Consider the following 144179-nt stretch of genomic DNA (forward strand, 5'->3'; position numbering starts at 1 on the left):
TGGGAGGAACACCCATAAGGAAGGGATGGGGGAGGGGATGTTTGCCCGAAACCGGAAAGGGAATAACACTTCAAAATGTATATAAGAAATACTCAAGTTAATAATAATAAAAAAAATAAAAAAAAACGTAAGAATTGTTAAGACAAAAAAAAAATTCTCAGCACAAAGGAGTTCCATTTGTCTAGAAAGGGAAAATGGGGCTGGCTGCCACTGGATTGGGCAGAGTGTTGTTTTTAAGGAGAAAAAAGGCAAACTCTGTACTAGGATGAATCGGTAAATCCTGACTGGATAGGTTAGCCAGTGTAGTCAAACTAGTGTACCTTGATATTTTGCTAGTTGGACCTTGGTGATCAGCCTCCGGAATAAGGAAGTGGCCAAATTAAAAAAAAAAAAAAATAGACGTTGGTGGCTAGCTTAGGAATAGTGAAGTGTCTAAATGAAGGAATCTAATAGTTTGACAAGAGGAGGGGAAAAGGGAGGGCAAGACCTGCCAGCCTCATATTTGCAATGCTTAGGCCTATTAGAGAGTCCTTCCCTAGCCCCTCACCCCCCACCCGCGTTTTATTACTGATTTGCTAGGTGTTGGGTAAGCAGGCTTCGTTTTGCTGGCTAATTCTCCTGACATTGGGGCATCATTGTTAGGGATCTAAGGAAACTGGTCCAAGGTCAGGAAGAACAGGCTATTTCACTTGGTACGATGGGTCTGCTAGGTCATCTGGGGTTAGGAGGAGTGTAGGAAGCATTGGTGCAGTTTGTGAGGGTGGACAGGCTGGGGCTAGCCACTTTGACCCAGATACCATGGGAACCCTGGGGCTGCTGAGTTTCCTGAGCAGTCTGTAGTTGATCTGAAATCTACTCGGACAGATTTAAGAACAGAGGTAAAGTTAAGGAGTTCCTATGAAAAAATTTTATGTTGGGTGTATATTTGAAACTTCCAGACCCATGGTCATGTTAGTTGTGGAGCAGAGTGCTGAGACCAGCAAAGGTGAGAGGGATCCCCCTTCAGGAAGAGTCAGGGAGGACACTTAGGTTATTGACTGACAGAAGTATTTGTTTAGGGTCCATTTGACCTGTGACATGTGACAGGTGGATTCAAGTAGTTTCCCTGAAGCTTCTAAGAAATTTTTTTAAAATGTATATCTGAACTAAAATCTACACTGTAGAAAGGGCAGTAGATTCATGGCTTTGAGTCAGAATGAAAACTTGGACATTCCAAAATGATCTGGGGTTAAAGGAATTAACACATTTTCCACAGGGATGGGTACATAGATTGGATGGAGATGTTTGTAGGCTTATTTTTAGAAGACGATCAAAGGAAATTTAAAAATTTGAGTATTGTGACTATGAAAACAGTAGAAGTGTATTATTAGGGCTCAAATAATAGTTTATTTGAACTTTATTGACATACAAATTTTTATATCCTCAGATCTTAAAACACGTTCTTAGGCCTTTATAGTACATTTCTATATCTTAAAATATTTTTGACCATCACAAGTTATTTAATTTTTTTATCCTTAGTTTTTTATGACTTGTATTTACATACCTTAGAACACCTTCTTGGACCCTCTGAACTTCTAGTCATGACCATGAGACACAAGTGGTTGATTACTAAGAGTAGTCATTTTAAAGGAAGCTCCTTTAAGTAAAGGAATAGTGAAAAGTTACATCGAAATCTGTTTTGTGAGTTTATCTTATTAAAGAACCTGGTAGTAAGGTAAACTGTCTTTCTTTCTTCCTTTATTTCTTTGTCTCTTTCGTTTCTTTCTTTCTTTTCAATAATATTTTATTCACTTTACATTCTAATAACAGGCTTCCTCCCTCCTCTCTTCCAGTCCTACCCTTTCACACCTCTCTTCCTACTGCCCCCTCATCTTGGGTACCACTTCACCCTGGGATACGTAGTCCCTGTAGAACTAAGCACATCCTCTTCCACTGATGCCCAACCAGATAGTGCAGCTAGGGGGAAGGGGATTCAATGGCAAGGAACAGACACCGAGACAGCCCCTGCTCTGCTTGTTAGGGGACTCACATGAAGAACAACCTTCACATTTGCTTCGAATGTGTAGGCAGCCTAGGTCCAGATCCAGCATGCTCCCTGGTTGGTGGCTGTCCCAGGCTCTGTGAGCCCACATGGGCCCAGGTTAGTTGACTTTATGCTTTGGGTGGTATTCTTGACCCCTATGGCTTGCCCACTTTTATTCCCTACTCTTCCACTAGATTCCCAGAGTGGCACCTGATATTTCACTGCGTGTCTCTGCATCTGTTTTCATCTGCTGCTGGATGAAGTCTCTGAGGAGACAGTTATAATAGGTTCCTGTCTGCAAGCTCAGCAGTGTTATTAATAGTGTCAGGGGTTGGCTCTCTCACATGGGATTGATCTCGAGTTGGGGCAAGCATTGTCTGGGTGCTCCCTCAGACTCTGGTCCATCTTTATCTGACTGTAGATAAGATATATTTTTGGTTGAAGATTTTGTAGGTAGATCGAGGTTCCCTCTCCCTCCTCTGCAAGTCGAGCCTGGCTACAAGAGATAGTCACTTTAGTCTCTATATGCCCCTCTTGTAGGAATCTTGGCTACGGTCACTCAAAACAAAGATATCAAGAATTTTGCAAGGAAATAGATTGAATTTAAGAATATCATCCTGAGTCAGGTAATCTAGAGCCAGCCAGACAGATATGGTGTGCACTCATTTATAAGTGTACATTAGCCATAAAGTACAGAATAACAAGGCTACAATCCACAGAACCAAAGAAACTAGGTAATAAGGAAGTCCCAAGGGAAGATGTGCAAATCTCAATCAATATTCTTAGAGGTGGTTGGAGAGAGGGAACTGAGTAGGAGAGGAGCAAGGAGAGAAATAGGGATGTTGATCAGGAGCTGGGAGAGAGAAAATCAGTGGGGCACCTCTGGTGACCAACTGGAGATCTGAGACTAGAGAAGGTACAGGAGTCTGTGGTGGTGGCCCTAGCTGAGAAACTGTCTTTCTGGCCTGGAAACCTAGTAGCTCCCTACTGAGGTCTGAGGCTTGATTTTTACCATGAAGAGAACTAAGAAGGCAGAGGAACTGAGAAAGCAGATGAAGCCTGGGAGGCGCTGGTATCTTGATGCTGCTAAAGAATCCATTAGTCATCAACACCGTCAGAGACCTGGGAAGGATGAATTATGGGAGGAAGTATAATCCAAATGGCCTAAGGCAATTGAAATGAAAGAGACTTATCTATTACCTAGACTGTTGTCCTAAGTTTTCATGGTCTCCGTGACTGGGCGATATTTGGTCTTTATCTGTCATATTTGGTCTTTATCTGTCATATAGACAGCATTAAAACTTCTGCTACCACACAGAGCAGCAGGCCTTCAGCTCTCAGACTCTGGTCCAAGAGAGTTTTCTTGTAGAGAAACTTGGAAGAACTGACCTTTCACTGATCAGGCAGAATAGGGCAACTCAAACGTGTTTGGTTTGAGTAGATCACTGATTGCAGGCAAGGCATGGGGCTGATTTGACCAGTGGTTAGGATTCCCGTAATTCAGGTGGAGTTGTGTACCATCTATTATTTTGTGAGATCATAAGGTTCCTATTAGGAAGGGGCATTTGTCTCTATTACGGGAAGTTTAAACATTTTAAATGTCATATTTAACAGATCTCTGGAGAGTTTGAGGACCGTCAATTTAGTATAGTTGATTTTAGGCTTAACCTTAAAAACATATACAAGAGGCTAAACAAAGCTTGTCATTAAATAGATTACATAAGAGTTTGAGTTGGTAGCTTTTCATGAGACTAGGATCTTATAGCTTTATTCCTGGTAAATTTGAGCTTCAAAAATTTGCATGAAAAATTTAATTGAATTACCTTCAGTATCAAAATAGAATATCATAGTTTTTATGTGACTTCACTTATCTAAATAAACTTTAAACGTCGTTAAACTTTAAACTCAGCAAAGTAGATTAAATTAAATTTAAATTAAGAAATTAACATTGTTAAAATTTAGCAAAGTGAGCAAACATAAAGAAACTAAGCCAGTATTACTGTGAAGTTGAATAAATCTTAGGACTTTATAAATTTTATTTATCAAATACACCTTATATAGCAAATATATGTTATTTCTTTAATTACTTTAGAAGCCTAATGTGGAGCAGTTTGCATAAGTAGACATAAGTAGGTAGGTGTAAATCTCTAAGTCGGTTTTATTAATGTGAGTCTGTAGAGGAAGAAAATATGGTTGAAGAATGAAGCTGAGAGAGAGCAGAGCACCCTCCCCCGGCCCCCATGGGCCCAAGCATAGAGAATCTGTGAGAGAAGAGGCCTAGGAGCCAAGCTCTTCCTAGGAGGCTCAGGAAGAGACAGAGCAGGCAGCTCCTGGGGGAAGAGGAAACTGTAGAAGGGAGCTACGAGCAGACGCAAGGACTAGAGGCAGGAGCTGAGAGACAAGAAAAGTGCTGCGCAGGCTAGGAAGGCCTTACGGAGGCTGCAGAATTGCAGGCAGCTCCAAGGGGCAGGGGAGGAAAGGGGTCGCAGTATATTGCAGGAGGGAGCTGAGAGAGGACAGGGCCATAAAATATCATAGAAGCCAAAGAATGTATAGAAAAGTGGTGTGAGGCAAAAAGGTTCGGAGGCCATAGGCAGGACCAGAGGCTGAAAGGTAGCGGAGTGGGCCAGCAGGTGGACTGAGTTCCTAGGAGTGTGTAAGACTAATTAGGGAACACTCACCAATTAGCCTGTGCTAGATAAAGAGAGCAGGATGGTCCAGAAAGTGTGAGAACTGGACTAGGTCCTTCAGATCTATCTGAATCACTATCAGTCTTGGTAAGAATGAAGGGGCCTTGGGGTCTGCACAGAACACACCCAGACACAGGATCTCAGCATAAAGGAGATTTATTTACTGGAGAGGGAACAAGGAAGAGGGGAACCATCACCAAATTGGGCAAAGACAGACTAAGGAGGCCCTATAGAAGTACTTTTCTTTCTTTCTTTTTTTTTTTATTAACTTGAGTATTTCTTATTTACATTTTCTTTAAAAACAAATTATTATTATTTAATTTTTTTACAGTTCAGTCATTATCTCCCTCCTGGTCTACCCTCCAGCAATTCCTCATCCCATTCCTCCTCCCACATCTCCAAGAGGATGTCTCCAACCCTCACCCTACCAGATCTCCCCTCTCTCTGGGGCCTTAAGTCTCTTGAGGATTAGGCGCTTCTTCTCTCCTTGAGGCCAGATCAGGCAGTCATCTGCTGTATATGTGTTGGGGACCTCATATCAGCTAATGTATGCTGCCTGTTGGTGGCTCAGGGTCTAAGTGATCTCTGGGGTCCGGGTTAGTTGAGACTGCTGGTCTTCAACAACACATATACTAAATTGGAATGATATAGTGAAGATTATCAGGCTCCTGCCCAAGGAGTGTATTTTTAAGGAGAACAGGGAGAAATCTGTGCTAGGATGAACTCATAAGTCCTTATTAGGCAGGATAGATTGGAGGTGGGATTGTATATAGGCTGGGTGGGAAGCATCTTTTTTGTACTATTTGACAGTTTACTTTGCAAATTAATTTGAATAGCATCTCCTCTCTGCATGGGAAAGTCCAATATGCTGTGTCTTGTTGTTGTCTGTGTCGATGTTGGTTACCCAGTATGACCAGACCCTTCTTCCGGACAAAGAATGGAGTGAAGAATTACACGTTATTCTCAGTGTCCACATAGGTAAGGAACCATAAATCTATTGCATGTTTTATAAAGGGATAAAGACTCATAATCGTGATATCGCTGATGATGTGGGGGTACAAAGACTGAGTTAAGGGGACATTTTCCAGTGCATATAGTAGAAAAATAAAACTTCAGGCCATGCTGGCCACAGTGGGGGTATAAGGCAACATCTAGGGGAATATATGATATCCCACTGCTATGATCATAACACTCATTTCACTAATATTTTTGAGTAATAATCTGTCTTTTTTCTTAGTACTCTTCTTAGTACTTTTTCTTTCTTTCTTTTTTCCCCCATTTTTATTAAATTGGGTATTTCTTATTTACATTTCAAATGTTATTCCCTTTCCCAGTTTCCTGTCCATCAGCCCCCTAACCTCTCCCCCTCCCCTTCTATAAGGCTATTCCCCTCCCCATCCACCCTCCCTTACTGCCCTCCCAACATTCCCCTGCACTGGGGCTCCAACCTTGGCAGGACCAACGGCTTCCCCTTCCACTGGTGCTACAAGCTATTCACTGCTACCTATGCAGTTGGAGCCCAAGGTCAGTCCATGTATAGTCTTTGGGTAGTGGCTTAGTCCCTGGAAGCTCTGGTTGGTTGGCATTGGTGTTCTTATGGGGTCACAAGCCCCTTCAGCTCTTTCAGTCCTTTCTCTAATTCCTCCAATGGGAGTCGCATTCTCAGTTCAGTGGTTTGCTGCTAGCATTCGCCTATGTATTTGATATGTTCTGGCTGTCTCTCTCAGGAGAGATCTATATCGGGTTCCTGTCAGCATGCACTTCTTAGCTTCATCCATCTTATCTAGTTTTTGGTGGCTGTAAATATATGGGCCACGTGTGGGGCAGAATCTGAATTGCCATTCCTTCAGTCTCTGCTCTAAACTTTGTCTCTCAGTACCCTCCTATGGATGTGTCTGTTCCCCTTTTAAAGAAGAAATGAAGCATCCACATTTTGGTCATCCTTCTTGAGTTTCATATGTTCTGTGCATCTAGGGCAATTCAAGCATTTGGGCTAATAGCCACTTATCAATGAGTGCATACCATGTATGTCTTTCTGTGATTGGGTTAGCTCACTCAGGATGATATTTTCTAGCTCCATCCATTTGCCTATGAATTTCATGAAGTCATTGTTTTTATAGCTGAGTAGTACTCCATTGTGTAGATGTACCACATTTTCTGTATCCATTCCTCTGTTGAAGGGCATCTGGGTTCTTTCCAGCTCCTGGCTATTATAAATAAGGCTGGTATGAACATAGTGGAACAAGTGTCTTTGTTGCATGTTAGAGCATCTTTTGGGTATATGCCCAAGAGAGGTATAGCTGGGTCCTCAGGTAGTTCAATGTCCAATTTTCTGAGGAACCACCAGACTGATTTCCAGAGAGGTTGTACCAGTTTGCAATCCCACCAACAATGGAGGAGTACTCCTCTTTCTCTACATCCTCACCAGCATCTGCTGTTGCCTAAGATTTTGATCTTAGCCATTCTGAGTGGTGTGAGGTGGAATCTCAGGGTTGTACTTTTCTTAATCACTGCCTTAATCACTGAGTCTGACATCCCAGTTTTTCTTGAATTCTGTAGGTGTCCAATAGTGAAATATAAGACACACACATACACACACACACAAACACACACACACACACACACACACACACACAAAGTATGGGGTAGGATAGACTATCTGTATAGAAGAGGGGACAAGTTGCAAACAGAAGGGATAAAAGAGAAGTTAATGAAGGGTAATGAATAAGTCTATTGTGCATGACTCAAATGGATGAAAACAAATCCCTGAAATCTATCATTTGTACAAAGGAACACACACAATTTAAAAAGAAAATCCTTTAGGCTAACTCATTTTGACTTAGAGAGTTGATTCCTGTAAAAAGAATACTATGATAACTAAATTATTTGAATAGCTTCTAAGTGTGGAACTTTCCGGTGGCTGCATGTGCTTTGGTACAAATTCCACTAGCCGGAGAGAGGAGTCTAGAGACAGCTCAGCTCCTCAGCTGCAAGTCTTCACATGTCAGCCCATTCAGAATGTTCCTGTCATAAGGGTAAATGCCATCCCAATCTTCTCCCTTTCTTGTTTCTAGTATATAGCATGTGTAGGCTCAGTACCCCCTTCATGTCAATTCCTCACAGGTTTTAGTGTAAACTTTTGAGCATCAGGTAAACATGTTCAGAATTTACTAAAAGGTTTATCATATTCTCTTTCATGAAGAGCACCAGGTCAGCAGGCCCCTGTTCAAGAAGGCTGGATAGAGTCCGGAGAGTGCATGTCAAACTCACTGTTCATTCCACTGTCAAGTCTCACCTTTGCAATATCTTCCCACACATAAAGTGTAGAGAAGGAAAATGGGAAAATGTTCCTTTTTTCCCCCTCTTAAATATCTATCAAAACATCATCATTATCCACGTTTTAATAAAACATACAGGGCCAATAAAAGAAGAGTGGAAATAATAAGCCTGTTTTCTTTTGGTTGAAACTCACAAAATACAGAACATTTGCATATTTGTACCATCAATGAGTGAGTTCTAACCATTGCCTGGAGAAGATATGCACACACAATTCCAAAGGTCTAAAGAATTCCATTCATTAAAATAAAGACAGGCACTGTGCTGTGCGTAGGCAGAGTGATGTTTTATTTTGCGAAACACTAGACTTGTAATTTTCCAACATCTGAAGGAAGTTAAAAAACAATCACTACGATCATTTTGGTTACTCTGAAGCCAGCAATATATGAGTAATGCTTTGGCACTGTATGGGTCATCCAAAATCATCAAACAGACCTTCAAAAGTGCTCGCAGTAGGAACCACACCTTTTTTTATCTGGGCATGGAAAAACCATGTAAAACTGACTTTCAGTGAGGCCAGAATTGTAGGTAACAGACTTGTAGTTTATTTTTAGAGACTAGGTTACCATTAATATATATTCGGAGACTTTTCAGTCTGAGTGAAACACATAATGTCCTTCTCAATTATTTATACAGAAAGGTTTCAGTCTCTGTGTCCTACAGAGCACATAAAATATATACAGCCCAATAATAGGAGCATACTTAATTAGCATACTGATAGATTCGCTTTCAATGCAATTAATTTGCTCTAAGCAGTACTCATTTTATGAGGTTTTAAATTGTCAGAAATAGGCATGCTCAGCCTCAACGTCAACATTAAGCAGTGGAAGATATTCTTTTCATGTTTTGTTTTGGTAAAGTTTGCTTTGAACGATTTTCCTATGTATTTACCCCCCCCAACTCCCCACGGTGAGAACTAACCAGCGGCTTCCACCCCAGCTGTCTCCCTCCCTCTACAAAGCTCGCTCTGCTGCCTCCCTTTTGTTGGAAGTTGACACTATTCTAATAAAAATTGCTGGCAAGAGCTTATAATTAAGAACTGAGAGCTTGGGATTATTCGGGAGAGACAGTTTTGTAGTTCCTTGTTGCCCTTGAGCACTTTCAAAAGGCAGGAGGTACTTTTTGCTTCTAATTAGAGCCGAGCATGCACTGACTGAAGGCCATCACAGGAGATGAAGAAGGTACACATTTGGACAGGTTTTCTTCCAAGCGGTTGCTTCATTTACAGCCTAGCATTTCAGTTTGTTTTTAGTCAGGGAAAACCAGCTTCATGCACCTTTTAAAACTAAGAGTAAAGTAGTCATGTCCATGAGAAGGGGCATGCTGGTTCAGCTTCTAAGAAAGAAAATGGAACTGACTGGATTCATGTTAGTGTTAGGAAGGAAAGGCGAAAACATTAAGGTAAGTGCATCTTTGTTTTATTTTTTATTCTTACAACTATCAGGGTTAGGCAAGAGTGTAAGTAATTCATGTAGAAAAAATATAGGCAAGTATGGATTAGGATGGAGAAATGATCCGGCTTAAGACTTTTGGCCTAATCTTGTACATCTATTCAGATGGGGAGTGGTGGTGCTTGGTCATGCTTTATTAAGAGTACATTAACAAGGTATCAAGCAAATGTTTACCACAGATATCCTAGGAAGACTTCTGTCTGTTGTGTGTATTTACCTCTGATACATAGAGTTTTAGGACTAAAATATATGACTATTTTATTCACTGCTGATCCTGAGGCCCTCAAAAGTAACTAGCATATAGTGAAGACTCAATTAACCATGGTGGTGGTAGGGAGGAGGGAAGAAGGAAGGAACAAAGGAAAGGAAAGATGGAAAGAGAGATGAGGGAAGAGAGTGAAGGAGGTAGGGAGTAGAGTGGGACATTTTCACTGAAACCACGTAGCAGACAGAATCTTGTGTATGTGATTTTAAACCATCCAGCATCTTCAAGAAATTGGCTGTGGTATGCACAAATGAATTCATAGCATTCCAAGGAAATACATCTGTAAGACAGCACAAACAATATCTCCTAGTTTAATATAGTTACTCTCCTCGCTGTGTTCAACTCTGTCAATGCTCTCTCCCCCTTACCTCTCATTATTTGGAATCCTTGGCTGTGGGACTAACATAGCCCAGGATCATGGAGAAATGGTTAAAGAGAGCTTCAATCCCTGATACCTCAGATGAGGCTGTCAGAAGTCGGTGCCCTTCCCACTCCCAACCTGGTGCTGTGAAGCCAACTGCACTAACATCAACCCCAGTAAGAATTTATTATCCTGACAGTTAACAGACTTTACTCCTTGTTTAACCATGTAAGATCCACGCCACCCCCATGAAGTCCCTGAGTATGCTGATGAAATATCTTCCAATACACCTATTCTGGCCAATGGGACAAGGCCACACAAACCTTGTCCCAAAGACCATGGCCACCCTTCTCCCCCACCATTAAACTGAACTGATTCACCAAAGTTGTTCCTGAGCCCAGTGTATATATCCTTTGCCCATGCACGCACTGCAGATCACCTATCCAGGATAATCTTCCCTCCTTCCATTGCAGCCTGGTGCACAATGGGCAGGCTACCCAGAGGGGAGAAACAATCCCGGGAGGCAGTAGATGTTTCTGTGCTGTTCAACGTACTACTTCTATATCTATGTCTACCTATTTGTTTTCAGGTAGGGTCGGACATTTATTCTTTCAGGCATGCAATCACCCATAGATCCTCCGAGATCCTTCCCACCTTCCTCCCCAAGCTCGTGCTTTCTTCTCCTTCTCCCTCTCCCTCCCCCCTCTCTTTCTTTCTCATACACACACAAACAGGCACAAATAAAACCAAACAACAAAATAACAAAACACACACACACACACACACACACACACACACACACACACGCACACACACTTTAAAATTTTTTTTGTTCAGTCCAGTTGTTTCCCTCTTTCCAGTCTTCCCTCCCACAGTTCCTCACTCCATTCCTCCTGCCCCTGTTTCCAAGAGGATGTCCCTCTCCACCAGACCTCCCTACTCTCTGGGGCCTCAAGTCTCTCTAGAATTAGGTTCCTCTTCTCCCACTGAGGCCAGACCAGACAGTCCTCTGCTGTATATGTGTCAGGGGCCTCATATCAGCTGGTGTATGCTGCCTGGTTGGTGGCTCAGTGTCTGAGAGCTCTCAGGGGTCCAGGTTAGTTGAGACTAATGATTTTGGCAGGCAAATGGATGGGACTAGAAAATATCATCTTGAGCGAGATAACTCAGACCCAAAAGGACATGCATAGTATGTACTCACTGATAAGTGAATATTGGCCAAAAAGTACAGAATACTTAGGATACACTCCACAGAACTCTAGAAGGTTAACAAGCAGAAGGGCCTAAGTGAGGATGCTTCAATCCTACTTGGGAGAGAGAAGAAAGCAAACATGAGAGGTAGAGGAAGGGAGGGACCTGGGTGGGAGAGGGGATTGGCAGGGGAAAAGGGGAACATGATCAGGTATGGTGATGCTGGACAGGAGAGAAGCCCTGAGGGCCATCAGAATGAATGGAAATATGCAACTTTGGTGGGGGAGGGGAGTGGGGAGACCCACCAGAAATTACCAGAGACCAGGGAGGTGAAATTCTCAGGACTCAAAGGGACCCTAGATGAAATGCCCAACAATGGTGAGAAGGAACTCATAGAATCCACCTCCAGTAGAAAGACAGGGCATCAAGTGGAGGGATGCAGTTGCCATCCCACGCTCAAAAACTATGACCCAGAATTGTTCCTGTTTAAAAGAACTGCAAGGACAAAAATGGAGAAGAGAGACTGAGGGTAAGGAGGTCCAGTGACAGGCCCAACTTGGAATCCCTCTCAAGGGCAGGATCAAAGACCTGACACTATTACTAACGCTATGGTGTGCTTAGAGACAGGAGCCTAGCATGGCTGCACTCTGAGAGACCTAACAAACAGCTAAGACAGATGCAGATACCTACCGCCAACCATTTGACTGAAGTTGGAACCCATGGATTAAATCGGGAAAAACTGAAGGAGGGTGACCCCACAGGAACACAAGCAGTCACACACACACACACACACACACACACACACACACACACACACACACACACACACTTAATCTTTTTAAAAAAAGATGTGGTCTACAGGCCAAACAATACAACATATGGTATAATAAAATGAGAAATATACTCAGCTCTCCCTAAATGTATCATATTTCAGAGATACACATTCAATTCTATCATAACATAAAACAATAAATCAGAGGAGACTGAACTTTTTAACAGAAGAAAATGAAAAATTTAATCAATACTGATCCAAAAGACTATGAAAGCATATTCTCATACAGAGTTACTCTTTTATGTAGAGTTTCATTTGTTGATTATAAGGTATATATATATATACCTTATTATATACCTTATTATATACCTTATTATATACCTTATTATATACCTTTATATATAGTATGTATATATATATATATATATATATAGTGTGTGTGTGTGTGTGTGTGTGTGTGTGTGTGTGTGTGTGGTGTGTAGGAAATCATCATGTTGGGCGATTTTCAAAATATTTTAAAATGTCCTGACAGCTTACTATTAGTCTTGGCTTTTGAAGTTGACTTTAAACATACTCTTCAGCTATGGAAAGAGAGATTCAAATTATATTCACACGTTTCAGTTCCTTCTAATAGCCATCTCTATTCTATGGTATCACTTATTGTTGATTTTCAAGAAAGGCTTAATTAATTGATATATGGCTAGGCAGGCTTGTTTGGTTTGGGCTGATGTATACAGGTCTCTTTACATAGATGTTTCCAACGATCTATGGCGTGCTTTTTACACCACAGGCTACCAGATACAGGCCTTACCATGAGCCTGTTTCAATTTGTTTTCTAATGTCTCTTCAAAGCAGAGTTTGAACACATCTGGAAGTGGAAACTCTACCATATTTTGTCTTTTTCTCTAATTCTCCAGATTTAAATTAAAAAAGTGTTTAATGACAGGAATTCCTTTCATAATCTTTCTCTGTTTATTTTCTACTGTGTGTGTGTGTGTGTGTGTGTGTGTGTGTGTGTGTTATATGTGGAAATCAGAGATCGATTTGCCAGCTTTGGCTTTCTTTCCACTAACGATGTCAGAGCATCAAATATCAGTCCTAATAACCTTTACCCATGGGCCCATCCCTCCAGATCCCATATCTTGTTTCATAAAACTCATGTGTCTTAGGCTGTTTGAGAACCATACGGATGGTATATACTACTTGATCCTTATGAAGTTATTCCTTTGTGTATAAAGCTTAGAATAACTATCTGTCTTTGGAAGAGGAAGGAAGAAAAGAAGGAAGGAAAGAAGAAAGAAAGGACAGAAGGAAAAAAGAAAGGAAATAAATAGAAGAAAGAAAGAAGCCAAAGATCAACAGCTGTTTTTAGACTCATTCTAGCTTGCAGGTAAAACAGATTTTGGAAACTCACTTGACTTGGGGAAGCAGAGCAGTGGTTTCCAAGAGAAATCCAGACCTAACTCACCAAAAACCTATGAATATGATATTTGACACAGCAAGTGGGAGTTAATGTGGAAGATGAGTTTATTTGCTAGTAAACTGATCATTGATTAGAATTATTATGGGTTTTTACTAATGAAATCACAACAGTATCACAATATTGGTAGCTTCTCCCTCCATCTTGCATCTCATGATCGTTATTTATTTATTTATTTATTTATTCATCTCTCTCTCTCTCTCTCTCTCTCTCTCTCTCTCAGTGTTCTGCCTGTATGTACATCTATGAACCATTTAAGTCTGCTGGGAATGGACTTTGAGACAGTTCTGAGCCTCCAAGTGGGTGCTGGAAATTTAACCCAGATACTCTAAAAGAACAGCCATGCACTTAAACACGGTGTCACGTCTCAGCCCTGGTGAAGACTTCTTACACTCCTGTCTCTGTGTAGAAGAATGTTAGTGCCCTTTGGAAGTTTATAAGACCAGGACCCTAAATGTCCCCTATGATTTCACAAAAAGGAACGTAAGTCCTGTAGATTCATAGATGTTAATACTGTGTAGATCACTTTAGACCATTGATTTTAGAACATGTAATATACTGAATTTGAGTTCCTTGGATATATGTTTGTGGTACTCTTCTAAGCAGTAATAGGAAAGTAGCACCCAGGTGACAGAGTTACAGTGGAGTGGCTTTTAGCAGGAACAGAAGCCACTGAAGCCACAAGCTAGGGGAACAGCCCAGAGAGCACCTGCCAAGTGCTAGTGGCTGAGGGTTCAGAGCAGAGCAAGTACTGGGGTCACCGGCTACTGAAGGTTCAAGGCTTTCATGGATGGCACCTTCGTGCACCCATCCAATGGTCCTGATAAGTAGGCAAGAAAGAAGTGGGGCTTAGGCAGAGAAGGTAAGGGCATTCACTGTGCACTGTCTACAGTAATGAGTATGATTGCAGAGAAAGGACATTCAACTGAGCCCTGCAGCAATGGCCAAGGGACATGCATCCAATTCCAGTTCTCTCTACTCTACTGTAAGCATGAAAAGGTTGTCCCAGGGGCTAACATTAGTGAAGAGTTCATCTCAGAGAGCAGACTGACAAAAGACGACCGAGCCATAATTGCCCCTGCCATCACGGCAGAACACCAACACACAGTAGAAACAGTGAATCGTGGGTAAGAGGCTGTGAGCAGAGAAGAGGTTGTGAGTCTTTGCAGAAGTCCGGAGAAAGAGGTCAGGGAGTAGAGATGAGAGACACAGTCCTTTTGTGAGGGGAATCCTAAAGGTGGTCATGGCAGGCAGGTGAGTATAAAAACTCTGATCAGATTGCCTTTGCCAACCTGGATCAAACCTTGGGAAGTCTGATGCCAGGCAGTTTCTTCCCAACAAATTTAAATACAATATACTTTGGAAAAAAGTTTCCTGGTACACTACAATCCCTCATACACAAGGAAATGCAATTACATCAAAACTCAACTCAGGGTACATGTCGTTCCTTCCAAGAAGATCAGATTTGTAGACAGGCTACCTGTCCATGCTTAAGTCCCTAAGGAAGCAGCTGGCCTGGTCTTAGTCATACAGATAGCATAGAGGTCATTTTGGCTATGAACAACCTCTGGTCCTGGTTGTGGGAGCTTGGGAGCCCCTGGCTCACTTAGACTACTACTGTCCTCAGGTTGTACAAGCTAATATGACCTGGTCCAACAGAGAACATGATCACTGGGCATTAACCATTCCCAATCCCAGCTTTCTGGATGGAAGAACAGATTTTTACATGTTTCCGCTGGAAAACCCAATTCTGCTCGCCTGATATTCCTGCTCTCTCTCTGGAGATCTGTGGGCACAAAGAACTTAGTGCTGTGTTCCTAATGTTTTCAAGCTCGGAGTCAGTATTTATTAGACATTTGGTCTTGTGAGCCAAAAAAACTTACGATAAAAATTATATACAGAATGCTCTCAGACCATAAACTAGAAGTTAATAACTAATAATAAAATGATAACTGGAAAGTCTCTTCATAGTGTAAAAAGCAAATTCTACATTTTAAAATAATATAACATGCAAGTCAAGGGAAAGCAAGGTGTGTTGTGAACTACATGACAGACCACTTATCCATATGAAGGGACTACAGTAGAAGAGTGTCCAAAGGTTAGAAAATGAAACTGACACAAACTGGCTAGGTAGTCTGGGTGCTACAAAACTTGAATTTGAGTAAAATGTGGACCTTCTACATGGAACCACAGAATATTCTTCTGGTGAGTGTGACTGCTATGTATAGCTACATAGGACGTACACTTTGCAAAGGAGACATTTATATTATTACTCTTGTTACCATCTGTTAGAGTCTCTGTGGTGGAAATAACCTTGGAAGATGAATGCCTAGAAATGATGCAATGATCCCACTTTACAGTGTATCTCTTGGAAGAAATTTATTGGGATGGGGGGGAGCAAGAAGCCTTCTCAGAGCTGGGACGGGGATAAAGAGAGAAACAATGGGACAAAGAGAGACAGACAAAGGTATAGAGCAAGAGAGCAGGCAGTGATGGTAGGGACTTTTTAAAGGGCAGGTGTCATACTCTGCTGCTGCTGCTGCTGCTGCTGCTGCTGCTGCTGCTGCTGACCCTGAGTTGCTGAAGTTCAGTTGGGGTTAATACCAACAGTACTTTGCGTTATTAAAAAGCCCTAATGACTTTTGTTCTCAGAATTATTCCGACACTCACCAAGGGAGGAAGACTGCAGAATCTCCCTTAAGTGATAAAGTCAATATGATGTATGTCGGGTATGTTACAATAATGAATAGGAAAAAATAAATAGATTGCTTCTATATTTTATAGGTGGAAACAAGAAAAGAAGGAGAAACAGAGCTTTTTTCACAGATATTAATCCTTGAGTCCTTATTATAATATTGAGATTTCCAAAATGGCTTTAACATAAAAATCAGGGCAGGAGGCAGAAACTAGAGGCCAATAATTCAATATATTATCCCCTAGAGGGTCTGGGTCTATGCTTTCAAAATGTTACAGATGTTCCCATTATGCTCCTTTTGTTTGACCTGAAGGGAGAAACACAGTCCAAGGTACCTGGAACCTGTCAGTGCCTCAGCCCTAAGCCATTAGCAGCCTCTTCCTCTCCTGTCCAGGAACGGAGGTAGCATCTATATCAGAAACCAGAACTAAGAAGGACACCGCTTTCTACTGTGAGCAGACACCCTGGCCATTGTGAGAATGTCTGAACATCCTCCCAATGGGGAAGGACAAGAAGTCCGAGTGTGGCCTGTTATTGGGAACCTGGCAGGAGGCCAGCACAGTTCAAGTGAGGGCTTTGAATCTCACCCTTGACATGAATTCAAAGCAGCCAATGTCCTCTTACAGAATCACTTCCTTAGTCAGGAGCTGACTGTCCCAACAGGATGAGCACACACTTTCTCTGGAACGCTGGAATCACACATTCCACTGGTTTTGAAACTTGTTTCTATTATTGCAAGACATTTCGAAAATTTTAACTTTCTGGTTAAAAGGGAAAATCAATTATAGCTGTTAATTAAATACTATTTGCATTAAACAATTCAAGGGTTGTAAAATTATTTTTATTTATATTTGACTATAAGGTTTATGTTATCTATCAGGAATATGAAATCCCGATCAGAAATCTCTGAGCTATTCCAAACATTAAAAACCTGTTATTTATAGCTATGTTATATATGTTGTTATATTTATAGCTGTGATAACCAAACTCCTTGTTAGCTTTACTGGATTTAGAGATAAACTTATAGATGTGTCTGTGAACTTTTCCAAAGAGGTTCAGCTGAGGAGGGGAAGATCCATTCTGTAGATGCCAACCAATGTCCTATGAGTTGAGGGACCAGAATGAATTTCAAGTGTTGTGTGTGTGTGTGTGTGTGTGTGTGTGTGTGTGTGTGTGTGTGTATGTGTATGTGTGTATGTGGTGCATGTGTGTGTATGTGTGTGTGTATGCGCGCATGTGTGTGTGTGTGTGTGTATGTGGGGTGTGTGTGTGTGTGTGTGTGTGTGTGTGTGTGTGTGTGGTGTGTGTGTGTGTGTGTGTTGTGTGTGTGTGTGTGTGGTGTATGTGTGTGTGTGTGTGTGTATATGTGTGTGTGTGTGTGTGTGTATGTGTGTGTGTGTGTGTGTATGTGTGTGTTTGTGTGTATGTGTGTTTGTGTGTTGTGTGTGTGTGTGTGTGTATGTGTGTGTGTATGTGTGTGTGTGTGTGTGTGTGTGTGTGTATGTGTGTGTGTGTGTGTGTGTATGTGTGTGTGTGTGTGTGTGTGTATGTGTGTGTGTGTGTGTGTGTGTGTGTGTGTGTGTGTTTGTGTGTGTATGTGTGTGTGTATGTGTGTGTGTTTGTGTGTGTGGTGTATGTGTGTGTGTGTGTATGTGTGTGTGTGTGGTGTGTGTGTTTGTGTGTGTGTATGTCATGTGTGTGTGTGTGTGTGTGTGTGTGTGTGTGTGTGTGTGTGTGGGGGGTGAAAGAAATCCTTGCACACAACTGTGCTCACCTCTTGGTGTACTTTGACCAAACACCTTAGGTTACCAACTCTATCTCTGTGCCTTGACTGAAACTATGAGCTGCCACACCCCCACACACCCCTCTTTAAATTTCTCTTTGTCAGGTCCTTTGTCACAACCACAGGAGAATTAACCTATGCAGTAGTGTCAGGTGCCCACCATTAATATATTGAGATTATTTGAGGTACACATTTTATAAAATTATCCACTGTTAATCATTTGACTTCCTCTATACATTATATTATAATAATTCAGTATAGACAGGAAACATGACACGTCTACACAGACCCTGGTGTGTCTAGATGCCATGATTCTAAGGCTTACCCCTACAGGAAACAAAGTGTCATTACACTCTACACAGGCCTGGCTGTGAGTCATGAGAAGCAGAGAGGGTTTAGAGTAGTGGTTCGTAAAGCATGGCTCTAGGGGGATTGAGAGCAACACACCCGTCAGCCTGTGGAAATGCACAGGCAAGAACTGAGTCAATAAGAACCTTTGGGAGTGACTGGGAAAGCTCTGTGCTAACAGGACTTTCAGAACAGTCTGACTAAGGTAGTGCTTGGCAATAGGGGCCTTGAGATAGACACCTTGTACTATGGCTTGAATGTATCTCTAAACCTTATGTGCTGAAAAGTAACCCAATCACAGAAGTATGGTGGAGGAGGACCTTTCAGAGGTGAGAAGGACACAAGAAAGCTGCCCTTCAAATGAATTAATGACATTATTATTAGAGCAAATTAGTTAATATCAGAGTACGGTCCTGATCAAAAGGGAGTTCAACAGTCCCCTTCCTGACCTTGCTACACATAATTTCTTGCCCTTTTACCTTCTTCCATAGGACAATGAAGAACAAAGGCCCTCAACAGATGTGTGCACTTGGGTCCTCCATAGCTATAAAATTAAACAATAATAACAAAAATGATTTCATATACAATTTCAGGTATTCTTTCACACCCGGGTACCCCATGACAGCATGATCTGTCTTCTGTGTGAAAACATCTGGAAGCTCTGTGTTCCTTGCTTTGTGCAAAGAAGGTCAGTGAGAACTAGCTGCTGTGTAGTGTTCAGACCAGGTCATTTGAAGAATCACTATCCCAAGAGCAGAGTCTGCAGGCGTCTTCTGAGCAGGGGTCTGAGACGAGAGAACGGGGCAGGGAGTCAGACCCTACTGAGTCTCTGGCTGTGGCAAGCATTGAGAAGAAACATATCGGACTGTCTGGCAACACGGTGGTGGTCTGGCCGTGCAGTGTGGCAAAGCTTTAGCTTACAGGGCAGCACAGCGAGTGTCCACCTCCCCACATGTTCTCCTGGGAGGCAGAAGAGGCACAAGAAGAACTTCATTACAAAGGATGAACGCTAAATCCAGAATTTCTTTTATGAAGTACTTAATTAAGAAGATGATGTTAATTCACCAGCAAAGCCTCCTCATGCCCAGTTACGAGCTGAATTACAATTCTTGCAAATTTGGTCTATTTTCTGGTGTGAAAATGTCTCCACGTTTCTCTGGGCAATCTTCTTGGCAAAGCACAAGAGGAAATATTTAAATTAACCACATGGGGCCCCCTAACACAAATCATAAGTTTATTATTGGAAAATATGTTAGGATATTTTCTTAATTGTTCTAAATTATTTAGACTGTTATTCTAAATTCCCATTATCAAATAGCCTGCTGAGGACTTGAAATACTTTGACTGTCGGGGACATTGCAGTGACAAACAAAGACCACAAGAGGGCAGTAAAAGCACGTAACTTGCCTTCAGAGTGCAGATACTATGGGGTGCGGCAGGGTTTCCTAGTTTGGTCAAGATTCATAGGAACCTTTCTCCTTTGTAAATGAAATTGCAAACAATTTAAACATCTAAAAAGTGGATTCACACATTATTATATTGTTTATTCCCATCAATAATGTTTGCATGATAACTTACCAAAAAAATGGTTCTGGAATATGGCTCAATTAAGCAACAAGTTCAACTTAACTTCATTGTCTTTTAGGTTCATGAAAGCGTCTTTTGACATCCACTCACGAGTGTGAGCTTGCACAGTGATAGACTGTGCACACGTGTGTGATCACCCTGGGAAGTCTGAATAAATAAACAATATTAGCTGTAACCGTGACAGTGGCCAAGAAGAATTTGTTTATAAATGTTTGGTAAGGTATTTCCATTCTGTTTCAAGGCACGGTCCTGAAAACCCATGGTGCAGGCATTAAGTTCTTTACTTGGAATAAAATTCCTCCCATCCCAGAGGCTTTCCTTGTGATGATTTAGATGCTTTTTGTACGTTCTTGAAATCTTTAGCAGTTGTTGAACAAGACACTCTCCTTGTAATTTTCAACAAAGACCCACACATTACATACCTTGGCCCGATGACAGCCCCAGTTGTCCAACAACACTATGCCTAGGTTCCAGCTGGCACCGTATGTCCTCCCTTTAGCCATGTTCTTGTTGAACCTTGGTTAGGGTCCCGCACATAAGACGCACACAAGAGCTGGCAAGTGAGAGTAGGAATGAATACCTGGCCTGCATAAGGCCTTATGCTGACTCCCAGCAACCATGAAGTGAAAGAGCATATAAGCAATTTATATTTCGTAACTTAAGTTATTGCAAGTATCTATGAAATCCCAGGGCAAGCTTTGTCCTTTGCTCTCCTAGACTTGATTCCCTGGTATGAGTCAGAGAGGCTCAGCTTCTCCCTCCTCTTGAAGGCTGTCTGGGCTTGAGTGCAGTGCAGCATCATAAGTCTTTCCTCAGATGACTCTCAGAAAATGAGTTCTCCTAACTGTCCTACATCTCCTAGTGGTTCTCTGATAGCCACAAGCTGGATGGGAACTTCAAGCTTGCCCCTTCCTTTCCTAGGTGTGCAAAAGGGTTTGAAAGTTTCAATTCTTGGTCTCTGTTGTTTTGCTCTCAATTGATATAAAAAAAACAAATAAAATGGGGACAAATAGAGTCTCAGACAATGGCCAGCCACATCATTTATAATAACAAAAATATTACTGAGAGTTGGAGACTCTGAGATTTGAATGTTTTTATGAGAAGCAGGCTAGGCGGTCTCAGTCCCAGGGAAACATCAATGTCCTCATCAGTAGGAGAGATGTGTTTCATCCAGGGAATGCAGTGAGCCCTTCCTGTGTGCAGCAACTGATGCATTCTGCTGGAGGACGAGTTACCTGGGCAGCCCACAACCTCACAGGATCTTCTGGGTGGGAACAAGGGACTCAGGACAATAGTAAAATACAAGATTCTTGGCTCAGCTGTTATGAGTACTTATGCTTTTACAGATTCTCTGTTCAGTTTCGAGCACCCACGTGGCTGCTAGCAACCATCCGTAACTCCAATCTCAGACAAGCACCTGGAACATTTTTGGCACACATACATAAAGGAAGTATATGCCACGTACACACAATTAAATGTAAATATTTTTAAAAGTAATTTAGAGAAGACGAGTTGTGCTGAAGTAGTTATAGATGCTATGGAGTCTCTTAAAAAGGCATAGCTGGCACTGGGCATCTGGAAAGTTTAGGTGTGACTTTTTGGTGGAAGATAAATGGCATCGGATGAAGTGTGAAAATATGACTTCAAACAAAGGCAAATTCAATTCAGAGGCTACTGGACTACATCAGGTACCAGGATAAGGCCTCGAAGTAAGCAAAGGTCTGCAGAGGAGGGAAAATAATGCGTAGAGGACATAAATCAAAGAAAAGAGTGGCCAGTTAGAAGCGAAAGAAAAAGAGATCTGACAGTTACAGCAAGAAATTAATTCTGAAATGCCTATCATGTGAAAATAGTTTTATAATTTACAGTTTGTTCACATTAATCTGTTTTTGTTCAACTATCAAAACTACACTTATAGATGTACTTATATAATACACACACATAAGATACATTTATACAATATAGTTAATGTTGGATGCAGAAATTTGTCTGCCATTTGTCAAATGTCATTGCTTAAAATTCCAGAAATTTCCTGAGTTGAGTCTACTTCAAATAATTCTGAACAGAATAGTGACATTAAATTCTAATGTAATGTCTATAATTTAAATTAATCCATCAAAGATTTTTATTCTATGCTATGTGAACTGCTGACGGGAAAGGGAATGGATTGGAAGTTTCCAGAAAAACACACCGAAACAACTTCTTCAGAAATCTTACACAGGGAGGGAACTGGGGACATTCTTCTCTGGAAGCGAAATATTTACTGCAGCTTTACTGACAACCAACAACACCCCGGACAGATAACACACCGGAGCACAGACACTCCTAGTCCGTTGTCCTGCTGTGGTAGAGCTGACAGCACCATGCCCCTGTGCAGCTCAGATGAGTGACCTATAACAGGGCAGACGTGAAGGGCAGAGGGGTGCGCTGTGTGCTTGAAACTTAGCCACTGAAATGTGAGTGTTATACCATACCATCAGTATGAAGGTCAAGAATTAGTGACAGGCTGGGCCTAGTGTCACCAGCCTTTAACTTCAGGGGATGAAGGCAGGAGGACCAAGAGTTCAAAGCAAGTCTATCCTTTGCTACATAGTGGTTCCCAGGCTAACCTGGCTATAAGACTTGAGACACCTCCTTAAAACACTTCTTCAAAAAACAACCGCCGAGGGGCAGGCATAGCCACTGTAGCAATTTTTTCTGTTATATTGTGGTGGTATCACAAGCAAACTTATCACATGTTTGAACGCATGTTACCTCCCTTTAGACTGAGCATGCTCAGGCTGACGTATCATGGTCATAGGTGGTGATAGCTCACAGAAGCTGGTCCAAAATTAGTTAGCGTTCTAAACATGCTGTGATGTTTATTGATTAAAGGGTTTTGATACTGTATTGTCTCTGGACAGCATCTACTTGGAAAACAAGCTTTTCTGGGAACTGGTCCCATTTTATGTAAGTGTCCTTTGTAGTAGAGTGTTTTCCCACTGTCTCTGACACATTTCCTTCCTACACTGCTGACACGATTGCCCTCAGCATAGAGGGGAGGTCTTCTGAAGTGATACCAGCTGTAGCCTCTGCCTGTGTCTTAGGCAGAAGGACTGCAAGCCACATACCACTCATGATGATTTCCTTGGAGCTTGGGGTCAAGTCTTCAGACTTCTAAGTGTTCTGTAGTCTGGAGCTCACCTCTGTCACACTGCTGTCCTCTGCACCTCTCAACTCCTCTAGTCTCTGCCATTTAGTTCCCCTGGATTCAGGGACTCTTGAGAAAAGTCCCTGTGAAAACGTAAAGATACCAATGATTCATCTGCCACCCTGGCATTGTGAAGCCACCCACCCCAGTGTATCATTCTAAAGGGCTTTTACTTCCACACTTGTCCTAGGGCATCATTGAGCTGAGTCTAACCTCAGCACAGCACATAGACTTTGTCTTTTCCAGCAAGCCCGTGCAAGCAACATGGTGCTGTCTGAGCCATCTGACAACTATGAGGATTCGTGCAAATGTGTGGTCCCTGTTTGCTGTTGAAAATGCCCCCTGGACACATGCATCTTAAGTACATCTGCTGATGTCATTGCTAAAGTCTGTGGCTATGAATGGAAAGCTAAGTTTTTCATCATGGGCTATCAAATGCCAAGTTCTGATTAAGTTACTTTTTTTTTTTTGGGTGGGTGGGGGGTTAGATCATGTCTCTCTTGAGAATTCCAAACCAACATCAGGATTTGAGCTGTAATTCTTAGTCAATAAAAATGAAGATGTTTTGATTAAAACTGCTTCTGTATCCTAACTAAACACCTTAGTCAACTGGGCAACTTTTATTGAACAGGTTACCTGAATCAGAATTCCTCAATTCTAGTAATATTTTGGGTGATTCTCATGAGTCTGCATGCACAGATGTCAGTCACATTTACCTACCATCAGAGGAAGTGACCACCAAATTCTCAAGAGTAAAATTAGTGAGATCCTGAGTATAATCTTTGATATTAAACTGCAACTGAACTTGAAGCTTTAACATTTCTCCAAAGGAAAGAATGGGTCAGCAGGTAATGGCCCCACCCTCCTGCATTTGAAACTCCAGTAGCCATGAGATAGACACAGCACATCAAGATGCCACCGTCCCTCCTTCAAAATCCATTTGGACTAACATATATGTCCTTCATGATTGAAAGGTGGTTACTATGGCAGCAAGACTTTGTGACCTTCATCCGCAAAGGGCGCACGGCTGCGCTCAGCCCCGCATCACTTTCCAGTCTATATCTTTCTTAGAGAACGCATTGCACATCTTCATTGGAAGTTGACATTCAGAGGTTGCCTGATTCTGGGTTCCCATGGTGTTCAACATTCTCAGACTTTCATCTTTCATGTTACACTCTTTAAACCACCAGCCAAAATAAGTCAGAAGTGGGTTATTCAGATAGCTCTATCTATCATGGGGGTGCATGTATTCATATTCATGCTCTGAGAACCACATTCTTCTGTATGTATGTATATGTGTGTGTGTGTGTGTGTGTGTGTGTGTGTGTGTGTGTGTGTGTTGCTTCCATTGATAAATGGAATTCACTTACTTGTGTAGCCTTTAGCACCTGATGTCCCATAGCTAGTGTGCCTTCACAGGCCTCAGGTACATGTTTCCTGTCCACCCATCGTGAGCCTCGCTGCTATGGAACCCTCATGTGTTTTCTAGCAGACTCTTCCAACCACTCTGCATCTAACATTTTTGAAGATTTCCTTATCCACGTATGCAAAACCAAAAATCTGACCTTGGTATAGTTTTTGAACTTATTTTTTTCTGAAATGGATTAACTCAGCCAGATATTAATCTCAAATGTCTGGGTAACAAACAGCTTAGGTCTCTATACTTAAATGTTCTTTCAAACATCCAGGGGGCAAATGCTTCCCCCAAGAATGCTTCTTTAGTGGTCTATATTTTTCTATTTATTTTATTTTCATGCATATCTGTGTTGCCATATGGTGGCTCACAACCTCCAAAGGCATCAGATTCCTTGAAACTGGAATTACAGGTTGATGTGAACCATCATATGGGTTCTAAGGATCAAACCTGGGTCTCTTGAAAGAACATTAAGTTTTCTAAGCCACTGAAGCATCTCTCCAGCCCCTCAGTTCAATGTCAAACTGGCATTGTGTTCTCTGCCAATCAAAATTTCCAGGGAAGCTATACTTTAAAAATACTTTCTCTTCATAGGTTTGATATTGTTCAGTTCCATTTTTATGAATAGTGCCTTAATTATTTTCTTCTTGATTAAATAGCCTGCACTTCTTTGGTATGTTTATTATTTGGTGCAAACATGACCATTGGTTATTACAGTTAAAAAAAAAGTCAATATTGCCTTTTTTAGTATTTTACTGCAAGACTATCCTTTCAAAGTTACCTGTTGAAGCATTCTTTTCTGGTACTAAATATTTCTATCCATTTCAGCTGAAGAAACAAGGTTACATAATATTTTGAAATTAGACCATAGAGCCTTTAAGTTTTATTGAAGGAGAGGGAAATGAGACCGAATAATTTCAAGTATATTATATTTTGAAATCTAGTTCTCTAAGATATAAACTTCAAAGAGAAAATTCACAAATTGAAATACACAAAAGAGACTAGATTCTTGATAAAAATGTGTTTTTTACGAGTTCTTTGCTAGCCTCCTCAACTCACCTAATAGAATAAGCAAAATTAATAATAATATACTATTAGATTTTTAAGTAAAAGAAATAATATGGAAAATGCAACTCTCTACTTGTAGTTAACATTTTCACAGTCAGGTACAGGAATTTCTCTGGTATAACATAAGAGTTTTATTTTATATCTTAACAGATTATATACAATGAAAGACAATTCTGTGGCTTGATGATGAAATTTCCTGCTTTGTCTAAGATACTTTACTGGAGTCCATATTTCTCAAAACCAACTAATCTGGACTGAAACATAAACTTCTAGAGTTGGAAGTACCTATTTCCAGACAGATACATCATTTTCTTCTTCTAATAAATAATAATAAAAACCAGTGAAGATATGCATAGACAAAATGATTAGCCTTTGGGAGGTTCTGTGAGAGAACCTTAGGGTCAAATAGTTGGAAAAAGAAAGATTAGGATGTTGGCTCAGTCATCTTTAACAGAAAAGATAGAAAGTCCTAATTAAGCAACACTAGATATTGGCTAGTTGGTAATGCATAAGATGTTTCTTTTTCTCTTACATATTACATCGTGTCGTATAACCTCTAATGTATGAGGATTAAAGAACAGGATCTAGAATCATCCCCATTTAGAGAATAGAATCTCCAAGGTAACATTGTATAGCTATAGTAGTGGTTCTCAATTAGGACAAGTTTGCTACCCCCAATCCCTCTACCTTTTGAAATGCTTGGAGACATGTTCTGGATGTCTTACCTTGGATGAGAGGTATTGCTGACATTCAGGGGTTTGAGGCAGGTAATGATGCTCAACCTTTGCAATGAGCAGAGTATCTCCTAACCTACTATTGAAGAATCTGTTGGCCTGAAATATTCATAGTCAAGGTTTGTAAGTACTCGGTTGTAAGTACTTGGTTGTAAGTACTTGGTTTTTAAGACCAGAAGAAAGCTTCTAAGTTGTTATACCAACAAATAATGCTATTATATTTTATTCCACTAGAGTAATTCTTCTTTTCTTTCTTTAGAAAATATAGCATTATGCTGTGTCTGACCTACAAACTAGAAGCTAAATTTGCATTATATTCTAGAAGCCAGAATTAGTCATCAGACTGAATTTTCGTTAATGGAAAAGAACAGGAATTATGTTTGTTTTGTTGGCTTTAAAAGAGTAAATGCATAACACTGTCCATCCTCTCACGCTACAAGTTATGACAGAGAGCTAGTGGCATTTGTATTTGTAGATATAAATAAAAATCACTTGATGTGGTAGAGAAACGGGGGAGGGAATTGAATGGAAGTGGAAGAAACCGATGTCCTTACACGTTCCCTTGGAGCACAGTCATCTACTTGCACTGTCTTGCCTGCTTCCTGCTGGACTGCTTTGCACCAAAGCTTTTTATTTGAGGGGTGGCTTTTACTACTTCAGTTTGCCCACTATTAATATAAACCATATATGCTTTTATTTTTCTGAATAACAAGAGAAGCATTACAGGAGACAGACAGCAAACTCACATAGTTTAGAACACTTAACACAAAGGTAAGGAAGATTGATCAATACACCGTGCTGACAAACAGAAGGAAACAGGCAACATTCCAAAGAAGAACCCATCATCCACAGTCACTAGTCTTTGTATCAGCCAGAACAGACAGGAGTAATACAAGCTAAGAGGAGAGAGAGAGAGAGAGAGAGAGACAGGGGAGCAGAGACAGAGAGACAGAGACAGAGACAGAGAGAGACAGAGACAGAGAGAGACAGAGAGAGAGAGAGACAGAGAGAGACAGAGAGAGAGACAGAGAGAGAGACAGAGAGAGAGACAGAGACAGACAGACAGGGAGAGAGAGAGAGAGAGAGAGAGAGAGAGAGAGAGAGAGAGAGAGACTCTATACTCTATGATGGGTAAACAGAGAAACAATCTTGAACAAATTGGGAGATTATCTCCTTGATGGCTAGCTTTAGTGTAGAAGGTACTCATGCCCAACCCCTAGCTGGTAAGCTTGGATGCTGGTGACTGCTTGAGCTCAGAGGATCGCTTTCTTCTTTTTTTTTTTTCTGGAACTGAGGACCGAACCCAGGGCCTTGAGCTTGCTAGGCAAGCGCTCTACCATTGAGCTAAATCCCCAACCCCCACTTTCATCTGTCTATAGATTACCACTGAAAGTTGCCTATGCCCTGGTGGCTGGCCTTACAATCATGGACTTAGGAAGTGTACTAGCAGCACTTAATGAACCTAGTGGGTGAAAAATAAACAAATACATGCATAAATAAGACATGATGTTGATCAGGAGATTCTGGGGTGAGTTGGGATAGGAGGATGGAGATATATATGATCAGGACACAGTATATACACATGCATGGCATTTTTGAAGAATAAATTAAAATGTTATTTAAAAACTCATGAGCCAGGAATTTCAAAAGCCAAGCATCGTAACACCCAAGACTTTGTGATCTCCACAACTGTTTGAACTACAAAAAAGTTATCCTCCAGAGGATGCTGAACATGGAGTCTTAAGGATAGGCAAAAATGCATGCAGATATGCTAACGTTTTCTACATAAAAAGGAAAGAGAGTTTATCACAAGGAGAAGATTATTTTAAGGGGATTATTGCTGGAGTTGAAATGCTGATGGTAACTGACAACCTGGATGATAAAATGAGGAGTCCAGGTAGATTTGCCAAGAATTAAGAACGAAAGAGACAACTTTCCTATGCAATCTGATTGAGTATAAACCTGAATGTTTCAGTTACTCATTGACCATGTACTCCATTAAAAGTTTCTGCAACTACAGAGCATTAGAAATAGTGTTAAACCATAGGTGATGAACTAATCCTAACCCCTCAGGTTTTTGCACTAGCAGATATCTTTAGAAAGTTGTCTCCAGCTGGAGTGGTGCTGCGTAACTTTAATCACAACACTCACAAGGCAGAGGCAGGGGATCTCTAGGAATTTGAGGTTAACTTTCTTTACATGGTGAATTTCAGAATGGCCAGGGCTAATAAGAGGACACTTTCAGAGATCTGGTCAGCTGCACTTTTGAAAATAGCCGCTGCCGCCTATGCACAGTCACTGCGAAACTGAACAAAAACATGGAAGTTCAGTCATGAAGTTTTCACATGTAAGTAAACATCAGAGAATAAGGCTAGCAAAGAACCTTCAACCAAAGATGCTTGAAACTGAGTGTTTGCCTTATTTTTGCTGGATCTTCAGAAACTAAAACTTTAAGCGTGTACCTGTTAGTACAGTTCGATATTTTAGTGTGCTTCTTTCTTCAAATAGTATTTAAATGTATTTCTAGGTAATAGGACAAAAAAATTAAGATCAGATAGCCAGGAGCTGGGGGCTGGTGTTGCCCTTGGGTTATAGATTCAGCCTCGAGCAGAGGCTAAGCCTGTCTCACCTTTGAGCCTAACAGTAGACTTGAGCCTGGTTCTTCATTACTCCTGTCTGAGACACGTGGCTGGGTACAGGCCCCACACTGGCACTCTCATGAGACTTAGTCTGGGACTGGGGCAAAGGCTAAATCAACTGAAACTGGGCTTGGAGTAGAGAGTTGAGATGGGGCCGGATCTGAGCCAGTGAGTCTCCATAGCAACAAGGAAGTTAAGGGTGATGTTCAGCTGTGGAACCTTGGGGAACTGAGAACATCTAACAAAACAGTTCTGTACTTTACTTTTCGAGTGGGGTGTATGTGTGTGTGTGTGTGTGTGTGTGTGTGTGTGTGTGTGTGTAGATCAAGGTAAATTTACAGGGTTTTTTTCCCATCTTTATTAAATTGGGTATTTCTTATTTACATTTTAAATGTTATTCCCTTTCCAGGTTTCCATGCCAACAACCCACTAACCCCTCCCCCTCCCATTCTATTACAGATTTGAGGCAACGTCTTATTCTTATTTAAGACACAATGGTCTCTGCCAGTCATATTCACAGAATGCAAATGGATTTTAAAACTGAAGTGAGACATTTGCAAGGAAGGAAAATCTGTTGTTAAACATCCATATAATTCAGATTTATTTGTATTTCACTTTGAATAACATTGTCTATGACATCACTTCATTCTTAGAAGCACAGATCATAGAAACATATATATACATATATATACATATAATATATATTATAATCTTTATCATGTTCTTTTGTAATATTTGTTCCTCTAAACTAGAATAATTTAATTTTTTAACTTTGTTTTCATTATATGGAGAAAACAATCTCATATACTTTTGCATATAACTATGCATATAATCTTATCACATTGGCCTCAAATTCATGCTCTTTTCCTACATCTAGCTTCTCCTGTAGGCATTACAGGCATGGGCCAACTGCTCAACTTTTGTTGAAACACTTTCCATCATTTTTTATTTTCTAGTTTTGCATATATAAATAACATGTCCAGTAGCCCTGAGTAAACATATCCAGGAAGCATGAGAAATCCATGACCCATGATATTGAAGAGTTAATACCACTGTGAAATTCAATAATGACGTTGATAAAAATATATTATTGCCAAAATTACTTAAAAATTTTATTTTAAAGTATGTGTTTGTTTATGTGTGGGGAGTGTGTGTGTGTGTGTGTGTGTGTGTGTGTGTGTGTGTGTATGTGTGTGTATGTGTGTGTAGCTGGAATTACAGGCTGTTGCAAGAGACTTGATAGGGATGCTGGGGACCAAAGTCATATCCTTTGCAAGAGCAACACATGCTCTTAACCACTAAATCATATCACTAGTCCTTCATTGCACTTTTTGCTTAAATGCTAATAGAAAACATTATTGAAGCTATTCCTTAACACTGTACTTAGCCAGGATAACATAGTTATGATAGTCTATGCTGCTGCTCTCCGGGACTGTGTATTCTGCAATGAGTCCCAGGACTTTGACCCTGAAATGAAAGAGCTTGACCTCTCATGAAATAATTGAGGATTCCATTTTCTGCTTTTTTAAAATAATTGTCACTATGCAACTTGTACATAATAATCTATCAAATTAACTACACTAGGATTTGATTATCACCAACAAAACACTAAAGAATGATTAAAGGAGAAATGGCTGATTTAAGAAATATCAAGTGTTATGAAGAAGTAGGGGAGATGCATGGTGTGGTTTCAGAGATAGATTGACACACACAGACCTTCTCAAAGTGAATTGGTGTAAGTTCTAAGATATCATGATAATAAAACCAGAAACTAACTGCCTTCTACAGCCTTATGCCATCTGTGTTCCCCTTTCAGAGTTTTGTAATTCAGATAACTCTGAGAGGTGTGGCATTACACAATACATAGTGTGACAAATCCTCAGGGTAGAGATGTAGCAGGATAAAGACAGCCTCAGCTAGAGACACCTCCTAACACAATGGCCTAGTCACTACATGACAAATGACTATTGTTTGGTGTAGAGGGTTAGTCTGGTTCGGCTATGCATGCAAATGCTTACCCCAAGATCTGGTTGCTGGAAGATGAGGAGATAACCACATATACTAGCTTTGTTGTGTAAACTTTGCACCCCAGTTATCCCTGATTGGTTCATAAAGACACCTACAGCCTTGGCTGGGAAGAAGAAAGGGGGTAGACAGGGATTCCTGGCCTTGGGTCTTAGGCAGGAATCATAAGGATACAGAGGCAGAAGGAAGCCACTGTAGGGTAAGTGGATCATAAGTGCATGGCCATGATGGTTGACCGGTTGGAGTGGGAGTGGCCCAGGCATAACATGGCAAGTGATAGCTCAGAGTTATTGGCAGGAAGTAGACAAAATATCCTAGAAGTTTGATATCTCCCCAGCTTTAGTGCTTTAAAGATTACTATAAACATAAAAACATAAAGGTATTGTGTCTTTTATTTGAGAATAAATTGATCTAAGATGGGGTAGGAACCCCTAAATAATATTTACCACAACATTACAGATGCCCTTTGTTCATGAATAGATTAAAGTACATATTTTTCTTAAATATTTTTCCTTTTTTTGAAAATATATTTTTTCTGACATAATATATTTTGATCATGATTACCCTCAATCTATTCCTCCTAGTCCTACCCTAAGTCCCCTCCCATCTAGATCCATCTCCTTTCTGCCTCTTATTGGTAAACAAACAGGTTTCTAAGGAATAATAATAAAATATGATAATAGAAACTGAAACCTAACTTACATATTTTTATGAGCTACTATTTCAGGATGTGCTCTAATTTTAGGTTTCAAGATTTTTATGGCAACATTTGAAGGCAACTATAAGTAATAAATATATTGGACTTTACAGACTGTTCTCTTTGTTTTACTCAGTTATCTTAGTCAGGATTATTATTGTCATGATTAAACATCAGGAACAAAAGCAACTTGAGTAGGAAAGGATTTGTTTATTTGGCTTCCACTTCCATGCCACTGTTTATTGCTGAAGGAAGTCAGGGCAGAAACTCGACTAGGTCAAGAACCAGGAGGAAGACAGCTCCTTCAGCAGAGGCCTCTCATGCAGACGCTAAGGAGGGTTTGTAGGTTGATGTCAAGGTGATAAATGATTGGATATTAGAGGATAGGGGGCAGGGGCAAAGTTTTTGTAAGGCAGGAGAGAGGAGGAAGGAGGAGAATCAAGATGGTGACAGGGAAGGATGACCCAGATCCTGGTGTCTTAAATTGCCAAGGTAGTTGTGATAGATTTCTGTAGGCAAATTTATCTCATCTAGGTGGACGGTTTATATCCTTATCAATTGACTGTAAGTTCACTATGTGATTGTATTATGGATTGAGAATTTAACATGTAAATCTAATTGCTAAATTACAAGTTTCTGGTACTTTGATTTCACCAGGCTAAAGAGGACAGCGTGTGAAAGAAATGGCTGAGAGGCAGTTGGAGCCTGTAGATTTGGTTCTGTCGCCTGCCTGGAGTGAGAATGCACAAAGGCTCGCAGAACAAGATGTGTGTGTGTGTGTGTGTGTGTGTGTGTGTGTGTGTGCACCAGGAGTGGTAACTACTGCCTAGGGGATCGAGAGGAGAGTGTGGCTAAAGGGGAGACAGTTAGGAGAGAGCAGCTTGCTGACAGAATGGCAGAGCTGCAGCTGAAGTGAGCAGATCCGGCTTGTGGGAACTGATAGAAAATGTTGATTTCTTAATTTTTTACCACAACAAGGGTTGCTGTCTATTTGCTTGTTCCCTGCTTTCTTATAGAACTCAGGGCCACTAGATGAGGCATAGGACCACCTGTGGCTGGATTCTACACCACTAATCACTAATTAGGGAAAGGTCCTATAGGCTTGTCTATAGCTTGCCTTTTAGGCATTTTCTCAACTCAAGTTCTCTCTTCTCAGTTGACTTTAGCTTGTCTCAAGTAGAAGAAAAATTATCCAGTACAACACTGCTATTTGCATAAGCTTTGTTATATACCATCTCCTTTAAGTTAACTCTAAGGTAAAATCACCTAATATACTAATCTTGCAGAAGAGCATGACTGTGCTCAAATGTGCCCTATGAGTCTATCAGTCCCTCAAGACTGCACATTCCCTTTTAATCTCAGCATTTGTTTAGCAAATATGACATACTTAACCAAGTAACACAATTGAATATGCAGATGGTATGAGCTTATTCTAAGGTTCTCAACCATTTTAATGCTGGCATACTGCTATTTTAATTGTTAGAAGTGGAATTATGCTTGTGTGGCTATCTTCTTTTGGGTTAGTTGAAATTAGATTACTTTTTTGCATTTTGAAGGGCATAGTTTCCCTACAAAAGCTTATACTCAACACAATTGGAAAATCTGGATGAAATAGACAATTTTCTAGACAGATATCAGGTACCAAAGGTAAATGGGGATCAGATAAACCATATAAGTAGTCCCATATCTTCTAAAGAAATAGAAGCAGTTATTAAAAGTCTCCCAACCAAAAAATGCCCAAGACCAGATGGGTTTAGTGCAGAATTCTATCAGACATTCATAGAAGGCTTAATACCAATACTGTCCAAAATATTACATGAAATAGAAACAGAAGAACACTACTCAATTCCTTCTATGAAGTTACAATTAAACTTATACGTATACCACACAAAGACTCAACAAAGAAAGAAATTTCCCCTATGAATATTGATGCAAAACTACTCAATAAAATTCTCACAACTAAATCCAAGAATACATCAAAACAATCACCCATCATGATCAAGTAGGCTTCATCCCAGAGATGCAGGGATGGTTCAATAAAACCCACGTGATCATCTCATTAGATTTATTAGATGCTGAGAAAGTATTTGACAAAATTCAACATTCCTTCATGTTAAAAGTCTTGGAAAGATCAGGAATTTAAGGCCCATACCTAAATAGAGTAAAAGCAAACTAGTAGCCATCAAACTAAATGGAGAGAAACTGGAAGCAATCCTACTAAAACCAGGGACTAGATACGGCTGCCCACTCTCTCCCTACCTATTCAATATAGTATTTGAAGTCCTAGACAGAGCAATCAGACAACAAAAGGAGGTCAAAGGAATACAAATTTGAAAGGAAGAAGTCACAATATCACTATTTGCAGATGACATGATAGTATCCTTAAATGACCCCAATATTTTGCCAGAGAACTACTAAGCCTGATAAACAACTTAGGCAAAGTGACTGGATATAAAATTAACTCAAGAGTGAGGGGGGAGAGAGAGAGAGAGAGAGAGAGAGAGAGAGAGAGAGAGAGAGAGAGAGAGAGAGAGAAGCATGGAGGTGGATATTGAGATTTCTCTCTACACATTTATAGGTTGTTATGACTATTTGTAAGCGACAGATGTGTACAGGATTTTGTGTGTCTAGATGAGCAAACTATATCTTATCTAGGTGGGCAATTATATCTTATCAATTAGATCGGAGGTTATTGTGTTGTGTGTTCTTTCATGTGGTGATTTAATGAGTTCAAGAGAGTGTGTGGTGGAAGGACACACTTGCCTCTATGGACTTGGGATATGTATGTTTTGCATGGTGCCAACCTGCCTTGGGACCTAAATGGATAGAGAGATTGTTGCCAGGCTCAGAGAGTAGCCATCAGCAGTGGATATGGGATGGAGCCTAGCAGGTAAGACGCTTTTTTAACTGGGATGAAGATATCCCACAGATGCAATGTGTCCCTATGGTGCTGGCACTAGTGCAGGGTAAAAGAAACTTATTTTTTTTTAATTTTACCACTCATAAAAGGTGATGAACCAATGTGTTGGGTAAGAATCAACTAGTAAGTTGTAAGATTGTTAGCCTAATAGTTAGAAAGTTTTATTTTCTAAGTAGGAAGGTCCAGTGCCATGTTGAGTCACACGATGGCCCAAGTGCTGGAACCTTAACCAAAGAAACACAAACAAGCTTACAGTCTGTAGGGCCCCTGCTGTGATAAGACTGGCAGTTCAAGGAGTTAGAGATTCAAAGCTGTTTGCTTCTTTAATATAAGTTGCTTAGAAAGTCTTACAGGATACTCATATTCTTTCTAACGTGGGCTCCATGAAAATTTTGGGTTAAAATCCTAGTTAGACAAGCTGCCTGTTTCTTAATGACAGGTATTATTGGAAGGTGATTAAGTTTGTTATTAGAAGAAGAGAGTACAGAGTTTACCTGAATCAGGTGGGGATTTTCATCCACGGTTCAGAACTTAGGTAAGGAAAATTAGTCACTGACTCCAAGTAGAGAGTTGTGATATTTACAAGCTAATAAGGTTATTAAAAATAGAAATCTGTATACTAGGTAGACATACATTATGGAAGTTATTAATAGATAATAATCTGAGGCTCCAGGTAGAGAGCTTGACAGATTGATGTACTTTGGGCTAAAGTCCTGGTTTGTTAAGCTACTTACTTCTTATTGGTATTAGAACTGATAGAAAGTGTTTAATTATCCTGCTAAAGGCCATATGACTCGATGATGCCAGTTAGCAAGGGTTCGTGGTTACTTTTGATATTTACCACAACAGGAAGCTCAGTTCTCTTAATGTGGGCTCCATAGGAATTTTGGGTTAATTTCCTGAGGTGACAGATTAGAAAGGCCTAATCAGGCTCATACACTATTGTTTAGCTTACTTCTTCTATTAAAATTGTTTAATCTTCATAATGGGTGTGACTTTGAGTTTTATGGTTATATTATTCCTCTGGGAGAAAGTGCAAGATGTAAGCTTTTCTGATTACAGACTAAGGAACACAGTATTTGGGGAGAAAGGTTTTGTCTTTGTGTTTTTAAAAGGCGTGATTAGACTCTGGACACCTTCCAGACTCATATGGGTCAGATTTGATAGAGGTAGACTGCCTGAAGAACTAAATTAAAAGAATCAAACAAAAAGTTATCTCAATTCTAAACTTTTGTCTTGATTATGTTTTGCAGAATGTTTGTTTGGATTCCTGATCTCAAGGACTTTCAGCTGAGTTCAGTCAAGACAGACACAATAGGCTACAACATTCTCTCTATTTTCCCTACCCCTTACCCCGCCCCCCATGCACAAGGATATCTCAGCACTCATGTACAGCTTGAAGAAGTTAATTGCCCCAATTCCCTGGATTTTGGGGGGGGGGTGGATGAAGGTGGTTATCCTAAGGTTGCTTTTATGAGAAATTTAGAAATGGTCATAATTTAACAGGGAGGAATTAGCTAAATTGATTTGTACAGCCATAATCTCATTTGATAATTAAGCTAAAATCATACTTTGGTATAGAACTTATTTTTTAAAAAATGTTAAATGTACAAGGTTTGGACCCAGTCCTTCTGTTGATACCATTACAAAATTCTAGTTGATTAAGCATAAGAATTAAGGGCCAAATAACAAATTCATGGCTCCTAGTTCACCAATACAGTGTTTTTAAAAATTCTTATCAGAAATAGCTGGGACTAGTTAAGGGACAACAGTCTAGGTTACCTTATATAGATAGATGGCTTTCAAAATGTCAGCAATCCACAAAATATGACATTTAAAGTTATTTACTTCATGTTGAGACATATCTGCTCCTAACAGTTCCCCTTTGGTGGATTTAATGAAGAAATTGAGCATCTTCACTTCCAGGTAATACTTTATGGCTAGGCAGCCATTGGGCAGAAACTGTCCATTTGATCTACCAACTAATACTGTCCAAAAAGGAACACATTTTGTAGAATAGTTGACTGATAATCTTTGCCAAGTCAGAATTATTAACCCTTCAAGATTTCTACCTTTCAAGAGTCTGTCAGTTGATTTTGGGTCAGAAGGCTGAAGAGTTGCGCTCACATGTTGCTAACAGAGGACTGTGTACTAGTGGAGATTTGTCTCTACAACCCCTCAGTTCTAGAATTCAGGTTAGGCTTTCTATGTTTATAGATATTTGGTCATTCTCACATTTCTACTGGGGTTGAAGACTGATTATAGTCTCATAGCCTACTTATGCTATTTAACTTTGAAAATATATATTTAATTAGATAGTTATTAGATAGTATATAAGCTAGCCAGGACATAACATATATTTTAAGCCTTTCTTAGGCTGGAATGGATAACTAAGTGTTCTGGTTAACTGATAAAATGTTGGACTGGGTGTTAGGCATATTTTATGCTTTTAAATTATAAAATGATAATACTGCTCAGCTTATGTTTGAGAGAAAAGTTGTTTTTTGTTTGTTTGTTTTAGACAGAAAGAGTGAAATGTAGGTTGATGACATTATGCAGGTGAAGGCAGGTACAGGATAGAATAAGACCTATCATTGGATGACAAGGAAGGATGGGCAGGAGAAAAGTTTTGGAGGAGGAGGAGGAGACTGGAGCAAGAGGAGAGAGAAAGCAGCCAAGAGAACATGGAGGTGGATGCTAAGATTTCTCTCTTGTTGTTATGACTATTCTTAAGGAATGAATGTGTACTGGACTTTGTGTGTCTAGATGAGTGAATCATATCCTATCTAGGTGGACAATTATATCTTATCAATGAAATCAGAAATATAAAGTAAAATTAAATCAAAAATATCAGTAACCTTCCTCTACTCAAAGGATAAGCAGGCTGAGAAAGAAATTATGGAAATGACACCATTCACAATAGTCACAAATAATATAAAATACCTGTGGGTGACTCTAACCAAGCAAGTGAAATATCTGTATGACAAATATTTCAAGTCTTTGAAGAAAGAAATTGCAGAAGATATCAGAAGACAGAAAGATCTTCCACACTCATGGATTGGTAGGATTACTATAGTAAAAATGGCCATTTTAACAAAAGTAACAGATTCAATGCAATCCCTATCAAAATTCTGACTCAATTCTTCATAGAGTTAGAAAGATCAATTTGCAAATTCATTTGGAATAGCAAAACACTTAGGATAGTGAAAACTATTCTCAACACTAAAAGAACTTCTTGGGGAATCACCATCCCTGACCTCTAGCTGTATTACAGAGCAATCATGATAAAACCTGTATAGTATTGGTAAAGAGACAGACAGGTAGATCAATGGAATAGAATTGAAGGCCTGGAAATGAACCCACACACCTATGGTCACTTGATCTTTGACAAAGAAGGTAAAAACATCCAGTGGAGAAAAGATAGCATTTTCAACAAATAGTGCTGGTTCAACTGTTGGTCAGCATGTAGAGGAATGCAGATTGATCTATCCTTATGACCCTATCCAAAATTCAAGTCCAAGTGGATCAAGGACCTCCACATCAAACCAGATACACTCAAACTAACAGAAGAAAAATCAAGGAAGAGCCTCGAAGACATGGGCACTGGGGAAATTTTTCTGAACAAAATACCAATGGTTTATGCTCTAAGATCAAAAATTGACAAATTGGAATTCATAAAATTGCAAAGCTTCTGTAAGGTAAAGGACACTGTCATCAGGACAAAACGGCAACCAACAGATTGCTGATCCTACATCTGATTGAGCACTCATATCCAATAGATACAAAGAACTCATGAAATTAGACTCCAGAGAATCAAATAACCCTATTAAAATGGGGGTACATAGCTAAACAAAGAATTCTCAACTGAGGAATATCAAATGAATGAAAAGCACCTAAAGAAATGTCCAACGTCCTTAGTCGTCAGGGAAATACAAATCAAAACAACCCCGAGATTCTGCCTCAAACCAACTAGAAGGACTAAGATAAAAATCTCAGAGGACAACATATGGTGGCAAGTATGTGGAGAAAGAGGAACACTTCTCCATTGTTGGTAGGATTGCAAACTGATACAACCACTCTGGAAATGGGTCTGGAAGTTCCTCAGAAAACTGGACATAGTACTACCTGAAGACCCAGCTATACCACTCCTGGGCATATACCCAAAAGATGCTCCAACATATAACAAGGACACATGCTCCACTATGTTCTTAGCAGCCTTATATTTATAACAGCCAGAACCCAGAAAGAACCCAATGTCTCGCAACAGAGGAATGGATACAGAAAATGTGATACATTTACACAATGGAGTACTACCCAGCTATTAAAAGCAATGACTTCATGAAAGTCATAGGGAAATGGATGTAAATAGAAAATATCATCCTTAATGCAATAACCCAATCACAAAAAATACACACATGGTATGCACTCACTGATAAGTGGATAGTAGCCCCAAAGCTCGGATTACCCAAAATAAAATTTATAGACCACATTAAGCTCTAGAAGAAGGAAGACCAAAGTGTGGATGCTTCAGTCCATTTAGCAGGGGGAACAAAAATATTTATGAGAGGAAACATGGAGACAAAGTTTGGAGCAGAAACTGAAGAAAAGGCCATCCAGAGAGTAGGTCAATCCCATATACAGCCATCAAAGCCAGACAATAGTGCTGATGCCAAGAGGTGCAAGGTGACAGGAGCCTGATAGAGCTGTCGCCTGAGAGGCTCTGCCAGAGCCTGACAAACACAGAGCTGGATGCTCACAGCCAACCATTAAGCTGAAAATGAGGACCTCAATGTAGGTGTTAGAGAAAGAGTTGAAGGAGCTGAAGGGGTTTGCCCCCCCCCATAAGAATAACAATACCAACCAACCAGAGCTCCCTGGGACTAAACCACTAACCAAAGGGTACACATGGACAGACCCATGGCTCCAGCTGCATTTATCAGAAGATGGCCATGTTGGGCATCAATGGGAGGAGAAACCCTTAGTCGGCCAAGGCTGGACGCCCCAGTGTAGGGGAATGTTAGGGCGGGGAGTGGAGAATGGGTAGGTGAGTGGGTGGGGGAACACCCTCATAGATGCAGAGGGAGGTGATGGGATTGGGGCTTTATGGATGGGAAACTGGGGAAAGGGGATAACATTTGAAATGTAAATAAAAAATCTATTTTTTTTAAAAAAAAAGGAAAGAAAGTAGCCTAAGCAAGGTATGGGGAGCAAGCCAGTAAGCAGCATAACATCCATAGCCGCTGAATCACCTCATCCCTCCAGGTTTCTGCCCTGTGTGGGTTCCTCTCCTGGCTTCCTTCAGTGATGAACAGTGCTGTGGTAGTGCAAGCCAAATTACCCCGCCCCCCGCAAAAAACAAACAAACAAACAAACAAACAAACAAACCAAAAACCAAACCAAACCAAAACAAAAAAAAACCCAAAGAAAACAGTAAATCCAATTCTAAGATATCTGATGGCATCTTCTGGCCTTCATAAACACTGCATACACATGAAACACAGGCATGTAGGCAAATCGCCCATGAACATAAAATAATACCTTAAAAGCGAATGTCTCCATGAACTAAATATTGAGCCTACATCAAAGAGATATTTAAAGTTAACTTCATTGCTTATTTCATGTGGTATTTTTATCCCCAAGTTGCAGGGACTAAAAGACCACCCAGGAGCCAATTACAATGCAAACACACAAGGTCTTTTATTAGGAGCTCTCAAGCAAGGTCTCTCATCATTCTGTCCCAGGAGGTCAGAGTAAGAGCCCTAAGTCTAAGGGTATAGGGTATTTATTGTACTTACAGCAAGCTTAGGGAATTTCTATACAGGCCAGCAAGTTATTATTTTAAAAACCGCACTCCTAGTATAATCTGCAGGAATCAGACATGTTCAAAACCACCTGACAAACAGGATGGTCTCTTTATCTATTCTCTGCAGGATATCTTAAGTAACCTCCATGCACCTCCACTCTGCTGTTATAGTCTGACTGGCTGTTGCTGGGTTGGGGGTTTGTCATAGAATGATTACTCAGGTTAACTTTGTGATTTTCTTCCCAGAATTGGAGTTTAGACCCTGGATTCACACAAAATGGAGTTTCTTCAAAAACGGAGATGGTTAGGCTTTACAAGTACTATAGACCAAAGCTAGGATTTTATGAAATGCAAACAGTATTGCTTTAGTACTGCTGCTGCTGCTGTTACTACTACTATTACCTTATTATTATTTTTCATTTTGTCTAAAATAAAAATTAAACCTTTTTAGATTATTGGAAAACTAATACAAACTTCTGTCAGGTTCAAACTCTTGAGGTTAGATCAGCATTCCTAAAAGAACGTGTGAAACTGGTTCCCCTCTGTTAAAGGAAGCATTTCCTTATCTTTGGCAGAAGGGACAAGTGGCTATATGTACTGTTCACTGGCATACCAAAGCACATGCAGGTCTTCTTACTACCATAAGCTCCTGTTACCTATTTTGGAGTTCCACCTGACATTCTGGCTTTTCCCACACTGTCCCTTACTCTCACTCTCTCCAGCTCATGGGCTTCCTTCTCCCCAGCTAACCATTCTTCCTCTAACCCTGCTCTGTTGGCTATGTTTGCTCTCTGTCTTCCTCTCTCAGTCCTCTTTTTATGCCCTCCTTTGGTCCCCACCTTTAGTCCTCTCTTTGTCTTCTCTCACTATCTCCCACTTTCTTATCATGGCCAAGTCCAGTCTGCTGGCCATGTTCAGTCTAGTTTCTCTCTCTGCTTTAGACCCAGATGGCTCTTATACTATGTCTTACATCTACAACAGAACCTTCTGCTTAACCATACTTTGGGACAGTCATGTTGTCTGGAGCTAAGATTGTCCATTATACAATGTCAACGTTCCTTTATCACTTCTAGTCCATAAAATTCTGAACAAATATTTGCTTAATTTTCTGAGATTTACTTATAGTTAAGTAGTTAAATGCCACTTGGGAAACAAAGATTGGGGATAAATGAGATGATGTTTTAAAAAAGAGATCCTAGGGCTGGAGATGGCTCAGGGGTTCAGAACACTGATAGCTCTTCCAGGGGTCATGAGTTCAATTCCCAGCGACCACATAGTAGTCTACAACCATCTGTAATGAGATCAAATACCTTCTTCTGGTGTGTCTGAAGACAGATACAGTATATAAATCTTAAAAAAGAGGTCATTTTGAATTGTGAAAGTCTGTTGAAACTTCATATATCAAAAACAAGCAAACAAACAAACAAAAAAACCCAACAAAAATCCGAACCAAAAACTCTTTTTGAGAAATTTTCCTACCAAGTTAAGTGAATATTTTCCAATCACATCATTTAAGTTCAAACATTAAACATAAATCAACTTACAAACTCAACATAATCCAATAGCTATCAAATTTTAACATGCCTTCATTATGTTCTTGAGGTAAATCACTCATGTTCCTGTTTGGTGATAGAATAATGTAAGGAATGTTTATCTGTTCATTTTATATATCTAAAATTTAATTCATCACTTAGAATGCTGTTTTAAATGAAATTTTTAATTAAGAATTTCATATGGAAGCACAATATTTATATAATTTCTGTGTTTCCAACTACCCCCTCCAATTCCTTCAGTGTACCTCCATAGTCTGAAGTTCAAGATTTGTTTTAATACTTTTATTGTTACACATACACACAGTATATATATGTGTGTGTGTGTGTGTGTGTGTGTGTGTGTGTGTGTGTGTGTGTGTGTGTCTGTGACCTACAAAGTCCATTAAATGTTGCTTTTAAGTATACACATTCAGGCCTAACCACTTGTTATTGGGTAATAATCTATCACAGGGCTTTTTTATAGAGAAGACTGATTCTTCCTTCCTCTTTGACAATTGATGGCCCGAAGCTCTTCACTGAGGAGCAGACATTCAAATCTTTCATTATCTGCACTGGCATGTTGACTTGTATTGTCATTAACTGGATCTTCTTTAGTCAAATGTATGGTTGAGAAAAGGCTCACCTCATGCAAAAGTCAGTGTATGAGGCTGAGTTTTCTGGAGAAACAACAAGGACACTGCGAAGTGTACTGGAGGCTGTTATCACTGAATAATGGCAACAGAGAAAGTGAGATAGCCAGAATCGAGGGCAAGATGACGTATGGCAAAATTCTTGCTTAACCATTCAGTATGTTTCATTTTCTTGCTTGCTTAACACCTCCTCAAATTCTTTCTAAAAAGTGCTGATCTAAAAGTTTTTGAAGGTTCCATATGTGCTACAGTACACGTTGCTCAGCCTTCGAATGAGAAGACTCTCTTCTCCCAAAGACATCATTGATGCTGTCTGAAGCTGCACTGGTAGGATCATTCCTTTATCAGATAGTCCCATTTTTCTCACACAGGCTATGTATTCCAGCCTCACTCTCTGATTAATACTCTGACCATGACAGATCTCTGTAGGATTTTCATCATCCCCAAATTCACAGTGGGCCAGCATTATCTCTCTTCTTCCATGAAATTCTGGTCACCTTGGTCTCCATTTGCTTAGCTTAAGATGCTCCTGTCTGTTCATGGGTATAACACTCTGAGATAATGAGAGAAAACTTTGGTTATTTATAACTTAATAAACAGCAGAATATCTGGCACACTTTAGATATCCCTAAAGATATTTATTAAAAAGTGGATTCATCACAGAATGGGGAAATCATTGCAAAATTCTCCCTGTCTATTAGAGCATGATTTTTATGCTTATTTTGAATGAATTTAGAATGCATTTCCTTATCACTACTTTATTGTATCTCATCAGCCCCTGTTATAGGGAGTTTAATGAGCCAATGAAACACAGGGACAAAATGGTTCTGTGAGTAATATAACTGTCTGTTGTACAAATTTGTGAAAATGATGGTTATAAAATGCCCATGAGTTTTCTCATTTTGTTGTGCCTAATCAGAACTCTAAAATTCTGCCCAAGTATTAGTAGGAGGCCACAAATGCATGTGCCTTTGTTGTTCTCTGACATATGTCACTTTTATGTGTTCCCTTAGGGTTGTTGAATCCAAGAGTTCTGACTATTTCCGTAGCCCCTGGACACATCTTCCCCCTTTGACTGGCATCCCAGATTCTGGGAGGCACCACCACCATCACCGGTGAGTATTACAAACATCATTTGTGCTTCAAATATAACTTGCTGGTTTTAGGTTATGTGTGGGAAAATACTTACTTTTGTCTTTCACTATTTGAAGATTTGGTACAATGCATGCTGCTTGTTTACAAAGTTATATGACTTTTATTTCAGTGCTTTACAATATTTGAAATAAATAACTCATCTGGAAACAAGCTTTATTTATCTCTTCCAATAATTCAGGCATTAGTGTTGCAGACTCAGGCCAGAAAACAAATCCATGTGGCTGACATTGTGTCACTGCTTCCCTGGACGAGATACAGCTGAATTTCCTGTGTGATTGTGTTTTGACAGTGGAGACATTTCTGTTTATCCTTCAGAGCACCCTTTCTATATGGAAACCACATGCATCTTTCCCCAATGGGCAAAGCAGTAAATGGTTAAGTCCTAATGATTCCAAAAGTATCTGTTAGTCTTACAAAATTTACGAACTTTCTGATACAATGTTTATTATCTAGTTTGTCACACATTTGAACACCACAGGAAGATTGCACACTCTGTGAGAGGCAGCCACAGCTTTAGCAATGGCTCATCCTGTCTAAGGATGAATTCTCTTACCCTTCTCCACTGTGATCAACAATTTTAGCTATCCACAAGTGAACTGGAGTGAAGGCTTTTTAAATACATATGTTTGTACATTTAACTTAATACAACAACCTTCTATGGAAAGTTATGAAGTTAACATTCTTATAATAACTTCAAACTCAGTTCTCAGAGATTAAATGTATGACAAAGCCTGCATTTTTCAGGAAAAAAAGATCTCATCAGATCAGATCATCCCTTTCATATATCAACAATGACCATCTTTTTTCAAACAAAATAAAATCTTTGCTTAGATCTCTAGAGATTAAAGGCAGGGGTAATCACTTGGACAGGATTTCACAAAACAAAACAAAATGTCATAGAGAATTTATGTGCTGGAGCAGGATTACTGCATATTTTGGAGCCAAAGAGATCTAAGATTCAAAGTTACCTCTGGCCTTGTTTCTGGCAACATCTTTACGAAACCTCTTAAGGCTAGCACATGGGGGAGAGGAATCTGACAGGCCCCAGTAAGTTTAAGTAACAAAAGCAGAAACTATTCGCAGGGTATTTCTGGTTTCATTTCTCCATGAGAATAATGCAAATACATCATTATAGTACCCTATTACATAGGGTGGCCCGTGTGATGTGAAAGGCATCTTGAAATTTTAGAAACCAGGTTAAAAAAAATCACCATTTTTTTCCTAACTAGAGAGAATATTCCAGCAAATTCTCTATCTTAAACATGGAATTACTTTCAATAGAAAGTAAGCAAAAATATGTCTTCTAATTAAGTTTTATTTATCTGAGTAGCATGTAAGAGAAGGTGGCTATGGATTTTGCTGGAAATCTCACTAGAACAGGGTTTTCTGAGACATATGGAAGGATTATATCACTAAAGACCCAAGCTTCACACAGTTGGTAATTAGTTAGGAAAAGAATTCCATATAGCCAGAGTACATATTCTTATTAAGCTTATGGTATCCTGTGAAAATTTTATTCCCTGGCTCTACCCTCTACAACAAAGTTCAAAACCGTTAAAGGATTTCACATCCTGCCTGTGCCCATGGATAAGAGCCTACTCTTGATCCCATCCTCACATGGTCTTGGAGTCTTCTTCCAGGAAACTGTGATAGCAGGTTTCACTGAGTTTAATTATATGATAATCTCCAAAGTCAATATTGTCACATATGATCGAAAATTGACATAAAACTTCCATTCCTTCCTTGCTGTTGTAGTGTGCTGAGTTTGTGTAAGGTCATGGCCTCTGAAGTCCAGTCATATGACCCTAAGCAACCACTAAACTCCACATTTGTGTTTCTGATTCTATTACCCTTACTGGTTTTGATGAGTTCATCATGTTCATATGTACAGAGCGCCAGGGTCTGAACTGACTGCAGTGCTGTCATTAGCTGAAATGCATAGGATGATATTTGGTGCTGGAAACATCATTCCCTCTACGGTTCTGAAAAATAAGTTTCTAATAGAAACTCAAAATGAAGGAAAAGAAGAGAACACCTGTTTTACGACTAATACTATAGATTAGAAAGTGGACTTGACCCAATAACCGAAGCAGGGTTTCTTCATGATTTTGCACCTGTGAATCTAGTCAGAGACATTGCCGCTGGAAAACCCCAGGCACTGTTTGTCCCCAGGTCTCTTACATTGGAATAGACTCACATGGAAGACTACCACAGAATGGTAAGCAGGTCTGAGTAAAAACAGATTTGTTTTTATGCATGTGCACATGTGTTGTTGTTCGTGACCTGACATTCTCAATACTCACATTCCTCAGTGAAGGACTGACTGTATCTCCTGCCAATGATGTTTGACAGGAAAGAGGCTGGAAAGAGGACATGCTGGATTCCATTACCCAGGTGAATGCACATGCCTGGATTTTATCTGACAGCCCTTCTCATGTGATCCTCATCATCCCTGTGGTTGGTCTGGATGCCTGTCTCAGCTGGCTTTCTTGCCAATGAATAGGACACTGTTTTAAATGTTTCCCATCCAAAAAAAATAACAATCTGAGAAACAAAAACCCCCTCATAAAGGGGGAATAGATAAGTAGTTTTAATACAAATAATAAAAATATAATTTGGAGGAGCAAATTGGGTGGGCATGTCTGTATGTATTTTTCTGTGTGTGTGTATGGTGTCTGTGTATATCTGTGTGTGTGTGTCTGTCTGTGTGGTGTTTATGTGTATATATATAATATATATGTGTGTATATGTATATATATATGTATATAAATATGTAGATATATATATATATATCTGTGGCGTGTGTATGTGTTTGTGTGTGGTGTGTTTGTATGTATATGGTGTCTGTGTGTATCTCTGTGTGTGTCTGTCTGTCTGTGTTTATGTGTGCCTCTCTCTCTCTCCTCTCTCCCTCTCTCTCTCTCTCTCTCTCTCTCTCTCTCTGTGTGTGTGTATGTGTGGTATGTGGTGTGTGTTTGTGTGTGTATGGTGTCTATGTGTGTCTATGTGTGTGAATCTGTGTGTGTGTTGGGATCTATTTTAGGACCTCATGCAGGCTAAGCATATATTTTTGCAAGGCAATGGTAAAAAGGCAGCTTTTTATTTCCCTGAAAGTACTTGTAGGAACTGGTTTTAAAACTTCTATGAGGGAATAAATCAGGCAACTTGAATACACACATAATCTAGAAAAAAATGGGCAAGATAAAGTATGACCACTGATCATTTTTTTGTAACTCTTACTGGGCATTCAAGCTTGCATGGAAGGTAGAAGTTACCTTCTCTTTTTAAGCTTAATTTCCTTTAGGGGGAGAAATGATTCGATTCTGCTAATGGTTTAGCAAATAAAACTTAGTGATATTTCTTGCAAAATATATATGACAACACATGAAAAACTATGTGAAGGGTTTTAAGAGTGAAAACACAAGCAAAACCGGAATATAAACCCAAGTAGAGAGAAAATACTCAGACATAAAAAGGACAGTCCCATTCTTTTCACAATACTTCCTAGTCTTTTAAGATGAGGGCATGGCTCTCTCAGGAAAACTACCCAATGGATGTGGAGCTAAATGATCCTTGCCACTTAGTTGCTAGTTTCTGATATTAATAGTTTTACAATTTATTCATTTTTTAATGTATGTGCCTCCTTGTTCCTGTGTATACCATGTGCTTTCAAGTGCTCAAGGAGTCCAGACGGGGGCACCTGATTCCATGGAGCAGGAGTGACAGGGAGCTGTTATGAAGTTGCCAGGAGCTATTCAGTCAACTGAGAACTAGCCCTAAACCTCTGCAAGAGCAATAGCTAAAACCAGGGCTCTTAACTAGCAAGCTCCAGCCTCTGCAATGTGCTTTAAAGTTCAGTGTTTAGTGGAGATGGGAATGGAGGTGACTTTTACTGTGTGTCCATGCATGGGCATCATATTGTAACATCAAAATTCTAGGCAGCACAACCATCACAGAAACAATGGACTCGTTTTGGTATGCTATATTTTGCTGTGAGTTTCTAACACCTTTTGAATTTTGTAATGGTTGAATTTATGAACCCATCTTTGGCCCGTTTCTTTTCAGTATTTGAGTAAAATTCCTGTGGAATTTAATTATGACTGAATTTCCTGCCAACCAAATTAGAATATACCAATTTCCTTTGCTTAATAGTAAATATTCTACTAACTTAAACTAAGATTGTTTTGCTCTAGCCAATCTAACAGAAAAGGACCAATAGAATACAGATGAGTCACAATCCATGATCAATACAGAGAAAATCAATTGTGTTGATTTATTTAGGCATTGCAGTTATTCATTTTTTCAAGAAATGTACTTTCTGAATATAATTGCTAATGCTGTACATTGAGTTCTACTCATCATTCATATAAAAGGTTAATATTGCAAGAATAAAAATAACAGAGACTATTTCAGAAACATTCTTATCAAGCTGACCAATGACGAAATGCATTCAGCGTTCAGAACTAACTGTCTTGTATTCCTTTTACACTGATAGAAAGAAGAGGTCTTAAAATCTCCAAGGCCTTGGATCTTAAGTGTCCAAATATTGACAACATCAGTTCTCTTTTGTTCAGTTCTTATGTGAAGATGTCAATGCGTTCTGGTGCCTCATTTTTCCATACTCTGGGTACAGCCTAAGATCGGGACAGACGGTTGCTCTTCTGATTCATGTGTGCCCAGTTTGTGCTCTAGCACTCAGGGTTAGAGGATGGTGGGAATGCTAAAGCCTAGAGGTGGTGGTCTACTTGGTTAAAACTCAATTGCAGAGTTGAGTCTTATTCTGGCTGAGTGAAGACCTGCATTAGGTCAGAGCCTGAAGGACGTAAGGGACTTGAAGTATTGTCTCAACTTACTAAACAGCATGTCTCTGAAATGGTCTCCCACAAGAAAGTAGAAGATGGGGTTGACGGCACTGTTCAGAAAGGCCAGAGGTCTGGTCAGGATGTATAAGCATTTGATGGCCTTCTGGGAACATCCCTGTGGCCAGCTATCCAAGCGTGAGGCAATCCTCACATTGCGCATGACATGGTAAGGTGTAAAGAGTACAGAGAAGATCACCACTGCCAGGACCACCAGGCGCAGAGGTTTGTTCAGCGGTAGCACAGTTGCCTGCTGCTGACTCCTCTTCTTTAGGAAGACTACCATTTTGTAGTAGAAGAAGCACATCACAGACAGGGGAATGAGGAAGCCCAGCAGAGTCAGGCACAGGCTGTAAATGAGACTGTATTTAGGGTTTCCAGAACTTGCATAGTCGACACAGCTGTCGCCCTTTTCTATTGGGGTGGAAGTAATGAACGTGAGCATAGGTAGAACTTCTAAGGTCACTAAGACCCAGACAGCCAGGGAGATTAAAATGGCAAATTCCTTCTTTTGTAGAATGTGTTCTCGGAAAGGGAACTTCATGAGCATATATCGGTCTATGCTAATGAAAGTGAGGAAAAGGATGCTGGTGTAGAGGTTGGCATGAAGCACATAACGGTTGCTTATGCAGAGAACATCTCCATAGGTCCAGTTCCCAGTGGCGTAACTCCTTATCAGCATGGGAAGTGTGCACAGGAAAGCAAGGTCAGAGATGGAGAGGTTGAAGAGATAGACGTTGCTACTGTTCCAGTTCTTCATGCAGAAGAGGTAGCCGAACACCACGGTGAAATTGCCAAGCATTCCAAAAATAAACTCGATCCCATAAGATGCAGAGAGGTAGTACTTTTTCAAAATATTCTCTAAGGCCAGCCAATTTTCACAAGACAAATTCTGCGCCTAAGGTAAAATGGGGAATAGAAGATCAAACATTAGATTGTAAACAAGAACACAATCTTATAGTAAACAACCACTGAAAACCTAAAACTTAACTGGGGAGAATTGGTAAAGAATGTTCTTATTAGTCATGCATGGTGGCATGTGCCTTTAATACCAGGGCTGAGTAACCAGAGGCAAGCAGACCTAGCCTATATAGAGAATTTCAGACAAGCTAGGGCAATATACTGAGACCCTCTCTCGAAAAATGAACATTTTATACACATTACTACATTGAATGGACATACCCACACTATATAGGCATGTGGATACATTATTTCAACAAGACTTCATTGATATCTTCATATTGTGTTCTTGTAGCTAGTCGTGCCAGCACTGAGTAAAGCAAGTGACTAATGTGAGGCCATGAATGATTTCCTGAGACGAATCAGGAAAAAAATATACAGGACACCATATTATGAATGTGAATAAAAGCAAGTTATAATTGAAACATTAGAAGTGGAGAAGTGACTCCTGCAGTTTGTTCTCTGAATTCCACACCTGCATCTCCCCATATGTACAGCACACATGCTTGTACAGCACTTGCATGCACACACACACACACACACACACGCACACAAAAGTAAATACATAAATGATAATGAACAAATGAATGAATGAATGAATGAATCAATGAATGTAATACAAATGGGAGAGAGTTTTGAGATGGAGTATTGTGACTACCTGGCTAGGGAATAAGGAAAGACACATATCTCTACCTGAAGAAAACTGGTGTTCAAATACAGGACAAACATGGCCCAAAGCTCAGTGTAGAATCAAGAAGAAAGCTTAATAATCAGGAAAGAGGTGGGGGAAAGTGGTAAAATAGAGAGAAGATGCTAATTGACCTTTATATCTTCAGGGCCAACAACAGATCCCTACAAATTCTGATGAGTTAAACTGACTTGAACTCTAACTTAGGAAAGGATGTAAGGTTGTTGAATACAATAGATGTTTTGAATAACTTTTACTTGGTTGTATACAGTTAAAGATTTTTTTTTATTTTACTAAATGTAGATCATGTCACAGCACTTTAAAATATAATGTCTTCAAATTTAAAACAAGACTGAAAACCTTAGGAGTAATATTTTGAACACCATGTTTTCAATGCAAAGAGTGTAACCAGATGTGCTCACCAGAACACACAAAGTATGCACGAGTAGATTCATTTGAGAAATGATTTCACCGAAGTGTAGAAACTTCAGTATCTTAATTGCTGCTGCTACAGCAATATAACCTATAGTAGTTAATCTAGAAATAGTAGAACAATTTTTCTTTGTTACACAGGAAAGTCCAAGACCAAAGCACTCCAGATTCAGTGCCTGGTGAGGAGTCACACTATTCTCTCGGCAGTGACATAGGACACGACAGCTACCTGCAGCCCCTCTTACCAGGGTCCTATCTGATTCATGAGGGTCAAGCCCTCACACAACTTTGACTCAGGTGCTGAAATTTCATATAATTAATTAAGTCTCAGCGTATGAGTTTTGAGAGCATAATATTCACACTTAGCCCTTGATGAGGTCATATATCTAACTGCTCTGGTTCCTTTTCTCTTGTGATAAAATGCTTTGACAAATAGTAACTTAGGGAGAGTTTAGTGTAGTTCACCGTTCCAGGTTACAGTGTATTGTAGCATGGGAGTCACAGTGGTGGGAGCTTGACCCAGCTATCCACATCACATCCCACAGTCAAGAGCAGAGTGGAATAAACGTGTGGGAGCTCGCTTGCTTGTACCCAGCTTGATTCTCATAACTCAGGAGTCTGACTGGGAAGTGACACTGACTACAGCATCACTATATTAAGACAGTCTCCCACAAACATGCCCACAGACCAATTCAATGTGGACAGCCTCTCACTGAGACTCTCTTTGCAAGTGATTCTAAGTCAAGTCACATTGGTCTTTAAAACTAACAGTCACACGGGGTAAGAAAACATTGTGATGAGACACTCAATACTAATGCTGTGATAATGGCCACCAATCTCTGGTAATTGGCTACAATGTAGTTACATACAGTATTTCAAGGACTGGAGTAATCTGAAAACATGGGCTTTTAGTTTGTTTTGTTTTGTTTTGTTTTCTGTTTGTTTGTTTTAATATTAGACACCAGTTATTTCTAAGTGAGAAAGCAAGGTTCAAAACAAAATTTTATAAAGATTTCCTTCTTAAGGTTCAGAGTATTAATTATAGTCAAATAATTGCTTCCCTTATAAGTAAAAGTACCACGACCTATATTTGTGTGAAGGATTTACACAGTCAGTAAGTTTTCTTCGAGGACGATATGTAGAGAATATATGTACTTTTGTTAAATTCAGGCTTTATTGATGTTGACTCTTGCTTTTTTGATAGTGGTTTATTTATGAAGACACATCAGAAATTTGTAGATAGCATCAGTATTTTATTGTTACTGTTGTGAGGTTGGGGTGTGTGTGTGTGTGTGTGTGTGTGTGTGTGTGTAAGTGCATTTATATTCACACATGTGTTCATATATATGGTGGCTGGAGGTAAGCATATATTTCCTCACTCACTACTTGAATCTTTGAGACAAGCTTTCTCTCTGAACTAGGAGCTCACCAGTTGGCTAGAATGACTGTTCAGAAAGCACCAGGGATTCTCTCATCACTGCCTCTTAAACCTTGGGATTTTCCAAGCCCCACACCTCTTTTTAAGTTCAGTTCTGGGCCTGTGCCTCAGGCCTTTATGCTGTCCTGTTAAACACTTCACTGTTTGATTTAGCTTTGCACAAACAGTGCTGGAGAACCAAGCCTTATATTTTCACTGTCAATTCTGCAGTAGAGAATGGCAGAGTTTATTGTATTTCTCAAATTTGTATTTCTATTTTCAGTCTTCTTTCTAGCTACTCCACTCAACTCACCACAACTATTAGACTGCTGTCTTAGCATCTTAGTTCACCAAAAGGGGGATTCTACATTGACTCAATCCAGAGCCACGCTTTCTCAGGCCCCACTGCCTTCTGTAGACAGAGGACTTGCTGAGGTCATATCCCCAGTGTTCTAGCTTTATTTCCAGAACCAATCGTCTCTATCTTGTCTAACAACATTTAAACACCCTTGTCTATTGATCTGAAAATTTAGTCCCAGACATCCCTAGCATCCCAAGTTGCCTTCATCCTCAGGCTTGGTTTCTTGAAAAATGTCTCACCGAGTGCTTTGACATCTGGACCCCATTTTCAGTCTAGCACACTATATTCTTGTCGCTGACCCTAAATTCTTCAAACACCCAGCACACATCACAATCCAATGCTTAGTTTTCATTAGTTTCATTTATTAGCTTACAGTAAACTTGTTAGGAAAGCATCTTTCATTTGCCTTTCATGACAGGGGCAACGCCCTGGCTTTCTTTTCCTCTCTCTGGTTGCTTTCTGCATCTTTGTGGCTTAGGAGTGAGATGCTAAGTTTCTGTTTCATTCTGATTTCCTTTTTCTGTTCTTGTCTTGGGTGATCTTATTCATGTTCAACCGTAATGACTACCTACAAACATCTCCCACATTTCTAACCCATTGCAGAGCTGTCTGGTGAATTCAAGGAGTTTATTATTCTATATTACTGTGGATTGGTTTCTTGCAGGTACATCTGACTTAAAAAAATTCTACTTTATTAACCAACCTTGAAGCACCTTTGTCAATGAAATAAATTTCCATTTATCCAAATGATTACCACAGAAATCTTTACAGTTGGCTGCAATTTAACCTCCATCTAGAACAAACTGCAAAGCCTTGTTGATTTTAATCTCTATGAGTTTCTCATATCTGCCACCTGTTGCTCACTACACCCACTGCAGAAGAGGACAGTTAGAGGTGTCATATTCTCCTCTGTGAAAAAAACTATAGCTCAAAATCAAGGCATGTTGCTCTCCTTTTTTTTTTAACATTTAAAGATTTTAATATATACTTTTGGTTTTTTGTTTTGTTTTGTTTTTTATTAGATATTTTATATATTTACATTTCAAATGTTATCCCTTTTCCTGGTTTCCCCCTCTCATACCCTCTCCTCCTGCTTCTATGAAGATGTTGCCCCTCCCACCCACCCACTTCAATCTCAACACTCTGGCATTCCCTTACACTAGGGAAACGAGCCTTCACATGGCCAAGGGCTTCTCCACCTATTGATGCCAGACCAGGCCATCTTCTGCTACATATGACACTGGAGCTATGGATCCCTCCATGTGTACTCTTTGGTTGGTGGTTTAGTCCCTGGGAACTCTGGTGGGGGAGATCTGGTTGGTTAGTATTGTGGTTCTTACTCTGGAGTTGCAAACCCCTTCAGCTCCTTCAGTCCTTTCTCTAACTCCTCCAATGGGGATCCCATGCCGAGTCTTATCATTAGCTGCAAACATCCACCTCTGTATCAGTAAGGCTCTAGCAGAGACTCTCAGAAAACATCCATATCAGGTCCTTGTCAGCATGCACTTTTTGACATCAGCAATAGTGACAGAATTTGGTAGCTGCATATGACCAGGTGGGGCAGTCTCTGGATTGCCTTTCCTTCAGTCTATGCTCCACTCTTTACTCCCTCGTGTATTTTGTTACCCTTCTAAGAAGGACAGAAGCATCCACATTTTGGTCTACCTTCTTCTTGAGCTTCATATGGTCTGTGGATTGTATCTGAGTATTCTGAGCTTTTGGGCTAATGTCCACTTATCAGTTATGCATACCATATGTGTTCTTTTGTGACTGGGTTACCTCACTCAGGATAATATTTTCTAGTTCCATCCATTTGTCTGCTAATTTCATGAAGTCATTGTTTTTAATAGCTGAGTAGTACTCCATTGTGTAAATGTACCACATTTTCTGTATCCATTCCTCTGTTGAAGAACATCTGGGTTCTTTCCAGCTTTAAGCTATAAATAAGGCTTCTATGAACATAGTGGAGCACGTGTATTTGTTGTGTGTTGGAGCGTAATATGGGTATATGCCTAAGAGTGTTATAACTAGGTCTTTGGGTAGTAGAATGTCCAATTTTCTGAGGAACCTCCAGATCGTTTTCTAGAGTGGTTATACCAGTTTGCAATCCCACCAACAATGGAGGAGTGTTCCTTTTTCTCCAGATCCTTGGCAGCACTTGCTGTAACCTGAGTTTTGGTCTTAGCCATTCTGACTGGTGTGAGGTGGAATCTTAGAGTTGTTTTGATTTCCATTTTCCTGATGAGTAAAGATGTTGAACATTTCTTTAGGTTCTCCTTGGCCATTCGATACTCCTCAGATGAAAACTCTTGTTTAGCTCTGTAGCCCAATTTTAATTAGGGTTATTTGGTTCTCTGGAGTTTAACTTCTTGAACTCTTTGTATGTATTAGATATTAGCCTTCTATCAGATGTAGGCTTGGTAAAGGCCTTTTCCCAATCTGTTAGTTGCCATTTTGTCAACTGGCTGTCAGCATGTAGAAGAATGCAAATTGATCCATTCTTATCTCCTTGTACAAAGCTCAAGGCCAAGTGGATTAAGGACCTCCACATGAAACCAGTTACCCTGAAACTAATAGAAGAAAAATTGGGGAAGAGCCTTGAACATATAGGCATAGGAGAAATTTTCCTGAACAAAACACCAATGGCTTATGCTCGAAGACCAAGGCAAATGGGACGTCATAAAATTGCAAAGCTTCTGGAAGGCAAAGGACAGTATCATGTTGCTCGCCTATGTTAAAATCTCTCTGAGGACTAAAGTTTAATTTCTTAATGCCCCCATTCATGCCACTAGCATCCACACTCTACTCAGGCCTCTCTGCTCTGCTCTAGCTCATTTCTCTTCCTGCCCTCTGCACAAAGCAGTCACCTTGTGCCAGCCCCTTCTGCATCTCTTCACTGTTGATTTTTACTTGTGAATGCTGCCCTCCCTCCACCTATTTTGTCTACTCCGTCTACTTCTCTCAAGCCCCAGCTCAAAGATTGTTTCCCCAAGATGGCTGTCTGTCCGCCAAGTCTAAATAAATTTTGTGCCCCCAGCATATGCTCTCTTCGTGTATTAATCTTTGTTTTACCAATTTTTACAAATTTGTTTTGTTCCTTGTTATCTTCTACACAGAGGCTAACAGATAGTATGTGGCCTAGAGTTGCATGCTGATCAGAGAGGGCTAGAAACCTAACTGTTCATTAATTTCATAAATTCTTCCTCCAAGGCAGAGAAACAGGAAATCCACAAAATGTGATCTACCAATCACCATAAAATCTTCTCCTGTGCATAGTAGCATACACACACACACACACACACACACACACACACACACACACACACACACACACACACTGCATAACTTCAGGATGTAACTTCTAGAATTACTATAAGGACTTGAGACATTTAATAAGAGTTCAATCTGAAATTGTTAAACATATAAAAGTCCAAAAAGGTATTTATCAAAATATTAATGGCTCCAGCCTTAGCAGTAAAAATCCAGATCACTTTTATTATGTCAATTTTTGGGGGGTTATCTGGACCTTCTGTCTGTCTGTCTGTCTGCTGTCTATGCTTATTTAACTTTTAAAAATAGGATGCATGTGATTAGTAACATAAAACTTAAATTTCAGAAATTAAAAAAAAAAAAAAATGGGCGTGTACATCAATCCAGCCAGGTAAATACAGTTCCCACTCCTCTCTAAAGAAGCTCCTTTTATTTTATTTTTCCCCAGATGGAGACTATTATGGAGATCCTCAACTGGTCAAACTAGAGAACAAGGGACCATGGGTGTTCAGCCCCAGTCAGTACATCGACAGCCTCTAACCCAATGCTCAGAGAACATCGTGGAGTGGAAGCAGAACGACTTAAGCAAAGAAGCAAGTGCCGAGTGTGAATATAATGTCTTCTGACATGGCCCAGACCTTGTGCCCATGAAATCTCAACAAAATGCCTAAGCATAACTTGCACAATGACCGTACCTACTAACATGCCAATGTGAATGGGACATGTTTCAGAAGGACCCATCTTTAGATGAAGAGTTAGAGGCAACAACCACCAGCTGTTCAGAGAGGGGAAATTAGTTCTCTCTAGGGATAAGCGCCCTGATAGGTTGTCAAATCCCAAGTGATCCCATCTAAACATGTGTTCCTACAAGCACCAACAAATGAAATTAATGAGAGGTTGTTTGTATATATACGTGTACATCTATCTCTGTACCTATTTAAATATGTCTCTTTCTGTTTGTATATATGTGTGTAACTAAAAATTACCCGAGAAACTGAGGAGTGGAAGAACACAAGAGAAGCTGGAAGTGAGAGAGGCAGAGGAGAAAATGATGCGAATAGAGGATGTATGCGTGAAATTTACAAAACCTTTTAAAATAAAAGTTTAAAAAGAGAGACATGGACTTTTGAAAAGTTAACAGGTATTGCTCTCTAGACAATGGGCTTCTCTCACTGTTAAGCCCAATCTGCTGCAGCATGCAGTGCCCTGAGTCTGGAAATTCTTTCCTCCTTGCCTTCTAGACCATTGCAATCTCCCCTGCCCCTCCTCCCACTTTTCTCCACTGGCCAGCTATTTTGTAGCGAGTCCTTGTGAGTCTAGGCTTTAATGCTGGAGTTCCTCAAGACTCACTGTGTGCTCTTTATGTCATTTGGGAAATACTAAAGTGTTGGTACACATATTAAATGAAAATTAAAACAATAGAAAACTTCCTTGAGATAAGAAACTCGTTTGTTTCATTTTGAATTTCCTCTTCCTCTTTGTCTGACAATATTAGAGCCCATTTAAGCCGAGGAAGTGCCAGGGGGTTATGGGATTTGTATGTATCACGGAATGGGATGTGAATTGTATCCATGACAGAATGTGCAACAGGAAGCCAGGCTACCAGTAGTAACTACCAATCCTGAGTCAGGAGCCAAGTGGAAGTGATGAAGAATTCTGCTTTTCGGTGATCCTCCAGAGAGTCTGAAGAGTGAGTGTTTAGTTAAACACAGAGAGTACCAGGGATAGAGTTAGGAAAACGGATGGCTAAATTCATCCATTACTATTTGTCATGATTCTGTATCTTTTGCCTGTCATACAGTGACTCCTGATTTAAAAACAAGCAAACACACAAACACCACTACAACAAAACACTTTAGATGCGTTCTTTTCAGGTTGACTGTGTGATAATGGGTAAGTAGTTGGTGTGTGCTTCCCTGGGAGAGACCATTTCTCCCACTCTCAGCATTCCATAGTTGACTGTAGTTCTTTGTTTGGGTTTGAGACCTCATGGGCCTCTCCCTGACTACTCTAGCATGCTTGTTGTTGTTCTTGTTCAGATTAGTTTAGGAAGTCATGTTGGTGAGACTTTATGGATGTAGCTTCTAGCGTTACTAGGAGACACAGCTTCTCAGGAAATATCCTGACCTTAAGAGCCTTCTGCCCTCTCCTCCACAGTGTTTCCTGGGCCTTCGGTGTGGAAGTTGTTTTGTAAATAATGTTAGAGCAACTGAGGACGTTTTGTTTATGAGTATCCATATTTATATAGGCCTGTAAGAAAAATTCCTGCACAAAGAGGCCATAAATTAGAAAGTACGCAAGGAGGGGTTTATGAGGAATTGAAAGAGAGAAAAAGGAAGGGGAAAATAATGTAATTATAATCTCAAAAGGACAAGAAAGAGTTAAACAAACAAAAACGAAAAGTGTGGAAAAACACATATTAGTTTTAGAACATCGTGGGGGTACAAATAACAAAAAGAAAATCAGGGGAAAACGTTTAAACCAATTAGTCCTGTTATTTTTATGCTTTAATATTACTGAAATTTGTTTGTTAAAATGAGATTCTGCTTTTCATGATGTTTTATAATCTATTCATTTAACATATTTTCAACTTGTTTTATTTTTATCCCTTCATAGTCATAACATTAACAAATTATGGTATTACCGAGTTAGGCTCTCCAATACTTGTAAGCTGATTCAATTTCAGAAAGACACATTTTGAGAATATTGTATCCCAAATTCAGGTATATGTATGTCTGGGTATCTTTTGTTATGACACAATTATACAAATTAGCGAAGTAAGGTGTGTCCCTTTAGGCAAAACTCCCAATTCAAAGGGGCATTAGCTAGGAAGTATCACTAGCCTATCCTGTACTTTCCAGGAGCTGTCCTGCTCACAGACAACAGATATGGTGATCAACAAACAGTGGCTTACAGAGGTGAACCATTAACAGAACTTCCTTTAAAAAAACACTTTGGTAACTAAAGGGAAATTGCTATTAGCTCCTAGCCCACAGAGTCTGTTAATAAGCCTCAGGGACAGCTACAGACTCTGTTAGAATTCGTAAGCTACATGGAAACTGAATACACTTACATGAGGAAATTGCTAGTGCACATTCTTAATTTGAAATGATGAAAATTTTCTTATAAAATTAGCAAATACAGAGGCGAATGCCAGCAGCAAACCACCGAACTGAGAATGGGACCCCGTTGAAGGAATCAGAGAAAAGAACTGGAAGAGCTTGAAGGGGCTCGAGACCCCATATGTACAACAATGCCAAGCAACCAGAGCTTCCAGGGACTAAGCCACTACCCAAAGACTATACATGGACTGACCCTGGACTCTGACCTCATAGGTAGCAATGAATATCCTAGTAAGAGCACCAGTGGAAGGGGAAGCCCTGGGTCCTGCTAAGACTGAACCCCCAGTGAACTAGACTGTTGGGAGGCGGCAATGGGGGGAGGTGGGGAGGAACACCCATAAGGAAGGGGAGGGGGGAGGGGATGTTTGCCGGAAGCCGGGAAAGGGAATAACACTCGAAATGTATATAAGAAATATTCAAGTTAATAAAAAAAAATTAGTTTTCCAAATGTAAAAAGAATGCATGTCATTTACCAGAAACTTTTTTAAAATTACATTAATGAAAAACCTGGTAATCTAATACAAACTCTTTTTCTGTATCCTTGACCCTATAGAGATCCTAACAAAAAATAAAATTTTAACTGCCACTGAAAAGTATGAAGACATTTCAGCAAGTTACTTTCATTAGTAAACAATTTAAATGAAAATGTGTTTGCATATATAAAAATACAAGTATTTTTACATTAATTACATTATTTTTATATATTCCACAAATTACACCAAAACATTAAACATTACAGTATATATAAATTGCATTTTTCATTAATAAGTTAGAGACTAGATCATACAGTTTGAGAAGTAGAACCACAATCATTCTGCAGTTTACCAGTTCCTTTTTTAAATCTTATTCTTAAATCATCTCATTTTGCCAAATGTAAATGCAAATTTTAAATTTTAGAATGATTTAAAATTTACCCAACTCTATATTTTCTTAAATGTACATGGTAGGTTATTTTGCATTGATGCAAGTTATTTTCCTTTTCTGTAAATAATTTCACCTTTTTGAATCATTTTATTTATTTCTGTTGAGGCATTAACAAACACAGTAAGCCGTTTAAAGCAAAAGAAATTAAGTTTTTGGCAATTAAATCAATGCATTTAGAGCCATATGAAGTAGATGTGAAAGTCAGATATGATTGCCTTTGGCTGCTTCACATCTACTTAAGAACAGTTTCCTGGGCCTCATTTAGCTAACAGAGCACTTCCAAAAGAAGCCCTTAGCAGAAAGCTTGGTCTTCTTTTCTGTGTCTGAGAGACATGAGCTGCAGTGTCCCTTACCATTCTGCTGACGGCCTCTTTCTCCACAGAAAACTCTGCCAGGAGCTGGAGACAGCTTCTGACCCAGTGCTGTGTGGCTGGACATGGCCAATGCAATCTCATTTGCATACCATGCAGCCAAGATTAATAATTCAAAAGGCAGGGGTAATTTATTCAGAAAAATCTCCAAGCCATGCAGAGGAACTCTTGTAAAGTGAAGACACACAACAGATGACTCATACTGTGGAGAATAGTTTTAACAGACATTTGAGAACTCTATAATTTAAATTATTTTATATCCTCCCAAAACAGCAAAGAAGCATTCTATCTTCCCATGTATATGCGCATGGAAATATATAGACACATTTAGGTAATAAGGAATAGCAAACATTTTAGGTTTAATGTACAGTTCAATTCATTTTTCATTGTTTTTCACATTTTTTGGTGACTTCTATACTAAGCATACAATAACTAAACTACTTCATAGAAATCTGGAGGGAACTCTAACATGAGAGCTCGGAAGCCAGTCTGAACAGAAGCCTATCAGTGTGCTGTGGAAAGGCTGTTAGAACTTTAGATAGTATCCATTTTATTTTCTGTGATTAAATTCAGGGGACATAAAAAAAAGTGCATCAGATGGGTAGGGATTAAGGAGAGAGGCATTATCTTAGATGACAATCTCAAGAGATGGTAGTAGATTGTTCCTGCTTAGCACTCTGAAGAGTGGACCATTTCACACAGGAAACACACCTGGCCTATTCTCAAGGTTACATCAGTTTTATATTCAAGCAAAACCCTGGTTTGTTTGACCTGAAGGATAGGAATTACAATGAGGGTTTATGTACATGATAAAGTCTGAGAGACAGCCACAGGCATTTTTTATTGGATATTTTTATTTACATTTTAAATGTTATTCCCATTCCTGGTTTCCCATCCATAAGCCCCCATCCCATTCCTCACCCCTTCTTCTGTGAGGCTGTTCCCCCTCTCCAACCACCCCTCTTCCCAAACCCACTGATATTCCCCTGCACTGGGGGGGGGGTGGTCCAGCCTTTTCAAGGTCAAGGGCTTCTCCTCCCATTGGTGCCCAACAAGGCCATCCTCTGCTACATATGTAGGTGGAGCCATGGGTCTGCCCATGTGTAGTCTTTGGGTAGTGGTTTAGTCTCTGGGAGGTCTGGTTGGTTGGTATTGTTCTTATGGAATTGCAAGCCCCTTCAGCTCTTTCAATCCTTTCTCTAAGTCCTCCAACAGGGATCCCGTTCTCAGTTCAATGGTTTGCTGCTAGCATTTGCCTCTGTATTTGTTGTGCTCTGGCAGAGCCCCTCAGGAGACAGCTATATCAGGTTCCTGTCAGCATGTACTTCTTGGCTTCATTAATATTGTCTAGGTCTGGTGGATATGTGTGTGTGTGTGTGTGTGTGTGTGTGTGTGTGTGTGTGTGTGTGTGTGTGTGTGTGTGTGTGTGTGTGCCATATGCCATGCAGGTAGGGCAGACTCTGAATGGCCATTCCTTCAATCTGTGATCCAAACTTTGTACCCATTCCTCCTACTATGAGTATTTTTCCCCCTTTTAAGAAGGACTGAAGCATCCACACTTTGGTCGTTGTCGTCGTCGTTGTCCTCTTCCTCCTCCTCCTCCTCCTTCTCCTCCTTCTCCTCCTCCTCCTCCTCCTCCTCCTCCTCCTCCTCCTCCTCCTCCTCCTCCTCCTCTTCCTCCTCCTCCTCCTCCTCCTCCTCCTCTTCCTCCTCTTCCTACTCCTCCTCTTCCTTCTCCTCCTCCTTCTTCCTTTTGAAACCTGTAAGTATGAGTTTCTTACAAGCTTAGATATTACTGAAGAAAAATTAATCTGGAGATGTATTGGAAAGCAGCTAAATTAAAGTCAGAGACAAAAAAAGAATGAACTTACAAAAATAGTTTGTAAGACTATATTTTTGTAAGTTCAACAATTTTTTTCCATCTTTATTAACTTGGGTATTTCTTATTTACATTTCAATTGTTATTCCCTTTCCCAGTTTCCAGGCCAACATCCCCCTAACCCCTCCCCCTCCTCTTCTATATGGGTGTTCCCCTCTCCATGCTTCCTCCATTACTGCCCTCCCCACAAGAATCCCGTTCATTGGGGGTCCAGCCTTGGCAGGACCAAGGACTTCCCCTTCCACTGGTGCCCTTACTAGGCTATTAATTGCTACCTATGCAGTTGGAGCCCAGGGTCAGTCCATGTACAGTCTTTGGGTAGTGGCTTACTCCCTGGAAGCTCTGGTTGGTTGGCATTGTTGTTCATATGGGGTCTCGAGCCCCTTCAGCTCTTTCAGTCCTTTCTCTGATTTCTTCAACGGGGGTCCCATTCTCAGTTCAGTGGTTTGCTGCTGGCATTGGCCTATGTATTTGCTGTATTCTGGCTGATGTCTCCTGAGAGACATCTCAGGAAAGATCTACATCCGATTCCTGTCAGCCTGCACTTCTTTGCTTCATCCATTTTATCTAGTTGGGTGGCTTAACATGTATGGGCCACATGTGGGGCAGGCTCTGAATGGGTGTTTCTTCAGCCTCTGTTTTGAACTTTGCCTCCCTATCCCCTCCTAAGGGTATTCTTGTTCCCCTTTTAAAGAAGGAGTGAATCATCTGCATTTTGGTCATCTTTCTTGAGTTTCATGTGATCTGTGAATCTAGGGTCATTCAAGCATTTGGGCTAATAGCCACTTATCAATGATTTCATACCATGTGTGTTTTTCTGTGATTAGGTAACCTCACTCAGGATGATATTTTCCAGTTCCATCCATTTGCCTATGAATTTCATAAATTCATTGTTTTTGATAGTTGAGTATTATTCCATTCTGTAGATGCACCACATTTTCTGTTTCCATTCCTCTGTTGAAGGGCATCTGGGTTCTTTCCAGCTTCTGGCTATTATAAATAAGGCTACTATGAACATAGTGGAGCATGTGTCCTTGTACGTTAGAGCATCATTTGAGTATATGCCCAAGAGAGGTATAGCTGGGTCCTTAGGTAGTGCAATGTCCAAATTTCTGAGGAACCCCCATACTGATTTCCAGAGGGGTTGTACCAGTATGTAATTCCTCCAACAATGGAGGAGTGTTCCTCTTTCTCCACAACCTTGCCAGCATTTGTTACCTAAGTTTTTGATCTTAGCCATTCTGACTGGTATGAGGTAGAATCTCAGGGTTGTTTTGATTTGCATTTCCCTGATGACTAAGGATGTTTTATTAGGTACTTCTCAGCCATTAAATATTCCTCAGCTGAGAATTCCTTGTTTAGTTCTTTAGCCCATTTTTAATAGGGTTATTTGGCTCTCTGGAGTCTAAATTCTTGAGTTCTTTGTATATAGTATATATTAGTCCTCTATCAGATGTAGGATTGGTAAAGATCTTTTCCCAATTTTTGGTTGTCATTTTGTCCTAATGACAGTGTTCTTTGCCATACTGAAGCTTTGCAGTTTTATGAGGTCCTATTCTGCTTGTAGAAGAAAAAGGCTCGAGGTAACTTTGGAGGACTATTTCCAGAAAGAGAGTAGAGTACCCAGTTGTGACTCATGGACCTTTCCAAGTTAAAAAAGAAAGTGAGAGTGCAAGTTCTGACCACCACTATGGCAGGTGGCATTGGCGTGGTCATTCCCTCTTTGTGGGTGCCTGGAGTTCCCCAAAGCTTCCTGTTTCTTGTCTCTACTTCCTGATGGCAAAAAATGTGGTCTGTACTTCTCTTTTTTTCCACAGCATTGCAACCTGATATCTTGGTTTTCTGCAGAGTACCCGACTGCCACAAGACCCCTCCACTGATAACATGGCAGACATAGTAAATAGACTGCTGTTCTTTTGATGCTATGATACCCTTTTTCAGGATTACAGAGCACAGATACCGAGAATCTGTCCAGCAGGGCGAGTGTCACTGTCACACTTCTGGGCAACCTCACAGGCCCAGACATAAGCTCTGCACTCTTGATTAAACATTGTGTGGTCACATTCTTGTTCTAAATTTGTATTAACTTTACAACAAGGTACTAAATATTTCCCTTTTATTGAACTTGCAGATTATGTTGCCACTTCTGCCAGAGAGAGCACACATCTCTCAGGAAATAATTTCTGTTCAGCCTGTAATATTTCGGGGTTTTATTTTCCTTGCTTATAGGTACAATGTAACACAGTGAATCTAACCAAAGGTTCCTTTTCAATTCTCTTATCTGAAAAGTAGGGACACTTGTGATATTCCCAAGGAGCACAAATATCTACATAGAAGTCTTTGTATTGTACTGTACACTGGGTGGTTAGTTATAGTTAGCTGCTGGCAAATATCACGGGATACTTGCTTGCTAAAGATTATTGCAGATATTTTTCAACAAATCAAACTTTCCTTTGTGTTGTATCTACGATTTAATGCTGTTAGCTTCAGCAAAGGAGCACAAATTACAATAACATTATAAAAACCAGCAAGGTAAAAATGATCACTGAATCCTTGTCCTGAATTTCCATTTTACTTGCTGTGTGATCTGTGAAGCAAACTTGCCTAAGCCCATTTCCTTGTTCAGAAGGGGCCAGTGACTCCATTCCATAAAGTTCTTAGTGTTTACAGTACAACATAAAATAATATTTGAAAGTCCTTTGAGTGGGACATGCAAGAGAAGTTTGTGGAAAATGAGATCTACTCAGCAGGAAACCCAAGAAAAAAACAGAGAAGAGAGCAAAAATGGCAGTTCAATCTAACACAATGCTTCCCAGTGTCTACTCTGAGTCTTAGGACATTTATTTATTCCATGTACCAGCAATACCTTTATAGTTACATGAACATGACGCAGGGCAAACTATCAATGCCCAAATATTCACCTGAAGAAACTGAGGCACAACAAAGCTTACAGAGCTTGTACACATTACACAGCTGAGTAAGGACTGAGCCAGAACTTCATTCAGGTCTTTTCTCTTCAACCTGTCTTGTCTTTATTCACCTCTCATAGAAAAGAAGAACCTGCTAGGTCAAAACATAAAATTAGTACCATTGAATACTCTTTACCATGAATATGTCAACTTCATGTGATTTTTCTCTAATAAAGTAAAACTTAGAATATATTAAGGTTAGCAATGGTTTACAAGATTTATTATTTATCAAACTTAATGATTAGATTTCCTATCTACTAAACAGGACACTTTACACAAACAAGAATCAGAGATAAAACACCAAAGTGTTTATGGGACGATCCTATTAGGAAGGCCTCTGGGCATGCTTACAAGATACATTCTTTCAGTACAAAAACAGTCTGTGTGAACAAGCAGCTGGCCTAAGGGTCACACTCATTTTTACTGGATCACAAGCCAAGAAGAGGGAGGACAATTATTCATACCAAAAAATGTCTTAAATCGTTAAGGGCAAATATTCATAATAACCCCAAAGAGTTGAATCAAGCTAAGGACACAAAGAACTCCAAGGTTCTTTTAACAGAGCACAGGGAATAGAGTAGAGGCAGGGGGAGGTTGTGACTATACCATTTCAGACATCAAACCAGCATTACTAGCCGAATTACCTTACCATGAAATACAACCTAGCCATTATTCAGTCAGAACCAAATATTTCATTTCTTCTCTAAATAAGACACAGACAAAACTTGTTAAGAGTTACTTTCTTTTCAACAACTGATTCGAAGAAAGATCTTGTTCATCCATCATAGTTAAGTCATGGCAAATAAGAGTACATATAGGCATAAAAACCCAACCTCAGGGATTTTTTTCTATTTTTTTTGAGAATTCATTGTATCTTTACCATGTACTGTGATATCTTCCTCAATCCCCTCCATGGACCCTTCCCATGGATCTCTTTCCAATCTCTTGTACCATTTTCTATATCTCACTACTGCCAATTAGTGTTATCTGTTTATGCATAAACATGGAGTCATGAATCAGAATACAGACAACCTATAGAGGCTACACTGTACAAAAGAAATGACTGCCCCTCTCCTACACATTATCACCTGCCAGTAGCTCCTCAGCTAGGGGTGAAGTTTCATAAGCTCCTACATCCATGTGGAATTCTTCATGCTATTCAGGTAATTACAGCTACTTTATTCATGAGTGCAATAGTCATGCCATGTCCAAAGGAGCATTCCACAGCACTCCTTCCTCTCTTGCAGTTCTTCTTACATTATTTCTGCTTCATCTTCTAGTATATTCCATGAGGCATGGCAAGAAGGTTGATATCCCACTTAGGGCAGAGCACCGAACAATAATTTTTTTCAGGACTTTGATCAGTTATGAATCTCAACATTGACCACTGCCCAGTGTAAAAAAGAAGCCTCTCTGACTAAGGCTGACAGTAGACAAAATGGATATATATATATATATATATATATATATATATATATATGTGTGTGTGTGTGTGTGTGTGTGTGTGTGTGTGTGTGTGTGTGTTTTATAGGAAGTCTGACCGTGTATCCTCTGTGTAAAACAACCACAGTACATTCCCACCTGTGGCCTGTGAACTACAGTGTAGAAAACCAACCTATGTGTCCAATAATCAAATGAATGGATAAGATCATATGGTTCCTAAAATCATTGAAATATTTCTTAGCTGTAAAGAAAAATTGAACTTCAGAGAAATCAATTAAACCAAATGGTGTAACTTAGGTATAGAAGGAAAACAGCTAATTTCCCCTCACATGCACATCCCAACTTCAAGTATTTTCTTTTGTGTCACCCCAAGGACCCTATTGTCTTCTTCTACTTAAGGTTTTTTTCCCAAATTGTCAGTGTTCTCGTTAAGTGTGGTTTCCTTTTTTAGCCCATCTATATCACATTAGCTAGTCTATAACATGGTAATTGTTTGTGATAAAATAAGGTAAAAGTATTTAATTTATGCAATACTCTATCAAAGGGTTGTTGTTTCTGTAATCTCCACTAGATAATATGTCATTTTGTTGGTTTGCTAAATTAAATATTATCTCATATTTGACTTTGAAAAACTGACATCATTTCTTGGGCCTTGGTTGTGTGTATGAAGCAATTTTGAGCAGAATTATAGATGGCAAATGAAATATACAAATGTTCTTTCTCTACACTTGGTTCCATGCTTGTCACAATTTGACTAGTTTCTGGTTGGCCTACTATGCCAGAATTTTTCTCACTGTAGTGCTCCAGGCAACCCTATCAATTAAATACAACTTTCTCAATGTGTATTGAATGAAAACTTTTCCATTAAATTGTCATAATAGAAGGAGGAGGAGGAGGAAGGAGGAAGAGGAGGAGGAGGAGGAGGAGAAAAAGAAAAACAAGAGCAAAAACAAGAACAAGAAGAGCAAGAACAAGAACAAGAAAAGCAAGAACAAGGACAAAAACTTAATTTTCACTTTCACAAATTGGGAGTTTGACCCACTTACTGTGGCTTTGTGGTTTCATTATGTCTAAAATTTTTGTTTAAAAAATTCACAAAATATACAGTCTAAATAATGAATAACTGGTTTAATGTTCACTCATTGTGTATAGTACTTTAGGCATATAGACTTACAATGTAGAGGAATCCAGAACAATGCTGTAGGCTGACTTAGAATGCTTCATACAGTTAATCTTGTGGAGTCTGGGTTTGATACTGATCAAGAAACTGTGCTATTTCCTGTTGGTTACATAAGCCTGTTTTTAATGGTGAGAAGAGTTATGCACACAAAGGGCAGGAGTCCATCCTATCAGATCATTTGTAGACAAGGGAACAACAGAGAAATCACAGATGTCCTTTACTCTCTTCCCTGGTCCAACCCTACAAACCTGGAGAACATTATCCTCCCTGATAGATTTACTTATAACACGGCACCTCTGTCATCGCAAGGACCAGCATGCTGGTCTTCTATATTCTGGCCATGCCACTGTTTCTCTTACCTTTAAATATTTGTAATATGATATTCATTTCTGTAATAACCATGAATTATGAATGGAGATGCAGTCTTCTATGACTTTGTAATTCTCTGGGGATGCAGCACTGTTGTTACATTTTCTAGTTCACTCATTTTTCTTTTGTTATTTTTTTTTATTATTGAACACTGTTCAATGGCATATATATATATATATATATATATATATATATATATATATATATCAACCATTCAACAATTGAAGGGCATACTGACTGAATGTTTCCAATGTCGTGCTATTAAGAATGAAGTTGCAATTGATATTCTGTCCAAGTATGTATGGGGCCAGGGCAATCAAGCAGGGCCATCATCCAAGTTTGGGAGGCTTATGTATTTAGATCCCAGCTCAGGCTCGAGGATAGTACTGAGAATCACCTATCTTGCTAATGAGGAGATAACAAGAGTACCATTTGATAAGGACAATGAGTTTATCAGATATTAGGCACTGACATACCTGTGCTAGTCCTAAAGAATTGCAGCAATGACAACTTAAAAACAGCCATAAACGAGGACATTAAAGAACTGAAAAGAGAAATAGCCCACTTAAGAAAATTGATGAATTCCCTGACAAAAGATGTGTTACAGAATAAAAGAGTGTTAGGCTTGTCCTTACAGCAAAGGGGGCTATGTGCTGCTCTAAAAGAGAAATGCTGTTTTTATGTGAATCATTCTCACGTTATCAGGGAATCCTGGCTAAAGTAAAAAACAAGCAAACAAATAAACAAACAAACAACAGAAACAACAACAAACAGAATGAAATTGATCTAAACACTCACACACAGGTTTCTCAGTAGATGTAAGCTTTACTTCTCTGAGGTAAACACCTGAGTGTGAACTTCGAGGGTTGTATGACACAGCGTGTTCAGTGTCGCAGAAACTGTATGTAGTTACAAGGGAAGACGGAGGATAATGTTCTAACATTTTCCACCACGTCTATGAATTATAAATAGAATCAAGGGAGGGAAGAGATCATGGCAATGAACACAGGAGTGATAATCTTAGAAATGAGGACCTCACAGATCATGCTGATGTAGGGCCTGTATGGAGGCTGGGTCTGTCTGTGTTAGTCCAGTGGACAAAGGGAAGGGCAAACAGTTCACTTACAACAAATAAACAATACATTTAGTAAAATAAGTAAATTCCAAAGTACATGGCTTATTTTCCCATAGCAGTGTCAGTTTGTTTTAATCATTTAATTAGCACAATATTCATTCATTTCATAACTGTTACATTTTATCAATACAGATGGGAAAGATTTTTCCAGAATTTATATTATTTTATTGACTATGATTTGCATGCCATATCGTTAAGAAAGTATTAACACTTGCTGTTTATACCTGTAAAACTTACTTATAGGTGTTCCATTAGGACAAAGTCTTACATTTGTTATAAAATGTTAGAATTTTTAATTCTGAAGAATTAAAACTCATTTTTTTAATAATCAAACCAGTATGTAACATCTACCACTACATTGAGAATAAACGTAAAAGGTAAACAAATTTTGGCATGAAGAAAATGTAGGTGCAGAGAAAAGATTACTGCGACCAATAAGTTTCTACTCAGATCTTGACAGCAAACAATATGAATATTGTTCACAAATGTGTTTCATATGTGAAGTTTTTCTTTCTGTGTTTTTCTGCTCATATTTTAATATTAGCTACTTTATTAAGAATTCTTAACATTACATGGGAAGTTATTTGAAACAACAGATTTCTCCATTGACTGCTCTCTCTCTCTCTCTCTCTCTCTCTCTCTCTCTCTCTCTCTCCCTCTGTGTGTGTGTGTGTGTGTGTGTGTGTGTGTGTGTGTGTGTGTGTGTGTGTGAGAGAGAGAGAGAGAGATTGGGTTACCTCACTCAGGATGATATTTTCTAGTTCCATCCATTTGCCTACGAATTTCATGAAGCCATTGTTTTTAATAGGGGAGTAGTACAACACTGTGTAGATGTACCACATATTCTATATCCATTCCTCTGTTGAGGGACAACCATCTGGGTTCTTTTTAGATTCTGAATATTATAAATAAAGCTACTTTGAATATAATGGAACATATGTCCTTGTTATATGTTGGAGCATCTTTTGGGTATATGCCCAGGAATGGTATATCTGGGTCTTCAGGTAATACTATGTTCAATTTTCTGAGGAAATGCTGCACTGATTTCCAGAGTGGTTGTGCCAGCTTGCAATCCTACCAACAATGAAGGAGTGTTCCTCTTTCTTCACATCTTCGCCTGCATCTGTTGTCACCTGAATATTTCATCTTAGCCATTCTGACTGATGTGAGTTGGACTCTGAGGGTTGTTTTGATTTGCATTTCCCTGATAACTAAGAATGTCGAACATTTCTTTAGGTACTTTTCAGAAATTTGATAATCCTTAGCTGAGAATTCTTTGTTTAGCTCTGTACCCCATTTTTAATAGGGTACAGATTCTCTGGAGTCTAACTTCTTGAGTTCTTTGTATATATTTGATATTAGCCCTCTATTTGATGTAGGATTGGTAAAGATCTTTTCCTAATCTATTGGTTGTTGTCCTAATGACAGTGTCCTTTACCTTACAGAAGCTTTGAAATAAAAACCTACTTTTAATGAGTATTCCTAAATGATTTAACATCCCTTCTAGACCTCTACCTACCAGAGGTAGTTGAAAGGGAAGGTTAATAGTTAATAGGATGTGGACCTGTTAAGAAATACTTCTTTGAAGCATATCCAATCTGCATTATCAGGATATCAGTAGTTCAGTTCACGTGAATCAGCAGGGACAGATTGATCCACTAGCAAACACCAATCACTAATCAGCAAAGGCAGCACTCCCACATACCATTCACAAATCAACAATAGCAAGTTGATCCAAAATAAACCACAAGGCTTTGTCAATTGGCCCAAGTCTGAAGAAGTAGCAAAAAGCTTACAGAAAACTACCAGCAGTTTTTTGATGTGTTTCTCTCTATGTAGTCACAAAACATAATGATCAACAAAGAATGGGGAGGTATACCAATACCACCTAGCATCATCAGCAAAGACCAGCATCAACAACGCCCAATGATGACCAACAAAAAATGGCATGGTATACCAATATCATCAAGCATCATCTACTCTCCATTAGGCTATATTTATATTCTTTCTAAACATCACATGTTCTCTCAAGCATCTGCTTTAACAAAACATTGCATGCCCTTTTTTCCAGGTTGCTTCCAGAAAACCACCACATGTTTATTCTTGGCAAAACATCCTTCCACATATCTGCTTTAGCCAAAGTGTCCTCTCATGAGACAGTTTCAAAAAAAATCACATGACACAACTGAGACTCCATATAAACCAGAAATTTCCACTTTAGGTATCAGTTAGGAATGGTGTGCTCTTCAATGGTACACTTCAATGTGAAGTGCAAAAGTAAATCCATTCTTAGGAATTTTCTGGATTCTTCAAGTCCCTTAAGTGAAAATAGGGAATAAATGTCTTGGGATTTTCTATTTGTCTTAGTCAAGCCCAAACTTGTAAGTAAAGTTGTAAAGCACATGCACCATATTCCATACCACCCCTTGATGTCCTTACAAAAACATCATAGTTAGCTCTCAGTTTTAAAACATCAGTACTTTCAGGCAGCCAGGTATTTCAAAGAAGCTGGTTTTCAATTTTCTAAAGCCATGTCTCCATGTTTATGTAAAGAGTTCACTGACATTTCTTACATACCAGAGGTCAAGGCTGATGTGGGAACCCATGGATATAGACTCTTCCAAATTCTGAAATAGAGTTTATCACACAGTCTTAATTATAAAGTATCCATTTGGACTTGCATATTTCCTCTGAGACTTAAAATCCCAGAGATAGAATGTTACAGGCTCTTGTAACTCTTAAGAATATCCCCAATGAATAACATCCAACATGTCATTTTTAATGAGCAGTAATACATTGGAGTGATCTTTAATATTTTTCACAATAATAAAATTTACATGATTAAGAGTCATTCAGCAGTTGCCAATGTTTACACAAATTATTTAAACATATAGTATTATCTTGTGTTTTCACCTCAATTTTTGAAATGTTTGTTTAGACTTCACAGTTGCTCTGTCTCCAAGTCCTGTGGAATTTTGCCCTTTGACACTTTATATCTTTAAACTCCCACAGTTTACAACTTAGTGCTGTTTTAATTCCAAGGATAACAAGGACTCTTCTTGCCCTGCAAATCAGAGCTCTAAGTGGGACAAGTAGTAGTAGTATTGCTTGACCAAATGTCTGAACAAATGAAATACATTTTAAAATATTTTTATTTGACTGGCAGTGTCCTTAGAAATAACAATGATTAATGCTAATTTCGTATATTTATGTTGTTCAACTTGAATAATAGAAACATATGGCGTCCATATACATTTGTTAACTGATACATAAGTTTGGGATGTGCTTAGGCTATGTCTGCTATTATTTCTTATTCTGCCAGTTATTTTGGGGAGCATTACACATGATAGAAAATGTTACTGGATTAAATTATTTTATATATTTGAAGCTCTCAGTTACCACCCTGGAGCATCTAAGGATATATAATGTTCAAATATTACTTTTTTATATTTTAAAATATAAAAATATATTTTATATATTTTTAATATATTGATTATATATTTGAAGCTCTCAGTTACTACCCTGGAGCATCTAAGGATATATAATGTTCAAATATTACTTTATACCTTCAAATATTTTTAGGATTAATTTGTATGTGGATAAATATTTTTGTCTAGAAAAGTGCATGCTTATGGGATAGTTTATCTCCACATACACAACATTTCATAATCATTGATGTGTTATCTTCATTAAATCATCTTGTATAACAAACAATCTTGCAAAGAGAATGTGAAATAAACACAGTCTGTCTTTACAAGTTTATGTCAAGCTATAGTCAACAAGATAAGAAAAATAATACTGTATTAAGTAGGTCTATGGTGATGGTAATAAAGCGTTTAAACTCCCTGCAAAAGGAAAGGAGAGAAGATGGCTCACAAGAAAGTGATATGAGTTTCTACACCATACCTGTCTTCCAGTTGCATCTGGCCTTGTGGGTCTTTTATGACTTCAATGACCAAAATCAAGCTGGCAAGGGAAAGGTTTATTCACCTTATACTTCACTAAAGCAAGCCAAGGCAGGAACTCAAACAGGACTAGAAACTGGAAGCAGAAGCTGATGCAGAGACCACAAAGGGATGCTGCTTATCGGCTTGTTCTCCTTGGCTTGTTCTACCAGCTTTCTTATAGAACCTAGGACCACTTGCCCAGGGATGGAACCACTCACAAATGGATAATCCCCATGAATCACTAATTAACAAAATGTTTTACACTGGGATATTATAAGTAAATTTTATTAATTGAGATTATCTCCTTTTTGATAACTCTAATCGGTGTGGCAAGTTGATATAAGATTAGCCAGCACAGGGTCTATGAGTATATAGGAGGTGGTGGAAAGGTAATGGAGTATTAGACTTCAGCAATACAGTCTTCATGAACTGTCACTCATATTAGGGTTAGACTCTTCAGTGATACAATCTTCTTGATCTTTCACTCACATTAGGGTGGCACTCTTCAGCTACGCACTTTCCTTTGAGTCACTCATGTTCACATACATGTCCTGACAGGAATGAAAATATTCCAGTTGGGATCACTAATGAAATGACAGCCAACAAAACTAACAGAGTAGATTTACTCTCATTGGATAAATTATGACATTGTGACATTGTGACATTGTGGAATTACATATACATATGTATGTCAGCTCATGATGTGTGTGCTTACAGCAGCCTCAAACTTCAGAGGAGTGTCATCTGTCTCAGCCAGCAAAGCCTGGTAGCAAAAGCACTGCTGTCTACAGCATTGAGCATGCAGTAAAGAATGCAAAGCTGGTGTTTACTTGGCTTTTTCCTTTCCCACATTATGTAAAGGCTAGCCACATTCAATATGGACTTTATACAATCAGTTAACGCCCCACCCTGACACATGCACAAGTTTATATCTCACCAAATGTCCTATCATTTCTTTTTTCTTTCATATATGTAAATATATATTATACATATAATATATATAATGTAGATATTATATTTGCACATACATTTGTATATTCAATATATATGAATATATTGCATAATGTATAAGTTTTTAATTTATATTTAGATCATGTTATTCCTTCCCTCTTTTTGTCTAGATGCTCTCCAACTTCCTACCCACCCAACTTTAGGTTCTTTCTCAAAACAAAACAAAGCAAAATGAAATCTAATACAACAAAGATAAGAAAACAGAATAGATCATCAAAAGAAAAAGTTAGGTATTTTCAGAGTGTTCCAGATCTCCTACATATTTTGTGCCAGTAGTATTTTTACTGACATTTTAAACCAATGTATTTATTTCTTCTGTCATGTCTTCAATGCAGTGATTCTCTATTCTATCTCTTATATTCTATCTCCTATGAACAGTTTTATTTATAATTTTCTATGGCTTGTATGCATTTTCATAGATTTCTTTAAGAGTTTATTTGTTTCCTCCTTATAACACTTCTATCATATTTATAAAGACTGTTTATAGATCCTTTATTTGTGCTTCAAATATGTTTGAATTCTCAGGGCCTGTTGTGTTAGGGTTGCTTGGCTCTAGTGTAGTCATATTGTCCAGGATGTTGTTTGTTGTTGCTTCTAGGCATCTGGGATTGGGGTGTTGGTCATTCTAGGTGCTGATATCTAGTCTTACCTTTGTTGGGTGTGTTTGTCAGTCCTTGGCTTTTGCATACTCTCAGGTCTTAGAAGAATAGGGTGGTGATGTGTTGTCTGTAGGAAAATCTTCCAGGTTTTTAACAGTGGGACAACTGGTGCTTTCACATCAAGTGTGTTTCTGGTTATTGGGAGTTGACTTAAGAATTGGAGAGAGTTGTGTTATTGTTGGGGCTTCCCAAGAAGACAGAAACCTGAGTGTTCCATCAGGATCTGGTGAGTTAGTCCACTCGGAATAAGAGCTTGGAGTTAGAGAAAGGATAGGAGAAGGTATTCTAGAGAGCTAAGGATGAGACTGGAGGATTGGACTTGGAGAACTGGAGTGGGAGGAGAGGATATGCAATTAGTCCACCTGTTTCCCTTATAGGAGTGGCCTGTGAATTCCCAGAAAATTCCTGCTAGAGTTGGAGGTTGGAATAAAGCAAAGAGCCTTGGCTCAGGAAGAGACATGACCTGGAGACAGGACAGGTTGTGGGGGGAGACTGAAGAGCTGGGCATAAGGCTTGGAAATTTTATTTGGAGGAGAAAGGGAGGTGAAGGTCTGTGCTTAGCCTACCTGTCTCCCTGGCAGGGACACCTTAGGTGTTTCTTAATGTCATCAAGCTAACAATCATGTTCAATTGCCACATACACAATAGAGTTTTATTCAGTCATAAAGAAAAATAAAATTATGTTATTTACAGGAAAATGTACGTAACTGTGGATCGTCCTGTTAAACAAAACAACCCAATCTCACAAAGACAAATATCATATTTTATCTATTATGTGGAACCTAAAAATTGCATATGTGCATGAGTATACACACACACACACACACACACACACACACACACACACCACTAAAATAGAAAATGAATTTATTACAAACAGAAAAGAGACTAGAGAAAGGCAGGAGGAGTTACAGTAGAAGCTAATGACAGTTAAATGTACTCAAAGTACATGGTAACCTTAAATGAAAATGGCATTGTAAAACCTATTATGTTGTACAGTAAATGTACAATAAAGGGAAATGGTCTGAGATGTGGAATACGCCCATTATCTTCAGCTTGCCGTGGTTTCCTGGTTGGCAGTTGTGACCAAAAATGGCACACTTCAAGTCTATGGATAAAGATACTTACAAATCTATGGATATAGAATGTGTGTGCATGTACGTGTGAGTGTGTGTGTCCTCATAAATCTCAGGATAGATGAGGTGGGTCTCTTCTCCCCATATAGCTTCACCTTTGTTTGTGGAGTACTGTCATCTCTAAGTTGCTGTTAGGCAGTCATGTCTGTGATTGAAAGCTTCAGGAAGGCACCACCAGCTGTTGCTTTCCATCTTTTGTCATAGAAAGCAAAGAGATCCATGTTTGCACTCATGTATTTTTGTGGACATAATATAAACTAGGAGACTGCCACATCTACTTGCTTTGTTCTTTGGGCCAGTTGAATCTGTGTGTCAGTGTTACTCAAGGTGGTCATTTCCTGTTATAGTTTAGAAAGGAAGAAGTAGACCTCAATAACATAAATTTATTTTATTTGCATCTTTATATTTATTTTAAAGTGTTTAACAATAAACAAATATATAGAGTGAGAAAATAGTCTTTCATGGCTTAAAATACATGTATAAATAATTACATTACTTTAATGCAATAATTTCAATATTAGTTATAAGTATATCTACACATACCATGTCATGTGAAGAAATAAAACATATACCAATAAGAAATAAGGTAATTGAAACATTGTGGAATATGTTATAATAAAATGCTTATTTAAGTAAGACTTTATTTTCATAATTATTGGACTAAATAAAATGAAAGTCATCTCAAGAATGTAATACTGGGAAAGTAACTAAATTGCTTTATAACTAATCATATTAGCTTCAGAAAACCATGCATATATTACATTCAATAATTTTTAGAATTCTGCTTCTTTGTGACATTGAAAAATTTTGTACATCTTGAGTTATTTGTGATTAGAAACCAAGTTTGTACTTCTTTTTTAAGTTGGTAGATGATTTAAAATTAAGCGAACTAAAACACACAGTTAACAGTTCAGTCATCTTCCTCCTGCTTCTTTTGTCCTTCTGTGTGATGTTGTCTGACCAGTGTAACCTTCACAGAATATTTATTTTGGATCTGATAGACCAAAAACCAGAGTTTGGATCAGTTGTCCTCACCAGTGCCCACTTCACTCAATTAATCTGTTTCTACATCTTGAGATCAGCTTTATTGTTTTGATGTTTTCTTAAAGGAAACATTCATTAAGTCTATTTCCTTAATATTGTTAACACTCTATGCTTGGCACAGTGAAAGTCATGAAAGCTTGCTACTTTTTTAAATTTTTTGCTTTTTCTCAGAGTTTACAACATCCCTCCTTCATGTCCCGAGAAGGAGCACTACAGATTGCCTTCAACTGCAAATCCTAGCATCCCATGGAGTTTGCTACTTTCCTCCACCAACATGGCTGTGGCTTCACTACATGTACTTTTATTTCTATTATTTTTATTGGTTACTTTATTTATTTACACTTCAAGTGTTATCCCCTTCTCAGTTTCCCCTCCACAAACCCCCGTCCCCTTCCCCTGCCTCTCTGAGGGTGCCCCACCCACCCACTCTTGCCTCAGTGCCCTAGCTTTCCCCTACTGTGTCATCAAGCCTCCATAGGACCAAAGGGCTCCCCAGCCAACTGATGCCAGATAAGGAAATCCGCTGCTACATATGCAGCTGGAACCATGGGTTCCTCCGTGTGTACTCTTTGATTGGTGGTCAAGTCCCTAGGAGTTTTGGGGGGTCTAGTTGGTTGATATTGTTGCTCTTCCTGTGGAGTTGCAAACCCCTTCAGCTCTTTCAGTCCTTACGCTAACTTCTCCACTTGGGTGCCAGCACTCAGTCTGATGTTTGGCTGCATGCATCCTCCTTTGTATTGGTCAGGCATCTCAGGGAACAACTATACCAGACTCCTGTCAGCAGGTGCTTCTTGGCATCAGCAATAGTGGCTAGGTTTGATGTCTGCAGGTGGGATGGATCCCTAAATAAGGTGGTCTCTGAATGGTTTGTCCTTCAATATCTGTTCTACAGTTTGTCCTTGCAGTGCTTTTTGAAAGGAGGAATTCTGGATTAATATTTTGATGTGGTTGGGTTGCCATGCCTATCCACTGGATATGGTCTCTAAAGGTACTATTTCCCTTTGGTTGGGTATTTCGGCTAATGGCCTCCCTGTTGGGTCATGGGAGCCTCTTGGGTTCCTGGCATCTGTAACTTTCTAGTGGCTACCCCCCAGTTCTCCTTCCCCCACTGCTACATACCTCCTTTCAAACTCCTGACCCTCTGTACTTGTCCTGCATCTCCTCCTATATCTGAACTGGTCCTCCTTTTCCCCTCTCCCCTCCTCTCTCCCTCCTAGATCCCATTTTCCCTCTAATTCTGGAGAATAGTTTCTTCTTCCTTCTGAGTAGGACTCACACTTTGGTGTGGTCTTCCTTCTTTTTTGAGTTTCATATGGTCTGTGAGTTGTAGCATGTGTATTCTGAGCTCTTTTTGGTTTTTTGGCTAATATCAACTTACCATTGAGTACATACCATGTGTTTTCTTTTGTGACTGGGTTACCTCACTCAGTTTGAGATTTTCAAGTTCCATCCGTTTGCCTAAGAATTTCATGAAGTCATTGTTTTGAATAGCTGGGTAGTACAGCATTGTATAAATGCACCACATTTTCTGTATCCATTCCTCTGTTGAGAGACATTTGGGCTCTTTCCAGCTTCTGGTTATTGTAAATAAGGCTGCTATGAACATAGTGGAGCATGTGTTCTTGTAATATGTTGGGGCATCTTTTGGGTATATGCCCAGGAGTGGTATAGCTGGGTCCTCAGGTAGAACTATGTCCAATTTTCTGAGGAACCTCCTGTCTCACCTTAGTTGGCTCATTTCATTTTTTTCAAAGGCGATAATTGCTGTGAGCTCAAAACATAGAGAAACATTTTTTTTGTTTCTGTTGTACAATAAGTTGCATTCCACTGGTAACTCAACTTACCAAGGGAAAATATTGTCAAATAATTTGAGAAAGGTTTCTCAACTTTGAAGCAGTGGGCTATCAAAATACCTTTGAGGACCACAAAGTCCCAGAAATGATTATTGAGAAACTCCTTGTTAGAACTCAAACCATCTGCAAGCTCAGCGCAGGTACTCAACCAAACTCTCTCCAATTCAGATGTACACTTAGAACATCACAATTATGAAAGCAAATCATGAAGACTCTTCAGTATGGGAACTATAGTCACAAGAGAAAGCAAGAGAGAAAGAGCCCAGCGTATGTTACTAAGTAATTTACCAGGTCTTATACTGTTATTTTATAGAGGAGAAAACTGAGTTCCAATAATTGATGGAAACTTGCTTGGAATAAACAAAGCTTTATAGGCTGAAGCTCTCCCTAAAATGAAAAGAAAATGGTGTTTGGGTATTTGTATGGATTCTGGGTGTACCTGCAGGTACATATTGCATAGTTTGTATCCTTTGGTTTATCTTGGATTTTGATTTTGAATATTAGCTCACTGGTTTTGTGGGACACCTAACAGTGGTCTCTAACTCTTGGGACATTTCCCTCCAATTGGGTTGCCTTTTCTATCCTTGATATGATGGCCTTTGCCTGATTTTATTACATCTTTTTTTTTACTGTTGTCTCTTGAAGGCTGGTTCTTCTCTGAAGAGGAAACAGGTGGAGAGGGGATTTGGTGTGAAGAGGGGAATTAAAGAGAAGCCAAGAAGTGTAGAAGAAGGCAGCCTGTTGGTTGGGATATATTGTATGAGAGAAGATTTTATTTTCAATAATTATTTTAAAGAAAAAATGGCTATTGTTATAGTGAATTTTCTGACATGACAGTGCTGATTCAAAAACTCTACTCTCAGCTTACAGGGCATAAGAGATACTTTGTTATGGAGACATTATGACTTGCCATGGTCTGGGAACATGGATCCAGGTTATCTGGAATTCCATGTTCCAAATAATAACAGATTTGTAATAACAAAAGAAAGGAAATATGTCAATACACTTTAAAAGTATGTTACAGTAAATGGGGGAATCTCTATTATGGGTCTCAAATGATAGCTGATGACATTCTTTGCTTTTGGGTTTGTAGACAATAATGATCCATTTACACATTGTAATTGTTTCCCCTGCCAAGCATACAATGTTGGGTGAAACATGTTAAATGGGAATGACTTTTGAGAGGCTAAAGATAGCTCAAGATAATTGGGCTCTATGCCTGCGACCCTCCAATTCTCCACAATCACAGTAGTTTCATCAGTTAACGTAGTAGAATTTTTAACATAGCTAGAGATAAATCCCCCTCTGCTGCTACAGAACTTCTGTTCACATTGGGAAGATGACACCTTAATTATGCATAATGTTTGTGTTCATTATTTTATTTATCTCATTTAAAAAGTCATTTAACCCACCTAGACCCAGAAAGCTGAAAATCTATTGTGCTACTTAAAAGGAAAAATTAACAGCATATGCTGTAACTCACAAGAGGAGAGTGTATACTGGAGAAAGTAAGATGAAACATGAATAAGAAAAACTAAGTTGAGGATAATATTGACTTATGATATTGTAGCTTAGAGACTGCCTGTTTAAACAGTCAAATTTTGAAAATCAAAGGACACTAGTCGTATTTAGCTATTAGTTTCCAAAACTTGTCATAAGGAAATTATCACTGTACAGTTTTTACAGCCCATAAGTATGAACATTTAAAAGTTAAGCTACCCAGGGCTGACACTGTCTGCCAGAATCTGAATCTGTCCTGCAGTATTGATTACAACACACTCTGGTGGCTGTATAATTTGCCTCTTGCTCCCTCGGATAAAAATAACTCAGTTGGAATTTTTTTTCAGAAAATGATAAATGTTTTCTAAAGCCATCTATGGTACATTAAAGAAATGCAAAAGGCCACCTGGGAAAGGCACCTGGGAGAGGCCACCTGCCAGGCTGCACCATGTGGTAGTTCTTGCAATTGTCTCAGTATTCTGATTTCTGTAAATAGACTAAGGGAAAAGTCTTAAACTCTACAGAACATAATTAACGTTGAGTCTCTGTGGTCTTTCTTTCCTCTATGTTGTAGCTACTTGTTCAGCTCATGCCTAGGCAGCCATGTTAATAAGACTTTAGGCATGTTTCCTTTGTAGGTCTTAGAGCTATAAGCAATTAAGGAATGACGATGGGGGTAGAATTAGTCTCCTCCAGGGATGAGTGTACCAATTGGCCTATCTAGTTCCTAATGATCAGGAAACATTTGAATGCTTTGAAAACATACATCCACGGGCTGGAGAAATGGCTCAGCGTTTAAGAGCACCAGCTGCTCTTTCAGAGATTGTGAGTTCAATTCCCAGCAACCACATGGTGGCTCACAACCATCTGTAATGGGATCCAATGCCCTCTTCTAGTGTGTCTGAAGACATCTACAGTGAACTTATATATAATAATAAATAATAAAAAAACATACATACGAGTAACATTATACAGATTGAGCAGGGTATATTTTGGTACACACACACACGCGTGCGCGCGCACACACACACACACACACACACACACACACACACACACACACAATTTTTTTTAACAACTATTGCAAAATTGGTCCTGAATTTGAAAGAGAGAAGGGAAGGTATATGAATATGAAATGGCTTGGAAAGAGGAGAGAGAAATGATGTTATTATAAAAGGGGATGATAAAAGGCTATACTCAAATCTACTCAGCTTTCTTTTCTTATTAGGAGCTAAAAAACATTTAAGAATAGAGAAAGTTGCTTTGGATTTTAAAAAAGATTCAGACACCATTGGTTGCTTAAAATGTAAGAAGTATATAAATCTTCATTCAGAAATTTTTGGAGATATTTATAATTTGAAATCATTTCTCTACTAAGGAAGTATATATATTTTCTTTAAAGTCATATTGAAATATACAAACATGAAATTATTGGGTATGTATTCTAAGACTCTTACCTTCATTTCAGTGTATGCTGGGCAATAGCCTTTTGCAACCACAAGGGGGCAAAAGAGATGAACTAATTCCTTAACACGATGTCTCAATTCCTTAAATAGCACGATGTCTCATAATGCTTTTATAATTTTATTTACTTTCTAAAAATACTAAACTTGTTCAAGGCCCTGGTAAAAGTTTTGATTATAATTACATAACAGTATGAAATGTAAAAGGCCATATCTTCTGGTTTCTAAGACAGCAGAGTAAATGGCTATATACAGTATATTCCACTGAAAGAAAACAGAAAACTGAATTGATGTCTAGTGAAAAATAAACAAGTGAATAAATAGGAGTAAGATAAATATATTATGCACCAATACCACAGTCGAAATTAAAAAAATAAAATAAATCCTCTGTTAAAGTAATTAAGGCTAGATTCTGTACTGTCTTAAGGGATGTGGGAAAATGAAAACTCACTGGGTTTCTGTGCTTATAGGGGCTTGGACTAGGTAAGTTTTCATTTTCTTTTTCCTTTGCTTTGTTTTTGAATCTCCTCCCCATAAGGAAGAAATGACCATTTGAGACTAAGAACTATGAGAAGAGGATGCTTTCAAAAAGTGGCTCCTCACCCATTCTTCAGTTTGCCATCTCTGGAAGGAGCTCCGGATCTGCTTTATAAGATTTCCATAAAGTCTTTTATTAGGTACTACCTCAGAGGGAGGGGAACAGGTTGCAATGTGTGTAGGCATGCTACTTGCGTGTTTATTACAAGCTGCTTGCAGAAAGCTCAGTCCTCCCTGCTCTGTCCTCCCTAGGACAGGGGTGCATCATTATGGGCTTGGCAAAGCTCAGCCTCTCAAAACCATCAGCTCCTCCCAGCAACAGGTCAAGTTCTGAATTAATCCGAGGGAAAATAAGTGAAGCCAATCGACCATTGACTCTTCAAATAAAAGGACAAACTTTTTCTTGTCATATCCCATCTATGTCTCCTAAAATTACACCAATTTTCATCACCAGGAGTCATTCTTCTTTTTCTTCATGTGAACTTTATGTCAGCGTTGAGCTCTCCTATGAAATGTCTCAAGTCTTAAATAGTATGTGCACCTCTAAAACCTTCAGAGTTCCAGAGATCTGAAAGTAAAGTAAAACGTTAAAGACCATGCCAGAAAATCTATTGCAGAGAATGACTTTTGGCAGGGTAGCAGGTAGGTAAGTTAAAAATAGATGGGTCACCTTGTTGTTTCATGATCTTTTTTTTTTTAATTTTAACTATATAGAAATTCATTGAGATATATAGAATTTAGGTCTGGTTTCTGTTGCTGTAGCCTTTTCTTGATTTTTAATTTGCAAGTTCTTTGCAAAGATCTTGTAAATAAATAATGACATTAAAACTAACCAGACCCGGTGTCTATAATAAAGCTTTAATACATCGTTAAAACATAAAAAATAATAATTGCTTTTCAGATTTTTGTAGATGAACCTCTGTTATGTTCCTGAACAGTGGCAGACAGAGGTACAAGTCCCTAATAATCAGGTTTGTTGACTGCTAATTTCTTAGTGATGCAGCAAGACTTAAAGAGTTGTATGCCTATGAGAATCTCCCTCCTCCTCCTCCCAGTACACTTATAATGTATTACTGACTTTTCTAGGATGTAAGATCTAAAATTGAAAATAACAGCAGTAAAATCTCTGTGAGCTCTAAAAGGTACCTCTGTATCCAAGTCTGATTACTATAACACAGAGGCAAGGCCAGAAAGACAACTGAGGGCCCCACACAAATGTGCATTTCAGGTTATGCTAGGTGGTTGGCTATGGTTCAGGTGAGCTAGACTTAGGGAAATTCACCAGACTGAACAAGCACACCGGATGTACAATTAGGCTAATTCTGGAATTTAGATAGGTCATGAGTGAGCTAGATACCAGCAGTCTCAGTAGGGTGAGTTGGTACATAGGATAGGTGACTAGGGCCAAGCAAAGTTTGTATTTCAGATATAAAAGATGTACAATCAGGGCCAGTACCTGTAGAATGGGAATAGTGTATAGAGGGCTTAATCTAGGCTGATGTATTGGATGTTCAGTCTTGGCTGGCCCTGAATGATGAGTATGGCACATATAGCATAGGCTCAGGCAGACTTCTATTTTTATTTCTTTATATTTCACTTGGGATTTAATTCCCATTCTCTTTACTTGCTGAAATTTTTGTTCATGCTCTTTTTAAATTATCAATTATGTTTATGATTTCTCTTTTAAACTCATATCCTGAGGTTCATGTGGGTAGTTATTCCTGGAGAACTTGGCTATAGGACTCAATTGGGGCATCATTGTTTTAGCCTTTCATGCTGCTTTTGGTTTTGTTGGAGGGTCTGGACTTGTGGACTTTCTCATTGCATGCCTGATATGAGTTAATATACTGCCTTTGTTGAGTGAAAGTTTGGCTCTGGCTTTGCTGTTGTTCAAGCTTGGCTGATTTCAGATAAAGTATGAAGAGCTTGTATGTCAGTCTCCCAAAGGTTCCACATTGATTGTTTTGATTAGAGTGCTGGGTGGGATTCTAGTTCAGTGGTAACCAAGAAAGGGCGTGAATGTGAGACTCTTCCCAGGGTCTGCTTGGGCAAGTGCAGAAGATAAGCTACCTGGGTATTGTGTCACAGTTTCTTTAATGAAAACCTTTTATCTAGGAGGGAAGCTCATAAAACATAAGACGTTAAAGAGGAGGTCAACATTGTACTTTAAGACAGAGTGTTATCAGGGAGGTGAAACAACAGAATGTCCTAAGGGTAAAAAATCCTATCTTGAAGAGAAACTCTCTAAGCTCAGGAATTCAGTGGCTTCAGTAAGTCTCAGAAACTACCCAGTTCACTAGGACTCTTCATCCTACACATGAGTAAGCAATAAGGAATCACAGTGACACAAGTTGAGTTGACGGAGAGCAGTTGAGACCAATAGATCAGGCTGGAAGAGGCAGAGATTAGCTGAGCTTTCTGGAACCTCAGGCCAACTGAGTGACATGGAAAGAATATTAGGCATAAGGTTTCCAGCCTTAATCCACTATCACTTACACTGGGATAGGCTTCAGTGATGTAACTGCCTTCGAGGCATTTCTACTTTTGTAAGGAATCTCTTACCTATGTTCCTGTAAGCAGCTCTAAAACACCTCCTTCATCCACGAAGTAGAATTTTAGCATGTGTGTACACTGTTCTGTCTTTGTTTCCCTATCTGGAGGGAGAAGACATTTGTTTATGTCTCCCCAGGAATAGTATCACACCTGGATAGAACTGGAAGCATAAGTTCCAGATTCATGAGGGATCATGGGCAGTCACTTCTCTAGACCACAATCTGCATGGCCAAAGTTAGATTTTCTGGGAATAAAAGGACATTAAGAATAGATGGGTATCTGGGTCATCACCAGGCTGCAATAGTTAGCATATCCTGAGCTAATCCTGGAACTATGTGTATATTCAAGAAATGAAGTAATTTTTTTTTACTAGAAAAGAATCACAAGTAGATAGCTAGAGTAGTGGGTAGGTAGCTAGAACAGGCCATAGTTTACCTGTACAACCATATTTGTCTAGGGCCTGTGGTATTTTTACAAATTAACTGTGATACCAAATATTTCAATTACTGCATTTTTACAGTTTATTACAACAAAGTCTTTTCAGAAAAAACATAGTGTGTCTTAGTTCTACCTATCTTGAAATTTATTTTTCAGGATTTTCTTCTAGTATTTATTTTGTATGGAACACAATATAAAGCATTTTGTTGTTGTTTGTTTATTTTAGCTAATACATTTGTTACTAATATAAATTAAGAATTTATTTGACTAGAATTTTTCCATATCCTTCCTATTAAATGTCTGCATTAAAGAATAGTTAAAATTGAGTGGAATATTATTCAGTGTAGACCACTTGCTTAATATGTGCAAGTCCTTGAGTTTAATTTCTAGTGCAAACACATACACACACACAAACACACACACACACACACACACACACAGAGAGAGAGAGGGGGGAGGGAATCAGCAAATGACCTTCAACCTAAAACTTCCAAGACAATTTTGCAGGCAAATGTATGGAATTAGAAAATATCATGCTGAGTGAGGTAACTCAGACCCAAAAGAACATGTGTGGTGTATACTCAGTAATGAAAGGATATTAGCCAAAAATGTGTGGAGTACATAGGGTACAGTCCATAGAACTCAAGAAGATTATCAAGCAGAAGGGCCCAAGTGAAGATTCTTCTATACCTCTTGGGAGGGAGAAGAAAAGCATCATGGGAGATAAAGGGATGAAGGGACCTGGGTGGAAGAGGGGAGAGGAAGAGGAAAGGGGGAAGAAGATCAGGTATAGGGGGGGAGAGGAAAGAAGCCCTGAAGGCTAGCAGAATGAATGGAAATATGCAACCTTGGGGAGGTGGGAAGTAGGGAGATCCTTCAGAATGTACCAGAGACCTGGGAGGTGAGAGATGCTCAGAACTCAAAGAAAGGGACCTTAGATGGAATTTCTAAGAGTGGGGACAGGGAGCTTGTAGTCCACCTCCAGTAGAAAGACAGGGCATCAAGTGGAAGGATGGGGTTGCCATCCCACAGTCAAAAACTCTGACCCAGAACTGTTCCTGTCTAAAAGAACTGCAGAGAAAAAATGGAGAAGAGACTAAGAGAAAGGTGATCCAGTGACCAGTCTCACTTGGGATCCATCTCATGAGGAGGATCTAAGGTCTGACACTGTTATGAAGGTATGGTGTGCTTACAGGCAGGAGCCTAGAATGGCTTTCCTCCAAGAGGCCCAGTAAGCAGCTGACTGATACAAAGTTAGATATTACATCTAACCACTGGACTGAAGTCAGGGACCCCTGTGGGTTGAGAGAAAAGCTAGAAGAAGCTGAGGAGGGACAACCCCATTGGAAGACCAGCAGTCTCAACTAACCTAGACACCTGAGATCTCTCAAACACTGAGCCACCAACCAGGAAGCATTCAGTAGCTGATAGGAGGCCCAGACACATATATAGCAGAGGACTGCCTGGTCTGTCTTCAGTGAGAGAAGATGCACCTAACCCCTGAGACCCCAGGGAGTTGGGAGACCTGGTGGGGTGGGAGGGTGAGAAGGAAGATATCCTCTTGGAGACAAGGAGGAGGAGGAATGGAATGAGGAACTATGGGATTGCAGACAGGGAGGGGGCACCAATTTATAAAAATAGTAACAAAAAGAATGTAAACTTTAAGGCAAATAAAATAATTATTAGAAAAAAGAACATTTCAAATTAAGTTTTTAAGTACTCAGAGTTGACAAATTTGTAAACTTACAAAATGTTTTGCTGCTTTTGTTGCTGTGTTGATCCACAGGAAGTTCCAAGGTTCCCCAGCATTGTCAAAGAGAGGTAAGTACAAAAGCCTCCGATGAGAGCCAAATACTCCTTCTGTCTCAGATGTTTCTTCTGATCTTTGCATGTTGGGAATACAGTAAATGTACTTTAAAACATCAGTGTCCAGTTTTCAGTTCATTTAAGCCTCTATTAAAAACCATCGCACAATTTCCTCAGTACACGTTTTTCTGTTCACTTTGAATTTCCTTAGGGAAAAACAGGAAAATTATACATTGTAGATATACAAGGAAGAACTTTGCAAAGGAAATTGTGCCTATCTGTAAGCTCTAAAATATCCAACAGCCATATTATGTTGCTAGGCAATTAGTAAACAGATTGCAATATTTGGGGAGTGTGTGTGTGTGTGTGTGTGTGTGTGTGTGTGTGTGTCTATCAGTGAAATGTCAGGAAGACCAGTATTTGCATCTAATATCAACTAAAAAAAAGATAATTTATATTTGCATATAGAATTGGCAGAGCTCTATCCACTCTTTGTATTGCTTGAAAATTTTTTGAACAAATAATTATATTCTATTGGGAAGAGTTTAACTTTCCCTGTTTTATTTCAGACTTTTGCACTTTTGTCAACATGCATATGAAGTACAATCCTTAGTACAATATTGAATGGGAATAGTAACATACATTTTATTCACTCTTAAAATGAAGCATTCAAATTTTTACTACTTTGTATAATTTCATTTGATTTTTCTCCATAGATATTCTTTATCAAGTCTGGAAAATCAAGGAACTATTTATAATTTTATTTTTAATTTGATCACTTTTTATGGTAAAGGAGAAAAATAGCATTGAATTTTAGAATTTTTACATAATTTTAGATTTCATTTATTTTGTATGCAAATGCAATTTGAATTTCTAACATGTCTGAGTCGCTCAATATATATTTCCAAGTTTTTTATTATTATTTGGCCAACTCATTTCATTATATATTTTTGATACTTATACTTTCATTATTAATTTCTAGTTTTTTTTCATTTGATGTCTTTGATTTGGCCATGCTGGTGTGATATATTAAATTACAATGATATGTGCTCCTAGTTGCTGAACCATCTCACAAAAACACTTTAAACACAAAAGAAATGGGACAATGATATAAAAATAAATATAGACAAACAAATCAAACACTAAATGAAAATTAGATCACTTACAGCAATATCATACAATGTAGATTCATGTATTAAAAAAGCATCACAACTGTAAACATAAAACCAAAACAAACTCTAAATCACACATATCATTGTGGGGATTTGAGTTCAGTTCCCAATAACCATGTTGGATCGTCCAGAGCCTCCTGTAGTTCTCGATCCAGAGAACTGGATGCACTTCATGACCTAAGTAGGTACCTACCCATCTGCATATGCCCACACAGAAATACCACATGCATACAATTTAAAATAAACTCTTTTAAATTTTAAAGATAAAATTCTTTCCCTTATTTGTAACATATAAAAGAATAAAAACAAAAGAATAAGGAAGAGGAGGAAGAGGAGGAGGGAGGAAGAAAGGAATGAAGGAAGCAATGAAGGGAGAAAGAAAGGCCAAATGAAGGATGACTGAAAGAAAGGACAGAAGGGAGGAACAGAGGAAACAAAGACAGCAGGCAGGCCAAGGGCCTCAGTTGAATGAATGTCAGGATCATGCTCAATCTCCATGCATTTTTTCAACTTCCATACTTTTTATTGTTGCAAAATTTTAATTTCATGGCAATATAAGCAGAAAAAAATGTTCCTGCTTGTTTTTCCAAAACCATTTAACATTGAGTATTGTTTTGTGGCCGGTGAGACACAGCAGCTCCTTGTGCTGATGAGAGTGGATCTTCAGCAACTAAAGAACACAATGGCCTGAATTTACTTTTAGCTTGCATTTCTGTTTAAATGTGAATACCATTTAATAGGTTTCATCTCAGTATTTAAAAAATACTTTGATACTTTGCTTAGCTGATCTGTTGATCCTCCTCCTGGGTTCCTATTCCCATTCTCACTGTCTCTGCTGCGGCCCTTTCCCACACCCAGTACTTTTCTTCCTTTAGGTTCAAGTGTCCTATTACTCCACCCACTCCTACTGAAAATCTCTACCCTTCTCATGATGCCTTTCGATTTTCATGTCTTATATACACGTTCTCTCTCTCCTGCTCTCTCTCTCCCTTTCTCCCCGTCTCTTCTTCCCTCTCCCTCCCCTCTCTCACACACACATACATACATGTGCATTCATATCCTTATAACTATTTATATGAATTTAAATCTAGACTAATTTATTTACCCATAATTAAGACTTTTCTATTTTGCAAAAACATAGATGAAGCTGAGAAATTGTTCAGTGAAGCACACTAAGACAGAAACAAAAAGATAACTATTGAGTGTTGTCTTTCATATGCTTGTTTTGTTTCAAACCCTGGTCACATTCATACATGTCTCTGATAATCCAGTGTAGGGAAGTGATCTGGGTACCTACACTGATATATATCCAGCAATGACAAATAGGTTTTACTCCTGTGCTGCTTCTGTGTATGCTCAGTAGATATGATTGCTTGACTCATACATTAATGTAATGTATGTAGAAGTCTGGACTAAGATATTTTAAAATATTATTAATTATTTTATTTCTAATATTTTTGATAGTTTGAATTCCCATCCCAAGCTAATCATTTAAGTCAATATAGTCTTTGGCTTTCTGCTCAGAGGGTAATTATCCTAGTATTGCTAACATGAGACAGCACCCTTCTGGAGCCTAGAGAGCTTGTATGTGGCTGGAGTTTGGTTTCCCACACACGTTAACAACCTTCAACAGCCCATAACTCCAGCTTGAGAGTGACCGATACATCTGGGCCCTGTAAGTGCTGGCACATACATGCATACATCTTTACGCAGATACAGATAAACATAATTAAAATTAAAATAAGTCTTTTAAAGGAACCATTATGCTTTTTATGTTCACCAAGTCAAAGATACCCTTACACAATGGTAACAATGTGCCAACTTCCTCTTCTGTCCCTTAGGTCTCTTCGGATAGCATATGTTTTTAGCAACTTTATTGTGTTCTTATACCTGTACCTCCATTCTAACGTTTATCCTACCCCAACTCCTTTCAACCCCCAACACTAGATAGGAGAGGAAGCAGGTTAGATGGGAAAGGGGACATAAACCTCCTTAGACTACTTCCTGCTGATGAGTGTTAGGGTTCTCAGGTTCCTCGAGGTGAGTCCAGTGTTCAGGATGAGGACTTCTACTTCTTCCTCTTATTCTTTGTTTACAACCACTTGACAAACCACAGTATTAGTGGGAGCAACAGCCTTCTCAGAGTGCCCCTTCTCATTTGGATCTACTCTCCAGCCCCTCCTTTGAAGTAATTGCTTAACCCATACCTGGGATTAAAACTAAAACATATTCACATAACATAACTAGGTTTTAAAAACAATCAAAATTCTTACTTCTGCCCTTTAATCAGACAGTTGGCATTAGAATGGAAACTGTTTTAAGATATGGAATAGAAAATATGGTTCCCAACAAAAGTTATAAAGATTAGATCTGACCATGGAAAAACTTATCATCTGAGACATGAATGTCTTCAAAAGAAAATAGCCAAAGTGATTCACTTTCACAGACTACCTGTTACTAATCTCTCCGAAATAGGGATGCAAATCAATTTCAAAAGGGCTAACCCAAAGGATCAATCACACAGAGACTGGATAACACAGAAACTGGACTGGAAAAGATACAGCTAACTTTCCTGGGATTTGGCCAATATCCCAAATATCATAGGATAAAAAGATATCCTTGCCTCTAGACAAGTAGAACATGATTCCCATACTTCCAAAAGGTGGGATGGATGTTTTTGTCTGTTTGATGTGTTAAGGTTGTTATCAAATAGAGTGGGTGGTTGTTATGGTTGTGGTCATGGAGGAAACAAAATAAAATCAGAGCTCTTTCTCCTCTATGTAATAATGGAGAAAAGAGGAAATGGGAATAAAAACAAGATAGATAGATAGATAGATAGATAGATAGATAGATAGATAGATAGATAGAAATTTAAGGTTATTTTGCTTGATTATTGTTTAGTGATAGAAATTCAAGTTTGCTTTATTTGATTATTATTTGATATGTTGTACATAATCATCTTATTTAAGATATGATGTTAAATTCTAGTTTTCTGTTCCTCATAATTATTTTATTGAGTGTAGATTGTTAATGTTAGAGAAAAAGACATTAAAAAAGAAAAAACAGAAAGGAGAATATGAAGTGAAAATTTCTTGCTTTTTTACTAACTCAGTTATGTCATGTGATGTTTTTCTGGAAGTTGTCTTGTGAGAGGGCATGTGTTATCTTGCTGAAAACAGAATTTTCAGAGGGCACGTGGTGCTCAGAAAGAATATAAATAGAAGCCCACAAACAGTGAAAGGAGACTCCTGCATTGCTCTGCCATGCAATACTTCACTGGTCTTCACTTCATAGAGAAGAACTTATCAAAAGACTTCTGGTGTTATTATGGCTAGCTCTGCCTGCTTCTGCTGACTCATGCTGATTTGGTGAAATCTTGCTTTTTCTACTGGACCATACCACTGATGAATAGTACTTGGTGTTAGTTATGGAACTGGCATGCTGGCATCCTGAAAACCAGGGGGGGAATAGCCCCCAAGGAACTTACTTCTAAACAGCTCTATAACACTCCTTTCCGATTACTCTTCTTTTCCCTGGGTCATGTGGTCTAGAAGGGAGGTTGAAGTGTTGAAGAACCTTTAGCAAAGTACATTTTGAAAAATTTAAGCCTACAGGCATATTCAAATCTCACTTGAGCTGTTTGAACATAGTTACAATTATTCTTTTCAGTTATTTGTCTGATTATTTTTCCAGGTCACATTCATCAGTTTCCTTATTTAGGATTAGTAATTTTTTGGAAGAGATGTGGTACACTAATTTTCTTGTGGTTTTCATGCTGAAATTGCACATCTGAAGTGGTCTGGTTAAGTAAGAGTGTGGAGTAGGAGTTAGAGGTCTCTGGACTTGAGGCCTGTCATCCTCAGACTTCAGGAAACTGAGAAATATAGATGGGGGATTGCAAGGTCCCAGGACCTCCTTACCTGAAATACACTTGTATAGTTCTTAATATGTTAAGCAATCATTTCTTATGTAAAACTTTACTTAACTTTTTTTGCTACTTGAGTATTACTGAGGCATCATTGCATCCATTATACCAGTGTGAGAAGCAGATGTATAAACAAGCTCGCACAACTAATATAGAAGAAAGTCAAGAGTATAAGAGATTAATACAATGTCTTGAATTTTAGCCACATATCCAGAACATTTTTACTGAGTCAGTGGTAATAGAAACTAGATAATTCAGAAAGTAACAACCTTCTGCATCTATGTCCAAGGTTCTGGAAAAAGAATGTTGTATGCAAAACCTTATTCTTTAGGAAGTTTGAAAGTAGAACAGAATGAATGCATTTGCTTTGAGCACATGGATTTTGAACTAATAAGATGATATTCTCTTCATTGTTGGTGAATTGATAAAAATGTTATCTAAATTAAAATAACTTAATGTAAGCATCATACTCTAAAAACTATGTAAATTATGCTATACTAGTGTTTTCTTTTGAAATACAGTTTAAAATAAATAAAAAACCACAGGGAAAATAAAACCAAAGTTAATTTTAACAATGAAGTATAAAATGGAGATTAGTTTCTCAAATAAAAAGCCATCGATGTTGATAGGCCATGTACCTGAGTATCATTCTTACAGTTGATATTTTGTTGAAGTTTGGTTTGTTGCTATGTATTTTAATGCTGAATTCTGTATCCCAATGTCTAGTTGCTACAGACAAGTGAATTCTCACATATGCCAGCTTTTGTTTTGCAAACCTTGTTCCTTGATTTAAAGCTATTTGTTGAATAAAGATGGCTAGTTGGAGTAGGAGGAGCCCAGGTGGAACATGGAAAGTTATATCTCGGGGTTATTGACAGGGAAGTTGACAAAATAGCATAGAGGGTTGATATCTGCCTACCTCTAATGATTTAAGGCTTATTAGAAATATAAAGGTTTTGTGTCTTTTATTTGAGAACGAAATGATCAAAGTTGTGGTAGAAACTTACAATGAATGTTTATTCCAACAGTACTAGATTTAGAACATATTTTATTACTTCACTTATTTAAGTTCACATTTTCTTATGTGTAAAATAATAATGGGTAATAAAAGTGCACTACAGAATTGTTATGGAATTTGTACATGGTGATAGTTGATAAAGTGCCCATTTCATAAGCATGCAAACATGAATTTGGATTGTCAGTACCCACATAAAACTCTTGTTTGGAAGATGAGTCTGTAGGTAAATGCGGAATAAGGAATGAAAAAAAATGTTTGCTAATAATAAAAGTAACAATACGTGGAAGCTATCAGTTCATTAGAAACAACAAATGATTTATGTGAAACCTCAAAACCATGTTTACTAGTTTATTTCTTATTTTGTTGTTTATGTTTATATATCTTCAATAAACTATTTTTTAGATTTTGCTACAGATTTTTGTGAAGCCAACTCAAGTACTGATTTTGCATCCTGTATGTAATTTTCAAACCAGGTAAGGTAAGTGCTCCATGGAATCCATCTTCAATATGGTGATGAGTCACATGAACTCCAGTATTCTGAAGCCGCTTGACATACATGAGTCCGTCATCTCTTAGAACATCATACTGACAAGTGATAATATAGGTCATAGGTAAATGATGTAATATACTGTCATTGGCCAACAGAGGGCATGCCTTTACATCTGTGAACCCTGGGTACTTTTGAGCCAGCTCAGAACTACCAGGAGGAGGAGTTTTATAAAAGTAACCTTTCTTATATCTCTGAGGGAGCAAGGAACTCCAATTCACAAATTGTAACAAATGGCTGAATTCCACAGGTACATGTTGGTTGAGAAGCATGGCTTTCTCAAGGTCTCGGTCTGTAATAAAGTATTCACTCCAGAAACGGATCAATAATGACCTGGTTAAAAGTGGGTATTGTGAATTTTCTTGTTGTGATGGTACATTCATATCAAGAGCCTGAAGGGCAGGATATATTAAGGCTTGGACCTTGAGTTTGATCTTGACATCTGGATCCTGTAGAATCTGAAAAGGATTTAAAATTGCATTTGAATGACTATTTTAATTAGTAGGTATACTTTAATCTAAAAATAATATGAAGAAATAAGATAATCAGATTCAACAGAAATATCTCATACATTTTTCCAGTTCTCTATATTGTCTATATGCATTAATTTCAGTCAAATACCAAGGAAGATTAGAAGCAGAGCTTTAACTGTTAATGAGCATTGTTTGACTTTGACATGGAGAGTTTATCCTTCCAACATAGAAAATGTGAGGTAGTTTATGCATATCCTATTCACAGAATGAATGAGGGGAATTTCTTCAATTTGTTCTCACACCTGTGACCCTAAGAAGGTTCCAATGCTTATGTTAGACAAAAGTGTTCCTTTAAGTAGTGCACGTGGTATGGAAGACAAAACACTGAATTCTAGTTAACTGTGTGGGACTTCTTTGTCTTCAAAATGTTTTAGATTTAGAAATTTTTTCCATCTTTTTAGTCTATGATGGTGTACAGCATATTTATGATATTTTATACAGATATTCAATAATTATGAATCAGAATTATTTAAAATTCTGATTTACAGAAGTGGGAACATATATAAGAATAAAGGATAGTACAACAGGAAAAATAAATGTGTTTAAAATGTTAGGAAAAAAAGGGTAAGTTTACATTTGGATACTGCATTAGTTTGAAAAATATTTGCCTCTTTATGCATACCTCACGTTGTACTAGGTTGCCTTTTAGAGCCATGAGGCATATAGGGTATAGATTCAAACTCTAGAACATCTTGGACATTTGTTTTATAGGATATTAGAGCAAACCACAGAATTTATAGTATCTATTCTCTGGAAATGAAAAGGATTCTTTAAATATAGTAGTATGTGGGAAATAAAATTTAAACATAGCAATTAAATATCCTGAAATATTACGAACAATTTGGATCTTAAAATTATCAAATTATGTCTAGCAAATGATAACTGTAAACCTAGTAATTACTTCCTTTGTGCAATTTCTTTATTCTGATACCGAAAGATATAATATTAATTTGGGCATCATCCACTTATCAATAGTATAGTTATAGTAGTTGGTGTCATCAATTTTACTAGTAAAATCTGTCATAGCATATATATATATATATATTATATATGTGTGTATGTACATATATATACACACATAGATAGATAGATAGATAGATAGATAGATAGATAGATAGATAGATAGATAGATAGATAGAAAGTATAGAGGTACTGTGAAGACAAATGTTTCCTAACATCAGTCCAGGTGTTTCTCTAATATTTTAGCATGCTCATAAATTCATATGTTCTCACCTGCCAAGGACCAGCCTTGGAGTTCTTTTTTTTTCTCCATCTTTATTAAATTGGGTATTTCTTATTTACATTTCAGTTGTTATTACCTTTCCCTGTTTCCAGGCAAACATCTCCCTAACCCCTCCATCTCCCCTTCTAATGGGTGTTCCCCTCCCCACTCTCCCCCCCATTACCGTCCTCCCCCCAACAATCCTATTCACTGGGGGTTCAGTCTTGGCAGGACCAAGGGCTTCCCCTTCCACTGGTGCTCTTACTAGACTATTCATTGCTACCTATGTAGTTGGAGCCCAGGGTCAGTCCATGTATAGTCTTTGGGAAGTGGCTTAGTCCCTGGAAGCTCTGGTTGGTTGGCATTGTTGTTCATATGGGGGTCTCAAGCCCTTTCAAGCTCTTTCAGTCCTTTCTCTGATTCCTCCAGTGGGGGTCCTGTTCTCACGTCCGTGGTTTGCTGCTGGCATTCGCCTATGTATTTGCTGTATTCTGGCTGTGTCTCTCAGGAGAAATCTACATCCGGTTCCTGTTGGCCTCCTTCATCCATCTTATCTAGTTTGGTGTCTGTATATGTATGGGCCACATGTGGAACAGGCTCTGAATGGTCCTCCCTTCAGTCTCTGTTCTAAACTTTGCCTCCCTATTCCCTCCCAAGGGTATTCTTGTTCTCCTTTTAAAGAAGGAGTGAAGCATCATTTTGGTCATCCTTCTTGAGTTTCATGTACTCTGCATGGAGGTAATTTGAGCATTTGGGCTAATATCCACTTATCAATGAGTGCATACCATGTGTGTTTTTCTGTGATTGCTACCTCACTCAGGATGATATTTTCCAGTTCCATCCATTTGCCTATGAATTTCTTAAAGTCATTGTTTTTGATAGCTGAGTAGTATTCCATTGTGTAGATGTACCACATTTTCTGTATCTATTCCTCGGTTGAAGGGTATCTGGGTTCTTTCCAGCTTCTGGCTATTATAAATTAGGCTACTATGAACATAGTGGAGCATGTGTCTTTGTTATTTGTTGGAGCATCTTTTGGGTATATGCCCAAGAGAGGTATAGCTGAGTCCTCAGGTAGTGCAATGTCCAATTTTCTGAGGAACCTCCAGACTGATTTCCAGGATGGGTGTACCAGTCTGCAATTCCACCAACAATGGCAGAGTGTTCCTCGTTCTTGAGAGGTATTTGAGAACCACGAAAGAAATGATTCAAAGTCAAATGGTCAGATACAAGCTAACAGCCTGTGTTCTGTTCCAAACAACTTTCTCTAGAGATCTCCAATCAGCTCCTCCAGATAGCTTCAAGCTCTTTCAGTCCTTTCTCTGATTCCTCCAGTGGGAGTCCTGTTCTCACTTCCGTGGTTTGCTGCTGGCATTCGCACAGTCTTTTATTTACTTATTAATTCTGCCATTTGCTTCAGGTTCTCTTTCATTATAACATAAATCAGTATTCCATGAACACAGCCCCCTGATTCTTGGTAAAAGACAGCAAGCATATTACTTTTAATCATTGCCAATGAATTCAGAGATCCTCCTGCCCTTGTAATCACAAACAATAAACTTAGCTGGACAGGATGCCATCCTGAGATTACCACTCTGACCATGCCTGGACCTAACTTCAATCTGTTCCAGGCTGACCTTGAACTCAGTAATCTACTTGCCTTTGCATATGCCTGCCTTTGTATCCTTCTGACAAGGTGGCTCATAGTGCAGCTGCCTCTGTTCTTTTTGGTTCATGAAACCCTCCATATAACCCACACTGCATCTTTATATTTTGCATAGTTATGACATTACATGTTTTTGAGCTCTTGTTTTGAGAGTTCTTTTCCTACAGCCTTAAGGGCTGTCCTAAAGGTCACAGAGTTCACCATTTTTGCTGTGCTTATAGACACACCTTTACCTCCTGGATTCGTGCTGCTCTTATTATCATGGTGTCATTAACCTTGGCAAAAAAGACATTCCCTAATAACTTTGGCATGGAGAATATTTCCTATAATAGGAAATATATATATATATATATATATATATATATATATATATATATATAAAATCACAAACAAACCTCATGCCTAGCAGTGGTCAACACTCATGGAGGCCTTGCCCTGCTGGCTTTGCTGCAGGGTCTGGAAACCATGGCATACTGTCCATTCCATGATCAAACAGGACTCAGCACTCACTGACCTTTAGAATATCTGAGGAAATATGTTTATATGTAGGGTGTTTTAAAATAAACAGACTATGAAGCCTACCTGTTGGGTCACAGCTGCAGCTAAGTTTCCACCAGCACTGTCCCCAGACACACCAACTCTTCTAGGATCTACACCATATTTTTCAAGAATGTCCTCTTGTAAGAACCATCGTAAACTACGATATACATCTTCAAACTGTTTTGGAAAATGGTATTTTGGGGCTAAGCCATATCTGTGTGAGGAATAAGAGTTCCAAATTAATGAGTTTTAATTAAAGATATGTGATGTATCTCTAAACTAAAAATCTGTTTTCTTTAATAATAAAAATATTGCTAGCTTTTTACCCACAGAATCTCCATCATAAATCTTCTCTGATTTAATTATTATACTAGTAAAACTTTGAGTAAAACAAGCAAATTAGTTGAATCAAAAGAAAAAGAGTGAAAAAAACAATAGGTAATACATTCCCTTAATAATGTCTCCCAGTACATTTTTTATAACTATTATACTTAAAATTATCAATGAAAAAAATCTTATTAATAATATGTTTGAACTTCATAAATAACAAAATCTATCTATGTGATCATTGCATTTTATTAATTACTTCATTCTTCTCTTCATTTCCATCAAATTGATTTCTTATCAGTTATTGCCATAGTATGCTATATTTGAGAATATTCCTTTTCTTGTTTTATGTGTAGCTTAAGGACAAATTACTTTCAGTGTTGATTGTGTTAAGTGTGATGGTGAACTAACCTTTTAAATAGAGTTTATCATGTAATTCCAAGAAGGATCATATTATACAAAACTTATGATTCTTAGTTCACTTGTGGATAAACTATATTTAATTAATAATATATAACATATAAAAAATCTCCAGGTAAAACTTCAAATCTCATTTCCCTGTGATTCTCTGATTGTAAGCACTCATTCTGCTGAAGGAAACAAGGCTAGAATTTCCATGCAGGTTCTTTGTGCACACGATGCACCCCAGTTACTATGTTCTAATGATTTCTGCACTTTCTCTTTTGATCCCCGGTTGATTTGAGCATTTCATGTTGCTTTTTTGTTTTGGTATCTCTGACTCTATTCTGGCCAACTTAGGTTTGATTTCTTTGTTTACTCTCTTAATTTAATTTGAAGCCTTCCAATAATAACATAAATAAATAAATAAATAAATAAATAAATAAATAAATAAATAAATAAATAACCAAGAGCATTGGTTTCTTGCTATAGAAAGCACATGGCTAAGGGCTGAAGAAGCAAACCATGGTCTTACTCAGTTGACACAACAACGGCATCCAGTCTATGGGCAGTCTGTCTTGACAGAGTGTCATACATGAAGTAAGCTGAAATCAAGAAAACGGAGTGAGAGGGTGGCAAGCATATGAATGGAAAGCAAATCGGTAAAACCACATCAGTGTCTGCTGCTCCTCACAGACCATCTACAAATGAGCTGAGGTGTTTGTTTTGTCCATTTCACACACCTACTCTAAAGCTCTGGCATTCCTATCAAGCTTCGTGTCTTTCCCTCTCATTTGGCAGATTTTACCTTTACAGATTTTAGGAATATTGTTGGAAGAACAAATAACTTTGCCAGACATTAAGGAGCATAGTCAGACCTAGTAGAGTCAGAGGTTATCACAAAGCACAGATACATAATAATGCTTGCTCCAACAGAGTTATATAGAGAGCTACCTAGAAATAGTGTTAGATATCAATAAAACTGCCAGAAAGATAAGGGAAAAAGTCAGCCCTTATTCACAATCCATTCATAACTAAGGAGAAAGAGGGAAAATGAGATTTTGGTGTATTTCCACCTTAGCAATGCAATGGGTTAAGAATGGACAATATACATGCACCTGGGCTTAGGAAAGTGTTCCAAATACACATAATATAGGTTAAAAGTAAACCAGAGCCTGCAAAGTTTCCTCCAAATTCTCAGGGTCAAAAAGACCTCTTCCTTAAGTCTCACACCTCACATTCCAGGATACCTCATATTCCAACATCTTAAAATCAGCTTATGAAGCTATCACAGGCTCCTTGATTCATTATAAAAAACATACATTATAAAATAGATTAGATATATTGATTATATATTATTTATATTTTCTCACATTTAATAAAGTCAAATTATGACACGACTTTAATTGTACTGTACAACCTATATGTAACAAGTGAAATGGGTAATGTCAAATAAATATAGCATGTTCAGCTTTATGCTTTTACATCTACTATCTTTGTCTCATTTCCTTCATTTAGTGCTTTATAAAAAACCAGAGCCACCATCTATATTGGTTGCTATTTCACCCACTGTTCAGTTCACACCACATTTGTTCTCACTAGAGTATTCCACCAATTATACAATAATAAAGTTCTATGTTTAAGTGAGGTTTTTCTATAGCTTTGAGTAGTAATTAATTTACCTTTCAGAAAAGAGTGCATTAAGCAATTGAAGTATTATTATCTAACTTACATGTGACTTTATATGTCTTTTTATGCATAGTCAGTATCACCTTTTATGGGATAAACAAGAATGTTCACCCAATGGGACATACCAGCACTCCCCAGACACCAGCCACCACCATGAATAAAAAACAAGCCCCTCCTGAGCGTCGTTGACTTCCTTTTGGGTATATATATGCGAACAGGAACACTGTTGAAATCAGTCTCCATCACAGTGACATTCTCATCAGAAGTGGGTGGGACATCTTGAAATCTCAGAAAAAACTGTAGCGTGTCCATGAAATGATTGATTCCCAAAAGTTCACCAAAAGAAGCCTATGTGGAGAGGAAAAAAATTACAAGTGTGACTGTAAGTGTGTGTGTCTGTGGGGGTGTCTGTGGGGGTGTCTGCGGGGGGTGGTGTCTGTGTGTGTATAAATGCAGCCTGCTGAGCCTCTCTAGTCTTGTTCATATGGATATGTATTTATGGCTAACTGCTTGGTATGGATAACTTGTCAGGGTCTTTTCCCTCGAGATTGCTTCTCCCTCTCTCATCACCATCTATAACCTGTAACTCTTCAGCTACGGATCGGATCTTACAAAATTTCTGCCATTCACATTGGAAAGTCTGCCTGAATTCCTAGTATCCTTGTCTTGCTTTGGTCACCAATTTCTGGAGATTTCTTGGGCTGTTTCTCTCTCTCTCTCTCTCTCTCTCTCTCTCTCTCTCTCTCTCTCTCTCTCTCTCACACACACACACACACACACACACACACACACACACACACACACACACACACACACACACGAAACTATGTCACCTGTCCTCAGACATCTCGGTCCTCTGGCTCTTAAACTTTTTCTCTCCCTTTGTGTATCACATCCCTGATCCTTAGGTATAGGGGTTGTAGATGAATCTGTTGGTCAGGGTTTTTTTTTCTTTCTTTTTTTGTAATTTTATTAATTGTGACTTTTTGTTATGGTTTCTGCACGCGTTTTTCATAACAGTATATGTATTTAGAAAGCAATGAGAAATTATACTGGTTTAGTTTTCCTCAAAGTCAGTGACAGCTATAAATCTTTGACTGTGTTTATAATACCAGATAAAAGTCCCCTCCTATTGAGTAAGCCTTAAATTCAATCAGATTAGTGTTGGTTACCTCAAGATGTGATTGATACTGTTGCACCCTGGGGCACATCTCACAATGCTGGCTATTCTTGTACATTATAGATGCCATAGCTGGGTAGGACTATTTATTGATTTACTCCCTCAATATCTAGCACAGCTACTATGAGAGCTACTTGTCAAGGAGAATGCTTTCAGGATCCAGTTTGTTTCTTGTGTGGTGTCTTCAGCAACAAGGTCTTACTTTCAACTTTTTGACAGTTACCAGTAGCAGTGGCAGTCTTTTACAAATGGATTTTTGTTAGATATAGCTGGTGGGAAGATTTTTACTCTCAGGTGTAACTTTTTGAGTTAACATAAAACAAGGTATCCCTGTGATATTTTTCAAACATTCATAGAGTTGTCTGTCTTTCCTCTCCTCCCCCTTTATTATCCTTCAATTCAATCCCAGTTTCCAGTTAATCCTTAGAGTCTGATTTCCCATTCTTGTTTTGTCTTTCTATCCCCTCTCTTTCTCTTCTTCCCCCATGATCTCTTCTAACTTCTCTGGTTTCTACAGTGGCTCTAGGTTATATACTAACATCTAAATATTGAGAACTATAATTCACACATAGAGGACATGTAACAATTGTCTTCATAGTATGAGCTACCTCACTCAGTATATTTTCTTTTGTAATGTATTCTTCCCTTATACATTTCATCTCAACTGCAGCTTCTAGTTCCATGATTTCAGTTTTCTTCAGAGATGAATAATATTCCATGGTGCAGTTGTACCACTCTTTCGTTACCCATTCATCAGTTGAGGGACATTTTGGTTGTTTCCATTCCCTAGCTATTGGATCTAGAGCAACAAGTAACACAGCCAAACAGATATTTGTAGAGTAGGACATTAAGTCCTTTGGGCACATGCCATTGAGTAGGATAAATGAGTCTTAGGGCAGATCTACTTTTAGCTTTATGAGAATTTGTCAAGCTGATCTTCATAATGTTTGCACCAGTTTGTAATCCCAGCAATTGTGAATGAGAGAAACCCAGGCTAAGAAACACAAGAGATGACCAGAGGGTGGGAGGCAAGTGAAAGACCATAAGTCACAGAAGCCAATATCCATTGGTACCATCAGAACCCAATTCTCCCACCACAGCAAGCTTTGGATACCCCAACACACATGAAAACCAGGATGTTAAAATCCTATCTCATGAAGACAATAGAGTCCTTTAAGAAGGATATAAATAACTCACTAAAAGAAATACAAGAAACACAGGTAAACAGGTAGAAACCCTTAAAGAGGAAACAAGTCCCTTAAAGATTTCATTTTTAAATTTTATAATAATTTTAATTTTGTCATTTTTTCTTGACTCTTTGATTTTGAGTTATTTTATATTCTAGATATTAATCTTCTATCAAATATATAGCTAGCAAAGATTCTCTCCCTCAGAGAAATTCATCTTCATTCAACTGATAGTTTTCCTTCCTGTTCAGAAGCTTTTTAGTTATCTGATGTCCCATTTTTAATGGGTGATCTTAATTCCGGGGTAAAGGATATTCTATTCAGAATTTTTCCACACCTATATTTTATAAGGTACTGTCTAGATTTTCTTCTAGCATTTCAGGTTTCACACTGACCTAATTTTATTTTGAAGTTGATTTTGATAAAGTATGATAGATAAAGGTTTGATTTAATTCCACTATAATTTGTTGAAGATGCTGTCTTTTCTCTAGTGTTTATTTGGCAACTTGTCAAATATCAAATAGCTTTTTAAATATGAATATACTTTTGCATCTTCTTTTTGACTAATCTAAAATCTATATTTCTGTTTGTGTCATGTAAACACTTCATGCTTTTTATAATTTTGTCATCAAAACATGACATAAATTCTTTTTATATTTTTCACCTATATAATTTAACATGTTAGTTAGAATGCCTTACTTTTAGTAATCATATTGCATTTTTTCATTTAAAAAATTTCATACAATATATTTTAGGTATGTTTCCCCACCTCCCTGCCCACCCAACTAACTGTCTCTCTGTCTCTGTCTCTCTCTCTGTCTCTCTGTCTCTGTCTCTGTCTCTCTCTCTCTCTCTCTCTCTCTCTCTCTGTCTCTCTCTCTGTCTCTCTCTCTGTCTCTCTCTGTCTCTCTCTCTCTCAAAAAAAAAAAAAACCACTAAATGAAAAAACTAAAGCAAACAAGCAAAAAAACCTAACATAACAGTAAAAGGCCAAAACAAATCATAATCATACTCTTAGCAAAGGCACAAGAATAAGGTAATATTAAATTGTTCCCTATATAATACAATCAAAGCTTGTGGTCCTAGATATGTATGTGGATGGTTTAAATTTTATTTATGATATAATGAAACATATTCATAGCTGACTGATATACCACAAAGATGCCGAAGCCACATACTAGAAAAGAGACAGGCACTTGTGCTGCCAGAATGGGATGTCCACTTGTAAAATAACTAAGTCCCACAGTCACCTCTCACTCTGCACAAGAGCAAAATGAAAATTCATGAAAAAACTGCAATAGTAAGCCCCAAACTCTGAGACTTCTAGAAAAGACATTAGGTTATACTCTACATTTATATGAAAAGGAAAGGAGTCTATAAATACAATTTCATTTTTCATATATTAAGACAACAACAGACAAATGGCCCCTCCAAGAAATGAAAAGTTTCTGTACAGCAATGGAAATATATAATGGAGTGAAGAGGAACCTATACAAAATGCCCATATGTGCAACTCCAGTGACTCCAACTGGGAATTACAGGGTCTTGTTTCCTGTGTTGCTTGTTGTTTGTTTGTTTTGGTTTTGTCTTGTTTTGTTTTGTTTTTAACCAGTCTTTCTAACTGTCCCTCATGCATGGATTTCCATGCATGAATCTAAAACTACTGCATAGATTTCTACAATTAAACAGAATGCTATTCCATTCTTCTTTCCCTGAAGTTGAATCTTCTGAAAAGCTCCATCTGGCAATACTGTAAAGCACACATTCTCTTTCTATCCTCTACCACTCTTCCTTCTCCTTTCCCTCTTCCCAGTTTCTGTCTGTAACTGGAATTAGATCTAAAGAAGGATCATGCTAAGAAACTTCTTTTACAGTTCCTATTTTCTCTTTTTTTAAGTTATTCAGCATTCATAAGGTCAGTTAAAAATCAGAACTTACCAAATCTCCTCCAAGTTTTAGAAGTGTATTTCCCAATATTATTTTCCAAGGCTCTTCAATATCATCTGGGAGAGGTATATAAATATAATAAGCTACAAGCACCACAGATATGAGAAGAAAAATGGTTCTTCCCATGTTTCCTTCTGCTCTTTCTACTTTGGCACCCTATCAAGCAAAACTGATTTTAAATCTTTGAATGTTGAAATTTAACCTGTCATAAAGTGTTACCTAACTCACTCAGTCCAAATTCCACTGCGCAATCTCTTAGTGCATAGGCACTCCAAATCCACAAAGAATTTCAAAATAGAATTTCTATCTCTAAGATACTTCTTATCTAGTAGCAACAGACTTGCTGAACTGTTTGCAACGAAAAATGTATCCTTTACAAAGGCATTATTATTCAGACTCTCTTACTTGTATGTAATGGGTATTATGACGTATGTGAAAGACAGTGAATGTGTCAAGTAGAAACTAATAGAAGGTCAACAGCACTCTTAAAGCTATGTGAGATTTTAAGAAGAAGCCATTTTCCCTTTATTCCCTCTGTGCCCTGCTCTCCTCCCTGCTGTGAAACTCCAGGATTTTTTAATGACTGTTCAAGGGCACTGCTTAGGAAGTAATCTGTTCTGTTTATATTATTTCCATTATTTTGAGAATATAGTATAGTTATATCATGTTTCCTTTCTTGTCATGGGTCAGCTGATTCCAGTCAGTACAATCTCAACTTGAAAAACTTATTTCTCTTCATTTTATATTTGACTGCACTAATAATATGACAATTCTCACCTTTTAGTCTGATGTTCTAATTTAAAACATCTCCTTGGCTGTTACGTTTATAGCTACTATCAGTGAATCTGCAATAAATCTATACTAATCCCCATTTGTTTGGATAGTGAATGACTCAAGTGTTGAATGACTCAAGTATTAAATTCTGTTTTATTGAGCTTCAAGCATATCCCACACCAAATTCAACCAATTACTTAACTTTCACAATAAGTATATTGCATTAAATAATCTTTATATCAATATCAGGGTGGAAAGATGAATATTACTAGACTACTTTTTAAAGAGTAAACATAATTACATATTTCTAAAGCTAATATTTTATATTGGATCCTATGTTTCATGAAGGCTTTATCCTGGAGCTCCATGAAAGCAAACCAGAGTGGAAATCTTGGTCTACTTTTGTCTAATTACTGTACATGACTATCTGTGTTATGCGCTGAGTGTTTTTCTTCACATGATATGAGACAGTATTAAGTGAGCAGATGGTCTTGTGAAAGAGATCAGTGATGGCAAAGGGAAGAAAAAAAGAAGCCATGAATTTGAAAGAGCAGAAAAGGGTCTGGAGGGAAAAAGAGGAAAGTAAGAAATGTTGTGTTGTAGCTGTATTATAACCACCCCCTAATTTAAAAGAATTATGCATCAGGAATTTTATATAATTATTTGTATGAGAGGATTGTTAGAAATGATTTGTTGATTTGGAAAAACTAGTAGTTGTTTTTTTTTTCAAACCACTAATGTTTGTTTTGTTTTGTCTTGTCATATCTGCCCACTTCTGTTTTGACAATTGACTCAGATTTATTTTTCCTTTTATTCTTTTAATTCAAGATGCCTTTCTTCTTTCAGTAAACATGTTGGCAATGTTCAGGAAAGACTAAGTTATGGTAAAGTTGTGGCAATGTTGTTGTCTGTTGGAAATGTGTTTTTGGTCTCAGGATCTATCTCCAGTCTGCCCTTCTGGGCTGACCATATTGTTGAAAACACCAGAATTTTAGCTTTAGAACATAAAGTACTCAATATCAAATTGATCAGGAGATTTTCCTCCCACTGGCTACCTTTTTTGTCATGCTGAGTCAGCTAGAGGAGAAACATTATCAGTGGTTTTAAGCAGCACCGAAATGAATCAGCTTCAGTGCCAATCTCCCGAAAGAGATGTGTTTACTGGTGTAATATTGCCTTAAGTATTGTGGGTGACTAACCCATTTCTGGTTAGATTTGAGGTCTTCTCCATAGAAGTAGATTTCATCTGCAGTACTGCTAAACATATAGTCAAAAGCCTGGGGCTTGGGCTGTCAGAGGCCTAGGATAGAATGTGTTATTTTTCTGAATGGTTATTCTGTCAAATCAGTCCTACAATTTGGTTCTCAACCCTCCTAATGCTTCAACCCTTTAATATTGTCCCTCATGCTGTGGTGACCCCCACCTATAATATTATTTCCATTGGTACTTCCTAACTGTAATTTTTTCTAGTATCCTGAATTATACTGTATTGTAGATATCTGTGTTTTCCTGGTCTTAGGTGATCCCAGTGAAAGCGTTATTTGACCTCCAAAGGGTAACTTATAGCCACAAGTTTAGAACTACTGCACTGCTGCTCTACAATTCTGTGATTATAATAATATATATATATATATATATATATATATATATATATATATGGAGAGAGAGAGAGAGAGAGAGAGAGAGAGAGAGAGAGAGAGAGAGAGAGAGCAGTCAATGGAGAAATCCATAGCTGGTTAGAGTAATGAGAATAAGACACTTGAGTCGATTCCTCTGTCTCCTGTGTGAGATACGTGTCGACCCGGGATCCCGCTAAGACCCAGGATCTCGTTAATAAAGCTACCTCGTGCTTTTACATCAAGAATGGCTACTCGTGGTTCCTGGGGGCACCCCATCCCTCAATTGGAGCGAGAGACACATCCCCGTTTTGGGGTACGCTCTTTCATTTGGGGGCTCGTCCGGGATCGGAGCATGACCCCCAGAATCCCGAATGCCCCTTGGAGGTACGTTGGTGTGAGTGTTGAAAGCGGCCGCTGTGTATGTGTATGTATGTGTGTGTGTGTACATTGTGCTTCTCGTACTGTGTATTGTGCCATGGTCTAAGGTTTAAGTTGGGTGCACTCGGGTGGAAGGGCTTCCCACCCCGAATTTGAGTGCACCCCGTTTTCGAGTACATCTGGGCAGATGGGTTTCCTGCCCCGTATTTGAGTGCACTCGGGCGGAAGGGTTTCCCGCCACGGACAGACAGTACACTTGGGCAGATGGATTTCCTGCCCCGTATTTGAGTGTACTTGAGCGGAAGGGTTTCCCGCTCCGGACAGGCGCCTGTGAGTAGAAGGGTTTCCTACTCCGAATAGTCTTTTTCTTTCTTTTTTTTCCTTTTTAGAAAGCGCACTGGGGGACGCCCCAATCGCGCAGGCTCTGGGACGCGTGAGAGACGTTCCGAGAGCCAGCCTTTGTCGGGAGGACCCGGCAACTAGCAGTCAAAAAGATCTGACTGTGACTTGACTTTGGAGGTTGAGTTCGGCTGCCTATTTAAGTATAGGCACGGACAAGTGTGCTTAGATGTGTTAGTGTCTGTTGTCTGTATTCTGTTTCTGTGTTTGGTATCCCAGAAGCAGCTAAGGTTAAGCTGCAGTTTGGGCCAGGTACTGAAGGTAGCAGGCATCTGTGGAAATTGGTTATAGGATGCTTTGTCTTGGTCTTGTTTGTCTGGATTGTTTTCTGTGGTATTGTCCAGTGTCTTTTTGACTTTTGTTTCATGTTTGAATTTGGACTGACGACCGTGTTTAAAATCTTGGACTGACGACTGTGTTTGAAATCATGAAACTGTTTGCTTTGTTCACAATGAGTTTTACTTGGTCCTGTTGGTGCTTGTTAAAAGTTGAAACAATTTGCTTGAGAGAAATTGTTTTCTGCCAGGAGTTTTATCTTTTCTCTTGAGCCTCCTCCCCAAGGAGAGATGCCCCAGGTTGGGGGGCAGAGAAGCCCCTAAAATAGTTTCAAAAAGAATCTACAACCAACTGTGAAGAACTTTGTTTTGCCAGTCAGGATTAATGTTTTCTTTTCCATGGGCCTTTAAACCCAGTGAGACAGTTTGGTAAAGGGCTGCTACTGAGGTCCTGATAGCCCCAGGTGAACTGGTTACAATTCTTTTGTCAGCTGCTTAGTATCTAGCACCCAGGTTCTAATCATCTCTCCATCCTTTTGTTATTAGTTGTTACTAGAAGCCTAGTGTCATTTGGAGGCTGGTTCTCTTGAGAGGCAAAGCCATGGAGCTGACACTGAAGAGAGATACTCCTTGAGGGAAAATCTAAGCTTGTGCTTATTTATACAATGGCCTTTTTGTCCAAGAAGGCCTCCTGGTTTAGCTGTGGGACTAAATGCTGTTTGCCCTCTTCACAAGATTCTCCTGTTTTCTCACCATCCCATTTGAGATGCTTGTTAGTAACTGTTACAGGTCTTCTTTACCACCGAGGAAAGACGGAATCCTATTGGAGACCAGAAAGAAGGTTCCAACACGGATAGAAGGCCCTCACTTCTGCCTGCTCTCTTCAGACGCCTGAAGGTAGGGAGTGCTCCAGGTCTGCCGCCAGGCTCCAAGGGTGGGTCTCTGAGGGGCTGGAAAATGCCCCACCAATCTGGCTAAGATAAGGAAAGGATATGAAGAGAAAGTTACAGAAACTTGAAGGGTTAAGCTAAGTCACTGAGAGAGTTATTGTAAGTTGCAGAGAAAATAAGTTTGATGTGTGGTTCAGGGTCTGTGCACAAAAGTGGACAGCACCTAATAGATGCAGACAGAGAGATTGAAAGAAAAAAAGAAAGAAAGAAAGAGGTAAAAAGAGCAGGAAGCTAGGAAAGAAGAAGTTAGAGAGCTTAAGAGAGATAAAAGATGAGAGAGAAACATACTGACCACAGTAGTTAGGGAACCTAGGAAGATAGTACCTGGCAACAGAAGAGAATTCCTGGCTAAAGATCAGTGTGCCTAATGCAAAAAAAAAAAGGACACCGGGTCAGGGACTGCCCAAGAAAGAACAAGAGGGGCCACTGGAGAGCTTCTTGGTCCTAGAGTGCTGGCTATGTACAGAGATAGAAGGGAAGTGTGGATACAGGGACCCAGTGTTCTGTGTTTCTATGCCCCCCAGTGGGCCAATATCCAAAGACCTTGAGTGCAAGGGGCTACTGGCAATGAACAATACTTATGGACTGCCCGAAGAACAGTGGACCTTGGCGTGGGCCGGGTAACCCACCCACTAATTCATGGTCATCCCTGACTGCCCCTATCCCTTACTCATGAGAAAATTGCTTTCCAAATTGGCTTGCGTGGGCTGAAATGGCTGGGTGAGGCCATGTGTATGCATATCTACAGACTGTGTATGTGGAGCTTAAGACCTGTCTCAGTGCACCAGTACCTGATGCTGGGAGATGAATGGCTTAGCGCTGTTCTGCTTGGAACATATCACTCCTGCCAGCCGGGCACTAACAATTATCACCCAATCCAGGACTTAAACTGTGATAGAGTGACTGATGTTTTGCCTTTGAATAGAGTGTCCCAAAAGATGGGACCACTGGTCAGCTGCCATGGACTAGATTCTCCACCGGTTGGGGACAATCTGGTCACCTTGCTGTCCAATCCTGACCTGGAGCCACTGCAACATGAGTGTCAAGCACTGGCAGAAGCCTATGGATGGAGGAAAGACCTCTGCGACTGACTGATTGACCCCTGCTGAAAGCCGAGGACCTTGTCCACAGACGGGAACAGTTCTCTTCATGAATGAAGGTCAGAGACAAGTGGGTGCTGCCATGGTGGACAACATGATGTCATCTGGGATGGCTGAACCTCAACCCCCCAGTACATCAGTGCCGCAGATGCCTTTGCCATCTCTTGGATGTCCTGGTGAAGCCAACAACTGTGAGTACTATTCATTGCTCAGGATATCAGGAGGGAAGAGATTCAGTGGCATGGGGCAGTAACAAAGCAGATAAAGTGGCTCAGGAAATGGCTATGCAGGAGCCTATCCTGGTTACAGGCCTGCAAGAGACAGCCACTGAGAACTAGGATCAGACTAAGGGATGACCTCACTTAGAAAAGGCCCAAATTGCTTAAAAGATAAAGGACAATGGCACACTTGAGGGGAAAGCTATACTCCCCAGAGAACAAAGAAAAGACTCACTTTGCCAAATACAGAAATGGACTCATTTAGGAGATAAGAAGTTTGTCCAAGTAGTTAAGGTGTATGTAATAGACTTTAAGATTTTAGCCAGAGAGACAGTAGAAAGTATAAGGTATGTCAATAAGTGAATGCTTAGCAAGCAAACAGGGCAAAGAGACCTAGAGAGTTTAGTGAAAAGTCGAAGTGAACTTCACTGAGATAAAACCAGAACAATATAATCACAAGTATCTCCTAGTGCTTGTAGATACTTTTTCAGGAATAGATAGAAGCTTTCCTCACCAAATGAGAGACGGCCTCTACAATCAAGAAGATACTGGAAGAAATATTCCCCAATCTGGAGTGCCCAAGGTAATCTGGTCAGACAACGACCCTACTTTCGTTGCCAAGGTAAGCCAGGGTGTGGCCAAGTATTTAGAGGTCGATTGGAAATTACATTATATCTACAGACCTCAAAGTTCAGGACAGGTAGAGTAAATAAATAGAACTCTAAAAGAGACCCTGACCAAATTGACCATGGAGACTGGCACAGACTGGGTAGCACTCCTTCCTTCTTGCTCTCTTCAGAGCAAGAAATACCCCTTCCAGATTCAGCCTTACCCCCTTTGAGATCTTATATGGGGCCTCAGCTCCCCTGACTATATTAGATGATGTTACTGAACCAACATGTCATAGTGCCATAGTAATAATGATTTGTGTGCCAGGCTAAAAGACCTACAGGTGATACAGAAAGAAATCTGCTCACAGCTGACAGCAGCCTATGCTCCGGTGACCCCTGAGACATCCCATCAGTTCCAGGTCGGAGATTGCAGCTACACTGAGCCCAGACACTCTAGCCTCGCTGGAAAGGACTGTACCTGGTGCTGCTGACCACCCTGCCAGCTGTCAATTCTCAGCCCTCACCAGCCGTGTACTAGCTGTTAGGTTAGGGCTGAGAGCTGGGACCTAGAGGGAAATTCAGTCATGTTTGTCCTGGGTTCTATCAAGATAGGTGTGGGGATAGGCTTGATTTCTATTACAAATGATGTAACATTGCATATGTTAGTACTCCTAACACTTCTTGGGACTGTGCCTCAGGGATCACAATCTGTATGTGCTGTGCGGTTGATGGTTCTGAGACAACAGTACCAGTCAGTTAGGACAACTGGTGAGACCAAATACGAGACTTGATATCAAAATTCTAAGATTAGAATTACTTAGTAGAAGAAGAGGGGAATGAAAGGAAAATTATACAGATTTAAGGTTTAAAAATATGAAGTTAAAAGAAAATTCAGACTCAGGACTAAACACTGTGAAAAGCAAGTCCAGGCAGCCCGCCCTGCGCTAGGACTAACAGACCATAAGATAAAGAAAAGGAATGCAGGAACCAGCCCGAGTTATCAGGACTGCCCCAAACCATCTGGCAGAAAGGCACCTCCCCCAGCTTACTCAGAGTCACACCTTAACCAGATGTCCTTCAAACCCTGATACGCCCCTAGCTCCTAAAATCCTGTACGCTCCAGTCAATACATACTCTCCAGCTGTGCTGTAATCTCACTGCCATGTTTAAATGAGCCAATCACCTATAGCCGGGCCAGAAATTAGCCAATTGTGTGTAACCGCGCCAACCCCCCTAACCTCCCCTATATAAACCCCCGAGTTTGAGGAGAGGTCGATTCTCTGTCTCCTGTGAGAGATAAATCGACCGGGATCCCTAAGACCAGGATCTCGATTAATAAAAGCTACCTCGTGCTTTTACATCAAAAAAAAAAAAAAAAAGACACTTGGCTCAAAGCCTTAAACAGGACATGTATGTTACCCATGCCACACAAAGATTATGAAAGCACCATGACTGAAAAGTAAGAAAGAGTTTAATACCTGGAAAATGGGGAGGGGAGCTTTTAAATGTTGTGAAATGACATGACTATCTCAAGCATGATCTCAGAGCAGTCGTGGTTACTTAAACCAGACTTAACAAAATGTCAAGCCAGGCATAGTCTAAGGATAAGTGACTTAGACTCTTGCCAGGCCTCTCCATTACTGAGGAGCTATAGTAGTCGATCATTGCTGGAATATGGAGAATCATACTTTATTGAAGATATGGCCTCTAGTATAGTAAGTTTCTTATGCTCAACTGGGTAAATCCATATCTATCTACTTCCTGGCAACTCTAACTGGACTAAGTGGAATGTCACACACGGACACACACACACACAGAGAGAGAGAGAGAGAGAGAGAGAGAGAGAGAGAGAGAGAGAAAGAGAGAGAGAGACAGAGACAGAGACAGACAGAGAGAGACAGACACAGAGACAGAGACAGACACAAAGAGACAGAGACAAACAGAGAGATGGAGAATCAGAAAGAGAGAGGAGAGTAAAGGAGAGGAGAGAGAGAGACAAACACACACAGAGACCAACACACAGAGAGAAACACACAAACACACAGAGAGACAAACACAAAACACACAGACACACATCATATACACACACACACACCCACAGAGAGACAAACACAACACACACACACACACACACACACACACACACACACACACACACACACACACATGCACCAAAACAAACAACACCAAAATGATTTGAACTTGAGAGGCTGGAGAGTTGCCATGTTGATGGAGTTGGATGAGAAAATGGGGGCTTCATAAGATCATAGTTAATGATAAATATGTATGAGATTTTCAAAAAAGAAAAACAGGTTTATTATGGGAATTATCTCATCTAACATTAATAGAACTTTCAAGGAATTCCACTCTCTGTCATCTGCAAGCTGGTAAAATAGGAAAATTCTTGTTGAATTTCATTCTATATTCAAAGGCTTTCATAGCAGGGAACACATTTTCATTTCCAATCTCAATTTGAAGGCCTGAGAACTGGATAAATTATGTTAAAGACAGCCTTAAAGCTGATGTTCTGGAAACCTGGATCTTCTACCTCCAAGTCAGTAGAAATTGATTATGCTAACTCAAAGAGAATTACCTTCCTTTTTTATAGCCAAGATAAATAAATTGGATAATATCAGTACACATTAATAGGGTTGATTATCTCCAGCATCTTCAGACTGGGAATCTGTTCTTGAAAAGAAAAAAATGGTAGACTATCTTAGGACTCACAGAATCAACTAAGCAGGGCTCATAGAGGCTAACATAGACTAAAACAGTAATAATGGAGCCTACAAGGGTTTGTACTAAGTGCTCTGCATACATGCACACACATTATGATTGTTTAACTTGTGTTTTTTGTGGGACTCCTAAGAGTGGGCATGGGTGTTGCTGACCCTTTGGCCTGTGTTGGGACCATTTTCTCCTTGTCTTCCTTCATTGTCTAGCCCTGATATGAAGGTTTGTGCCTAGTCTTGCTGCATTTTCTTATGACATGTTTGGTTGATATTCCTGGGAGATCTGCTCTTTCCTGAAGGGAAACAGGGGAAGTGGATCTGTGGAGAGGAGGGGTGGCAGGAGGAATAGCAGGAGTTGAGGGAAGAGAGGTTATGTTGAATGTTTTGTATGAGATAAGAATATACAGAGGAAAGAAGCCGCCAAAGTGAAAGGGACAAAGCAGAGAGTTGTGGTGGACCTTTCTCATAAATTTTATTATGAGTGTGTCAAAGGCCAGCTTCAACATCCAGGATAAAAAGGGGCATTTGACATAGTCCTACCTGAGGCTCTAGCTATACCACTCCTGGGCATATATCCAAAAAATGCTCCAACATTTAACAAGGATACATGCTTCACTATGTTCATAGCAGCCCTATTTATAATAGCCAGAAGCTAGAAAGAACCCAGATGTCCCTCAACAAAGGAATGGATACAGAAAATGTGGTACATTTACACAATTGGAGTACTACTCAGCTATTAAAAACAATGACTTCGGGGTTGGGGATTTAGCTCAGCGGTAGAGCGCTTGCCTAGCGAGCGCAAGGCCCTGGGTTTGGTCCCCAGCTCCGAAAAAAAGAAAAAAGAAAAAAAAAAAAAACAATGACTTCATGAAATTCATAGGCAAATGGATGTAACTAGAAAATATCATCCTGAGGGAAGTAATACGGATACAAAGTTTGGAACAGAGACTGAAGGAAAGGCCATCCAGAGCCTGCCCTACACTGGGATCCATCCCATATACAGACATAAAACCCAGGCAATATTGGTGATGCCAAGAAGTGCATGCTGACAGGAACCTGATATAGCTGTCTCCTGAGAGTTTCAGCCAGAGCATGACAAATATAGAGGCAGATGCTTGCAGCTAACCATTGAACTGAGCATGAGGTCCCCAATGGAGCACTTAAGAGAAAGGATTGCAGGAGTTGAAGGGGTTTGCAACCCCATAAGAAAAACAATACCAATCAACCACAGCTCCCAGGGACTAAACCACCATCCAAAGAGTACACATGGACAGACCCATGGCTTCAGCTACATGTGTAGCAGAGGATGGCCTTGTTGGGCACCAAAGGGAGGAGAAGTTCTTGGTCCTGCCAAACCTCAATGCTCCTGCTCATAGAAGCAGGGAGAAGGGGAATAGGATAGGGGGTTTATGTGCAGGAAACTGGGAAAGGGGATAACATTTGAAATGTAAATTAAAAATCTAAGAAAGAAAAAGGAAAATATCCAATAAAAGAAATGAACAAAATGAGACAAAAGCATAGAGTTAGCAATTGATCAGTCGGTAGATTTTTCTCTGAGGGAATAAAACTTGATTTGCTGGGCTGTACATTCCCTATGACTAGTGAGAAACTCTTTGAACTCTTTAGGGACTAGCAAGAAGGAAAAAAGAAAAAAAGGGGAAAATCATACACACATATGGGTGCACACACACAATTGCATACACACACACACACACACACACACACACACAAATACATAGATACATTTGGTGGATAGAGCAAACTTCAATGAGAAGGCTCTAACACCTTTATTTCTTTCCCTCCCACAGCTTATATATTCCAGGAAAATCTTTCCGGAAGTATTCAAATTACAATGCACTCACACTCTATTTTTCTTCTAGTGAATGATTACAGTGAGTATAGATAAGGAGGAAAAAATGTTCCCCAATAACCTTATATGAATAAACATTACATAGTACAGGTAAAAATAAATAAATCATTCCTACAAACCCACATGCAGTCATAACTAAGCAACTTGTTATGGATTTAAAAAAAAAGGTAAGGAAACAAGGTAATTTTTCTCAGCCAGTTTTGTTTATTGGCTGATAGCAGTTCGTAGTTACAAAGAAATAATCAATTATTTTACTACTACTTTAAAAGTAATCTTTTAAAATTCCTAAGAGATTCACAAATCTGAATCTTCAGCAAGAGAGGCACAGCAGCCAAGGGCAGTCCGGCTTCCACTCTTCTTATTCCCTGACCTTAAATAAAGTTCATGGCTTAACTATTAAGAGTGTGCCTTTCTGAACTTCAAATTGCTCCCTTAAGATTTCCTACACCAGAGCCACTACCAAAATCATCATAACTTAGCTTCACTAACAATCTACATCTCCAAATTCGTTTTAAGGGTGGTAGTTGAATTATTAAACTGACCAGCAGCAATGCTCGAGAAAGATCAAGCAGTGGTATTTTAGGAGCCAATGATAATGTCCAGTGAAGGGCTGAAAGTCCCCTTAAAATCTTCACACAACTCATAGGTTACAAGGGTTGTGATGTGAGGACAGCACACGGAGCAAATCTGTGCAGTAGTCCTCAGGGCTCTGCCTCTCCCAGACACTGCCATAGTGATCGTGCTAGCTGGTGGGCTGTGTTCTAAGCTGATTTCCTGATCTTTTTCCATGTCCCTAGAAGTGGGGGATATCATTACATCAAAGGACCCTAATTTTTTATTCTGTGGGTAGGATGTCCATATAATACTTAACCCACCATTCTATTCTGGAAACATAATGTGTTTGGTTTTACAGATCCATAGGAGAGAAATTTGGCTCAGAATAAACCATTCACTGAGATCATCTATATCTCAATTGTATAAGAGTTAGTAGAGCGTTTAGATACTTCACTTAAAATTGATGCTGTATGAGTTAATGTTTTGGAGGCTTTTGGTATGGACTATATAGTATTTTAAATTAAAAACAGCAACACTGTTTTGTTCCTGTACTTGCCTCTCCTTATACATGAATGATAACCATGACTGGTAAGGAATGAGCTGATAGGAGAGAAGCAATCATCACACAGTAGTTTATATGGAAACAGCTAAATTTATATTTGAAGACTATGAAATCATTGTCAGTTGTACCTATTTTGAAATGGCTATGAGTATCAGCGTCACCTGAGTCTATCATTGAAAAGATATCTATAATCCTGAGATAAACTTAACAGGTGTGCTCATGCGTTATACATTCAAAACCTCAAAGCATTTCCAAAAGACATTAAAGATTCCAATAAATTTAATTATCAGGTTATATAACATTACTTCTTCAAGTTACAGTATAAGCTCCATGCAATCCTCAGTCTCCACAGGCGGTTGTATTTATTTGTCTTTTCAGAAATTGGCATAAATTTGTAAAAGATATATAATTATTGTGGAGAATGAGTAGAAAACTGACTCTCTCTGGTACAGTATTTACTGTGTGAATCTATAACACAAGGATAGTTTGTCATTATGCACAAAAACACATGCATCCATCCATAGATGTGGTTGTAAAGGACCAGTCATTCTACCATACTCCTGCCATCAATACCACAGCTGATGCGATCACAGGACCTTCTGCCACAGTTTAGGCAGTTTGAGAGATTTCCAAACATGACTCTTGGCTCAAAAATATGTAGCTGCTTTAGTTTCTATGCAATGTTTCAATCTATGAAGTCATTTTCTCCTAAGATACAACAAGAAAGCTCTGCCACAGGAAGAAGCTGGGACACAGAAGGTATTACTTCCTGTGCTGGGTATACTGGTGTGCAGGAATAATACTGTGGTGTGATCCCCTCCTGTTTGGAATACCTGAGACGTATTTTCAAACACTTTCCCTAGGAAAATATATATAATTTGATATGTGCCTCATAATTTCAGTGTTTAGCCCCTCTACATTAATGTAACAATTGGCTGAGTTTAAAATCTACCTTCTTGCCGTGTATTACCACTTTTTTGCCATTGCTCTGTCCTCATGATCTTCCTGGTGATTCTATTTTGCCTTAATATTGGCTTATTAGCTGTGTTTTTTCTTTTTTTAAGCTGTTTCTATGGTGTATAGTACTTGTTTCATTTTTTATCAAAATCTTCTGGAGAATATTATTCTGCCTAAATGAATTATACAACAAATCTGAAGAAGCTCATTTCTAATAGCTTATCAAAGTTTCTGTTAAAATTATTACATGTCTTTTACCTTAACCATTCTCACTGGTGTGAGGTGGAATCTCAGCGTTGTTTTGATTTGCATTTCCCTGATGACTAAGAATGTTGAACATTTCTTTAGGTGCTTTTTGGCCATTTGATAATCCTCAGTGAGAACGCTTTGTTTAGCTCTGTACCCCACTTTTTAATAGGGTTATTTGGCTCTCTGGAGTCTAACTTCTTGAGTTCTTTGTATATATTGGATATTAGCCCTCTGTCAGATGGAGGATTGGTAAAGATCTTTTCCCAATCTGTTGGTTGCCATTTTGTCCTAATGACAGTGTCTTTGCTTTACGAAAGCTTTGCAGTGACAGCAGATGCTGGTGTGGAGAAAGAGGAACACTCCTCCATTGTTGGTGGATAGCAAACTGGTACAACCACTCTGGAAAACAGTCTGGAGGTTCCTCAGGAAATTGGACATTGCACTACCTGAGGACCCAGCTATACCACTCTTGGGCATATACCCAAAAGATGCTTGCTCCAACATACAACAAAGACACACGCTCCACTATGTTCATAGCAGCCTTATTTATAACAACCAGAAGCTGGAAAGAACCCAGATGCCCTTCAACAGAGGAATGAATTAAAAAAATGTGATACATCTACACAATGGAGTACTACTCAGCTATCAAAAACAATGACTTCATGAAATTCATAGGCAAATTGAATGAACTAGAAAATATCATCCTGAGTGAGGTTACTCAATCACAGAAAAACACATTTGGTATGCACTCATTGATAAATAGATATTAGCCAAAAAGTTCAAATTACCCAAGATGCAATCCACAGACCACAGGAAGCTCAAGAAGAAGGATCCAAAATGCGGATGCTCCCACTCCTTCTTAAAAGGGGGGAAATATCTATAGAAGGGGATATGGAAGCAAAGTTTAGAGCAGCGACTCAAGGAATGGCCATTCAGAGCCTGCCCCACATGTGACCCATATATATACAGCCACCAAAATCAGAAAAGATTGATGAAGCTAGAAAATGCATGCTGAAAGGGATCAGATACAGATCTCTCCTGAGAGACACATCCAGAACATGTCCAACACAGAGGTCAATGATAGCAGCAAACCACTGAACTGAGAAAAGGACCCCCTTGGGGGGAATTAGAGGAAGTATTAAAAGAATTGAAGGAGCTTGCAACACCATAAAAACAACAATGCCAAGTAAACCACTACCGAAAGACTATACATGGACTGACCCAGGGTTCTCATGTGCAGGGGAACATGGCGGGAGGCAATAAGGGGGATGTATAGGGGAAATACCTGTATGAGGGAGGGGGAGGGGAAGGAATGGGGGCTATGGACAGGAAACCAGGAGGGGAATAACCTTTAAAATGTAAGAAAAGAAAATATCTAATAAAAGTTTTTAAAAATTCAATCAACTAAGTTGAATCTGAAGTAAATATATTAAGATGTATCTAACTAAATAAATTATTGCATATCTATTTCATCTATGATATTAAGTCCATTTTGACAAAAATCACTTGCTCATTTATTGGTTGTATACAGGAAAATTATTTCGTACATTTAGTCACATGCTTACCATTACATCGAGTCAAATATCTGAGCTGAAGCTTCTAACACTACTAATCAAGACAAATCCTTCCATTCAGTTGTTCATCTCAGGTGTTTTGCCATGGGGATAAAAAACCCAAAGTGGGTGCAATCCTCTAACAAGTACCAAAATTATGTATACAGTCCTCTGTACAGGTACAATCAAAGGACACTGGACAGAGTAAAACTCAAAGAAGGCATTCATCAAAATTACAGTTATGGATTTTAGACAGCACTTAAATCTGCTGGAAGTTCTGTATTCTAACTGTTCTAAGCACATGCTATCTGCGAGTCTGGCTGAACAGCCTGCCACTGTCTGAGTTCTGCTGTTTCTCATCATTCACCATCAGAAGCCTTGTCCAGGGAAGCATTCCAAGTTGAGATAAGAAGGCAGGGAGTAGAATCTATAATGACTTTTGCATAAGAAGTGAAGTAGGGTAAAACATGGGAAGAGAAGGGAGCATCTCATGAGAATAGTTGAAGAAGAGCTCTAGAGTCACAGTTAGGAAATACCCCAAATCTTTACTCACTTAGCGAAGGAAGGAAATAACTAATGTGGAATATCTCATTCAGAATAAATATAAGAACAGTAATAACACCTCTGTGTAGACAATAGGCAAGCACAGGGCAGAGGGAAATTACAGAGTAATTCACTGTAATTACCAAAATCACTGAAGGCAATGATCTCCAACTGCAAACAATAGAAGCCTGACTTTAAAACAATCCAGAAATCAGTAAATGACACACTGAAAATAATTTTTAGAGGATATAGCAAATGGCATGTTGTATGCTTTTTTATGATCGTGCCAATTATTCTCTTTGTATAAGTGAGGAAGGTATTTATTTTTGCCATGCTCTACTGTATATTTCTAAACTGGTGCCTTTTGAGCTTCACATCAATTGTATTTTTAAAATTTATTCATTCACTTTATAATGCAAAATTAGTCCCCCCGCCTCTTCTCCTAGTATCCCTTCACAAAAGTCCCATATTCTCCTTTTCATTGAAAAGAGGAAGCCCCCTTCTGGGTGTTACCCCTCCCAGAGACACACATACACATGCTGTAAGCTTTTAATGCCAATCATTGGAGAAACTGAGGCATGAAGACAACTGGAATAGAGTTCAAGGTAAGCCTCAGCAATATAGAGACATTCTGTTACAAAATTTTCACATAGGGCAAAGAACTGAATGCAGGGACAAAAATGGAGCAGAGACTGAAGGAATGGCTATTGAGTGACCAGCCCAACTTGGGATCCATCCCATGGATAGGCATCAATCCCTGACACTATTACTTATGATCTGTTGAGTTTGCAGACAGGAACCTAGCATGCATGTTCTCTGAGAGGCTCTAGCAGTTGCCTGAGACAGATGCAGATATCCACAACTAAGTACTTCATGGAGGTTGGGGACCCCTATGGAAGAGTTAGGGGAAGGATTGAAGGAACCAAAGGGGATGACAACCACATAGGAAAACCAACAGTGTCAACTAATGTGAAACCCTAGGAGCTCCCAGAAACTGAGCCAACAACCAAAGAGCCCTGGTACATATGTAGCAGAGGTCTGCTATGTCTGGCCTTAGAAGGAGGCGATTCACCTAATCCTGTAGAGATATTTGAAGTTGAACAAGGAAAATAAATAGAAGGAAAAAAAAGTCCTCCATCCAAGAGAAGTCACAAGAATCAGAGTTTCACTTGTTCACACATTCAGGAGTCACATAAAAATGCTAAACTGAAATCTAAAATATATACGCAGAGAAGCTGCTATATACAACAAAGTGAATAGAATACAGAGGTGAAGGTTTTATGTGGGCACCCACTTACTGTCCCCATGTTCAATGAATTGTGTGGGTATTGTTCTCAGCAGTGGAGCCTTGCTGTCAGTTTACAGAGAGCAACCTATTGTCTTGACAACAGCCTGTTTGTTTGAGGATTTCTATGGGACTCCGTTGGTCAACAACTCAATTGGATGTAACCAAATTGGATGTAAGTCATTGGCCTCAGAGAAAACTATTATATCAGTCAAATAAAAGTTACTTTTGTAGAACTAGAGAAAAATTATCCTGAGTGAGGTAGACCAGACCTATGTTAAATATGGCATGTACTTACTTGTATGTACATATTAACCATTAAAATTGATAATTAAACAACACTCCATTGAACCAGAGAGGTTAGGTATAGAGGAGGGGACAGAGAGAAGTCATAGATAGATTTTATGGATTGACTGGATTTCAGAGGAGGAGCAGACTAAGAGGAAAAAGGTAGATGGGATTGAGGTAGAAAATGCAGAGAGAGACAGGTGGAATTCAGAGGCAACTGAGGTATGACACCACAGTTTGCACAGAAACCAAGTGCAGTAGAATCTTCTTCAAATATATGAAACCAATTCTAATGAAGTCTCCAAATAATGAGGGAGATAGAGCACCAATTGGCCGTCCCTTGTTACCAAAGGAAGCTTAGTTCTGGGATTGGGTTACATTCAGATTTTACCCATTTTTTTATAAGTAGTTCTTTGAGAATGTCATAGAATGTGTATTAATCATTTTCACATTCCCTCTCCAAGTCTTTCTAGAATCATCCCTTTCCTTCTCACCCAAATTTGTCTAATTTCTCCCCATCGAGGCTAATTTGGATTGCCCCAATTTTTTTCTTTTGGTAACTTGCATCCTATTACTAGGACAGTGGTCTTCCACCTTCCCAATGCTGCAATCCTTTAATATAGTTCCTCAGGTTGTGATGATTTCCAAACATGAAATTATGACATTGCTATTTCATAACTGTAACTTTCACTGTTATTAGTGATGGTATACTTGATATGAAAATTATGATACGCAACCCCTACAGTAGTTAATTGCAACCCATAGGTTGAGGACCAATACACTAGAGCACCATTGACTTAACAGAGTTTTCATTAGAGAAAACTGCCTCCACCTCTCCCAGAAGCTAAGGATCATAAAAGTCTTCTTGGCTAGGGGTGAAATTTTAAATCCTCTAAAATTAACTCTCTCCTTCATAGTGGATTTTGGTCTGAATTAGTCTTTCCCTGGTCTTGGACATTATGTCATAACTACTGTGCAATAGTTATACTGAGTCCTGAGGACACTGCTTTTGTGTCATCAGCCATCACTTCTTGTTCTCATATTCCACTGCTGCTTCTCCTCAGAAATGTTCTTGAGATTTAGAGGAATTGGGTTTATTTTGTTCTGTTTTTGTTTGTTTGTTTTTAGTTGTTTCATGGATTCTTTAATAAACAACAATCCATCATTAAGAGAACAGTTCATTTACCCTCTGCAAATTGCTTTTTGGTCAATGTGTTTTGTTATATCAGTAGAAACCCTAACAAACACAAATTGGTACCAGCATAGTGGGTTGTTTCTATGATATCAGACCATGTTTTGGGAAGGATTACAGAAGAGTTTTGAAACTTTGGACTAGAAAAGACATAGAGTATTGAGATGTCACTGAGCTGTTCTGTAGATTAGAAGATATACGAACATAAGAGCAGTGCAGAATATGGAGGCCTGGTTTGTGAAGTTTCTGAAGGAACCTTAAAGACTACATTAGGGACATTTGCTCTTTTGAATTGATTCTTTTGTTCTGTTCAGATGGGGACAAAGAGACTGGAAACATTGAAGCGAAATCTTTGCATTGCTGGAAAAATTGATCCTGCTTCACTGAAGCTAAGAAATTATCAGTGATTGAGAAGAGACCAGTATCAGTGAGGTGAAACGTTCTGAGAAGTAGGCTTACTAAAGGTTAGCACACACAAGCTGTGATCTAGAAACAGATAAGATTGGATCTTGTGCTGGCAGCTGAATTTTGTAGTGTAAGAGTCACCCAGATAGTACTGGCTTGGAAGGCATGAAGGGGTTATGAAGAATACCTGAGGCTTGACACTATGAGAGGCAAGGGAATGACCATTGATAAGTGCGGCCTTAGTGGCAATTGAAAGCCTAGAACCTAAAGGGTCATACAAGAAGATGAGGCCTAGCACCATGAAGAGAGCCTATGAAAGGGTATTAGTGAAAGCACAGCCTAATTGCAGCAGAAAACCCAAGAATTTTGGAGATGTCACTGTTAGGGTTTTTTTTTTTTTTTTTTTTTTTTTTTTATTATTAACTTGAGTATTTCTTATGTACATTTGGCAAACATCCCTTCCCTCCACCCCCTTCCTTGTGGTGTTCCCCTCCCCACCCTCCCCCATTGCCGCCCTCCCCGACAGTCTAGTTCACTGGGGGTTCAGTCTTAACAGGACAGGGCTTCTCCTTCCACTGGTGCTCTTACTAGGATATTCATTGCTACCTATGAGGTCAGAGTCCAGGGTCAGTCCATGTATAGTCTTTAGGTAGTGGCTTAGTCCCTGGAAGCTCTGGTTGCTTGGCATTGTTGTACATATGGAGTCTCAAGCCCCTTCAAGCTCTTCCAGTTCATTCTCTGATTCCTTCAGCAGGGGTCCCGTTCTCAGTTCAGTGGTTTGCTGCTGGCATTCGCCTCTGTATTTGCTGTATTCTGGCTGTNTCTNTCAGGTTCGANCNACATCCGGCTCCTGTCGGTCTGCACTTCTTTGCTTCATCCATCTTGTCTAATTGGGTGGCTCTATATGTATGGGCCACATGTGGGGCAGGCTCTGAATGGGTGTTCCTTCAGTCTCTGTTTTAATCTTTGCCTCTCTCTTCCCTGCCAAGGGTATTCTTGTTCCCCTTTTAAAGAAGGAGTGAAGCATTCACATTTTGATCATCCGTCTTGAGTTTCATTTGTTCTAGGCCACTAGGGTAATTCAAGCATTTGGGCTAATAGCCACTTATCAGTGAGTGCATACCATGTATGTCTTTCTGTGATTGGGTTAGCTCACTCAGAATGATATTTTCCAGTTCCAACCATTTGCCTACGAATTTCATAAAGTCGTTGTTTTTGATAGCTGAGTAATATTCCATTGTGTAGATGTACCACATTTTCTGTATCCATTCCTCTGTTGAAGGGCATCTGGGTTCTTTCCAGCTTCTGGCTATTATAAATAAGGCTGCAATGAACATAGTGGAGCACGTGTCTTTTTTTTATGTTGGGGCATCTTTTGGGTATATGCCCAAGAGAGGTATAGCTGGATCCTCAGGCAGTTCAATGTCCAATTTTCTGAGAAACCTCCAGACTGATTTCCAGAATGGTTGTACCAGTCTGCAACCCCACCAACAATGGAGGAGTGTTCCTCTTTCTCCGCATCCTCGCCAGCATTTGCTGTCACCTGAGTTTTGATCTTAGCCATTCTCACTGGTGTGAGGTGAAATCTCAGGGTTGTTTTGATTTGCATTTCCCTGATGACTAAAAGATGTTGAACATTTCTTTAGGTGTTTCTCAGCCATTGGCATTCCTCAGCTGTGAATTCTTTGTTTAGCTCTGAACCCCATTTTTAATAGGGTTATTTGTCTCCCCTTGGTCTAACTTTTTGAGTTCTTTGTATATTTTGGATATAAGGCCTCTATCTGTTGTAGGATTGGTAAAGATCTTTTCCCAATCTGTTGGTTGCCGTTTTGTCCTGACCACAGTGTCCTTTGCCTTACAGAAGCTTTGTAGTTTTATGAGATCCCATTTTGATTCTTGATCTTAGAGCATAAGCCATTGGTGTTTTTGTTCAGGAAATTTTTCCAGTGCCCATGTGTTCCAGATGCTTCCCTAGTTTTTCTTCTATTAGTTTGAGTGTGTCTGGTTTGATGTGGAGGTCCTTGATCCACTTGGACTTAAGCTTTGTACAGGGTGATAAGCATGGATCGATCTGCATTCTTCTACATGTTGACCTCCAGTTGAACCAGCACCATTTGCTGAAAATGCTATCTTTTTTTTTCCATTGGATGGATTTGGCTCCTTTGTCAAAAATCAAGTGACCATAGGTGTGTGGGTTCATTTCTGGGTCTTCAATTCTATTCCATTGGTCTATCTGTCTGTCTCTGTACCAATACCATGCAGTTTTATCACAATTGCTCTGTAATACTGCTTGAGTTCAGGGATAGCGATTCCCCAGAAGTCCTTTTATTGTTGAGCATAGTTTTAGCTATCCTGGGTTTTTTGTTATTCAGATGAATTTGCAAATTGTTCTGTCTAACTCTTTGAAGAATTGGATTGGTATTTTGATGGGGATTGCATTGAATCTGTAGATCGCTTTTGGCAGAATGGCCATTTTACTATATTAATCCTGCCAATCCATGAGCATGGGAGATCTTTCCATCTTCTGAGGTCTTCTTCAATTTCTTTCTTCAGAGTCTTGAAGTTCTTGTTGTACAAATCTTTTACTTGCTTGGTTAAAGTCACACGAGGTACTTTATATTATTTGGGTCTATTATGAAAGGTGTCGTTTCCCTAATTTCTTTCTCGGCTTGTTTCTCTTTTGTGTGAGGAAGGCTACTGATTTATTTGAGTTAATTTTATACCCAGCCACTTTGCTGAAGTTGTTTATCAGCTTTAGTAGTTCTCTGGTGGAACTTTTGGGATCACTTAAATATACTATCATATCATCTGCAAATAGTGATATTTTGACTTCTTCTTTTCCGATCTGTATCCCTTGACCTCCTTTTGTTGTCTGATTGCTCTGGCTAGAACTTCAAGAACTATATTGAATAAGTAGGGAGAGAGTGGGCAGCCTTGTCTAGTCCCTGATTTTAGTGGGATTGCTTCAAGTTTCTCTCCATTTAGTTTAATGTTAGCCACTGGTTTTGCTGTATATGGCTTTTACTATGTTTAGGTATGGGCCTTGGATTCCCTATTCTTTCCAGGACTTTTTATCATGAAGGGTGTTGAATTTTGTCAAATGCTTTCTCAGCATCTAATGAAATGATCATGTGGTTTTGTTCTTTCAGTTTGTTTATATAATGGATCACGTTGATGGTTTCCATTATATTAAACCATCCCTGCATGCCTGGGATGAAGCCTACTTGATCATGGTGGATGATTGTTTTGATGTGCTCTTGGATTGGTTTGCCAGAATTTTGTTGAGTATTTTGCGTCGATGTTCATAAGGGAAATTGGTCTGAAGTTCTCTTTCTTTGGTGGGTCTTTGTGTGGTTTAGGTATAAGAGTAATTGTGGCTTCATAGAAGGAGTTGGGTAGTGCTCCATCTGTTTCAATTTTGTGGAATAGTTTGGATAATATTGGTATGAGGTCTTCTATGAAGGTCTGATAGAATTCTGCACTAAACCCGTCTGGACCTGGGCTCTTTTTGGTTGGGAGTTCTTTAATGACTGCTTCTATTTCCTTAGGAGTTATGGGGTTGTTTAACTGGTTTATCTGTTCCTGATTTAACTTCGGTACCTGGTATCTGTCTAGGAAATTGTCCATTTCCTGCAGATTTTCAAGTTTTGTTGAGTATAGGCTTTTATAGTAAGATCTGATGATATTTTGAATTTCCTCTGAATCTGTAGTTATGTCTCCCTTTTCATTTCTGATTTTGTTAATTTGGACACACTCTCTGTGTCCTCTCGTTAGTCTGGCTAAGGGTTTATCTATCTTGTTGATTTTCTCAAAGAACCAACTTTTGGTTCTGTTGATTCTTTCTATGGTCCTTTTTGTTTCTACTTGGTTGATTTCGGCTCTGAGTTTGATTATTTCCTGCCTTCTACTCCTCCTGGGTGTATTTGCTTCTTTTTGTTCTAGAGCTTTTAGGTGTGCTGTCAAGCTGCTGACATATGCTCTTTCCTGTTTCTTTCTGCAGGCACTCAGCGCTATGAGTTTTCCTCTTAGCACAGCTTTCATCGTGTCCCATAAGTTTGGGTATGTTGTACCTTCATTTTCATTAAATTCTAAAAGTTTTTAATTTCTTTCTTTATTTCTTCCTTGACCAGGTTATCATTAGTAGAGCATTGTTCAATTTCCCGTATATGTGGGCATTCTTCCCTTATTGTTATTGAAGACCAGCTTTGGGCCGTGGTGGTCCGATACGCATGGGATTATTTCTATCTTTCTGTACCTGTTGAGGCCGTTTTTGACCAATTATATGGTCAATTTTGGAGAAAGTACCATGAGGAGCTGAGAAGAAGGTATATCCTTTTGTATTAGGGTAGAACGTTCTATAAATATCCGTTAAGTCCATTTGGCTCATGACTTCTCTTAGTCTGTCTACGTCTCTGTTTAATTTCTGTTTCCATGATCTGTCCATTGATGAGAGTGGGGTGTTGAAGTCTCCTACTATTATTGTGTGAGGTGCAATGTGTGTTTTGAGCTTTAGTAAGGTTTCTTTTACGTATGTAGGTGCCCTTGTATTTGGGGCATAGATATTTAGGATTGAGAGTTCATCTTGGTGGATTTTTCCTTTGATAAATATAAAGTGTCCTTCCTTATCTTTTTTGATGACTTTTAGTTGAAAATTGACTTTATTTGATATTAGAATGGCTACTCCAGCTTGCTTCTTCCGACCATTTGCCTGGAAAGTTGTTTTCCAGCCTTTCACTCTGAGGTAGTGTCTGTCTTTGTCTCTGAGGTGTGTTTCCTGTAGGCAGCAGAATGCAGGGTCCTCGTTGCGTATCCAGTTTGTTAATCTATGTCTTTTTATTGGGGAGTTGAGGCCATTGATGTTGAGAGATATTAAGGAATAGTGATTATTGCTTCCTGTTATATTCATACGTGGATGTGTTATGTTTGTGTGCTTTTCTTCTCTTTGTTTTGTTGCCAAAGCGATTAGTTTCTTGCCTCTTCTTGGGTATAGCTTGCCTCCTTATGTTGGGCTTTACCATTTATTATCCTTTGTAGTGCTGGATTTGTAGAAAGATATTGTGTAAATTTGGTTTTGTCATGGAATATCTTGGTTTCTCCATCTATGTTAATTGAGAGTTTTGCAGGATACAGTAGCCTGGGCTGGCATTTGTGTTCTCTTAGGGTCTGTATGACATCAGTCCAGGATCTTCTGGCCTTCATAGTTTCTGGCGAAAAGTCTGGTGTGATTCTGATAGGTCTGCCTTTATATGTTACTTGACCTTTTTCCTTACTGCTTTTAATATTCTTTCCTTATTTTGTGCGTTTGGTGTTTTGACTATTATGTGACGGGAGGTGTTTCTTTTCTGGTCCAATCTATTTGGAGTTCTGTAGGCTTCTTGTATGCCTATGGGTATCTCTTTTTTTAGGTTAGGGAAGTTTTCTTCTATGATTTTGTTGAAGATATGTACTGGTCCTTTGAGCTGGGAGTCTTCACTCTCTTCTATACCTATTATCCTTAGGTTTGATCTTCTCATTGAGTCCTGGATTTCCTGTATGTTTTGGACCAGTAGCTTTTTCCGCTTTACATTATCTTTGACAGTTGAGTCAATGATTTCTATGGAATCTTCTGCTCCTGAGATTCTCTCTTCCATCTCTTGTATTCTGTTGGTAAAGCTTGTATCTACAGCTCCTTGTCTCTTCTTTTGGTTTTCTATATCCAGGGTTGTTTCCATGTGTTCTTTCTTGATTGCTTCTATTTCCATTTTTAATTCCTTCCACTGTTTGATTGTGTTTTCCTTTAATTCTTTCAGGGATTTTTGTGTCTCCTCTGTATGGGCTTCTACTTGTTTATTTATGTTTTCCTGGAATTCTTTCATGCATTTTTGCGATTCCTCTCTGTAGGCTTCTACTTGTTCTCTAAGGGAGTTCATCATGTCTTTCTTGAAGTTCTCCAGCATCATGATCAAATATGATTTTGAATCTAGATCTTGCTTTTCTGGTGTGTTTGGATATTCCATGTTTGTTTTGATGGGAGAATTGGGCTCCGATGGTGCCATGTAGTCTTGGTTTCTGTTGCTTGGGTTCCTGCGCTTGCCTCTCGCCATCAAATTATCTCTAGTGTTACTTTGTTCTGCTATTTCTGACAGTGGCTAAACTGTCCTATAGGCCTGTGTGTCAGGAGTGCTGTAGACCTGTTTTCCTCTCTTTCAGTCAGTTATGGGGACAGAGTGTTCTGCTTTCGGGCGTGTAGTTTTTCCTTTCTACGGGTCTTCAGCTGTTCCTGTGGACCTGTGCCTTGAGTTCACCAGGCAAGTCACTTGCAGCAGATAAGTTAGTCTTACCTGTGGCCCCGAGGCTCGAGTTCGCTCATGGGGTTCTGCCCCGGGCTCTCCATGCGGTGGCAGCGACCGGGAAGATCTGCGCCGCCTCTTCGGGGAGCCTCCGTGCACCAGGGTTCCAGATGGCCTCGGTGTTTTCCTCCGGTCTGTTTCCTTCAGGATCCGGCGGTGTCTCAGGCAGGGCTCCTGCTGCTCCTGGGCCCTCCCCCACAGGAACCCAGAGGCCTTGTACAGTTTCCTCTTGGGTCAGGGATGTGGGCAGGGGTGGGCAGTGTTGGTGGTCTCTTCCGCTCTGCAGCCTCTTCTGTGAAACTTTTTCCACTGTTAGGGTTTTACTGCTGGGAACAGATACCATGACTAAGGCAACTCTTGTAAGGACAATATTTAACTGGAGCTGGCTTACAGGTTGAGAGTTTAAGTCCATTGCCATCAAAGCAAGAGTGTGGCCACATCCAGACAGGCATGATACAGGAGGAGCTGAGAGTTCTACATCTTCATCTGAAGGCTGCTAGCAGAATCCTTACTTCCAGGCATGTAAGACGAGGGAGGGTCTTAAGCTTATACCCACAGTGACACACCTACCCCAACAAGGACACACCTCCTAATAGTGTCACTTCTTGAGCCAAGCATATACAAGTCATCACAGTCATTAACATGGAATTACCATCAAGAACAGGAGTAGTAGTTGAGTGGAGCCCTCTGTGGCCTAGAAGACAATCTGTGTGTGCTGTAGAGGCAGAGGTAAAGAGGTGACTCAAGCTCCTTGGAGAAGCCTAGAAGATTGTGACTGAATCTCAGATAATTGGACATTGACTTGAATATGTCATTGGGGTTTGGTTTTGCTCAGTTCAGATTGTTAATGTGCCCTGTTTCTTCCACCTTGAAGAAGGTTTTTAATTTAATTTTGATTTTTTTCAATAGTACATAGATTAAACAGTTTGGATTTTAAAGGAGATTTTGGATTGTTAGAGAGATTGGAAATTTCAAAGAGACTGGAATTTTAATATGTTTGAGTTTGTAAAGACTGTTGGAATTTTAAAGTTATGCTTTTAATGCGAGATATTGAGGATGAAGAAGAAAGGAAAAGTGTGGCTTCATGGTAGTGTGTTTGGGTGTCAAATCGATAAAACTCAGTTGTGCTAGCTGGTCTTTTGTCAATGTGACAGACTAGTTATCTCAAAGGACGGAACCAAAATTTTTAAAAATGCCTTTTGACATCATTATATGTCTTCTCGTAAATTAATGATCAATAAGGGAGGGCCCAGCCCATGTGGGTGGTGCCATACCTGGCCTGGTTGTCCTGGGTTCAATAGAAAAGCATACTGAGTAAATGAGGAGAAATATGGAAGTACAAGCCAAATAAACCCTTCCCTCCCCAACTTTATTTTTGGTCATGGAGTTTCCTTGCAGCAATAGAAACACTAAGACAGCATCAAAATACATACATACATACCAGATTGTCAATGCATATTAACATCATGAAGTGTCTAATATGATGGAAATTATTTTGGCATTGATAGTGCTTAGTAGTGTAAACAATAAAATAGGGTTAGTACAACCAGATATGCACTTTTATATACCCATCCTGAATGCAAGAAACTGACTGCTCAGAGGTTTGAAGCAATAATATCTTTCCAATGGCATCTCACTCCTAAGATGTTGTTTTATTCCAGGTTAAAATTCTTGTAGCAATTTACATCTGCTAAAGTCCATGTAGTAAGGAGTCTATATATCAACACCTTTACAACTTTAGATTTTTTAAAGTAAAAATCTTTATTAGATAATTAGCTTTTTGAAAACACTATTATTTGCACTAAGGAACATTTGTACAATTTGAATAAATGTGTAATGGAACCTCATTGTAACATGTGCATAACATAAACACATGCGAAACTACTATTTTAGCTTTTGGTTAATTAAAAATTGACAAATTCACAAAGGAAGCACTCTTTTTCATAGATCCAGAAGAAACACTTTTGCAAGAGACCTTTCATAAAAATAAACAGAGATTCACTAATCAGTTAATAAGTATGCAACTAAAAAGTTTCGATGATGGACCTATATGAAAGATTTCCTTGGAGATTGCTGAGTGCAGTAAGACAATCTCTCTCTCACACACACACAGACACACACACACACCAAAAAACACGTGGTATGCACTCACTGATAAGTGGATATTAGCCCAAAAGCTCGAGTTACCCAAGATACAATTCACAGACCACATGAAACTCAAGAAGAAGTACGACCAAAGTGCAGATGGTTCAGTCCTTCTTAGAAGGGGGAACAAAAATATTCATAGAAGGATATACAGAGACAAAGTGTGGAGCAGAGACTGAAGGAATGGCCATTCAAAGACTGCCCCATCTGGGGATCCAACCCATATACATACAGCTATCAAACCCAGACAATATTGCTGAGGCCTAGAAGTGCATGCTGACAGGAACCCAATATAGCTGTCTCCTGAGAGGATCTGCCAGAGCATGACAAATACAGAGGTGAATGCTAGCAGCCACCCATTGAACTGAGAACCGGGTCCCCATTGGAGGAGTTAGAGAAAGAATTGAAGGAGCTGAAAGGGTGTGGAACCCATAAGAACAACAGTGCCAATCAACCAGAGCTCCCAGGGGCAAAACCACCATCCAAAGTGTAGACATAGACAAACTCATAGCTCCAGCTGCATATGTAGCAGAGGTTGGCCTTGTTGGGCACCAATGGCAGGAGAAGCCCTTGGTCCTGCCAAGGCTCGACCCCCCAGTGTGGGGAATGTCAGAGTGGGGAGGTGAGAAGGGGATAGCATTTGAAATGTAAGTAACAAATATCCAATAAAAAATAAATTATAAAAATAAACAATAATTTACTACTATGTCAGAAAGGTAAATTTATTTTGTTATCTTCTTTTATTGTGAAGAAAGTAATCATTTCAATCACTAAAGAGAGCTTTGAAACTGCTGTGTAAATATAATAGACATTAGATACTTAATTAAATCATATACCTGTTGGTCTCCGAGGTAAAGGGCAAGTGATAACACTCTCCTTTATCAACTCTTCCTTCCACCAAGTAGAAGAGCAATTGTTCATTTGGAAATGACCTTTGTCTAAACAAATGATCCTTTGTCTAAACTTCTTTCCTGATCATATGGTGCTACATGTTTCTTCTTTATTCTTAGGAGTGAAGAAGGGAAAGTTGTTTTTTAAGAAAACAGAAGACAATGTAAAGATGACCACAATGAGCTTTATTGAAATTTATCATAGAAGAAAACCAAAAGAAGGAAAATGAAATAGTTACCAAAACTACAATACAAGATAAAAACAAAACAAAACAGAACAAGACAAAATCAATAGCAAGCAAAACAAAAGTAAAACCTTGTTTGTTTTTAATGAGAAAAGGAAAGAAAGTCTGTAAATGTGAGTGGGTGGCAAAGTGCGGTGAATTTGGGAGGACTGGGGGAAGCAGAATCCATAATCAGAAAACAGTGTATGAAAAAATAAAATTTCAATATAAAAATAAACCACTTATAATATTACAGTTTAAAAGAAAAAATACCTTAAAGTTTTGAAACTGAATGTTGAAAATATACACCACATACTTGGGAAGAAGATATTAAGCAAAATAATATATAATAGTATATTCCTGTAAAATTACCAGACTCAAAATATCTGTTATACTATCCAATTTTACAAGGATGGAAACTGTCTTCAAATACCACATAGTAATTGTTGATAGAAGAAAAATTTATATTTATCAATGATATAAATTGTAAAATACCAATGAAAACTATATATAAATACATGTACATGAATGAATAAATAAATGGCTATCTTCTGTATATGAGAACTTACATATAATGATAATAATCAATATTTCTCAAATTCATGGTTCCTCTGGGGACCACCATAATTATACTAAATATAACTAAAGGAAAATACACTAACATTTACAGATACAGAATTTTTTAAAAAATTAATAATTTATAGAGATAATCTCTTGTGCACTGTGTAAAAGCATTCACCTGTCAATAAAAAGCTGACTGGCCAATGGGCTGAAGCCAGATTAGAAAATGGTACATCTGACCAAGAGAGAGAAAGAAAAGGAGAGAGAGAGAGAGAGAGAGAGAGAGAGAGAGAGAGAGAGAGAGAGAGATATTCTGGGATTGAATCAGGAGACATTCACCTAAACACACAGCAAGATGGTCTCATAGAATTGAGGAGCATGTAACCGGACATGCGGTAGAATCTAGAATACAATAAACATGATAATTAAGTTATGAGATAGTTGTGGAGCCCAAAATTATGGCCTAAGGATTTATTCATAAATATGATTAAGTCTCAGAGTCATTAATTCAGGAACAATGAGGCCACGTAGAAAAGCCCCCAGTTACAATAATTAGTTCAAGAACATGTACAACTTAAAATTGATTCACATCTAGATTTAGTCAACACAGATTGTATTGTTCTCTTCACAACTAAAATATTTCTACGATTAAACTGCATTGAGGAAAAATGTAATTATAGATTCTTATCCAGCCAACTAACATACATATCTCTTATTCTCAGCCCTAGTTTCAAGTGGAGTGGCGATGTCATATACGATAAGGCCCCATGGATTCCATCCTCAACATGGTCGTGATATACTTCTACTCCAACACTTTGAAGTCTTGAAGCATACATGATTCCATCATCTCTCAGGACATCGTATTGACAGGTAAGAATGTATGTTCGTGGTAAGTGTTGTAAGTGAGCATCATTGGCTAACAAGGGCAATGCTCTGTGGTCCATCAGAGCTGGCAGAGAGAAGGCCGATCTTCCAAGCACAGGCTCAGTGTACACATAGTTCTTTCTAAACTGGTCAGGGAGAAGAGCACTCCAGTTAACAAACCTGAACAGATGTTTGGACTCCAGAGGCATGTGCTGGTTTTTTCTCATTGCCTGTTCAAGTGCCTCATCCTTGGTGAAAAACAAACTCACAAGTTTTATGGCTACGTCCCTTGTCAGAACTATACCACGTTCGTTCTCTAGATGTGATGGCAAGTGAGTGTCAATCACCTGTAAGCCAGGGTAAAGTAGAGCTTGCAGCTTGAATTTATGCTTTACTTCGGGATCAATCTGCACCTGGAAAGTAGGATCTCCAGTGAGGTAAAGGCTTCCAATATTCCAACAGACAAAATGTAACCGTGAAGCAGATATGATAATAAACTACACGGACTGCTGACATAAAGCATGATTATGCCTAAAGTGCCTATAATACCCTCAATCACCTTTGAAGACCCTGGCACTGAAATATCATTTTTTAAAACATTGCTTGAGTATATGAGAAAAAATGATAGAAAAGATTAGGAGGATACAGGGACAGAAGGTAAAAGGAGGAAAGATATATAAATATATTTTACCAAAAGTAAATAGTGTAAATAACAGTCTTAAAGGTGATGGAGGGTTTTACATATATAAATATGTAGAAATTATTCTTGACAAGTGGCCACAATTCAGCTGATAAGAGACTATAATGCTCACTCTACGTAGAACACCAGTATAATCTACAGTTCCCCAAGTCTCAGACAGAAATACTTCAAGAGCCAGAGGCAGTAGATGACTATAAGGAAACTATTTGTCTTGACACTGCAGGACAATAGCACATACAATGTCTGTGCAAGGCCAAACCAGACTAAATGCCTGCATGGAAAGAAGAAGTAAGCATAACGTTTTGCCCCCACCTGAGGAACTGTTGACATTTGATAGCTGTTGGGATAAGGAAAGTCTGTTTCCTCTAAAAATGTAGCCCCTGATAATTGAACATGCTCCAGTAGAAAATCCTACACTCTTAGGATATGTGGGCTGGGTAAATTAAATTCAATATGCTCTTTTATTTTGGTTTTGTTTTTTTTGAAGAGGACTTAAACTCAGGTTGTTAGGAAAGATAAGATATATCTGGGAGGAGTAGGGAGAGCAGGTGATATGATCAAAACACATGGCATAAAATCCTTTCAGAAAACTTATTTTTACTTGTTTTATTGAAAATAGATGCCTCTCTTATACAATGTATCTCAACTATAGCTTCCCATCCATCCACTCCTCCCAGTCCTTCCCACTATCTCCCATCTTCCCCAGATCCAATCCCCCTCCATTTCCCTTCAGAAAAGAGCAGGGCTCCAAGAGAGAACAACCAAAGGGGACGTAACAAGACACTAAAACAAAGCAAAAGTCCTCATAGTGAGGCTGGACCAGGCAGCCCAATAGCAGCAAAACAGTACAAAGATCAGGCCATAGAGTTAGAGGTACATCTGCTCCCACTGTTGGGAGCACCACAAAAACATCAATTTAACAGCCATAACACATACGCAGAGGACTACAGTACCTCTTACCTCTATAGAGGAGAACTAATTTTTTTAAGAAGATGAATTGGAGCACTCTTATATCTAATATGATTTATAATGGAGAGAATCCTCCTCAGCAGATCATAGATAAGAGAAAAGGAAGTTTCACTGAGCTCTCCAAGCCTCCCTTCTGATATAAGGATGTAGATCTCTCCTGACACACCCAGAATACCGCAAATATATAGGCGAATGCCAGCAGCAAACCACTGAACTGAGAACTGGACACCCATTGAAGGAATCAGAGAAAGGACTGGAAGAGCTTGAAGTGGCTCGAGACCCCATATGAACACCAATGCCAAGGAACCAGAGCTTCCAGGGACTAAGCCACTACCCAAAGGCTATATATGGACTGACCCTGGGCTCCAACCTCATAGGTAGCAATGAATAGCCTAGTAAGTGCACCAGCGGAAGGGGAAGTCCTTGGTCCTGCCAAGACTGAACCCCCGGTGAACGTGATTGTTGTGGGGAGGGTGGTAATGGGGGAAGGATGGGGAGGGGAACACCCATATTGTAGAGGAGGGGGAGGGGATAGGGGGAAGTTGGCCCGGAAACTGGTAAGGGGAATAACAATCGAAATGTAAATAAGAAATACTCAAGTTAATAAATATCGAAGAAAAGGAATACAAAGATTATAAGAAAAACCACATGGAAATAACCCTGAAGTCATTTCCTCCAAAATTATTCAGCAGTTATGTGTTCTTTCCATGCTTCCTCAAATAATAGTGGAAACCTTACCTGGTAACATAAGAAAGAAGAAATGATAAGGTAAAAACTGGAAAGAACATTGAATTCTTCATGCTTATAGATGATGTAGTTAAATAAATTATATTAATAGGATTTAGTATTTAAAAATCCATGTATGCTCTATCAGGAGGTTCTTAAATCTCATAAATATTTTCATCAGAACAAGATGAAAGAGAATTAACCATAGCTGTCAGAACCTTGGTACAAACTTTACTAACCAGTTAGTATTTTATCCCTCATGCCTACAAATCTGGAACTCCATGGACTGAAACATTCTACTGCCAGTACATAGTATGTTCTTGTTCCTTTGTATCATGGTGGCAATGGCCTCTGTGTGCCTTCATGGTTTCCCTGGGAAATTTTTCCTCAGACATTGTCCTTTAAAATGAAACTTGTTTAGAATACTTTTTCTCTTCTGTTGTAAGCATGACACATGGATTAGAAGCAGTTAACTGTTTTTAGAGGTAGTGATTATAGAATTGATGTAATTTTAAGACATTACAATTAAGCTGCAAATGTTATTTCTGCATTTTTGTGTATGTAAACTTTTCTAATCATATTGTCATAAAGATTGGATGAGTTAGTCTCATTTTTAAAATCTTTAAAAATAAAAATGTATCTTTTGATTTGTAAATGTAATAGGAGTGGGAATAAGTGTTTATAAAGCTCTTCAGTATGTTTTAATCTCTGAACCACACTGTATCTAATTAGTCCACTCAATCTTAAGGTAATATAAACTATAAAGTAAATATCTCAATTACATTATCAATAAAAGAAAACAAAATTATTTTTAAAAAATGAATTTGTGTGATGAGCTCAGAGCTCTTGATTGGCGGCTTTTGCTCTTGAAGCTTTTTTACCATTGTTCTAAGAGAGTCCAATAATTCTCCTTAATGACACCATTCTCTTTAAGAACCGTAATTGCTTTAACAGAGCTCTTACTGTCCTCAACTTAACTAGACACAAGCCCTTTTACTCACCGACTTGGGTATTTTTCATATTTTCTACCTTGCTTTAAGCTCTCTTTCACTATCAATATGATAAAGAAAGTAAGCAATAACTATTCCAAAGCCCAGCTGCTACGCTGTCTTAAAATTACCTTTGCCAAAAAAAAAATCTATTACTTTTTGATTCAACAGCCTCAATCAAATATCAACACATGGGAAGAATGCAGCTACATGCTTTGAGATAAACTGACACAAATAGCTTCTACCCTGATTCCCACTGAATTATGCGTTCCCCATGGAAACCTCATAGGCATAGTCTTCTTCGTCCTCATTTCAGTTAGCACTTGCATCTTCCAAACTCTCCCTATTACTGTCTGTCAATCACTACGTACGTTTAGTAAGCTTCGCTAAGGCCACATTTATTCTACACAGCAGTTGTATCCTCAAGTGCATTCTGGTGTGAACTGGGAGTTTGATATTGATGAATGTGGTTCTCAGCGGTGTCTACATGGTGCCATGTGTCAGGATGCTCCGACTTCTATGACTGTGTACTTGGATTCCTTGGAAACCACTATGAACTCAACTTTGATGAATGTTCCAGTCAGCTATGTCTCCATGGAGATCTGTGTGTGGATGGAGGAAACAATAACCACTATGAGTACACAAAGAGTGAATTCAGAGGACACACTGTGAGAACTTAATGCCTCTTTGTTGGTCAAAGCCTTGTCATAATTATGCAACATGTAAAGTCACTTTTGGCAGCTATATTCCTCATTCTTGGCCTACATACAGACGTGCCCTGTGTGATATCAACATGAATGCAGTAGAAACCTCTGCCAATTTTGAGGGGAATGTTTCAAGCTGTCCTCAGAAAATCTGTATGGACATATTGCAGGCCTCAGGTCATGGAGCTTCAGGTCATGTTTATATCAGTCAACCTGGGTTCACAGACAGGACCCTAGAATAACTGTCTTCTAAGATGCTCTAACCAGCAGCTGGCCAAAACAGATATAGAGACTCTAGTTGAAGCTCCAAACATCTGGTAAAATAAAGTTTGTGGAAGGATTGAATACCATGGAGGGATACGAACCCCACAAGAAGACAATCAAGGTCAACTAACTTAGAACCTTGGGTCTCCCAGACACTGAACCACCAACCAAAGAGCATACTAGGGTTGAACCTAGGTCTTCCACACATATGTAGCAGGTGTGTGTGTGTGTGTGTGTGTGTGTGTGTGTGTGTGTGTGTGTGTGTATGAAGCTTGGTGTTCATATGGGTCCTCCCAACATCTAGAACGGTACTTACACTGACTCTGTTGCCTGTGGATCCTGCTCCTCTAACTCGGCTGTCTTGTCTAGCCTCAGTGGAAGAGGATATACCTAGTCCTGGAGTGACTTTAGGTGCTAGTCCAGGTTGATTCCCTGAAGAGGATCTCCCCCTTCTCAGAGGTGAAGGAGAGAGGGGCTAGGAAGAGGAACCATGTGAGGGGACTGGGTAGAGATGAGAGACTGTGATCAGGAATAAAGTGAATAAATTAACTATTTATTAATTATTTAACTAATTAATGGAAAATAATTGTAAACCAAATTCAAATGGAGAATTGCATCATTGATGTACTCTAGCGTTTTAACACTGTTGAGGAACTAAAGGTACTTTACTAAAACATGAGGTCTAGGGTAATTTGGCTGGAAGTTTCAATATCAACCTGATGGTAATCACCAGAGTCCATAGATCCAGTGCAAGCATAATTAAAATACTATTTTGTTTTCTTTGTTAGAGATTAATTAACAATATTCTTTATAATGTTTTAACACCTGAGAAATACAACACCACAGACAACTTTTACAAAGAAAATGAAGGTTGAAATAAAATATTGACATAAAGATAGACATGTAGATAAGTATAACAGTAAATGTATAACCCAAATTAGCCCTGTTATGCTCAGTTGATGTTTCATTCAAGACCATCGTAACTCTGTGGGAATGAATGCTCCTTTTGCCGGAATGATACCCAAGGAACAGATCCAGCAGTTCAAAGAGTTGCAATAACTACTCCTCACCCATAGAACCAAATATGCTCTACCTGTTGTGTCACTGCTGCAGCCAGAGTGCCTCCAGAACTGTCTCCTGAGATAGCAATTCGGGTAGGATCTACTCCATACTTGGTAAGCATTTTATCCTGAAGAAAAAACTTGACTGCTGTGACACCATCTTCAAATTGTGCGGGAAAGTGATGCTGAGGAGCTAGCCTGTAGCTTCAACACAGAACAGGAGAGTGGGTAGAGCATAGGTGTACAACAGGAGAGCAGGTAAAGCATAGGTGTACGAAAGGTCTCCAACATCTACGCATCCACACATGTACTGTGACACCAAGTCCTACTGTGCAGTTCATAGAAATTGATCCAAGGTTTTCTTCTAAGGCTTAACTAGAATAAAACTCAATATAAAATTATTTAAAGCATGTAATTAAAATGGTGGGTGATCTTATGCCTGAAGGTAATATATTGCTACAAACCTCTTAGTTTTGTAAGTAAACTTTTCACTTTAAATGCATTTTATACTGGAGATATTCTACATCTTTTTTTTTCTGTTCTTAATGTAACTGGCTATACAAACATCATGTTCTCTTTTTGTTCTTCAGAATGTCAAAAATTTACAAATACCTATATTTAATGTTGAAAGTTCATGGTAGGAATCCTAGAATATAATATGAACTGCCCTAAGAAAACCCCAAAGAATAATTTGGATACTGTGATGTACACAAAAGATGTTTATATCTATTACATCAAGCATAGTATATTTAGAAGAATACAAATCATAATGATTAGAGTAAATGTGTGACAGGTCCTATATCATTATATTAAAATATGATTCCAATTTAAATTTCCCCAAACAATAAAGAAGACTGTTCCAGTATAGTAATCTAGTCATTAACATATAAATTTTTCTGGGTATGATAACAATAATAAACATGTTAGAAATTAAGTTTTACCCAAATTTGCATAGTTTAAAATGTCATTATTGATTAAAAATGTTGGCTTAGAAATTTTGAGTTATGTTTTTGTAACTATGAACTAAGGAGAAGATGGATGAAAAAAATATCCTCTTAAGATTGATGAATTTTGGAGTCAAACTCAGATTCAGAAATCTAGAGTATACTAATATGAGTAAGGAAATAATGGGCTAAGATACTCCAGTACACATGATCCAAATACCTTAAGAGGGTAAAATCACTTTTTGAGAGTATGTGTTCAACATTTCAACTGACCCCAAACTTTATTACCTTCAACACTCTAAACTGCTTATTTTAAACCTGTTGGCCATGCTTCCCAAAGCTGTTCAGAAAATACAGATATTTGCATTATTATTCATAATAGCAAAATTACAGTTATGAAGTAGCAATGAAAATAATTTTATTGCAAGGAGTCACCACTGTATTAAGGAGTGACAACATTAGGAAGTTGAGACTATTCCAAATAATAATTATTTTGAAACTAAACATTTTCTCTCGAGCATAAATATGATCAAATATTTCAATTATACAATGATTAATTTTCTCTTTCCTGTCTGACTATTTAATAAGGGACAGAACTGGACCATATGGGACATGAGCAATGAGATTTCACAAAGTAGTCAACTTAGGGTCTAATTCAAAATGTTTTTTGTTTGTTTTGTTTTGTTTTTTAAAGGACAATATTTAGGATATTGGAATCCTTTACAGGGCAGTCTATGCAACAATTGGGCAGATAATATGTAGTAATTTTAAAATTCAAATTCCAAGTATGGATTTATTATTTGGAAATCGAACCTATAGACAGATAAGGTAAAAATCATATTAGTCAAAGAAAAAGTAACTCTTACTCTACTCCTACAACAACAGCGTCAAGTTTGCTTGCAGTCCATCTATTCAGGAAATCAAAAGCCCTCTGCTCTGAAAGGAAAAAAGAATGCAAAGTTAAAATTCTCCTTGTAATTTAAAAAGTGACATAAATAATGACAGATATCTATATAAGAAATGTGATTTCAGATTATTAGACAGGGATCTCTATTTCCTACCCCTGCTTCCACACAGAGGGCACTCAATCTACGCAACATTCTTGAATTTCCAGATATGAAGCGATGGTTCTGCATCTTGCCATTTTGAAGGTGAAAATTAGGCTGGTGAATTCTATTAGCCACAGAAAGACCCTTTTTATATCCCTTTGTTAACTGGTATCATCCTCTCCTCCTTCATTCTAGAAGTTTTAGGCAGTAGAGGAAGTTAATTGGTCTTTTTATAATCACCACAGCCACGTCTATAATCCAAGACTCTCCCATCAATAGATAAACATAAATATTCAATGTCTTCATTAGAAAGAATCATTTTGCCATTCAACTATATCAGCAGTTCTTAACCTACAGGTCTCAGTTCTTTTGGCAAACCTCAATCTCTAAAAACACTTAAATTAGGATTTATAACATTAACAGAATAACAGTTATGAAATAACAACAAAAATAGCTTTATGGTTGTAGGTCATCACAATATAAGAAGATGTATTAAAGGGTTGCAGTATTAGAAAGGTTGAAAACTGTTGGTCTATATGAACTTTTGGCATATTCTATCAGTTGGGTCATAAATTCAGGAAGAAAGAATGCAGTAGATCTCTCTCTCTCTCTCTCTCTCTCTCTCTCTCTGTGTGTGTGTGTGTGTGTGTGTGTGTGTGTATGTGTGTGTGTGTGTGTGGTATAAGTATGTAATTAGATGATATATAGATAGACAGATAGATATTGTGTAAGATAGCAACTTAGTTGCTTAAAAGCTCTGCTTTTTTGAATATGTCCCATTATATGATGCTGCAATGATTAGGAATTTAATGATTAACCCAAATTCTAAGCAATCGCAAGTTTTTAAAGATCCCCTAGTAAGTTAATGTAAGGCTTTGATGTACATATAAGCATTAGCACATCTGGCATGCAAGCCATTGATTCTCTCCCAACACACACATAGATGTCCATTTGTCTCTACATACAAGCTACAGATTTCTCAAGTATCCACCTGTGCTGGTTACATTTTTTTTAATCAACTTAACACAAACTAGGCACATCTGGGTTGAGGGAATCTCACTTGAGAAAATGGCTCCATAAGATTGGCCTATAGGCAAAGCTGTGGGGTTGGCTCCGATTAATGATTGGTGTAGAAGGGACCAATGGAATGGTGCCATCCCTGGGTAGGTGATCCTTGGTTGAATAAGAAAAGCTGAGCAAGCTGTGTAGAACAAAGCAGTAAAGCAGCTCCGACGTCAATTTCTGCCCCCATCGTTCCTTCCCTGATCTCTCTTTATGACAGAGGGCAGGATTTCACATGAAATAGACCTCTCTGTCTCATGTTTGTTTTTGTTATGGTGTTTATCTCAGCAATAGGAGGCAGACTAACGACTCACCCGGCAGACTAACGACTCACCCTTTCTGTTTTCCACCTCCCTGGATGCAATGTCTTCATAAGTTCTATTATGTCTATTCACAATATATTAACTACAAAATCTTAGAAAGCTGCTGAACTTTAAAATTATTATCAAAATCTAGACTTTTACGAGGTATCTATCTCTTACATGTTTATAAAAATTTAAACTAAAATGTATTTAGTTACTGAGTATATAACAATTTGGAAAACAAAGAAGTTAAGTCATTCAGTTTTTTAGGTAGAATGATCCCATTTATGATTAAAAATCTAGTTGTTCATTTTTAGGAAAAGGAAATGCCTAGTTGAAGACAAAATATATAAGATATTAAGCCTACATTTTTCACATTTGATGTCCTTTGGTATTATATTTTAGACTTGGATTTGTATTCACCCTCCCCAATCAATTTTAATTGTCGTATAGTCAAAGTCAAAATAAAGAGTTTTCTCGCTCTTAGAAATTGTTCTAAGTATGAAATATTTGTTGATAAGATCTATCTGGTCATGACAAAAGATGCTACTTCATCTCAACATGAAAGTATGAGTAGCGTTTGGGAGCTCAGTATAATATAAAAAAATTTTCAGAGACATAATTGAGATCATATGAAGTCTACAGAAGACAAAAATGCCAGCTCACTGTGGGGCTGAAGCAAAAGTGAATAGGAGCATTGACTGAAGTTAAGAACATCAAATGTAAGGCCAAGCAATAGACTGCTAAGAAATTTCAGTGTGTTCTATGTAGTGATGTAAAGAAATCATGTGCATAAAAAAGACTTTAAGATGGGTGTCTCTGTATTGATAAAATTGAATATAGCTCACGAGCCATGTGATAGCTAGCAAAAAAGGACTAATGCCAAGAGGGAAATATTTTCTCTTCTGGGAGATCTTAAAAGAGAGTAGCATGACTGACATGTTGGAAGTAAAACTGACAAAAAGAGATTCAGGTAAGAATGGAAGATTTAGAATGTGAGAACATGGAATTCCCCATGTCTTTCATTTTCTCTAGAATCATATAAAGTTTGATCTCTGGAAGAGTAGGAGATTTCAAGTGTTCTTAGTGGCAAAGAGAGCTACACTCTGACAAGATTTCCTGGCCCACAGCAGTGTATTAAGGAACAATAGCAAAACACAGCTATGAGAAACCACACATGAACATCAACCAGAGACTTCCCTGGGGCACTTTCTACCAAGTTAACAGTCCTGAAAGTAATGGCATATAATCTGTTTAGCCTAAATTCTAAGCCACTAGAGTTTTGAGAATCACTGTCCTCTAAAGGGAAATCATTCCTCTTTGTCACCCTGTGTGCACTGAAATTAATCTTTAAAGCATCTGTTAAAGTCTTAGGAAGAGAAAACAAAGTTTGT

At 38.9% G+C, this 144179-nt stretch overlaps 3 protein-coding genes across 3 annotated transcripts in view; all 3 read right to left on the minus strand.

The window, feature by feature from the left end:
• Window positions 1-48293: 48293 nt before the first annotated feature.
• Sucnr1 (succinate receptor 1) lies at window positions 48294-87220 on the minus strand. Its single transcript, XM_032896965.1, has 2 exons — window positions 87077-87220; window positions 48294-49566 (listed from the first exon to the last, which is right to left on the minus strand). Exons 1-2 carry the CDS (start codon window positions 87218-87220, stop codon window positions 48616-48618), a joined length of 1095 nt encoding a protein of 364 aa, XP_032752856.1. The 3' UTR covers window positions 48294-48615.
• A 6345-nt stretch (window positions 87221-93565) lies between these two features.
• On the minus strand, window positions 93566-104615 carry Aadac (arylacetamide deacetylase). Its single transcript, XM_032896737.1, has 5 exons — window positions 104479-104615; window positions 100299-100521; window positions 99020-99089; window positions 97801-97972; window positions 93566-94255 (listed from the first exon to the last, which is right to left on the minus strand). The coding sequence occupies exons 1-5, from the start codon at window positions 104611-104613 to the stop codon at window positions 93659-93661; spliced, it is 1197 nt and encodes a 398-aa protein (XP_032752628.1). The 5' UTR covers window positions 104614-104615; the 3' UTR covers window positions 93566-93658.
• Window positions 104616-133825: 29210 nt separating this feature from the next.
• LOC116895480 (arylacetamide deacetylase-like 2) overlaps window positions 133826-144179 on the minus strand; it is a 16153-nt gene continuing 5799 nt past the window's right edge. The window contains exons 3-5 of the mRNA XM_032896739.1: window positions 141239-141308; window positions 139461-139632; window positions 133826-134428 (exon numbers count right to left, since the gene is read on the minus strand). Of these exons, the coding sequence (XP_032752630.1) occupies window positions 133826-134428; window positions 139461-139632; window positions 141239-141308 (845 nt within the window). The remainder of the gene's footprint in view (window positions 134429-139460; window positions 139633-141238; window positions 141309-144179) is intronic.

Source organism: Rattus rattus, chromosome 3, assembly GCF_011064425.1.
Source record: "Rattus rattus isolate New Zealand chromosome 3, Rrattus_CSIRO_v1, whole genome shotgun sequence".
In the NCBI taxonomy this organism is placed as follows: Eukaryota; Metazoa; Chordata; class Mammalia; order Rodentia; family Muridae; genus Rattus; species Rattus rattus.

Bases quoted from the DNA above. Each gene is read 5' to 3' on its own strand.
- Sucnr1 (XM_032896965.1), bottom strand. From the start codon at position 87,220: ATGCAAAGATCAGAAGAAACATCTGAGACAGAAGGAGTATTTGGCTCT. The intron at 49,567-87,076 runs GTAAGTTTACAA...ATTTTACCTTAG, and splicing joins CAAAAGCAGCAAAACATTTT to GCGCAGAATTTGTCTTGTGA.
- Aadac (XM_032896737.1), bottom strand. From the start codon at position 104,613: ATGGGAAGAACCATTTTTCTTCTCATATCTGTGGTGCTTGTAGCTTAT. The intron at 99,090-100,298 runs GTATGTCCCATT...TCTTGATTTCAG, and splicing joins CTGGTGTCTGGGGAGTGCTG to CTTACTTCATGTATGACACT. The intron at 97,973-99,019 runs GTAAGACCATGG...TTCCTCACACAG, and splicing joins GCCGTTGTTGTGTCAACTGA to ATATGGCTTAGCCCCAAAAT.